The sequence below is a fragment of the Anastrepha ludens genome, chromosome 3 (assembly GCF_028408465.1).
Source record: "Anastrepha ludens isolate Willacy chromosome 3, idAnaLude1.1, whole genome shotgun sequence".
NCBI classification, from domain to species: Eukaryota; Metazoa; Arthropoda; class Insecta; order Diptera; family Tephritidae; genus Anastrepha; species Anastrepha ludens.
Genome location: NC_071499.1, coordinates 116,872,701 through 116,987,789, shown reverse-complemented (window position 1 = coordinate 116,987,789; position 115,089 = coordinate 116,872,701). Strand labels below are relative to the sequence as shown.

General features: G+C 35.4%; 1 protein-coding gene across 1 annotated transcript; it reads left to right on the top strand.

The window, feature by feature from the left end:
* Positions 1–27,956: 27,956 nt before the first annotated feature.
* On the top strand, positions 27,957–72,851 carry LOC128858870 (serine-rich adhesin for platelets-like). The gene is made up of 2 exons (XM_054095414.1): positions 27,957–32,583; positions 69,801–72,851. Exons 1-2 carry the CDS (start codon positions 30,162–30,164, stop codon positions 69,812–69,814), a joined length of 2,436 nt encoding a protein of 811 aa, XP_053951389.1. The 5' UTR covers positions 27,957–30,161; the 3' UTR covers positions 69,815–72,851.
* The last annotated feature ends 42,238 nt before the right edge of the window (positions 72,852–115,089 follow it).

Below are 115,089 nucleotides of genomic sequence, written 5' to 3'. Positions count from 1 at the left end.
GCAATTTGTGGTTACCGAATGATTGGCGCCAGAAATGACACAAATTTGTTTGTATGAAAATGCCATATGGTTGTCACAATATATTCAGTCTATACGAGTCTATACATATATATTTGACAATATATTATTAAAAGGAACGCAAGAGGGGAATCCATTGAATTATATGTTTTGGTTTATTGTGAAATTTAAAAAAAAAATCAACCTCTAATTAATGCTATTCATCCAGATATCAAATAATTTTAATTAGCACTGTAGCAAAATACTTCAAATGTCTCATTTGAGTTATACAAAGATCGAATTGGCAATCTGCAGACGAACTGAAGCACCCGGTAAGAACTGCAAAAATGTAATTTGAACTCTCGCGAAAGACAGCGATTCTTCGTTAATAGAAACCATTGCATGTGCATGTTTTTTTTTTTTTTTTGCTCACTGTGGATACTTTTGGCATTGTAGAAAGAGGTCCTTTAGCTGGTCATTAAAGGTATGCCGCAGTAAGTCCTTCAGGACGGCTCTCGTTTCAATTTTGCTGTCCTTATTTCCCACAAATTTTTCTCTCATGTCTGAATGACGAGACTAATTTAGCTTGGTTTTACGAGATTCTGCGCTTCAGGCAGATAGGTAGGTATAGTGGTTGTCAGTTGACACCTAGTTGAAACCTAGGCCTGCGTAGGCCCATTGTGATACCACCAGGGAAGTCCCCTCTCCTCACTCTACATTGTCCTCAATGAACCAACCTGTGGCTTTAATATTCAGGGAACTTTTTCCTTAAATATTGAACCTTGTTCTATCCAGAGCCATGCACCCGCACAGAAAGTGTTCTATAGGCTCTTCTTCTTCAATGTCGTTACAGCTTCTGCAATAGTCGTTATAGGGTGTCCCAATCTATTGGTATGCCTGCCAATCAGACAGTGCCTTGTTAGAACCGCAAGAAGATTTCTCATCTTCTTCCTGTTCAGTTTTAACAGTCGGTTTGTGCGGCTTATTCAAGCCACTTCATTCTACTTGTTGCACAGGTCAGGGGCTGAGTCAATAGCCCGTTGGCAGCTCTGATAGTGAGTTTGTCTATAAGCATCTTACAAGTTGCTAAAGGTATAGGTATGTCCGCTTTATCTGATTGGCTCGGTAATGTGGATCTCGCTAGTTCATCTGCTTTGCAGTTGCCTGCTATGTCGCTGTGACCCGGCACCCAGAGGCGCTCCTGACAATGATCCTGCCTTTTAGAAGTATTGCTGATGCACCCTTCGATAACTTTTCTTTGTACAGACCTGCACATCTCTTGCTTTTTTTTAATTTTGCGGTCCAGAAAAGGTCTTCTCTCGAAGTAGTCTTTCTGAGACTTTCTGAGCCAGCTTTTTATTTATAAAACCTGAAGATATGATGATTTTTGCACAAAAAAAAGCTGTATCCACGCAATGGCAAAAAAATTGTCAGCGAAAACTGCACTCCAAAAAAAGGTTCTCCTGGTCGTCTGGAACATCCTGATGATATGTAAAAATGTATTATCTAAAATCCTTTAACTCCGGATGTAGCGTAGGAGTAAACCTACTTCGGATTATTTTCTTTTTTACTGCAAAAACAGAAGCCCGCAGTGGCCGATACTTACCTGTGGTCCGACGCTACTACGTTGATTGCTTTTAGCTTCGATGCTCGCTATCGACCTTATTGCCTTGGGAGGACCTATCAGTATCTATGCTACCGCCGGAATCGCTCTCAGGAGTGTCCTGTTAGTAGTTTGGTGTACAGTTTTATGTGCTTTCTGCTTAGGTTAAGGATTGCTTCTGCCTTTATCCATTCTGGATCTATGAGTCTTTTCAATTGCTGCATGCCCGATTGGGCTCTCCAGTAATCGATTAGGCTGCGGTGTTTCTTCTCACGCAGAAAGGCTTTTTTGAAGTTGTTATTTACCCCGCGGAAAGGCTTAGGACCTATGAAGGGAGTGTTTGCGCCATTTTCGCTAAAGTGTCTTCTTTGAGATGGAATAGATTAGGAAGCCTTAGAGCTGCACTGATTACAATTTCATTGCACTTACTAAGCCTCCTCATCGCGGCAAGATAACAATTCCTCGTGGAGGGATCATTATGATACCCTCACGATTTTTCAAAAAATATGCATACAGCATAACTTTCATTTTTTTTTGTCAAAGTATTGAAACCAGGAAAACTGATACATATCCTGCTGCCTCTCCCTCCTGTGCAGAGGTTTTCACGGTCAAATCTTAGGTATGCATTTGCATGAAATTTCCTTTTACAATACTTTGCCTTGTCATACTTATTCATGTGTGTATGCATGTACATATATATGTGTGAGTGTTTAATTTCTTTGCTGCAGTTCGAGTTCCCTTTGTTTCCACTTGAAGTGGCAAATACTTAGAAAATATGCTCACCACTCACATCCACTCTTTACTAGAATTACAAAGGAGCGAATTAATGGTACGGCAAAATATAGTAAATTAGTAACGGTTATTGTGAATAGAGGAGAAATGCATGCAAAACATTAATAACAAGAAGTTAGAAAAGAGGCAATTAGAGAACTTTTGGTAAGTAAAGCGGAAAGTGTAAGAAAAATGTGACGAGTGCGAAACGAAGTAAAAAGTCGGCATTGTAGCTTAAAGGTAAAGGGTCAATGAAGTTGGCATGCCCAATAGGCGAGTTCTTCGATTCTTGATGGAGTTAGTGAAGTTGAGTCAGAAAATTCTGAGAGAGAGCAGTAGCGAGAGAAGACTTAATAAAAAATAAATGAATAATTGGCGCGTAGACTCCTGTTAGGTGTTTGACCGAGCTCCCTTCCTTATTTGTGGTGTGCGTCTTGATGTGGTTCCACAAATGAAGGTACCTATAGTTTTAAGCCGACTCCGAACGTTTTTTTTCCAAATGGTTTTTTATGAGGAGCCCCATTCGGGGGCGCTACGACTTATTAGCTTTCAAAACATTTCTCTGGAATTGAGACAAATTCTGCACAACTGCAAAGCATCGTAAATTACCAAATATTCGGTATATGAAAAACCGGCGATAATTCACTGAGAGACTCGATAGTCTTGAAAGTTTCGTGTTTCCGTAATTCCACAAAAAAAGCGAAAAATATTTATTTTCCCATACCAAAAACTAAAATAGTCATACTTTTTGGGCAGTCCAAAATTTTCATTAATTTCCGAAAGTTTTCAAAAGTGCCGACTGAGCTAAAAAATAATAAAGTTAATGTTCCTAACCAGCAAAAAATGCAGTTAAGGAGTTGGATTCGGAAATTACGGGAGTACTAAAGTACCGAAAATATCCACAAAAATGTGCGAAAAAGTTTTGAAAGAAATACTTTTAATTCATTGACGCAAATTCATTCCGGTCAAAGCGATACGGAAAAGATTTTATTTCTCTTGATGTGATAAGAGAAAGCGGAAGGTGAGATGAGAAGAGGAAGTTCATAATATTGAAAATAAACATTGCTTTGGCTAGTTTAGATGCCGAATGCTTTGTTTTCCTGATTAACTGCAACGAAAATGTATTGGGAAATGATCGCACCGACTCAACTAAATAATCTCGAAAATTTAATCAGTGTTTAAAATTTCTTATTTAGTTCAGAAATAGAATTATTCACTTTTATGGTTAAAGTCCCGAAAATCCCGAAAGTTTTAAAACTAGAAATAGATAATCCCGAAAAATCCGATAGTCCCAAAAATTTTAAAATTAGAAATATATTCTTGAGTTGCTTTTAAAGTCCCGTAAAACCCGATAATCCCGAATATTTGAAATCTTAGAATCCCGATAACCCCGAAAATTTTAAAACTAGAAATAGATGCCTCAGTTGCTTTTAAAGTCTCGCAAATAATCCCGAAAAATCCGATAACCCCGAAAAATTTTAAAACAAGAAATAGATGCCTGAGTTGCCTCTAAAGTCCTGAAAATTCCGAACTTAAAACTAAAAATAAATGTCTGAATTGCTGTTAGAGTCCCAAAAATTCCGATAGTCCGGAAAAATCCCGAAAATTTTAAAACCTCTAATATATATGCCTGAGTTGCTCGGCAGAGCACTTTCAGCTCCTTTGTTACACCTGGCAAAATTTTGGTGATCCCGAAAAATGTCTACATTCAAAGGAGAAAACCGCTGTAAAGTTAATATGAATGATCAGCTCTTCAGGTTCACTGCATTCAACCAACTCGATTAAAAAAAAAAATAATAAAAAATAGCCCGCAATGAACCACCAACACCAACGATAACAACTGAAATAACAGCCACTAACCTATGGATCAACGAAGCAAACCATCCACCAATGCAATCAAACCAGCGCGACAAATCAGTCAACCGTTTGGCTGATTGCCTATTTAACTGGCGTATTGCTGCATGCATCCACACACACACACATACATCACATACACAGATGCATGAATTCAGCCAATTTGTCTAGCCGTTTGACTGACTGTGTCTGCAAGTCGAACTGTGGACCCAGCTGGTCAAAACTACAATTATATATTATATGTATGTACCTACATCCTCGTGCATGTGTGTGTGCATATAAATGCATACATATGTAATTGCTTGGTTGAATAATGTCGCCGAAACCGGAAGTTCGTGACTTGCATATTAGTATGGGAAATTATTGTTAGTGTTGTTTCAGTTATTTTAGTTGGCATTGCCCCTTTTTATGATTGCACGCTAGTGGCATTATTTAGTTGATCTTTTTGCTGCTACCCATTTTCTAGGTGTTGTTTATTGTCACTCCACAAAAACACATCTTTTGTCTGCTATATCTTTTTCGGAAGTTTGCTTTGTTGGTGCCAAGTACACAGTGTTATTGTTGTTATTTTTTAGTCACGTGCTAAACATGTAATCGTGAATGTATTGGCTTTGTCTGCATTTCCTGATTTATTTTCGCTGGTAGCTCTTACACCAATCGACGACGAATTTTTGTAAATTCTTTGAGAAAATAGTCAAAAATCGTGATTTGAAATTATTTGCGTATTAATGTGTGTGTATATGTATGTATGCATGCATGTGGGTTTTTATGTATGTATTTAGAAAATTTTTTTTAACAAACTAAGCATTTTGAAGAATTCACGATTTATAAATTTAAAACATTAATAAGAATTTTTTGTCAAAAAAGTAGCTAAACAACGTTGGTCTAACTTTCAGAAAGTCCTGACGCTATTCGCCAAATCCCGAAAAATTTCGTTATATCCAAAATATTCAAAAAAATCGAGTAGCTTGAAACTGTAACCCTTTTGAAAAAAATCCCGATAGATCCGAAAAATACCGAGGCAAGAAAATAAATCCCGAAAAATCTTGGTATTTCCGAAATACTGAGAAAAAATCGAGTAGCTCGAAACTTTATCCTGTTTGAAAAAAGTTCCTGATAGAGCCGAAAAATCCGAGGCAAGAAAATAAATCCAGAAAAATCTCGGTATCCCTGAAAGCCGGAGAAAAATTCTAATAGTTCGAAGCTTCAAAAATCTCGATATCCCCGAGAGACTTATAAAAATTGAATAGCTCGAAACTGTTATCCATTTGAAAAAAAAATCTCGATAGACCCGGAAAATCCCGAGGCAAGAAAATAAGTCCCTAAAAATCACTACATCTAAAAGACAGAAAAATTCGAATAGCTCCAAACTGTAATCCGTTGGAAAAAAATTCGCGGTAGACCCGGAAAATCCTGTAAAATCTCGGTATTTCCGAAATATTGAAAAAATCGAGTAGCTCGAAACTATAACCAATTTGAAAAAAAAAATCCGATAGACCCCAAAAGTCCCGAGGCAAGAAAGTCATTCCCGAAAAATCTCGGTATCCTCAAAATACTGCGAAAAATTCGAGTAGTCGAAACTGTAACCCGTTTGAAAAAATCCTGAGGTAAGAAAATAAGTCCCGAAATACTCAGTATTTTTCGCGAGACTTCGAAAAAATTCGAGTAGCTCGAAACTGTAATGTTCAAAATTTCCGGATAGTTTATTATTAGAAATTAGGAAAAATTAATTACAAAGCAAAAAATTCAGTCCCTACTGTACCGAAAAGTCCCGAGGCATGAGAACAAATCCCCAATGACCAAAATTTGCGGAGTGTTTATTATTCAATTTTTCGAAAAATTAATTAAAAATTAAACAAATAAAAATTGTAACCCCGTCAGTCCCGAAATATCCCGAAACGAGAAATCAACACCGAAAAATTGGGGCCTCACTGAAAGTTTGATCAAAAATTTGCGAATTGTTTATTATAAAGAATTTCGAAAAATTTTTTACAAAGCAAAAAACTCAAATCAAATTGGAACCTCTCCGGAGGTATGACTCAAAATTTGCGAACTGTTTATCATAAAAAATTTCGAAAAATTAATTTAAACGCAAAAGACTTAAAACTGTAATTCCGACACATCCGAAAAATACCGAGTCATGAGAATAAATCCCGTAAAATTGATGATAAAAATTTACGGAGCGTTTATTATTGAAAATTTTGAAAAATTAATTAAAGAGCAAACAACTCAAAACCGTAATCCCGACAGTCCCGAAAAATCCCGCGACAAAAAAATAAATCCCGACACATTTATGATCAAAACTTGCGAACTGCTTATTATTAACAGTTTTTAAAAATTAATCCAAAAAATTCAAACTTAATCAACTGTACTTCCGACACTATTAAATTTATCCCGAAGAAATGAGGCCTCACCAAAAGTATGACACAAAATGTTTATTATTACAATTTATAATCAAAATTTGCGAGCTGTTTGTAAAACGAAGAATTCCGTCACAATTAATATAGTTCCAGAAATTCCCAAAACACAAAAACGCAACCAAAAACCTCATTGAATCCCGCCCTTTCCGTAAAGATTAGTGCATTCATGGAAGCTGAGAAACACACAAATATGAATACAACCAGCTGTGAATCTCGCCGAGCTCTCTCGTAAGTTTCGTACAGTCAATCGCATTACAATCGCATGCGGACTTCATATATAGAAGCTTTGGTCTCCTCATTCAATAGTTACATTTCGTAAGTCCACTGATGTCTCAAAACTTTTATTCCATCCCACCTGCTTAGGAGTCGTCTGGTAATCAGTAAAAGTTCTTAGATCATCACAACTTAGTGTAGTGCCCAGCATGTTTTTGTGGGTACAGAAAATCGGATTATAAGCGCATGTGAGCTTCTCCTAGACAAGCGTCGATTTCCTCATTTAATAGTTGCATGCATTTCGTAAGTTCTTTTAACTACAAATACAGACTTAAATCAGTTGCCTCTTTTGAAGAAAAACTTCCTTTCCTACATTATTTGCTCTTGTCTTCTGATTAAGATCACGCAGTCAGTCTCATTGCTTTTGCACCTTTATTCCGCATCCCTTGCCTTTTCACTCGCTTCGAATTTTTTGCGCGCTGTCCTGCGGCAAAAAATCACAGCTTCCTTTCGCTTGCTGCGCACATCCTTTTCACGTACTTATTTCGATATGTAGGTAAATGTGTGAGCAAATCCCTTGCCACTGAAAATGCGCCGCGCATCCGTTTTACCCTTTTCGTTCTTCCTTTCAAGCCAATATGTCCACACTCGCCGTAATTGTGGGAACTTTTCAGTAATTTACATGTCCCGCTTTCTGTTGTCGGATGCTTGCAACACAACAGGATATGTAAATTCATACCTTTCGCTTGTTTAACACCATTTGTCCTTAGCGATTTTTTTCTTTTTATTTCTTTTATTTATTGCGTTTTCAAATTTATTGCGTTTCAACTTTTCGTAATGAAATAGATCAGCTGTCCTTCAGGTATTTGTGACTTTAAATAGAGAAGAAGGGTCATTGATTAGCTTAAGTATATCAGAAAATTTTATTGTTATGCAAATTTTGTAATAGAAAATTTTCTTACGTAAGCATTCAGGTTTATGAAACACTGCGCCATTGCAGCTTTATCACGCCTCAGTGCATCATCTTATGAGATTTCAATGCTGGGCATTTCCAAATTTAAGTGATGAACAAGTCCTCGTGAGCTGCCTTCTTATTATTTTCTTGTTTTAGAATTTAGTAAAAAAATTTATAAAAAAAAATGTCTACCCAATGCAAAAAAGATGCAAGCTGAAGAATATTGCTTCTGATAGGGACGAATGGAGGAAGATTGTTGTGGCTCTAAGCTCGCTCTCAAAACCATAGGGAATGGAATGTTGTATAAATATATATATGGAGGCTTATTAACTCTGATTTTGGTGCCCATCTAGACTATCAAGTAGGTCTTTAATGGAAGATAGCCTTTGCTAAAATCCATTCAAATCCCATCCAATCTAAAATTAACTTCAGCTGTTTCTAGTTTAATCCAATCGAAGCTAGCTTACAGACGACCAGATCTTACAAGGCCGGCTATGAAGTTATTTTTGTTAATCTCTGGTTAGTATTATTCATTCATTCAACTGTTTTCGGTTTAATTCCAAATGAGCCAGCCCACAATCGACTGACCCAAACGGACCTACCGGCAGTCCTACACCTTGCCTCACAGGGTCCGTCCAAAACAGCCATCTTTCTTTCTTTATCTTGGTTCAGTTTGTCCAGATTAGCCCTAGACTATCCCTAATTAACTAGTCGACAATCGAACTCCCAGTTCCCCGAAATCAGAATGGAAGCTTTTCTTTTTCGATGAAAAGTGTAAAGTTTAGCGTAACTCCATTTTGAATTTTATCATTCACTTGCCGTTTAAAATCGACGCTCAAGTAATCTTTTTTATACTGGGTTTTCGAAGACCCGGTGACATTTAGCTGAGCACCGAGATTCCGGGCATAGACTCTAATAAATTCTCAAATTGGAACTGAAAGCTGGTTTCCTTTCTCCTTTTTTCTTATTAAGTGCGATCCAGTCTTTGTTAGCGGTATAGAAAGATTTTCTGCGCTTGGTCCTTTGCAGTAAATGTGGTCGTTCTAAGTAAGATCATCCTTTAAAGCGATCAGATTGGACTTCATCTATAGAAGCTTTGGTCTCCTCATTCAATAGTTACATCTCGTAAGTCCACTGGGGATACTCAAAACGTTCAGTCCATCCCATCCAACAGCAGCAGGGTTCGGTAAAAGTTCTTAGATCTTCACAACTAAGTTCCAGAAATTAGAGAATTACGCATTTTTTGGACTGCTTTTCCCTCATTGACTTACGACGATGGGTGTTATATGGAAATTTCTCTCTACTGGAACTTTCAGTCCAGCCGAGCTCTTGATGAAGAACACGTCCACCCAAGATGGTATCATAGCTCGCAAGATGGTAATCGGTAAAAGTTCTTAGATCCTCGCAATTGAATTGAATTTGAGAGCTATAAATCTCTTGGACACCCCTTTTCTCATTAGTTTTGCGGTCAATGGGTGTCAAATGGAAATCCCACTGATTTATTTAACGTGTCTGAAATGCATCGCTCGTTCTGTTGTCTTAAGCCCAATAAGTTCAGGCGAATAATCTCCCCAATTGTCCAGATTTAGCTAAAATCAGAGCAGGTTTTCTGGGAAAATATTTTTTCAGTTCTCTTACAGAGCTATCTGGCGTGGGGATGGGACCTATCCTGCGCTTCATAAGAGCCATCAAATGGTTCTACGAAGGAAAATCAATGTGGTTCCCGTGTCGGGTAGTGGTATCACAAAGGACCTGTAAAGTCTAAGTGAGTTGCTCGTTTAGACTGACTACTACCATAACTTAACCTAACCTCCTATTTGTTCTTCTGTGCAGATATTCGTGAACACGGATTTCACTTGCGAAAATCTCGTGCTTTAAGATGACTCGTTTCTGGAACCGAGCTGCAAATAATTTCACTGCAATACTGCTCTCAATCAGTTAACGTATATCCATCAGTATCCCTCAAATCCGAGACCTTTCATCGGTTTAACAGCTTTCCTGAAGGAAGACGAATGTAAGCTACGGGTTGACGTCGTATTTGGTTACCCAAACGGTCATTATCGAATAGATTCGCATCAGCACCAGATGGCTTTTTATATGTAGCCCCTTTAGCTTTAACGAGTCTGACTCGTGATGAAAATTTTGGCCCAAACATGAATATGACGAGCCAGGCTCGTGAATAGATTGTCGGGGCCAAATGTAACTATCACGAGTCGAGGTCGTGTACAGATAGTCGAATCAAATATAAACTTCACAAGCCTGGGTCGTGATTGAATGTTAGTTCCTATCTGTACGCCACCAGAGTTAGTCACGAGTCTCATAATTGCTGTTACATCATCTCGTGCATCGGTCTGATCTGTTTACCACACGTTGACGTGTAACACTTGCGCCCGAGTTTCGTCGAGCTAAATGGCACGGCAAGGGGTTAAACAGAGTGCTGATTATATTAGGAGGTGGAGGAGCCATCAACAGACATTTTACGTGAATACCCTACCTTGGGATTTGGATTAAGATATTCTTAGTAAAGTATAACTGAATTTTTGACGGCTACGAATGTGAGAATAAGGCAGGCCCGACGAGAGGGGGGGATCGGGTACTTTTTTCCCCGGGCCCGGAGTTTTCAGAGGGGCCCGGACTCGAGAGTAATTCGAATTACTCAAGTTTCTCCCGACTTCAATAGGCTTCATTAGCGAGTCTGAAAGTGCGTGGTGGAGTTAGGGAGATCATATCGAGATACCAAAGATCTGTTACATTACAATGCTCCTTTGCTCCTTAGATGCCCAATATCTCATCTTGACTTATGTACTTATTTCAAGAACCTGAACTAAATTTCACTTCATTGTGTGCGTGGAGGGAATTTTTTTTATTTTTTATTTTTTTTTATTTCTTTATTTGTTTTTGTTTTTCCTCCTGAAAAACATGATTTTCAAAACAATCTCCATCTTTTGGTTGCACGCTCACTATGCGCTTCATCCAACAAAACAAAAGGAAGTAAATAAAGTGAACTTCTGAGGATTAGCTATCAACTTCCTGCTGCCTACTAAACAATGAATACAAATTCGAAATGGAAATCCTTAAAAGTGAAAATCATATTTTCCGTAACAACTAGTCAAACAAGTATTACAAATTATTTGCCTAACAAACTCAACACCCTTATCAAAGAAAGATGATCAACATAGGCACACAGAGAAAAGAAAAAAAATTAACAGCGCTTTTTGGTTACTTTTTCAAGCAGTTAAAAATCTTGAACATTTTTTACTGGTATTCCTGGGAACAAATACATTTATTACAACTTTTATGTACTTTCCTTTTTCTTTTTACTGTCATTCTTACATACATACAGACACACACACACTGGCTTCTTGAAATACTTATCTGATGGTCATGAATCGACTGCCTGATGGACCAAAGAACAATGCAGAGTTGTATTGGTCATTCTGTTTCGTGATTTATTTCACATAAAAGTATGAAGAATGTAAACAATTTACAACAATTCACAACAAGTTACAAAAAAAATAACTGCAGTAAAGTAACAGAAATGTTAAGATAAACAAGAAAGAAAAAAAAACCAGAAGTGGAATGTGAAAATATCTCAAATATGTCAAAAAGCCAAGGGTAAGCTCACAATCAAACATGCATACCTCTATCGAATATACATACAAACATTTTACACACACCAACATATTAGTAAATAAACATTGTGCATCGTTAAATTTCAACTTTGCTCAACTTAGAGTTACCAGACGACGTACCTACTCGCCTTGAACTCAACACGCATGCGCGGTCACCTGCTGTTCATCTGTATGAGGTCGTTCTGTATGCTGGCGTTACAAAAATATTAATTTGGCTGCCACGTTTTAGGTCACAATTAATGTGTTGAATTACAAGAAACATATGCTTCAAAATATTTTTTTTGTTAGCTCACAAGGAGTGCGGAAAGTAGGTAAAATGTAGGTAGAACTCTGTTATTTTTACATTTCCACTGGGACAGTCATAGAACATAAGAAGTTTTCACTATCGCTTGAAAGTATGGCATTTCTCTTAAAAAAATGTCTCTCCAGAATCCATAAAATAGTCTAGGTTGAAGAGTTTGATGGTTCCGTTTAGTCTAAAAACCATCCTACACTAGAGAATCTGTATCATGGATTCACTGCTAAAAACTTTAGCCCCTTTTAGCTTAGTCTTTCATATATTCTCTTATCTCCTAACTGGAGCTTCCACTACCTATTCTGCCATTGAGAATAATTGTAAGAATTATGTGCTAAAGATTTTGCGTTTTTATTTCCGGCTAGAAACTTCCAAATCTCGATACTTGATCGACCCATTCGTCTACATCCTTCCCTTGCAATTCCATTCATTCAAAACCATTCTTCTGAAGAATTTTTTGCTGTAAACTTCGGTCTTTCGATGCGTGATCCGTCTGCAAACTTTTTACTTGACCGATATATAGTTTTTTTGAAAAATGACTCAGAATCTGTGGGAACTCTTTCGCATACCGTTCCATGCCCAAAAGCATTCTTTAGAAGCATTTTTTCACTCTAAAATTCGACTTGCCAAAGCCTGGCCAGTTTTGAGGTATTTTTTCGTGAAAGGTGCTGGGGGAGTAATCTGCGAGCTCAAATTTAGGCATCAATGAATTGGTTGCTTACCTCTGTAATTACTGTAAAGGACGTAAGTATCTACTCCGACAGCCAAGTGGCAATTAGGGACTTGGGCTCGTTGTTCGTGCGTTCATTATTAGTCGGAAAATGCCTGACTTCTCTATCGATTGCATCCGAATACTTCGATATTGAGCTCATTTGTGCTCCCGGCCACAGCGGCTTACAGGGAAACTACTAGGCTGATGAGTTAGCTAGACGGTTTCATCGCAAAATGAGAGGATTGGGGTTCCCTTGAAAACCTGTGATCTACTCCTGGTAAGATGAGCCTCGCATCAACTCAACGAGCGCTAGGCTAGTGCGCGAACGTGGAAAGTTGCGATATGCTTCTGGTCACAGGTAGATCGGGGACACTCGAGGGAACTTCTAAGGTTAGCAAAGCTGCAGCTCTTGAATTTGGTGGCTATCCTTACCGGGAATTGTCCATTAGGTGTACATGCGGTGAGGCTTGGGATTGCTTCAAGTTCTTTTTGCAGAAGTTGTCTGGAGAATGAGCTGGACAGCTCTCAGCTGCTCTGCTCTCGTCGGGAAAAGAACTTAACTCTGAGCTAAAACTTAAATTTAGCTTTGAGACCCGTCATTCTATAGGTGCGAGACTACTTCAGAAACGACCTCCGTAGGTCCTCTGGTCATTTGATAAAAAAAAACTCTTTTTTTCTGGCCATCAATTTAGTCCCATCAATAGAAACTGTCTTGTGGTTAATAGTTTTTCTCAGCGAATGTATGTGGTTATCATCTCCTCCGAATATGAAACTCTGTAGCCGTACACTGGAGACTAAATTTGACTTAGACATTTCAGATAAATACTTAGTTTTGTCACGTCCTTCGCAGGTATTTTCATTTAAAAGGAGCTGTAGGGAATCAGAACTTTCAGCGGTTCGTTTTTGGAGATGCTCTGGAGCTAGTTGCGATGCACGATCAGTTAGTCCCTTGAGTGGGATTGTCTAGCTATGCGAATTCATCACTACCGCATAGTTTCTCAAGTGGAATTGTCTAGCGATGCAATACCTTGCTTTTACTGTGTCAAGATCTATTAGTTCCTCACTACTGCCTAGCGAGCTTAGGCCTAAAGTTAACTACGTTTTCCTATTTGACTTCTCTTGTTGCTGCCTACGGTGGTCGGGTTGGGGCGTGGCTACCATTCGGAGTACATAGGTTCGAATCTTCGTGAAACACCAGAATGAAGAAAAAAGTTTTTTTCTAATAGCGGTCGCCCCTCGGCAGCCAACGGCAAACCTCCCAGTGTATTTCTGCCATGAAAAACCTCCTCATAAAAATATCTGCCATTCGTAGTCGACTTGTAACTGGGGGTCCCTCCATTTGTGGAACAACACCAATACGCACGTCTGAAATAGAAGCAGGAGCTCGGTCAAACACCCAAAAAGAGTGTGAGCATCAATTCTGTCTGTCTGTCTATTACTGTGTCCGTTGATTTCATATTCAGGGCACTGAAGTTTAATAAACATGCATTCTGATCATCTCCTAGGAACTGTCGTACTGTGACAGCCGAGTGCATTTAACGTATTTTGCAAGGTTGGTATGGTTGGTCAAACTTTCTTAGTCTTAAGTCTCTAAAGTCCATTGGCCTCGGCTGTGGTCATAGCTTCTGAATGAACTATCGAATGGAACTCTGTCCACATTCTGTGGTACTATTTCAGGCATAAGAAGTCCAAACGATCCAAGTTGCTTCATTGTAATTTTTGCCCAACGCCAGCATCTTCTCACTCATTTCTGTTTTTCAACCTCCAAAGAGATTTTTTAGTAAAAGATATCAATTTTGCTTCGTTTTATAAGATCCTAAAAATTTTATTTTCTTTTTCCTCTCAATAAAAAGTAACTGCTTCGGTGAAGGCAAACTTCTCTCTCTTTTTTGAAATGTTTGCGAGTAATTTGTGTTGCGTCATAATCTTACCACAACGCAGATAAATTCTAAAATACCGAAATGGAGAAGAAACAACCTTCAACGGCAAACGGTAGGAAAAATTAGTGCTTAGAAAAAAAATAAGGACACAGCAGGGGATCCTTGTAAAACAAACAAACATACGAAACGCCTGGAGCATAAAAGTGTCCGCATACTTCAAAAATTAAATAAAATAAAATAAAAGTAAAGTAGAATAGAGTAGAGCGATAGCTTATATGTGTGTGTGTGTTTATATGTATGTTAAAGGTGCCTACATACTTATCTCCATATGCCGTTTTTTTGCTTCGTTGGCTGCTCTCAGCCACTAAGGCGCAGGGTAATCAACTGATCCTGCTGTAATGCGATCGCTAATAAAGCCTCGACAAAAATGTTGAAAACAAACTAAGCGTGAAAATAAAAACAGGAATTTCGAAGTAGAGAAAAAAATTCTTATTTTTTCACTGTTTCACTGCGACCGAAAACAAGGCACAAAAACAATGTCGTAAATTCCGCGAGCGTTGTTGAGATCGTGTCGGTAGTCGGGGCGTTTTATATTGCTGGATAATGAGTAGATTTGTTGGTATGTACGGAGGTTTTTCGTATTTAATACGTCGACTATCTCCCTTTACATTTGTCTGACGCTGTGTGTTTGATACGCCCCGTTGGCAGCTGTTACTTTAAATTTTTTATAGGCACGATCGAATTGTGTGTGGTGTAAACAAAATGTTGCTCCTGCTGCCGTTCTGCGTAGGACTTGAGTCATGTTTTGAGGCCATACAAATATGTATGTTTTTTTTTGGCTTTCCAAACTGGAATTCTTATTGCTTTGTTGCTTGCATTTTTTTCCATTGTTTATTGTCTTCCTTTTGGTTTTATTGCTTTATTGATTGCTTGAGTGAAATATCCAAAGGATAAACGAGTTGAAGGGATATCAAGTCTGAATGTGATTTTTTTGGAGTATTGATTTATACAGTTGTATGGGATAGGTGAAGTTAAGTTAGAATTAGGCTAGGCGATTTTTTTCTTATAAAGAGGGAGAATAGAAACAACGCGGTACAAGCCTTTTGGATGGCCTTTCCGGACGCAAAACGTTTTCCTTTCATAGACAAATGCCATTTTCCGAATAGGTAGAAGTCACAGAGAGCCATATCAGGCGAATATGGTGAGTGATTGATGGTTCAATGCCATTTCTAGTCAAAAAATCAGTCACAAGAGTGGATCGATGAGATGGTGCATTGTCATGCAATAAGCGTCAGCTTCCTCCTTCGTGGTATTCAGGGCGAATTCGACGATTCGAAACGCAGAGATAGAAAAGTGCATTGACAGTTTGGCCCGTTGCCATGAACTCCTTGTGGACAATCCCCTTGGAATCGTAAAACCAAATGAGCATCGACTTGATTTTTGACTTCTCCAAGCGCGATATTTTGGGTGATGGCTCATCTGGGGCCTTCCATTCGGCACTTTGACGCTTAGTTTTAGGTTCGTGTTGGAAACACCACGTTTCGCCACCAGTTACAATGTTGTAAAGGAAGTTCTCGCCTCTTCTCGCCTCTTTAATGAGGCATCGCACATCAAAATGTGAGGGGAAAAAGGTCATGAAAACCATTTTGTAGTAGTCACCACTTTAATGCGACAGCTGAGTTGACATTCGTGTTTTTAATTTATACCAACCCATTTAAGCACTAATTACATCCTTTCAAAGTCAGTCTGGCCATTATAGAGGGTAGCAAATGCTGCGTGACACCTAATTTGCTTAATTTCACATTCACAGTTACTCTTTACCTTTTTATGCTAAAAATCGCAAAATCGTGTTTTCACGAAACCAGAAAAAAATTAGTATCAAAAAAATGATGTAAAAATTCGTCGCGTCGCCACACCTACGTGCATTCACCCACCCTGCATGTTGTGCTTGGCCACTACGCCAGCAAGGGACGCATTTTTGAGTAGCCCCGAAATAGTGCTTGCGAAAATTCAGTGCGTTGTATGTGGCATACATTTTCTGGCTTTTTTGCATTTTTTCCTTGGCACTTTTTGCCATTATTGCTGCTACCCGCTGGCCACATACCCGCATGCCCGGTGTATTTTTAGCACATAAGTACGCACCTCGTTGAATGCAACATTTTTTCCCTTGCCAATGCTGCGCCTTTATTTATTTTTAAAATATTGCGTTGGGCTCAATGGTTTTTTGTTTTTTTTTGTGCTTTATTTGATTGTTGGTTATTGCATTTTTTTTCTTTTTTGCTATTGCCTTGCATACTTGCACTCTGAGGGTTGAAATTGGCAGTTAATGTCGGTGGTCGGGAGCTCATAGAGGAGATTATAACTGCCAGTTATCCTTTGGATTGACAGCGCTGAAAAAAATTAAGAATATAGACGCTGCTATGCACACAGGCTTATAAATCAGATTTAACCGGACTGTCTAAGCTTGTTTGCACAAAATTGGGATTAGGCTTAAGCCGCGTTGAATGCTTTTGTTTCGCAGATGAAGGGTTCATGGGCTATGCGAAGAGGAAAAAATTTTAAATTTCTGAAAACCAATGTAATTCAAATATTTTCGGAAACGTTAAACTTTTTTTATATTTTTTAAACTTATTTTATGACAATATTTTAAAAATGTGAAATTTTTTTTATATTTTTTGAACTTATTTTATGATAAAATTTCCGGAAACGTCAAACTTTTTTTTATATTTTTTAAACTTATTTTATGACAATATTTTCGAAAATGTTAAACTTTTTTTATATTTTTTAAACTTATTTTATGACACTATTTTCGGAAATGTTAAACTTTTTTGTTATATTTTTTTAAATTATTTTATTTCAATATTTTCGAACACGTAACATTTTTTTTCTTATATTTTTAAAATTTTTTTTATGACAAAATTTTCGAAAATGTAAATTTTATTTTAATATTTTTTAAACTTGTTTTATTGTAATACCAGCTTTGGAGCTCAAATAAAAAAATAAATAACGCCTCTGTAGCAGAGTGCATTTGTACATGTCTTACATCGGGTTGACCTCTGGTTCAGTCTGTACATGAAACATCAAGTGAAAAGAAAACCCGACAGTGGCAAACCACGGACTGCTGTTCTGGCATGAAAAACCGTATCATGCAACCAACTGCCATTCAGAGACGAAAAACTTAGAGCAACAAAACACAATCGAAGGCCTAATCAAGAACGAATGGACAAATTACCCGGTACTGCCGCTTTCACTCGACTGTTCTACTCTGCAACTCTCTTTCTTCTCGTTATTCTCCGTTTTGTTCTTCTTCTTCTTGATTGGTGCGATAACCGCTTACGCGATTTTGGTCGTGTTTAACAAAGCGCGCTAGCCAATTCTTTCCTATGCAAACCGGAGCCATTTGGACACGCTAAGTGAGGCTAAGTCCTTTTCCACCTGAGCTGTCCAATGCAGAGGAAGCCTTCCTCTTACTGAATTTCTCTTCCTCTGCTACCACCAGCTGGTACCGCATCGAATACTATCAGAGCCGGAGCGTTTGTTTCTATTCGGACGACATGATTCAGCCAACGAAATCGTTCGAATCGATCGATTTTTATGTCTATGCTCATACAGCTCATCGCCCGTCGATCGTTCCGATACTCGCCGTCGCCAACGTGCAAAGTTCCAAAATCTTCCGCAGAATCTTGCTCTGAAACAATCCAAGGGACGCCTCATCGGATGCTGTCGCCGTCCAAGCTTTAGATATATGACAAACTCGATGAGTTGGATATGGTTCCTTGGTTTTGCTACCTCCTTAAGTCATACAACAGCTAGCCCCCAAACAGGTAGAGCTCTTAAGCATTCAACTCTAATACATGCATCTGTTTCGCTCAGATCTCGAATTATGTGAGTAGTTTCACTAATTCTAATAACAGGACATTCATCTGCTTCTAGAGCTCAGATCAAGTATGTAGCTTCTTTCATTCTAATAACCGAGCCCTTATTCTTCCTTAACCGTTAGTAAAAGTTAGCCTCTATTCTCCTCTGTGTTAATCATCTAATCTAACCAGCTCTAACCTCAGCACTTCCCTTTCTTCTGGCTTCTTTTTGCCTGCTTTTCAATCAGCATCTTCTGTCTTTGTGGCACTGCTTATCAAATCATGCTCTCCGTTTTATTATCTTCTACCGTCTCTCAATACTGAATTTGTCTCTTAAGTATTATATTCTGCACCGAAGGATCTAAATTAGACGGAGTTCCTCTCCTGAAACGGTAAAAAAGAATGCACATCTTGGAGAAGATTGACCACACACAAGGCGAGCGAATTGCTGACACTACGCGTAATGTACAGCGTGTCTCGCAGTAGAGAAAGAGTGGATGCTGCAGTATTTCAACGTGACCGGATTTCATACAAAAGGAACTCTAGTTGGAATTTAGGAAATTGCGAAATCGAGGGAGCCACGGCAAAGTTTAAGGCTCTAATATTTATGTAGTAAAAGGGCTAACTTTATCATTCGACTGGATGAGAAATCGCTTTTGGTTCGTCGAGACTTTGATGGAACTAACGCTGCTTGATTGGCATTTCTAGTCTAGCCTAACCTTTAGATTTTTTATTGAAAAACAGGAGAAATGGGTTGACTCCCTCTGCGTTGCGAAAGACGAGAACAGTGGACTTTGAGCTGATGATAGGCATCAATTCGGCAGTCGCTTCTAATTTGGACTATAGGCATGAAAGCTTTTGAATCAGACCTTTCAACTTTTGAAGCGTTGAAATGTCGGCGTTGTGTTAGATTACAGTTAGAGTGAAGGTTTCTGATTACTGTAAGATAATTTAGCCTGTCAAAAAAAGAGTAACCCGGCGCGGCATTTTGCTGATCACCCAGATCAACGCGTTCAACTGAACTAAAATATCGTCTGTCCTATAATTTTAACAAAAATAATCCGCTTTACTTAGTCTCATCTTGCCAAACGTTACAGTTGCTCACGCATCACTGCATAACTGTGCCTATTATGAAGACTATATCACAGCGCGCGATCGCCACCCAGTGCGATGCGCCGCATGCGTCTACAGGATCAAGCAGTGCTTCAGGATATGCTGTGAGGAATGTCGCAATGGCATTGCAGGCGCACAAATTATTGCCGTAGTAGTTTATTGGTTTACCCTTTCGTACAATTTTAGTTTCCTTTTCATGTTTTTTCGTTTTCCAACAAGGGCGCGGAGGGTGGTTATTGTCGTCTGCTCATTTGCATATCAGTAACTAATGCGATGAAAGGCAGCTGAATGAATTTTTTTGTATAGTTTTTTTTTATTAATTTTCAACATTATTAATAGGACTATGAATAAGTTCGTGCGGTTTTACAACAGATGGCGTAACTTGATTATTATTCCATCGATCCACATTTCCAAACATTCATTGGAGAGCTACTGTCGTAAGGCACAAACGTCAGTATAAGTTTTTTATTTGAAGCGTAAACAACAATATTTTTACCACACTTGAAAATGTCGAATTTCGTGCCAAATAATGTGTTTTTGCGGGGAATTCTTCTTCATTATTTTATTTTAATATGAAGAAAAAAGCAGCCGAAAGTCATCGTATCTTGGTGGAAGTTTATGGTGAGCATGCTCTATCTGAGCGAACGTGCCAGAAGTGGTTTGCACGCTTTAAAAGTGGTGATTTTGGCTTGGAAGACGAAGAACGCGAGGGTGCGCCGCCAAAGTTCATGGATACCGAATTGGAGGAATTGCTCGATCAAGATCCGGCTCAAACGCAAGAAGAGGTTGCAAAAACTTTGGGAGTTGATCAATCAACCATTTCCAAACGTTTAAAAGCCATGGGAATGATCCGAAAGGTAGGCCATTGGGTGCCGTATGAATTGAAGCCAAGAGACGTTGAACGCCGTTTTATGGCATGCGAACAACTGCTTCAACGGCACAAAAGAAAGGGTTTTTTGCATCGAATTGTGACTGGCGATGAAAAGTGGGTCCATTACGACAATCCAAAACGTCGGGCAACGTATGGATACCCTGGCCATGCTTCAACATCGACGTCGGCGCAGAATATTCATGGCCTGAAGGTTATGCTGTGTATCTGGTGGGACCAGCTGGGTGTTGTGTATTATGAGCTACTGAAACCGAATGAAACGATTACGGGGGATGTCTACCGACGACAATTGATGCGTTTGAGCCGAGCACTGCGAGAAAAACGGCCGCAATACGCCGATAGACACGACAAAGTTATTTTGCAACATGACAATGCTCGGCCACATGTTGCACAAGTGGTCAAAACATACTTAGAAACGCTCAAATGGGATGTCCTACCCCACCCGCCGTATAGTCCAGACCTTGCGCCATCCGATTACTATCTCTTCCGATCGATGCAACATGGCCTGGCTGACCAGCACTTCCGTAATTACGATGAAGTCAAAAAATGGATCGATTCGTGGATTGCGGCAAAACCGACCGAATTTTTCACAAAGGGAATCCGTGAATTGCCAGAAAGATGGGAAAAAGTAGTAGTAAGCGATGGACAATATTTTGAATATTAAATTTGTAACCATTTTACGTCAATAAAGTTTCAAATTTCGAAAAAACAAACCGCACGAACTTATTCATAGTCCTATTACTTTTGTTGTTTTTCTGGTAAAAGTGTAATTTAGTCCCAGGTGAGTTATTTTTGTGGTGTAGAAAATTCGAAATTTATGGTTCTAGTAAATTTGTAATACAACAACAATAAACACATTAATGCCGATTCTGCTGAAAAATTGTGGCGCAATTAAATTTGTTGGCTCTTTTTTGCATGCACCTTTTGTAAAAACGACTGGTAGACATACGCACCATTTTTTTATTTTTGAAATTCCATTTGCTTCTTGTAGAACCAAGCCCGCAAACTCAAAACTGCGCAGTCAGCACTTCCTACTTCGGAAATTTTATAACTAAATTGAAATAAATAAATAGAAATAATAAAGAAAATTTTTGTAGAGTGCCCTGCGAATCAAAATGTCCATTATATATTTTAATTTTATTATCCAATGTACAAAAAAAAAAAAAACAAACAAACAAAAAATAAATAAAATAAAAATTAGCTGCAAAATGAAGAAACAAACAATTTTTTTGTTCACATTTTATGAAGAAAAAACTTAAGATTATTCAAAAGTTCTTATAAGAACTGTCAATATTTACAGAATACACATTTTAAAAATTTGAAACTCGAAATATAAAAAATTTAAATAAAATTTTTTTTAAATGAATACAAATTTTGTATTAATCTTTTATAAAAAAAATTAAAGTAAAGAAAGAGGACTCCACCATCAACATTAACGAACAATTTGGAAAACAAAAAAAAAATTTTAAATTTAAAACTTAAATAAAAAAGTTTTATAAAAATAAATATTGCAAAAATTTCGTAATATTTAAAAAAATTTAAAAAATTAAGTGAAATAAAAAAATGAATTATTATTAAATGAATTATTAAAATTAATTAAGTACTATAGCATTAAAAAAGAAAATGTTAAATAATAAATTTATTGAAAACTTTAAAAATTCGTAAAATACATAAAATAATTAATTAAAAAAATATAAATATTCTAAAAAAATTTAAATGTTCTAAAAAAACTTAAATATTCTAAAAAAAATTTGCATTGGGAAACTCATTTTTGCATAGATGTATTCATTTTTTTCAGAAAATCGTTTCACTAAAATTTAAGTAAAATTTTAAAATTATGAATTCATCAAAAAGTTCACTTGGAATTGACACAATTAACCAATTAAAATAAAATTATAAAAATACTTAAAAATATTTTTATTAAGAAAGCTATTTTTACATAGATTTATTAATTATTTCAGAATTGAAAGCTTAGTAAAATTTTCGAAATTGTAAACAAAATTTACAATAGATATACAATACAATTGGAATAGACTTCCAAATAATTTGAAAAAAATTATAAATACCTATACCAAAAAAAATTTTATTGGGAAAGGCATTTTTGCATAGATTTATCAATTTTTTTAGGGCTAAGATTTTAGTTCATTTTTTCAAATTATAAATTTATCAAAAGGATCACTCGCAATTGACACAATTATCGTTTCTGTTTACAAACACTGTTTTTTTTTCAAAAGCAATTATTTTTTAGAAATAGTTTTTGTTACTAACATAATTTTTTTTTTCAAAAAGAAATTGATTTTAAAAAACATTTTACAATTTTTTATAATTTTTGGAAAAAACTTTTTTATAAACATACTCTGTTTTTTACAGAATTTTTTTCGTATAAAAATAAGTTCCCGGATGATCTAAAAACTGTTGAAATATTGAGATTAGTTTTATATAAATATGTTTTTTTTAATAATTTTTTTTACAAAAATATTGTTTTTTAAATAAATTTTCTAACAAAAGTAATTTTTTTACACTTTTTCACTTTACAAAAAATTTTATTTTTTACAAAACAAATTTTACAATTTTTTAGAATTTTTTGTAAAAATATTAGTTTACATAAACATAATCCTTTTTTGTTTAAAGAATTACGTTACAAAAATAAGTAATGGGCTGATCTGAAAACTTTTGAAATATTGTTTTCTATAAATATGTTTCTTTATTTATCTGTTTTGCAAAAATGTTGTTTTTTAAATAATTTTTTTATGAAAATAATTTTTTTTTTTACAAATAATTTCATTCACTTTAGGAAAAAAAAAGTTTTTTACAAAACAAATTTTAAAATTTTTCAGAGTTTTTTGTAAAAAAATTAGTTTTTATAAACATAATCTTTCTTTTAAGATTTTTTTTGTATTATACAAAAACAAGTATTGTAATGATCTAAAAACTGTTCAAATATTGAATTTAGTTTTACATAAATATGTTTTTTTAATTATTTTTGTTTACAAAAATTCTGTTTTTAAATAAGTTTTTTAACAAAAATACTTTTTTTACAAATATGTAATTTCTTTACCGCACTTTACCAAAAAATTTGTTTTTAAAAAACTAATTACAATTTTTTACAAAAATATTATATTTTTCATAAATAAAGTGTTTTTACAAAATAATATTTTTTTTCAAAAATAGATTGTTTTTTCAAAAAAAAGAAATATTTTTTACCAGAATAATTTTTTTTACAAAATAATTCCTTAAATTCTTGGAGGCCAACAAAATTTAGATTTTTGGGTATCTATCTTTAATCTTGACATATACGATTACTTATGGGTAGGTAAATATTAATTTTTTCTCTTTCTATGATAACGAAAATTTGAACTATTATTTAAAAATAAAAATTTTTGTTTTAATTGTAATTATTAATTTTTAATTATTTTGTACGAAGAAACAATTTTTCGGTTGTTTTTAATTCTTCTGGAAAATTATTTTTTAACAACAAGTTTTTTTACAAAAATAATTCATTTTTCAAAAATAGTTTGATTTTACAAAATTATTATTTTTTTCAAAAAGTATTGTTTTATACAAAAATAATTGTTTTAACTAGAATAATGTTTTTTTACAAAAATAATTTTTTTCGGAAAATAATTCTTTACATGTTTGAGGGCAAAAAAATTTAGATTTTTCGGTGTTTATTTTCATCTGGACGTCTATGCATATAAATATATTTACTTGTATTTTTTTTTTATATATGATAACGGTAATTTAAACTGATATTTAAAATCCATAAAATGAGTTTTTTTTTTTACTTTAATTATTTGTAAGAACAACCCATTTTTCGGTTGTTTTTTAATTCTTTTAAAAATTACTTTCAATAAATTAAAATAAAAAGTTTTTTGATTTACTTCTTATAGTGAAATTATTATTTTTAATTATTATTTAAAACAACACACATTTAAATTTTTTTTTTAATTTACAATTGGTTTTTTTTTTTTCATAAGAACCGCAAATTTTTATTTTTCGACTTTGTCCTCACTTTGACTTACATATAAATATGTATTTATTTTCACTATTTTATTTATGATGAACGTGAAATAAATTGTCATATATCATTAATAATCTTTACTAGTTCGAATAAAAATATAAAAAAATACTATCATAAGCAATAATGATCAATCATCCAGAGCGCTCAATCGCCCATTTTCATTTACTCACCACTTCCATTTCTTATTTCAAAATATTTTTCCTTCATATGCCACACAAACCATGTATGTTAATTTGTATGCATGCTTCGATTTGCTTAATTTATACTTCTATCTGCATACTTATAAGCACGTACATACTTGTACTTGTGTATATACATACACATGTACTTATGTATATACATACACATTTTCACAACCATCAGCAATCTTTCAACTCTAGTCGAGTAGAAATGAAATATAGAAGAATTACAAATCACAAAAAGCTAAAATAAAATCATGTAATACAACATAAGAAAAATGCATAGCAGTGTACAAGAATAAATTGCAGACCATAACAAAAACCATGGAAACTCACATGAAATTACTCAAAATACAAGCAGCTATCAGCAAATATTTACTCATTAATGGGAGAAAATGCTCAAATATAATGGCATTGCATTGGAGAGCATGAAATCAGGTGAGAGGAGCGTCCAAATGAGCGGTTGACTACGGCTACTCGAAAAGTAATAACAAAGCCATTGGAAGTCATGCTCCTACTATTTTTATATGTGCGTGCTTTTATGTATGCATTTGTATGTGACTTTTGTTTGTGCCTGTGCCGCAAAACCGGATTTTTAACTGGAAACATTAGTGGTAATTTGTTATTTTTTTGTGTACATACTTCAGAGTATATTTGTACGTATGTTTATTGGTCTTTTATTTATTGTTGCTTTGTATACAGAAAATTGTTTTTAATTTGATGAAGTAGCGCTAGCAGTAGAATGAAAAAATTCCAGCTATTGGCTGAAGTATAAAAATAGCGAAGAGGTTGCCAGTTATTATTAGAATTAAAATTTTACAGTCATGAATATTTTATTGCTGCAAAATAATAGGCAAAACTGTCAGTCAATGCGATTTTTATTATGTTCTTCTAAAAGCCAAATGTGTGTTTAAATGTGTAATATGTGTAGTAATATTTAATAACTTCATTTGAGGTTTAGGGAACGGAATTTATTGAAAATACAGGACATAGTATGAAAAAGAGTATTATCGGCTGCGAATTATGGCGTTTTCTTTTCTCGAAATATTATTGCATCGAAACTACACTGCGACAGAGTTGTCAAATTTTCGTTTTCTTTTCTCAAACTGTTATACTCTGACTAGATTATTGTATGGCATTTTCTATCCTCTACAGAAAGGGAGTATGAGCGTTTTTCAGCTGATTTTTCTTCATCAAAATTTCGTTCAAATAGTTGTATGACAACCTTAATGGTTATAAGTAAAATGGAATAAATCGTAGAGTACCACTTTGATCAAAAAGTTTCCGGACTAGCCGCCAGGTGGCGCTCTAGGTTAATTGATTTCTGTTCTGTTTGTTTTTGTTACGTTACCTCATCTGTGATCAACATTCCTACCAAAATTTTATCGCCATCTGGCATATCTGGCGTAAATCTACCTCTGCACGTTGTTTCGATTTTTTACAGTTTTAAAAATGGATTTTAATTTGCAACATAGAATTTGCATTACATTTTGCGTTAAAAATGGATTCAATGGTGCGGAAACCTTAGAAATGTTGGGAAACTGTTTCGGTAATGATAATCTATAGAAAACAGTAGAGTCCATAGAGCATAACGAACGTAGTGGCGGGTTGTCGATATTGAAAACTAATGGAAACATCAATAAAATAAAAGAACATTTTATCAATAACCACAAATTAACCACCAGAGAGTTGGCAGAGGACTTAACCATTGCTTATGGTTCCAACATTCATCAAACGCTAATGGAAATATCGAAGATGCCTCTAATGGCTACACCGAAAATAGAGTTTCAGAAAGGTTTCTAGTGCTGGATCAAGCGCTGGCATAAGCGCTTAAATATATCTGAGTTTTCAACGATTTTTGTGCGCTTCCAGGTCAGACTAACATATTCTATTTGTCTGCCTTTCTTCTGTAATCAGTTTGAAGATATAGAGATATTGATAATGCACCGCACTTTATTTCTGTTGACTTATAACACAATATTTTTAGTAGGTCGAAGTTTAAAAAACTTACCAGGCACGATTTTTCTACGATCCAAGGAAAATTATATTTGAAAAGATTGTTAGTTTTTTCGTACAAACTTCGTATACTGCTTACCAAACCTGAACGTTGAAGGAAAGAGAAAAATCCCGACTCTTTAACAATTTTTTTAAGAAACATTTTCTATTGTCATTGTCCCGAAGCAAGATGTGCTTCGTGATATGATCTACCAACGATTGTAACTTTTGCCTTAAAAAAAAATATTGTAGGCTAATTATTGAGTTGAGTCTTATTCTGTGTTAAGTTCATTATCGATTTTCGAATCCAGAAGCGTTAGACATTCATGATTCCTGTCTTCATTCTATTCATAGTTATCCTACTAAACTTAAAAAAGTTTAGTGGATGATCCTGAGATCGTAGTAAGCCAAGTGTACCTACTTGAGTACAATCTTTACATGCTGATTTAGTTTTATATTTTCATTAATACATATCATCTATTTTGTGCTCTTTACAGTACACATTTAGACTCCAGGCTGGTGTAATGCCGTGACAGGCTTAACAATTATCCCAAGAAATAATTTGTATTCAAAATAAATTTCACTAAGCTCTCATAGATTCTAAAGGATATTCATAGATTCTCTTAATGGAATATCATCCAGCGTATGAGTCCTTCACCGAATAGTACTAGACAGCGACAGAGAGAGAGAGAGAGAGCTATGTATGTAGTCTCCTCCTCTTCTATAACTTTTACACAACTCGTTTCAGGGAACGCTTCATCTGACGACTTCTAAGCCTATTAAGTTGTGGCCAGTAAGAACCATTGTTCCAATGTCCTGTCAATTGAGAGTGAGTAGAGATATCCAAATAGAAGGTATCGCAATGCTAGATATGTCTCCATAAATGTATTAACTAGACTCTGAGCTTAACCAATCTCTAGATTACGCCAATCGCGCCTTATTTCTTTAATTTGAAGGTTGAATCCAGCCACATCCAGCTGGCTTGGAACCGACCTGCTTGCAGCTGAAGGGATCCACTCTTCCTGGTTAGGTTCAATCTACAGATTGACCTGTCGCGCCTTCTTTCCTTAATCTGGAGATTGAACGCAGCCAGTCCAATGTTAGTTGTTTCGACTACTTATAACATATCATTGGCCATGGTTGGCTAAACTCGCCTAGGAAGTTGTATTTTTCTGAGACGAAAAAATCTAAACCAAATTTCTTCACACTTAATGACAATTAGTTTCAGATATACTACAGCTGCTTTCGATTCATCAACCGCCTAGTGGTGGGTAGTAAATAAAACCAAGCATTTCTCTTAAATGCCAGGTTGCACATGATTTGGCAGCACTGTATTATTTTCGTTTTGACAAACTGTTATGAAATTCGGCTGCTATTCAAAGCATCCCACCTGATAGCATGCAAAATGGTTTGATGGCATCAGAGGACGGTCCAAAAGCAAGCACCCTGCTCCTCACCACATTGTGCTAAAACTGTTATGTCAAATCAATACTTTTCAAAGCATTTCCATGCAAATTATAATAAAATAAATATCTCTATATATACATGGAAGCACTGATCTATGCTAGCCGCTAAGCGGCTAAAAAATCGCTGGGGACATCGCTAAACTGTTGTTGCTTTCAAATGCAAATTTTCAGGGAGCAGCGAAACTCACTACCGGGCAGAGCAGTGGTGTAGAAAAAGCAGTTTAAATGGAAATTATAATAAAATAAGCATCCCTATATAAACTTGAAACCACTGACCGAAGCATATCACTGTTGAACTAAGCGGCTAAAAACAAAGCCGCTTGAACCTCACTAAATCACAAAGGACGAATCCGTTTATCTTCGTCCAAGTGTGCTCATTCATTGGGCAACCATTCCAACCTAACCTAAACTCACTAAACAGTTGTTACTTTTAAATACAAATTTTTCAGTGAGCAATGAGACTTACTACCGAGCAGAGAAATTGTGTTTCCCATAAAGTACAGCAGTTTAAGTTTCATTCCATTAAGCACAAACAAATTTATTTGCACAGTTTTTTCAAACTTCTCATAAAAAACGTCCCGTCAATTGGGCAACGCTTATTGGAAACAAACACACTCAAATCTAAGCGATCAGCTCTGCGAGCGGATGTGAGTATCGTCAACCAACTCTCCCTATTGCATTAACGGTTCGTACAACTCAAAACTGCACAACTTCCGATGGCGGCACTTGCGAGCGATTCTGTTTGGACTGTTTGCGTTTGTGCGCTCACTGCTTGGAATTATGGATATCGAATTTTCAGTTGATTATGAGACCGTATTGTGATCATACGTGTGTGAGACGAGAGATGGTTTAATTGTGAATATTACAACCATTGTGAATTTGAAAATGGAGTAATAAAACAGCAATCGGAGACTGTAAATACCGTGAAATGGGATTTTGTGTAAATGAAATGAAATATTTTGAATTTTCAATTGAAATAAAAACTAGTGAAATGCTATAAAGTGATAGTAAAGTGTGTGAGAAAAGCTAAAAAAAATTTAAGAAAAGTAACTAACTGGCTACACTGTTTTGTGCCTTGTGCCTTCGCCAGTCGATTTGGCTGCTGCAAAACGCAAATAAAAATGCAATTGCAGATAAATAAATACAAGTGTGAAGTCAGCGTAAAACGTGTTTGAAATTCCACGCTTACAATAAAAAAAAAATAAAAATAAAAAAAAAAGCAACAGCAGAAAGTGAATTGCCGCGATAAAAGAAAGCCAAAGATAAAAAAAATTAAGAATTACACGGAACTGATAAAAAAATGTAGGAAAAGCACTATAAAATGCAGTAGCATGCAGAAGATGGATATGAAAAGTGCAACGGAATAGTGCAGGAATAGAAAAAGCTGAAATAAAAACGGAGAAAAACGGCAGTGAAGCTGCAAGCAGAAGCTGAAAGGCGCATTTGAGTTTTTATTTGGAGTTTCATTTGGCTGAGTAAATGGAATTTGAAGAATTTTTGGAATGAAAAAAAATTTGCATAACTTCTGGATAAAGCTTTATGAGATATTGACAAAAGAATAAAAAAATAAAAAAAGAACAAAAATAAAAATAAAAATAAGGCTTTATTAGGTATTGATGAAAAAATAAAAAACAACAAAAATAAAAATAAGGCTTTATATATTGACAAAAAACAACAAAAACAAAAAAATTGTGCAAAAGCTGGTGAAGTGCAAAGATTTACGTGAAACCAAAAATTGTATGTGAGAAAAATTTTAAAGCAGCGGATTTTCGCTTAACGTGGCTTAATTTGAAAATCGAGTGAAAGAATTTTTAATTAGCACAAATTCTATTTTTTGAAAATAAAATACGTAAGAAATTGTAAATTTCGCACGGAAGCATTTTTAAGCAGCGCAAGTTCGTCTATATCTTTTTATTCATAAAATGTTACAAAAAATTAAAAAGTCATGCTTGAAAAATATTTTCTAAGCTAAAACTTGTGAAGTTTTTATAAATAAAAACCTTTGTGATAGTGAAATTGCCATTGAAACAATGCTGCAAATTTAGAACTTGTACAAATTTAACAAAATCCATTAACAATCAATCAAAGTGTTCAAACAAAAGCCATCCAACATTTTTGTTTTAGTTGTGCCCTGTACCTTTAGCCCAAAAGCACAGTTTATCTGCCGCCAAAGCTCCAGTTCAAGTATTTTTAGTCACACTCAAGAGCGCCAAGCGTAAAGCATGACTGCCCTTTGCCATAGCCATAAACGCACCTGAAAAAACGCCACACACCGCAACACTACTCCTGCAACATACAGTTCCATAAAAATGTTGCAAGCCATTGAAACAACGCCACAAAAATACACCGCAAATACGCAAGCCAACACGCCTTCCAGCGCCAGTGCCAGTAAGGCGCACGCCACACCGGTCACACCCTCTTCTACAGCAAATAACCAAAGTCAAAGCGCCAGCGCTGAGGAGAAGCAACAGCGTCGACGTTCTACATTCTACGTGCCGCTTGTTATCGAAGACGACGACGACGACGGCCAGCCTCTGCGGCAGTCGAGCGAGTTGTCGGGTAGCAGCAGTCTGGTGCACACAGCCGGCAGCGGCGACACCAGCAGCCTCGGCGGACAATCGAGCACATCAAATACAAGCTCGAGCACAGCGCATGAGCGCAAGAGTACGTCGAGTAGCAGCAGCGTTAGCGGTACTGGGAGCAGAAGTAAAGCCGAGAAGAATAGCAACAATAACAATTTGAAGAAGTCCACTTCGCTGAAGAACGCAAGCGCCACATCGAAGGTGGCCGCTTTGCTCTTCGAACGCACCAACAGCACATTGGGCTTCGGCGGAGGCAGCTGCAATAGCAGCAGCAGCAACTCCAAAAATTCCAGCTCAGCTGGTAGTGGCGTAGTGAAGCGTAGCAGCGCAAAAAAAATGTCACCACCCTGTGGCTTTAATTGGACAATGAGTGGCGCCACAGTCGACACGGATTTGGATGACGAGAGTGACGCAGCTGGCAAGATTGCCGCCACAGCAGCCACGCCTACCAAGAAACCTGAGAAGGAGAAGACAAAGCTGAGCCGGCTGTCGCAAAAGCCAGAGAAGCGGCACAGCAGCAGCTCGAACAGTAAAAGCTCGGTGACCAGCACCGCCACAACGTCAACGTGCGCGCCAATGACCAAGCAACAGGCACAGTCGACGCAAAAAGCAAATGTCAACGCCAAAACAAAACGTTATGGCATTGTGTTGAATGGCATAAGCTTGGACGACGAACATTTGCATATCGCACAGGCGACGACAACAAAACAAACTACCCCAACAAAAACCTGCAGTAATTTGGTGGAGTTCCATGAGGATGATATTGTGCCGGCGACCCCCTCTAAACAGGCGCGTACCTCTAAAACTCCAACAACTACAAGTAAACAAATAAATAGCAATAGAAAAAATACGATTGAGAACAAAGTAACAACAATACATGGAAAACGTGTTGGCGTTTGGGGTAGCGGCGACATGCACGATTCGGATATCGACGCTGCTGACGACGAATCGCCAACGCCGCATTCGGATATGGAGTCCGATGACAATCGCAACGACGGCGACGACGACGATGATGACGATGACTCAGAGATAAGTCGCATACAAACGAACACTTCTACACCTATAAAAATGATGAAATCACGTTCGCGCACGAATATCTTATCGGTGCCTAGTGTGGAACAACACAATCTATTGAGCGTAGCAGCTGCCGCTGCCAAACCTAACGCGCACACAACGCCACTGCTATTGCGCGCCAAGTCCAAAACGCTCCCACAAAATCTATCACCTTCAGTTGTTTTGCAACAGCCGGAGGCATTGTATGGTGATTGCGATAAATCGAAGACGAAAACGAAAGCGTCGAGTGGTACAGATAGCACGAATACGTCGCGCACCTCGCGCCTAATCGGACCACTTAGTAAAGTACATCATAATCTATTTGGTGGTAGTGTTGCTAGTCATATTGGCGCTACCAGTACAACTACCAACGCTACGAGCGCTGCTAGTAAAAGTGTCGTCGCAACAGGTCACAACAAACTCGCGCACAGTTCGTCCACATCACTGATCACGCACAATTTTCCACCCAAACACCTATTCCTATTGAAGTCCACCTCAAAATTGCCTATAAGCAATTCGAATGGTGCGTCGTCGAGCCTAGAACATAACAAATCCAAAGCCACCAAGAGTTTCAGTTCGGACACATCAATTACCTCACCACCGACATCACTGGCGAACGCGAGTGCAGTACAACCGCAGGCGGTGACGTCACCACCCAAGAAATCGTTGAGTTTTATACGGCGCGCGCACTCAACAAAGTTATCGCGCAATAATTCGCTACTCAAGTCGATAGCCAGTCAACATCAACAAAATATACAACAGACGTCGGGCAATATGGGCGGCGGCAATTGGATAGTCGACTGCTCGGGTAGTTGGGGTAAGGATTTCTATTTAAATTACGATGTCTGTCCATTAGCATTGGACGAACTAGAATCGTATTTTCGTTCGGAACGCTGCACCACATTGATACGTGAACGCTTCAAAATTTCGGATATACCATTGAATTGCTCAGCGGCAGATGAGTTGCATCATCAACCGGAGAGCTCGTTGCGAGAGCTCGACACGAGTTGTAACAGTCAGCAGCAATTGCGGGAGTTTGGCACGTCAGAGACCGCCAGCGGAACGGCAGAGGAGGATGATACAGGACATCATTCGGGTGAGTTTGAGAGAAGAGAGAGAAAGAAAGAAATTTTTCATGACGTAATTGCGAAGGGGAATAACCGAATATTGGCGTGTAGTGTTGAAAGTGAGCTGTGTGAGTTATCGTATAGTGTGCGCTATTCGCTTGACGTAGAAGAACGTTGTAGGAGTATTGAGCGAAGTAGGGAAACCTGTTTTTGCTCAAGAATGATAGAATGCGAGACGAGAATGCAGTTCGAAGTGAAAAACTGAGCGTATCTTTATCGAGATCTCAATGTAGGTAAGGGGTGCGAAAAAATTAAGAAGATAGTATCAAAAAGCGAAGTTAAAAGTTAGGTCAGAAAAAAGGGGTTTGTAAACAAAGCTAAATTTAAAAAAACTCAGCAGCTGATTCTGTCAAAGTGACTTCCAAGAATGATTAATTATAAGATTCTGACAGCTCTGGCTGTGGTAGCTTTGGCTGTGATAATAATAATAAATAAACAAGAAAGAGAACGATGAAATCCACGCCATCCATTGTTTAGGACATCAAAGGATCTGGATCTGCAAATACTCAGCGGCCTGTTCCGCTTTAAGGCTCAGTGCGAGCTCAGAATGAAAGATTGTCACACATGAACATTCAGCCACTTTAGGCTCCTATGCTTCGAAATGAAGTTAAGGCTCAGTGCGAGCACACAATGGAAGACACACAAGGATATTCAGCCATTTTAGGCCCCTATGCTTCGCAAGGAGTTCCTCAGTGAAAATCTCTTCTAGACTGGAATGGCTTGAGGAAGATCCATCGCACAACACACCCGTTGAAATCTACATGGACGTATCTAAAATGGATGTAAAATCGGTGTAAGATCAGGGTTATATTGCGAAGAGCTTTTTATCAGTGAATTCTTTAAACCACCGGATCCCTGTAGAGTTTTTCAAGCCGAAGCCTTAAGATTGTTAGAGATAAACAGAGTGTCATCAACAGATATCCGCATTCTATCAGACAGCCAATCTGACCTACGGGCTCTGCATTCATTCCAAATAACGACAAGGAGTGTCATTGACGTGTTACATTGATGGCAATCTCTTAATGAGATAGCTAAACAGTATCGTATTATCTTATGCTGGGTTCCAGGCCGCAGAGATATGTCAGGGAATTGTAGAGCTGACCAACTTGCAAGAAAATCTCCCTGTATGCCAAACACAAATAATTGTATGGGGTTGCCTCTAGCAACTTGTAAGCTTCTTGTTATGGGCGCACTATTCAATTCTGTAAATCAAAGTTGGATTAGTGCCAATACCTCTGGAATTGCTAGACAAAAAGAGCCAAGGCTAAATCTACCTCTATCCAAGAATATTATAAAATTGAGTAAACTACAAATTAGGATCTTAGTAGGGCTCCTCACAGCGTATTGTTTCATAGGAATGGAACGCAAGGAGATTAGGCGTTTACAAGCAAGATTTCTGTCGTAGCTGTTGGCATGAGGAGGAGTTGGATACAATTCAACACATTTTTTGCACATGCCCAGCTCTAGCCAGAAGCAGGAACCGATATTTAAGTTCCTACTTCTTAATGAATATAGATAATCTATACACTTTAGGTATCAACAACCTTTTACGATTTGTCCAAAGCTCAGAATGGTTCGATCTTGAAGGGGAAATATTGCCCAGCCCAGCGCCTGCGGCTCACAACGGACCCATTTCGTGGACGAAGTGACCGCTATGCGCTTCTGAATAACAATGAACGGAATACAAATATTGTATTATTACGTCAGCAATCAGCTGATTCTGTCAAATTCAGTGAGAGCAGGATTGCGATTCGCCTCTGTATTCTTTCCAACGTAGTTAACTTCTGCATTCTCGCAACCTTCTGAGTTTCTAAAGAGTGTTTCAACTCTTAGCTCTCATGCGAATATCTTCAATGATTGTCTTGTCATCAAGGTGGTGTACAGGCTTTGGTGATAAATCCCCTTTGTGACCGGTAGTGCAGAATCAAGATAGACGAACTTTACGCTACTAAAAAAAGCCACCATTTACTGTGTACCGGCATAAAAAGGAATGGAAGGAAATGAGCGGGCCAAAATCCGATCTAGCCAGAACCCTAGCAACTAGTCATACATCCACCCCTCTCTCAGTTACTGTTTACCCCTCAGTTACTCAGTTACTCCTCTCTCAAGAACTGAACTGGGTACAGTGACTACCAAAGGGACTGCCAAAATCATGCGTCGTTCATGCAATGAAAAAACCACCAACTCTTTTAACGCTGCCAGGTGTAGATTGTAAGCTATTAGCAGGTGGGATTACGGGCCACTCTCTGATACCAGCTCAAGTCGTGAAACTGAAGTCGGGCCTAATGCAAACAGTGAGGTAGCATTTAGCAAAGGTAATCCTAAGAGTAATCTCGATCACCATCTGTATTGCTGTCCAACATTCTGTAAAGAGCGCTTTCCCTCTCGAAGCCTTGCGTTTTCCTCTCTTATTGAGACATCTTTCTAAAATTCTCTAATTACGTGCGAGTTAAGGGAAACTCTTGGCAGTACCAGGAGTCAATTTTGGTCTATGAAGGAAGGCTGTTAATCAGTCAATTGAAGTTTAACCTTACCTTATCTCAGCTGAAGGTGCTGAGAGATGCCACAAAGAGTGAATGCAATTCTCACAGTCTTTTCTAAGGCTCTCTTCATACGTCTTTGGCAACTTTAGCGGGCAAATTTATGTCTCAACTTGAAGCCTTGGCGTTTTGGAATGAAATTTTCAAATGAATGTCTGGAAAAGTTTTTGAAAAGTCTTCTTAAACACCATTTCATTTCTCAAAACAAATATGCATTCCTATCTACTCATCAACGGCGACTTCATACGGGCTATTCACTCTAATCAACCTACGCCACAATAATATCTAACAAACACACCCAAAATATAGGCGTAAACAGACCAAAAAGCAAAACGAACAGCTGCATTGAGGCAACTAAAATTGATAAAGATAAAATACAATTTAACGAAGCACCGAAAAAGGAGAACCGCATCGAACGAATTAGACAAATCAGTGGGGAGTGAAAAGTTATAAGCAGATCGATCGTTACGACTAACCGTACACGATGTGACGATGAACAACGACAACGTTCGCTTATCTATGATACGGGTGGACTGACAGTACTCGTAACACAAAGCCAATCAAATGATTGATTAGGCAAAACATACTCGTATTAGGGTAATTGCGGAGGCTAGGGAAAGCGTTCGAGTAGAAGTACGCGCTCGTTTATAGTGCACATAGCGCACAAAGCTAGACTCTGTTTGGGCAACGTTGACGGCTGGTGACAGTTGATGGTTGGTGGGGCCAGTTGACGGTTGGTGGGGACAGTTGACGTTTGTTGCGGACAGTTGCTGTATTTGTATGGCTTTTGAGTTCGCAGAGAGCACAGGAAGTTGAGCAGTGCTCTTTGATTTGCGGATGATCAAAGATTTGTGCTTCAAAATTTATTTACTTTGTTCCACAAAAGGGTTTGCGGATGCATTAGTAATCTTCTCGACGAAAAGACGCAATTTGTCGTACCATTTTCTAAATTTTTTAGTTTCTTTTTGGCTTCATCGATAACACTGAGTTCTTAGTGTATGTTTACTTTTCCGAAGAATGATAAGATAACTACTATTTTCTATGCCGCATTAGTAATTTAGAAACCAAAATGTGATAATTACCTGTAAATGCTCGAAGGGCTAAGCTTAAAAAAGCTTTACGTATCCCTTCGACAGTTATTGATGAGAAGAATTGTAAAAGTTTCTTATCAAAGTTACAAAGCGGCCGATTAGGTGTTTCATGGACGCTATTAATCAAGAGAATGACTCAGTTTTGGTTAAAAAAGTGGAAGTTACCATTACATAATTTTTTTTTTTTGGTAAACTCTCAAATACCGCAACAGGATATTATTCTTATTTAATCGCACGAAGCGCTTTTATTGCTCTAAACTTCCGTGAGTTTGTATTATTTTTACCCAATTAACTGCAATATTTAGGGGGTCTATATGTATGTACAGATATATTTCTATATAAAAACATATGTTGTGAAAATAATTTGTGAAATATTTGCAGACTCATAACGCGATTACTTCACTCACAATTGCCACCCGCCGCTATTTACGGTCCATTTCGATTCCAAATAAAATCAGAGCGAATATATTGTCTGGCCATTTTAAGCCGCTTTCGCAATGCTTTTGCTCAAAATAGGTTGTCTTGCGTTAATATACGATTGTTTTGACTTGTTTTTGTATTTCTTTTGTGCCGTTTTGTTAGTTACTTTTCCTTTTTTGAAACCAATAAAGGTGTTAAAATAGTGGTAGTACCACTACTATTGGAAAAGGCCAAAATCCAATTAAGCCGGCGTCATTGCCATAGCCCTAAAGTTGTATGAAATGAACAAATGGTTTCACGTGCTTGTTGGTGTTGTTGTTAAACAAAACAAAAATTCAATTAAATTTTGATTCAGAAGTAACTTAATAGAAAACTGACGCACTGAAGTAAAAAATGGATTGAAATTTTAAAAATAAATGAAAAATATCAACTGCTTGTCAACTGACTGGCTGCTATTTACTGCCTTTGCCTTCATTTTTGCCCGCTCATAGGGAAATGATTTAACAGAGACTTTGGGTGAGACGGGATGCCTGTATAAGTGGGGGAAAAGCGCTGGTACATTCTGATTATTTACTGAAGATTTACGCAGTCCTTAAACCGATCATTTGAAGAGTTCAATTGGCTCATCCTGACAGGCTGTGGCTAAACTACTACTCAGGTCGAGGTACTTAGTTCGGGCTGGAGTTCTGAATGCATTCGGTCTTTTTCTCTTCTCAAATGCGCCTACAGAGGGTCTTTATATTTTTTGGGGCTTCTATGTGTCTATGAAATGAATTATAATAAATATTATCTTATAAATAATAAAAAAGAAACGAAAAGCTTTATCAAAAATGTTCTACAAACATGCAAGCGGCCGAGAATCGAAAGAACTAAACTCCAAAAGACAAAAAAGTTTCTTAACCGCTAAATATTTCACCTAAAATTGCTAACTCGTGTGTCATGACTTGTGTGAGGCCTCTAATCAAATGAAAAGCGATCAGTTTTGTGAAAATCTGTAGTTAATAGAGGGAAAAAGGGAATACCTAACACACCTTAGTTACTTTTCCCCACTTTCAATCGCTTGATATATACAAAAACATTTTTATGTACACAAAAACTTTTTGCGAAAATTTTAAAACGCAATAAACTTAGTTTCTTTTTTACAAATTTTTACTACAATGAATTCTAGGAGGGTCAGTTAGAAGAAAATAATAATAATAACAACAAAATGATTGTAGATAAACAAAAATAAGAAACAATTAGAAGTGTTGTAGAAGATGAGCGGGAGAGATCGGAAGAGAGTGTACGAAAGGTAGCAAGAGAATTAGAGTATCGAAGGGAGTGTGAGTGTAGAAATATTTCATTGCATATTGTTTGTATTTTGTTGGGGAAACGAATTTTTTTTGCTTGTATTTTTTGCGATAAAATTTCGCTTATAAGTACATAGTTATTATTTTTTTGCTACAACAACTATTGCTTCCCCGTAAGTGAAGAGAGTGTCTAGGTACTCGCTGAAATTGCTTGTTTTGCTGGCTTTTGATTGCACAACGACGGATTACTGGTGTAATTAATATAACTCTGTATTTTGTTTGTAGAATTTTTTTTGTGAAGTGCTTGGAACTAAAATACAAAAATGCTGAGACTGGAAATTCAAATTTGGATATGTAATCAATGTAATAAAAATATAATGAAATAGAATAATAAAATAAGGAATATGAATTATGAAATTGTTCTTAGGGGAACGAAATTATTTATGAAATTAAAAATTAAAAATTGAAAAATTAAAATTAATTAAATTAAAAAATTTATAATTTTGGTTTAAAATGTATTTTTTTAATTGCATAAGCCATTAATGTGTATGATATTATTAATGAATACAAAAAAAAAAATAGTTTAAAAAATTAAGAAAGTTAAGTTTTGCCATAAGAAAGTTAAAACAACTTTTTAAACAATTTAGATGTTTATAAATTAAAGTTTTATAGTTTGTAAATTAATAAAAATGAATATTGAAATGAATGAAAATGAACATTGAAAATATGTATTTAAACGCAGAGTCTTGTTGGAACGTGTTCTCGTTTATTCGATTAAACAAGAAGTGAAAAAATGTGTAAATCAATTAATTGACATACTTGACATTTAGTCTGTATAATATAGGTGATGCCAGATTTGTGATATATTACCCATTTCAACAATTAAAAATTTAAAATAGGGTCGAAAAAAAAATGATTAAATTTTTTAAGGCATTTAAAATTTTGAATTAGGACTAATTAATTAAGTAGATTTAAATTAATTAAATAAGTTAATTAAATTATTTTTATAATTATTTTTTTTTTTTTAATTAAATTATTCGTGAATTAAAAGTTCGTTATTTGTGATTCATAAAATGTTTCAGCAATAAAAAAGATAATATTTTGGCTTAAAGCAAATAAATCGTAAACCAGAATGAAAACAAAACAAGTTTGACTAGATTTTAATTCAAATAGAAACAAATACTTATTTGCTTGACAATCGCGTGTTAGCAGCTAATTCCGACACTTACGTACATAGGTATATCTGGGTAAAGGAATAACATTAGTAAATAATTGCGAAAAAATTCAAAAAATTGATATATGCAAAAAGATGAAATAAAATACACTTATAAATATTAAAATAAAGTAAAAATAAAATTTAGTAAAAAATATATATATACACATATAATGAAAAAATAAAGCACAACAAAAATAATAAAATAAAGTCAAATAAAAAATATATAAATCAAATAGAAATGTAGTAAAATTTTAAAATTAATTTAAAATTAAATGAAATAAAATAACTAAACTTGAAATAAAATGAGCTAAAATAGAAATAAAATAAACTAAGAAAAAACAAAAAAACAAAAACAAAAGTGAACTAAAAAATATATAAATAAAATAGAAATGTAGGAAAATTTTAAAATTAAGATAAAACTACTTAGTGAGCGGAAACTACTTGCGTTACGACCAGACAAATCTGGCCATCCTACAATCTGAAACAGACAAAAACCCTTATCAGTCTTTCGAAACACAAGGCATTTAATATCTCTTATCACCGGCCAATGCCGTTTGGGCACTCATGCACGTCGGCTCGGGCTTCCTCAAAACGACCTGTGCAGATACTGCGAGGACGAAGATTAGAAAATCTCGGTTAGGTGGGGAAATCATACAATATAATGAGCTCTAGGGCAACAGAACGGACCCAACTTGCGGTCTATGTGGCACTCCGATGCGGGGTCACCGTTAAACCAGACAACCAAGATAAAATTAAATAATAAAACTAACTAAAATAGAAAAAGAAATAAACTAAGAAAAAACAAAATAAAAATAATATAAAGTGAACTAAAAAATATATAAATAAAATAGAAATGTATATTAGTAAAATTTCAAATTAAGATAAAAATAAATAAAACAAAATTAATTAAAATAGAAAAAAAAAATAAACGAATAAAAAAATAAATAAAATAAAATAAAATGAAATAAAATTGAATACATTCAAATAAACAAAATCAAGTAAAAATAAAAAATATATAAATAAGAAATACAATAAACTAAGAAAAAATAAAATAACCTAAGCAAAAATGAACTAAAAAAATTAATAAAATAAAAATAAAATAAAGAGAACTAAAAAATATATTGTATAAATAAATAGAAATGTAGTAACATTTTAAAACTAATGTAAAATTAAATAAAAATATATAAATAAAGTAGAACAATACAAAATAAAATGTAAAATTAAAAAATAAAAGTAAAATTAAATTAGATAAACTAAAATAGAAATAAAATGAACTAAGGAAAAAACTACTCTACCAAAACCAAAAAAACGAAAACAAAAAAAATTCAGTAAAATATAAACACTTAATACAATACAAAAAAAATTAAATAAAAAAATATATATTAGTAAAATAAAAGATGTGAAAACAAAGTAAAACAAATTTAAAATAAATAAACTCAAATAAAGCAAAATTCAATTAAAAAACTTAAAAAAGTATACGTAAAAATATGTAACAAAACAAGCCCCAAAGCGTAAAATAATTGATTAAAATTTGTTTTGTTTTTGTTTCTGTTTTACCTCCTCTCCATTCAACTCCACTCAAACACTCGAAATGTGCCATTTGAAATCTCGTTTTCAACCTCAGCTGCCAGTCTTCGGGTAGTTCCAGTGTCATACTTTTCTTATGACTCACCTTGATTTTTTGTTGTTGATATGTTTTTTTACTACTACCAAACTGTTATTCATCGCCTTCATTTGCGTTTTTCTTTTGCCACTCCATTTGGTGTACGCATACCCATGAGTATTTTGCTCCAGCGCTCCACTCAATGTCGTCAGCAGCCGGTCAGCAGCCAGAGTTCGACCCCAACCAAGTTGCGGCAGGCGATGTGTGCCGCGTAGGGTACTAAATATTTTTAAGTGGAATTCACGTTTGACTACGTTGAATTGTGTGTAATGCGTTGAGAATTTATGGACAACCGCTCATGGACAAAAAACGAAAAAAACAGAAAATCAAAAATATTGCTAAATAAGTTTCCATCTGTAAAGAAGTATAGATTAGCAAATCAAATCGGTTTGAATTTTTCTTTTGCTTCTCTTCTTTACAAATTTGTAATTCGATTTTTTCAGAATTTTGTTTTGAAAACGGTAAAATCCCACTTGACAGCAAAGTTGTGTTCTAAGCCCTTAGAAATTTCGAGCAATTTTAATCCCACTTTTGTTTTCAGTTTCTTAGTACTTACCAGCACCAGCAATTGTTTGGTATTCAAATTCATTTGCTGCATTTCCCACAGCTCTACATCCGGTTTTGCATTCCCTTAGCTTAGCATTTTTCGCATCCGTTGCGCAGCCGCTTATACAAATACCATGCCGGGTCTCTCTCTACAAAACACTTTAATCCATAAACAACCAAAAATCCATAGTCGGATATGGCATTTTAAATTAAACAAAAGCCTCAATCACCAAACCGGAACTCCAACAGAAATATTGTGAGCTGTACACCTGAGATAAATCGTTGAAAACAGTTTATGAAAGTGAACAATTGAAGTGGCAGCGAGCGATGGTGTTTTACTTGTGTAGAAATGCCGCTAAGGCTTTGCTCAGCAGGTAATGCCACATAAATTCTTATATGTTTTCCTCTTTTTCCATTTTTCATGTTTCCGCCTACGCGCATACCCCACAAATTATGCTTGAATAATTTTTAAATACGTCCTTAATGTTGCATTGAACGTAATGAATAAGAATTTTATTGCTCCTCATGCAGTTTGTGGGGCACCGCTGCATTGAGCCGCCAAGGTTTTTTCCTTTTACTCTTTTTATTTTCGCTGTTTAGTTGGCTTACTTTTTCTTTTTAATTCATTTATTCCGCTCCTTTTTCTCCTTAATTCATTTATTTTTGTTTTCTTGTAATTTCTTCCTTTTAACCTTTTTATTTTCACTGTTTACTCGCTGTATTTTTTCTTTTTATTTCGTTGGCTTCCCTAATTTTTTCTTTTTATTTCTCTTATTCCGCTCCTTTTTTCTTTTTATTTCATTTAATTCCCAGATTTTTGTTTTCTTTCTATTTCCTGCCAACCCTTGCATTAGTCAGCATCCCAGCTGCTGCGCAGAATGTGGGTACTTTATGTTGCACAGGTCCAATCAAATAATGTCCCAGTCAGCTACTGTGCTGCAAGTCTGCATGTAGTCGCTGAAAAGAAAATAAAGAAAAATGTATTCAATTAGTCAGTTGCTTAACGATATTTATACCTAAATAAGGAAGTTACCTACCTGTTGGTTGGATTCTCCTGCGCTGCTTCACTTCACATTCGGCTCCCGCGGTTGCGCCGGTCATTGGCTGATGAATGATCATTTGTTCCATTGTCGCTGCTGCCATTGCACTGTCGTAAATGAGTCATGGCATAGAAATGGAGGCTGCACGAATTGATGAGGCGTAACTGAAATGAAAAACAAAAACAAAAAAAAAAAAAAAATTAAAAATGAAAAATACAATAAAACAAAAGAAAAAAATAAAAATTAAATTATCAGTATTAATAGTAAAATGTTTAATTAAAATACCTTTTGTGAAAATTAATGATGCTTAGTGCTTATTGTGAATCACAAATCGAAAAGTATTTTCTTTCACCTTTACCTTTTTCTTTTCCCAAAGCCAACGGCCATAATTTGTTGCAGATTTGTATTTTGTATATTAATTAAAAACTAATTCAATTTGCTTCATTCAGCGCTTTCGTTTATGTTTACGCAGTCAACTTTGCGTGTATTGCCGGGTCTATATATTTTCTGCGTTAAGTAATTATGCATTCGGCTTTGCTGAGCATTTAGCAAAATTTCTATCAGCCGCACAAAACGATTTTTTCTACTTCTCGTTCTTTAGCTTCTTCTTCTCAATTTGCTCACAGCATTCGCTCATTGTTTCACTTCATTTTGCATTGCCCCTCCTTTGCTATGCCGTTAATTTCAAATTAAACTTAATATGACATAGATATGATGCAAGCGTACTTACTTACTTGCGCTAGCTTTCAACGCTCTGCTTTGACTTCCAACGCGCTTGCTTTGATAGCTTCGAAACGTTGCACGCATCATTAATTTTGTAATACTCGCACTGCTGCACGACACAGCGACACTCAGAATGCGGTTAATGCGGAAATGCACGATCTAGTGTGGAGCGCTGCTTATTCCCCCTTCTTTTGAATTGCCGTTATGAGTTATATTAAATGAGATATTAGTTAAGCGGTGAAATTGCGTTACATGGAGAATTCATTTAATACAGCAGAGAAATTATGTGAACGATGTTGACTTAAAGAGAAAAATGAAAAAAAAAAATTAAATTGCAGTAGAAAAATTTATTTCTTTAGAGCAATGCAGTGAAAGAATTTAAATTATATTTAATATGAAAATTGTAACCGATAAATTTATTTCTTAAGAGGAATGTAGTGAAAAAATTTAAATTATTTTTACTACGAAAATTACATTAAAACTGCATGAAAACGCAATCTAATGCACTAAATAAAGCAAGCAGACAGTTATCAACTTTCGATAGAATCGACTCACTTCAATGCTATGCCATTTCCTTGTAGTAACTGTGTATTTTTTGGCCGGTCACATATAGCTTATTTACTTCAATAGTGTCATTTTAAAAATCCGAAATGCCGAGAAAAACATTTTGAAAGTTTTAAATTTACTATGCATAAAAAAGTACTAAAGTAAAAGCAAAGATATATTTTCATTTAATGAGACACTAGCCCCCTTCTTTTCGGGAAGCATTAGCATATGGCGAATATAAGTATGTATGAAGCAACTGGTATAAATAAAAATTCAGCTATGGACACGTAAATGGCACATTTTTTAAAGCCAGCTTTGATATGGTATACTAACGTCAATTTAAAAAAAAAAACGAACAGGCATTTGTTTCTTTATAAAGATTTATTTCTTATATTCAACGATAACACAAAACAAATATTGAATTCAATTTGAACACCAAAAAAATTTAAAAATTCTGAAAAGGGAACAGAAATTGTTGGACACATAAATGGCACAACCTTAAAAAATTAAATCTAGTTAAAAGAATATTTTTTTCTTGTTTCTGTTTCACAAACCTGCAAGTTATTAATATTTTGTGCTGTAGCCTTTGTTTTTAATTATTGCTTCACACCTGCGACTCATACTTTCTACGAATTCTTGGCACTTGTTTTTAGGTATGGAGAACCATGATTCCTGAACGGCAGACCAAAGATCATCCAAATTTGTATAGTTTTTCCTTGCCACTTCCATCTTAATTTCAATCCACAGATTTTCGATTGGATTTAAGTCAGGGCTTTGAGCAGGCCAGCCCAAAACATCAATATTTTTCGTACTAAACCAACTCTTTACTAGTTTGGAGGAGTGTTTGGGGTCATTGTCTTGCTTAAAACATCATTTAATGAGCATATTTTCAAAGGCATAATGTTTTTTAAAATATTTAAGTACTGAAACCTGTCCATTTTACCATCAATTCGAACGAGTGGGCCTATTCCGTGCCAAGAAAATGCACCCCACACCTTGATATTTCCGCCACCGTGTTTGACCGTCTTCTCGGTGAACCTAGGATTGTATTATTGGCATATCGGTCGGTTTACAAATACTCTCCCATCTGGTCCTATCCTGTTGATTTTGGTTTCGTCCCTCCACAGCACGTTTTTCCAAAAACTTAGATTTTCCCTTCATTGGTTCTGGCGAAAGATAGCCGTTTCGAAATATTTTTCTTAGACAGAAGTGGTTTTTCCTGGAAATGCGTCCAAACAAGTGTGCCTCGTTTAACCGCCTTCTAACAAGCCGAGAGGATATTTCTGTGTCCAATGACTGACTAATATCGGAAGCTATCTGCCGCGATGACATAAAAGGATCAACTTTCACCATCCTTATAATGGCAACATCCGTTCGCGCATCGGTCTTTCGTGGTCTTGGCTTTCGAGTTTTGCCTTTTGTCAGTATTTCGGTGTTACTAGCAACTGAATTAATTGCATTGTATACTTTTTTTCGTGAACAGCTCAAAATTTTAGCCATTTCTGCTACTTTTTTCCCTGCTTTATGCATTTGCCATATGACCCTTCTTTCTTCAATTATTGACCCTATATGAAGCAACTGGTATAAATGAAAATACAAATATTGGCAACGCGGGAAGGTAAGGCAGTGCGTTATATCAATCTAATGAGCTATAGCCAAACTCCCTAACGGCAAATCTTGCTCGATAACTTTGTTGTTGCTTTCGTAGACAAACTTTTCGTCAAGTCAATCGAGCATAGGGATAGCGAGCGGGAAAATTACGAATAGAAGAGGCCTACTGTTCATAGACATGGCGAAGAGATTTTTAGAGCTGCGGGTGGGATAAGACCGTCTCAGTAAATTTGAAAGAATGAGCTGATAGGCTGACGAAACAGGGGATGTGTTTATAAACCAACTGAGATTGTGTTGGAGATATGCGAAAAAAGCCAACCCTGAAAAACGACTGATTGGACTAGTGTATGAATACATGTGAATTGATCGTGCAGAATATGGCTGCCGAATCTCCATGTGACGTGCCAGTCAAAGTTCCTTTCACAATTTTCTTTTTCACCATAGTTAAAGAGCAAACCTTGAAGTCTATCATCCTTAATAACTAGCGTTCCAGACGTTACTGCATTCAGCTATGAAAATTGCCAGCTAAATACAGTGCTGAAAGCCAGAATGCTCAGGTAAGGAATGTACGCTAGGTATGGAGTTCTGAGTTAGATCCCTTGGTCAATCACCTAATGACAATTAGCGCTCAATTCTCTTTTAATCGTGTGGGTTATCTCATTGGAGGCGCAAGCGTCCCCCATGTTGGTCTCCCTTTCTTAAATGTACTCGCTTGCATTGTATATAACAACAATTCATGATTTTGCCAACCAGTGAGGTTGAAAGTGAGAGGCCGCTCGAAGTAGTCGCACATATTTTTTGCGCAGTAGAATCTGCACACATTTTTTATCAGCTACTCAAATGTTGGCACCCAAAAAAAAATTTTTTTCTGCCATACAATAGCTTTCTTTGTATTTGTTAGTGCAAAAAATTATAATTTTGCACAGTCTTTTTTTTCAAGCACTTCCTTTTCTTTTGCAATCATATTTTATTGGTTTAATGTCCATACAAAACTCATAAAAACGCGCTTTGGCCACCCTTCGCTCAATTCGAGGCACTCAAACAAACTTAAGCAGTCAAATAAAGGCGACTCTTTTAAATTTAAATTAAACACCGCAAAAAAAAAAAATATGACGCCGTAAAAAACAGTGTCTCTGTTCAGTAGTCGTTGCAGCCGATTTCACCCGAAACCCTTTAAATTGCTAGAGTGAAAAAACGGCACTTGAATTAGCAATAAATACAAAAAGAAAGACAAAAAAAAAAGACAATGAAAAGCAAAAACACGCAAACGCAGAACTTTTTAAGTAGCCACATCATAATACACATTGACAAACCCCTATACAAAAACACTTTCGTGTAAATTCAACCGCCAGGCGACCATCTGGTGTCAAAGCAAACAGTGACAAACAAACTGATAAGGAGACATTCCACATTTGTATACAGAATTGAACAGCAAAAAGGACCGAGGGACTTAAGCCACCAACGAATGCACGCAGGAAGGCACCACCAAACTCACCACCATCACTTTTGGAGGGGCACAAAAACGCCTTTGTGATACTCACGCGATTGAAAGACAAAGCAAACATCACTTAAGCGGGCACAAGAGAACTTAAATATAAAACAAAAACAATTCGAGAGGGCGCGACATGCAAATAATTTTTTAGCAATTTTCGAATTTATGACAATTTTTGGCAATTCTTAAGTGGATAAACACAGCAGTAGGCAGCATTTAACCTTATAAGCAGAAATTGTTGCAAAGTCACTGCTTGAAATTATTTTTGTGTCTGGCGGTAAATGGAAGCGGCAAGGGATTAGGGCGCATAATTTGCCGTTAAGCGTGAAGTGTTGAAATGATGTTAATACGAGTAAATGTGGCATTAGAAGATGCGACAAAGTAGACGGAAGTAGTGCATGAAATGATCAACTTGATTATTAGAGGATTTTAAATGTGGCATAGAAAGTGCAAGCCAGCTGTAGAGGCTGGTTCAAGCACAAGTTTCTTCTTGAATGGCAGGTTTTGTTGACACTCAAACGCATTTTTTGCGCGGAATTGGATTGTCAACCCTAACTACGCAAGGATTACTACGATACTTACAAGATTTGCTCTTTAATTAAGGTGAAAAAGAAAATTGTGAGGGATCTTCGGCTGCCACGACATATGTAACTGCAAGGACGTTAGATACCAGGTTTGTTCGTTAGGTATGGTAAAAAAATGTTTTTTGAGGCGTACTTTGGATTCTACGATTCTACGACATTCGTTTTGTGTTTCCCAAATTTTAGCTTTAGCTTAGTGAAACACAAAATTTTGTGAAACACAAAGCGAATGACGTCAGCATATTTGTCAAATTCGCTCTGAGCCGAATAACGGTGAGCCAGGTAGTACACCTTTCAAAATCTTTTCACCATGTGTTACTGTTCACACACTCACCCAATCAGTAGTTGTACCAGACAGCATTGGTGACAGCGAAGTGTCATTGGTTGATTTTTTTTCGTATATCAACAACAGAATCTCAGTTTTTTTGTAAACACATCCCGGGTGACGTCAACCCATCAGCTGATTCTGTGAAATTCACTCAGAGCCGAATAACGGTCTGTTAAAGAATCTAAAAAGCTTTTCACACTACAGGGTGGGCCATATAGCGTTTGCTTTTTGAACCACCTATTTTTTGAGAATGGTAACACAAATGACATGTCAAATGTGTTCATAATTTACTGAAAGGTTTGACTGCCATGAAAAAGCTCCTCATAAAAACATCTGCCGTTCGGAGTCGGCTTGAAACTGTAGGTCCCTCCATTTGTGGAACAACATCAAGACGCACACCACAAATAGGAGGAGGAGCTCGGCCAAACACCTAACAGAAGTGTACGCGCCAATTATATTATATTATTATTTGACATTTACGAAATGGGACGCTATACGCTTGAACAAAATTGGAAAATATTGTAAAACTATTTCGAAAGTGGTGAGTCTTCTACTTCTTTTCTGATTTTCACATCGGTGGCTACGTCAATAAACAAAATTGTCGGACTTGGGGCTCAGAAAATCCACACGTTACTGTAGAGATGCAAATGCATCCACAACGAGTCACTGTTTGGTGCGGTTTTGGTCTGGCGGCATCATCGGGCCATTTTTTTCGAAAATGAGCGGGGAGCCGCGGTTACAGTAAATGGCGAGCGTTACCGTGACATGCTCAACGAATTGTTTCCAAAAATTGAAGAAGATGACATGGACGACATTTGGTTTCAACAGGACGGTGCAACTTGTCACACTGCCAAAGTTACACTCGAACTTTTGGCTACCGTTTTTGAAAACCGAATAATCAGCCGAAATTCTGATATCAATTGGCCGCCTCGGAGCTGTGACTTAAGCCCGTTGAACTCTTTTTTGTGGAGAGCCGTTAAGGACAAATGCTATGCGAACCATCCAGAGACGATTGATGCTTTAAAACACGAAATCGAAGTTGCCATTCATGAAATTGGAGCCCAAACAATCGAAAATGCGCTTAAAAATTGGGTTGATCGAATGGCCTACTGTAAAGCCAGTCGTGTCAGTCATTTGAACGATATTATTTTTCATTCATAAATGACAATGTTCAATCTTCAAAATAAAAAAAAAAGTTTGAAAAAATATTGATTAGTTTTGTTTTATAGCCGATTCAATAAGACAATTTTACATGCCCACCCTATATACACACCACGTGCCAAAAATATAAACACACCATTACTTTTTGTAAAAATATAGTTTATACTAAAAAACAAAAAAAAAAATTTTACGTAAAATTTCAATCTTTTGAAAAAAAAACATTTAAAGTAAAGTAAAGTTTCAAACTTTGAATCGCTTAACGGCGCAGTTCATGCAATTAAAAATTATTTTTTAATTATTATTAAATTTTTTCGCAGGCATTTAATTTTTCTTACTCGTTTATCTTTGCACCGTTTTTTGGACATTAAGCTTTTGTTGTTGATGAAATTTTACTTCCCAGTTGCTGGAATGGGTTTGCGGAAATCTCTCCTCGACTGTTTTCTCCTTGACAAATTTTTAAGCGCAGTGCGTGCGACCATCCTAAAATTTTATTCAAAGTTAGGCATTTAATTCGGAAACTGACTTCTCCAAGGCATTCTGTAATATTTAATAAAATTTTCTAAGCAATTCAGCTGGTTAAGTTTCCTGAAATCTCTAAATATCCAATTCAATTCTCCACACATACTTCCCTTCCGTGCCCCTTTAACTGCTGCCGCCAATTGGGCCAACAATCATACGAGATTATTTCCCATGAAGATAGTAAAAGGGGTGATAAAAAAAAACTAAAAAGAGAAAGCGCAAAGAAAAACAAGAGTTTGATTAATTTTCACAAACATGCCATCTACCGCATGGCTACAATTGCTTTTGTATTTCATCTGCAATTCATCTGTCTGGCGGCTTAATCGTTCATCTCGATTGCTGCCAGACTGGCATACCATATCTTGTGGTCAACATCACTGCGATTGCTATTTTTTTGAACACCCGATTGTGTCTTGTCTATTTGGCGGTGTTTTTAGACAAATTAAAACTGCTGGCTCTTCGATTGCATGCCTTGCCTGCAACACCAACTAACCGATTGCCTATTCTATTATTATTATTGTTTTTTTTTTCATGAGTCCAACTGTCTGTTCGTCATTCTTTCGATTAGTCTGCTATTGTCTGTCCATGCATGATTTCATTTTTCAGTTTTTTTTTGTCGACATTCATTCTCGTATTTCCTTGCCTTCGGTGCTGCTTGATTGTTTCATTAGTCTGCCGTTCGTACTGCAGTAGTCTTTAATTTTCTCTAACTGCCACCGTCCATGCTGTAGGAGGACCACACACATCGCATGCAACTATGTACACGTAATTTTTCAGAATCAATTGGTATTTTTGTTGCTGGCTCATTTGGGCAGTTTATGCAAGATTTTGTATGGCTTGTTGGGAAATGTTGAGTTGTGCGTTGTGTTGTTTTTTGGTAGCCCAAACTCAATACTCAAGTAGCTAAATGCCTTCGGCTTATTTGCATTTGGTCTGAGGGGAAAATTGGTTTTCCTATTCGTAAGTAATGCGTAGAGTAATGTGGGGTAATTATTAATGCTCTGTGCATGTAGTTGAAAGGAAGTACCTGAGGGGCAAGTTGTGCGTGGATATAATGTTATTGCAAGTAAGAATTGAAATTGTAAATAGTAAGTGGAAAAATTGCTATTGCTGGAATTACCAAAAAAATGGGCGGATTTTTTTGTGACTTAATTTTATTTTCGAGCTCCTCGGTAGGCCTTTTTTTGGCGCTTTTACCAAATATTTTTCTCTTTTAAATATCAAATATTACCTGAGTTGACGTTGATTTATAATGACTTGAGAAAAATATTTTCAAGTGAAATCTTTATAAAAATTTCACAAATTGGAAGACTACAAAAATTAAAATGCTGGCAAGTATTTAGAGAATTGCCGCACCCATATACATGCTTCAAAATAAAAAGCTGAAAAACGCAGTGGACTACTGCGTTTGAATGTTCCCTAGGGATTTTCCGGGATGTCGTAATTAGTTCAAAGTGGAAGTATACTTAAAAATCAACACCTTTTGAATACAATATATCACTATGTTTTAGTACTCACGATAAATTTTAATCCCTAAATCCCGTAATTTCGGGATCCCAAAATTTTGTTCTCAAAATTAAAAATCAACATCCCAACATACCGCTGCGTTTTAGCACTCACTGTGAATGTCAGTCCCGAAATCCCATAAGTTCGGGATCCCGAATTTTGTACCGAAAATTTCGTTACTGCTATGAAAATTTTATTAAAAAACTGAATACAACATACCACTACTCACTATGAATATCAATCGCGAAATCCCGTAATTTCGGAATACCGAAATTTTGTACCGAAAATTTCGTTACTGGTACGAAAATTTTATTAAATGGTAAGATTAAAATAAAAACTATTGTAAAATGCTAGAAATTATTTCGAAGTGGTCATCCAACTATACTTAATCGCGGTACCGAGAATTCTGGGATTACCTGATATAAAACCCCTTTCCTAATGTGTGGGAAAGTGAAAATCTTATTTAAATAATTCTCACTTTCGCAAACTAGAAAATTTTCCCTTATTGATGCCCAAAAACTCACATTTTAAAACTAGTTGGTTGAAATGGTGATTCATCCAGAATCCTACTAGCGTTTCCGCACCATTTTGTTGACACGTCCTTGTTACCAACTCGTTTAACGGTTATTTACAGCATTCAGTCTGTGCGAGTCAAGAACGTTATTAGGTTGTTGATATCCGATATATCGAGACTCTCGAACAGCGGTTTCCCCAGGGTTGACATTCGTTTCTTCCATAGGGCGGGGCATTCATAAAAGCCATAAGTCCCACGAATTTTTAGACTCGCATTAAAAGTTTTAGCTCAAAGCAAAATTTTACGAAATAAGCGACAACTTTTCTATCCGACTGCATTATTTCTGAATCTAAATACAGTGCACTCGCGATAACTCGAACTAATTAAAACAGGCGCTGTTCGATTTATCGAATTTGTTCGACTTATCAATTGAGTGTGCTATGTTAAAAAAACAGTCATCGATATCGATTTTTTTCAATTAAATTTATTTATTTATTTACATATGGATATGAACACGAATATGTTTAAAATAATTAATTCGTTTCAATATTTTTCATCAAATATTTGGCAGTCTTTGTGTCAGTTACACAAAAAAGTCAGCTTTAACAGAAAAGTTAGGCCGAAAAGAAAGTTGTAATGTGTGTTTGTCTTTTCTTGCCTGCAGCAATGTTGAATATGACTTTTTCACGCAGCAATTGAAGAGTGTTAACCTTTGCGGGGCTTACTTGTTCAGTTGTGGCCCACTAAATTACCTTATTGATAGAGCTAACTGCCTCCTCAGATGATATCCGCTCACATGTCTCAGTTGTGTTGTTAAACTCAGACTCAGAATCACTAGTTTCAATTATTTCTTCTGTGTTGGTAAATTCGGCACCATCATTCCATTTGTTAACATCATGAAGCGTAAATTCGACCTGTAAATTATGGTTTTCATAAAGAAGTCAAAGTTTTAAAACATATATTCCAGTCAGAATACCTGTGGGGCTAAATTGTTAAGCTTATTAAGAATAGAGTCTGTTACTATCTGGTTTTCTTCCAACAATTGTTTTTTTAAAACGCTCAATGGAATATTATCTTCATCAGAGTCGCCTAAGTTATCAAAACTCAAAATGTTTTTCTAACATTTGGATACAGTTTCCTTTTCTAACCGACTCCAAGCTGCATCTAATAAAGTTACTGAATCTCTTAAATTAATTTTTTTCATAGATTCGGTTATATCGCAATTATTGTTGAAAATGGAAGCCAGTAGAAAATTTCTGTAGTATAGTTTCGTTATACGAATTACATTTTGGTCCATTGGCTGGATCAATGGTGTCACATTCGGCGGCATAAACATAGTTAAAATTAAACCATCCTCGGACTTTAATTCGATTTCGTTGGGATGTGATGGGGCATTATCAATTAGAAGAAGAGCCTTCTCAGGTAGTCTCCCCTCTTTCAAATATTTTCTTACCTAAATATTAGAGTCATTTAACTTAACGAATTATGAAACCAGTCTTTGAAAATCGCCGAAGTCATCCAGGCTGATTTGGAATTTTTGTACTCCACCGGACAACAACGTCTGGTGTTTTTAACGTGAGTACCTGCTGGCGACAGCCCGAACCCACGGTGCTCAAAAGCACAACGGATCAAAACAATGCGTTGATCAGCGCCCCAAAAATGCCGAAGCATTTAAGGTTACCGATTGGTAGTGTGGAATGGACACACTAACCACCTTGGTAGGGCTCGAGGCCTACCCATACCTCTGCCGTTCTTTGGGTCCCGACACCCGGTTAATTGCAACACTACATCGAGCTGAAGCTCTACCCGCGCTTTAGGTCTCAACCACAGCCACCACGAAAACCTCCCCGAAGGGCCGTTCCCAATGAACAGGTCAGAGCGAACTCTGAGGGCTCCTGTTCCCCGTGGTACCGAGTTAAGGTCTCCGGTAAGACATCGAACCCGAAGACTCTGCCAGTTGAGCATCCATACTACTCAGGCACTGGCAAACCTAGATTTTAGTCGCCTTTTACGACAGGCATACCTTACCTCGGGCACTCCACCGGACAGTTAAAATTTTTGAAAATACGAGGATTTCTTGCTTTGCCAATAACGAGAAGTTTAAGCTTATGGTTGCCGGTAGCGTTAGTGCATGCCATAAATGTAAAACGCTGCTTTTCAGACTTTCTTCCCGGTGCTTGTTTTTCCGACAACGAAACATAAGTTTTCTCAGGAAGAAGTTTACAGTACAATCCGGACTCGTCGGCGTTATAGATTTGGTCGGCACATATCTCCATTTCCTTTATTTTTTCTTGTAAAGCCATTTTGAAAGGGTCTACCTGCTCTGGCTGTGATGACAGTTTTTCTCCAGAAATTTTTAACAAACGTACCCCATAACGTTTCTTAAAGTTTTGAAGCCACCCGTCACTGGCAAAAAATGTAGAACTTTCCCCACACAACTGGGTATGAAAAGCTTTCGCTTTTTCTTTCAAGATGAGTCCACTTATTGGGTAATTCTTTTTTCTTTTTCTTTAGGACAGAAACCAAACTCAGGAGCTTTTAAAGTTCTCCTCTTCCCAGGACCCAAAAACGTGTTGTTTACTGCTTTTAAAATTGCCTTGTCTTTCTTTTTTATAAGACTTATGGTGGACTTGGCTACCCCATATTCCTTCGCTAGAGAAGTAACACTACGTCCACGTTTAATTTTGTTAAGGACTTCAGCCCTCTCTTTTAATGTTAAACACTTCAACCTTTTACGATCCATTACTCACGTGCACTGATATACTACAAATGACAAATTTAAAGCAATTTGGTCAATGCAAGATGTTGTTCCCAGAAAACTAAGGGGATATTAACGTCGAAATATTCATATGGACAATACACTAGTATAAATATAATTTATATATATATATACTATTACATATGTATGTATGTACAAAATGTACATGTTTGAAAAGAATGTGTGTACAAATAAATTTGTTTTTTTGTTCGAGTTATAGCGCTTTAATATTGTTCGAGTTACAAACTAGTCAATAGGGAAAAAAATGTGTTCGAGTTAGCACGTCGTTCGACTTAGCGGCTATTCGAGTTACCGCGAGTGCACTGTAAATAAGAAATACGATTTAAAAAATGTATTAGTCTAAGAATTCTGCTTCGAATTTTTTTTTCCAACTTTTAGCAAAAACCAAATCTTATTGATATTGCACTGAATATAAGAGAAATATATCTCGGGATGGCTCCCAAAATCCCGAAATGATATTCAAAATGTCACGCAAACGCAGTGCTCATCTTCAGCAAGGGGCATTTTATAGTAATTTCTAGACCTATGAGGTGGTTTCCCTGCGTAGTGATAGAATTTGGTTCCTCTTGACTGGCATGACTTTTTTTCTGCTACTGAAAAGCTAGACTTCGTATCAACTCAGCAAACGCTGGATAAGTACGCAAACTTGTACGGTCGTGAGATGCCGCTGGCCACGTGTGGATCGGAGGTGTAAGAGGAACTAAATTTCTAAGGCTAACTAAATTTCAGCTGCATTACACTGTAGGCGTAATGTCAACTGTTTTTCAAACGGAAATTTTTGCCATTCTCAAAGTATCAGAATCAATAATTGAGAGGAGATGGAGCGGGTAAGAGTTTGAAGTCGTTAGTGACAGTCAGGCTGCGCTAGAGGCTCTGGAGAACCCAAAGCAAAGCTCAAAGATTGTTCAATAATGTAAGAAGAATCATAATGTTTGGAAGCATACTAGGATCTTAGCTGTTGTAAAACAGAAAAAGCTCGTACTTATATGGGTGCCAGGACATTGCGGGGTTCAAGGCAGTGAAATTGACGATAAATTGGCCAACTGTGGATCAGCGTTTCTCCCACCGGGACCAGAGGAATCATGAAGTGGATCAGTGATTATGTATGTAATTTACGTAAAGAGCGATGGTCCGGTCTGGAACGCTCCAGAACTACAAACTGTCGGACTTACTTCTAAAACTTGGACGAAAAGACGTGCGGTTGTTAGTCGGTATTATTACAAGACACAATCCATGGGGTCAATATATGACCACCATTGGAATCATTAAGGACCCGATTTGCCTGTCTTGCTTGGAGGAGGTGAATGCGGCTGAGCATTTTCTTTATGAGTGTCCCGCATTTGCTAGAGCAAGGCTACGAATTTTAGGTTCCGATCTCGTGAGAATGAGTAATATTCGTTCTCTAAAACTGGAGGATATTTACAGATTTGCCAAAGAATCTGGAAAATTCTCACAGGACTAACTATCTCTATCTCTGTCTCTATTCTTTCCTATCTCCTTCTCTGATACTTTTCTCCTTCCCACCTTGACTATTTACCCTTTCACTTTTCAGAGCTTTAAATACAATGGGCTTTTTAGCCTGAGTATTTTGGGAGTTACCAAATCTTTCGGTGCTTCTTGGCTCTACCTTTCAAATTTCAATTTCAAGTTTGAGCTCTCGAATTTTCAGATTCCCTTACCGGACATTGTCTGTGTGGCATGTATGAAGTGAGACTCGGCTCCATGTACGAAGTGAGACTCCAGTTCTTTCTGCGCCTCTTGTTTGGAGCACCTACTCCCTAGCTGTCCTGATCTTGTGGAGCTAATTTTCCAGTAAGGCCTCTTGGCTCCCACTTCTTTACGACGCCTGCTGATATATCCCCGATAAATTTCATTAGCAGCTTGAAGCGATTAACGCGAGTATAATTCTGCCATCATTTGGTCGTCATCATCTCCTCACGAATCTGCCATGATAGCCCTTTAAATAGGAAAAATTTCAATTTTCGAATTTCCTACTAAAAATGGCACATTTGTTCAAATACCAAATTTTCACTACAATAAATCAACAACGTAATGAAGTAATAAAACAAAATTAATATGAAATAAAAAATGTATTAATGCTGATAATAAATCCTCATTACCACAAATATTGACTAAAGCAATTCGAAATGCCTAAGGTCCCTTAAAGCGTGCCACTAAAAATACTTCGACCATGCGGAGCACTTACACGCATACCCCCATACATACACACAAACACATAACTCAATATATGTAAAATGCACTTTGTTTCCAATGGCAGCGCACCAGCAGCAAGATTACAAAGCATAATCGTTTTCAAATATACCAAAAACCATAAATTCCAGTCAAAATATATTTGTTTCGAAAGCCACTGTCACTTGGCACATAAATTTCCAACGCCAAGCAGTTGTTACTCACGGCTATACGAGTACAATGACAACCAAAAAAAAAGGGGAAAAAAAACAAAAAATAAAAATAAAAAACCAAAATTAAAATGAACACGTACATGGTTGCATGAAATGGAAAATGAAATACAAAAATTAGAATGTAAAAAAAAATTAAAAAAACAAAAAATTAAAAAAAAAGTCATGTAATGCACCGAAGTGAGGAAGAATGAGTTTTTGAAGTAATATAGAATATCTGCGTGTTTCAATGCTATTGTTTGTTGTTTGTATGTATGACAGATGAACCATATACAAACATACTTTTCTTTGTAGAATTGTGTATAAAAAATGAAAAATTATTTATGAAAAACATTGAATTTAACCCACCAATGCACCGGCAAGTCTTGAGTAAGTATAGTAAAATTTTCTTTTTGAATCGGCTATAAAAAAAAACTAATCAATATTTTTTCAAGCTTTTTTTTTATTTTGAAGATTGAACATTGTCATTTATGAATGAAAAATAATATTGTTCAAATGACTGCCACGACTGGCTTTACAGTATGCCATTCGATCAACCCAATTTTTAAGCACATTTTGGATAGTTTGTGCTCCAATTTCATGAATGGCATCTTCGATTTTGTGTTTTAAAGCATCAATCATCTCTGGATGGTTCGCATAGCATTTGTCCTTAACGGCTCCCCACAAAAAATAGTCCAACGGGCTTAAATCACAGTTCCGAGGCGGCCAATTGATATCGGAATTTCGGCTGATTATTCGGTTTTCAAAAACGGTAGCCAAAAGATCAAGTGTAACTTTGGAAGTGTGACAAGTTGCACCGTCCTGTTGAAACCAAATGTCGTCCATGTCATCCTCTTCAATTTTTGGAAACAAAAACTCGTTGAGCATGTCACGGTAACGTTCGCCATTTACTGTAACCGCGGAAGAAGACTCACCACTTTGGAAAGAGGTTTTCAATATTTCCCAATTTTTTTTAAGCGTATAGCGCCCCATTTCGTAAATGTCAAACCTTTAAGTAAATTATGAACACATTTGACATGTCATTTGTGTTACCATTCTCAAACAAATAGGTGGTTCAAAAAGCAAACGCTGTATGGTCCACCCTGTAATTTTAAAATCAATTTATCTTACTTTGTAATTAATTTTTCATGTCATTTGGCACTGATAATCCTCAGCTACCTTCCTAATAAAAAGATGAAACCAATTTGTACGAATTGTGATGGAAAATTGCGTACTTTTAGTCAGTTGAGTGTCGAGAGTCAACGACAGGGGGCGGAAAAGATGATAATCGGTAGGAGTGCGGCTTTGACGACTTGTGAAACATGACTCCTGGCGTTGTCGTTCAGGAGTTTGGTTTTACCATGGCGATCAGGTCTTTTCAGTCGAATAGCCTCATTCACGTGGTATAGCTCGGCAATGTAGAGCTCCTTGTTAACCGTGACATTCTTTTCGAGCTGTCCCCAGTGCGCCATGTCCTCCCAGTTCCATTTCATGATCTTCTCTGGATGAAGATCCGACTTGACTTTCGGCTTTGGCGTATCTCCTGGAGCCACCCTAGAGCCTTTCTTTGCTTCATATTTATGTAAGTACAGGCACCAGTTCTCATCTCCCGTGACGATTCGATACAAAAGGCGCTGTTTATGGCTTCGTGTTGCTCGATGGCGGGCGAGATGCTGCGAAGCAATTCGACGACGACTTTCTTTTTTTTTTCGTTTAGCTCTAAGATCGTGAGGCACACAGGCTCCCAATTTTTCTGTAAATCCCAGTTTTTCTCTGGAATAGCCAATGTTTCAGTATTCTTGAAACTGCCGAAAACTAGTAAAGTTTTCCAAGCAGAGGTCTACGCGGCCCTGCAGGGATCTCTGTTGGGAGGCAGACATAAATATCTTTTCGGATAGGCAAGCTGCGATCTCGTCGCCATGTTGCAGCTCTCGTCCAGTCTACTCCTGTAAGGAGTAGATCAAACGTCTCGAAAACGTGCAGGAAACATTTCTTTTATCTGAATTCCAGAGTATAGGAACATAGAGGGAAATGAAATTGCCACCGAGCTTGCCAGGGAAGGGTTGTTGTTGTGGTTGTAGTAGTGCAAACATTCTCTATACATATACGGGGAATGCTGTTGAAAGTGCAGTCCTTGACCGAATATAAATCTGGGTCGTTCCGGTAACGTAGAACCGGCTGTCGTGGGAACGGGCAGGAAAGAGTCGACAGAAATGGGCTCAGTTGTCCCCATCTAAGATATGGGTGCCCCCTTGACTGTTGTTAAAGCGCAACTGCACAACTTCCTTCGCGAAAGGCAGAGTTCTATCTTACCTTGTGCTAGCTCATAAACCCTTCGGCCCTAGTGCGACAGAAGCAGGACAACCCTCATTGCAGCAGCTGGCAGAGATTCGGCAGAGGAAGGGACGGTTGAACACTTTCTTTGCAAATGTCCGGGTTTGACTTCGCAAATGTCGCTATTTCTCTCCTCCACTACATCAACAGGAATGGATGACTGTAAATGGTTTTTCTTCCTTTAAGTTTTTAAAATCAAAACGGTACTCTAGTGCCGCTTATAGTGTATCCGTGGTAGTCTTACCATCTAACCTACCCACCCAGGTGACACACCTTTTTCGCAATATTTTTTTTTCTGCGATATCATTAATATACCCTGAATTTAGAAAGTTTTATATTTCGGCATTAGAGGGTTAAGCATGAACAAAGAAAGATTAAAGAAACGTAGTCGCATATCCGTTTTTAGATTCTTAGTTTTCGTGCCAACATTACACCGATACACAAGCACGGACTCTTAGAGGGCTAAGCAAAACTAAAAAAAAGATGCGGTTACCTTACTAAGGAGGCGTGGTTGAAAATACGACTTCGAATTCTTCTTTTTCGGGGCTTTGCGCTGGAAAACAATCACAGATTCTTAATTCGTAGCTTTATAACTTTGCGCATTAGAGGGTTAAGCGAAAGTAAAAAAACACCTTACCAAGGAGGAGTGGTCGCAAAGCCGACCTCAGATTCCTCTCATTCGTGCCAAAATTGCACAGACAAATAATCACAGAGTCTAAATTCGTTGCTTTATGACTTTGCGCATCAGAGGGTTAAACGGATGGAACAGAAATCAATGTTTTCAATGAAGCGTAGTTGCAGCTCCGACTTCAGACTCGCCTTTTCCATGCCAAAATTATCCAGAAAAAAGGTAACACATTAGAGGGTTAAACGAAAGCAAACACAAATTCGATGCAATCCGCTTACCAAGGAAGCAAAGCAGCCGAATTTATCAGCAAATACGAAGCATAAAAAGCAGTAATAAATATTGAAACATTAAAAATTAAACCTTCAAACTGATAGGGAAATGTATGCGCAATAACGGTTCAGCGAGTTCTGGAGCACAAATTCAGAAGAAAAAATAAAAATAAAAATAAAAAAATAAATAAAGCGCGCCTAATCGACAGGAGATATGCGCGCGGCTCTACTATCGCCAGCTGCTAATGGCAGTCAATGGACTTTATGCGATTTATGTTTCGGCAATAAATATTTTTTACGCTTTCTGTTGAAACCATTGAGATTATCGTTGTTGGCAGAGCCATAAAATAGAATTTTTATTTATTAAAAATTAAGTCGACTTGGAAAATTCAACAGGAAAACATAAATAACCAATGTATAAGTCATTAAAATATGGTAAAGGGAAAGGCCAAAAGGGCTTGGCTTTTAAGCATCGAAGGGGAGTGTTACAAATCAGCGAAAAGCCAAAAATCGAAAACATAATATAAAAAATTGTTAAAACAAAAGTGACACATAAAAATAAGAGGCGCATAGAAACCTGTTCTTGGTGGGCATACATTGATTGTTGGTATTTTGGGTTTATTGAATGAAAAATTGATACACGAAAGTGTGGCGAGACGTACAAGCTGGTTGCCAAATCACTGGGATTACTCAGCGAGCGCGATAACTGCGTGCGATTTTGCTGAATTTCAAGAAAGCGAAAAATTTCGTTAATTAAAATTAAATTGGATTTAAATGGATTTTGTGCTTAAAGACACAAAAGAATGCGAAAAAATGTTAATGAAGCTGGAAGAGTAGAAGGAATTTGAATGGTTGCGGTGAAAACAATAGTAGCACAGAAAATGGAAAGACAACAAAAAAAAATTTAGACACATTTTTTTAAACAAAATTGTAGAAATGAAGTTAAAGGTGGTTAATATAAAAAACAAGTTTTTTCATTTAAATTTGTTTTATTGGTGCGCAACTAAATTCTCGCTGTTTTTTTGTTTTAATGAAAATACAACTTTATTCTAAAAAAATGGTTACAAGTGAATCATTAAAAGCATTGCCCAACGCTGGCTACTACTTTTTCCCCATCTTTCTGGTAGATCTCGTATACCGTCGCGATAAAACTCTCTAAATCTTTTGAGGCTATCCACGGATCAAGCCATTTTTTGATGTCTTCATATGAATGGAACTGCTGGTCAGCTAGACCATGCGCCATCGATCGGAACAGGTGATAATCGGACGTCACAATATCTGGCGAATATGGCGGGTGGGGTAGGATTTCCTATTTCAGTGTTTCCAGGTAGGTTTTAACAGGTTTGGCAATGTCAGGCCGAGCGTTGTTATGCTGTAGAATCACTTTTTCATGCCTCTCCGCGTATTGCGACCGCTTCTCGCACAGTGCTCGGCCCAATCGCATCAATTGAACTCGATACCGATCCCCAGTGATGGTTTCGCTTGGTTTTAACACTTCATAATAAATAACATCGACTTGGTTCCACCAAATACATAGCATAACCTTCGCAATGTGTATATTCGGCCGAGGCGACGACGTAGAAGCATGACCGTGCAGTCCCTATGACTTTCTTCTCTTTGGATTGCTGTAATTAATCCGTTTTTCATCACCCGTCACGATGCACTGAAGAAAACCCTTCCTTTTTTGCCACTGGAGCAGTTGCTCACAGGCGAAAAAACGACGTTCAACATACCTTGGTTTTAACTCACAAGGAACCCAAGCCCCCCGTTTCTGAATCATTCCCAAAACATGCAATCGCTTGGAAATGGATTGGTGGGTAACTCCTAATACTGAAGCAAGCTCTACTTGCGTTTGACACGGGTCCTCATTGAGCAATGCCTCCAATTCAGCGTCTTCGAAGGTTTTTGGCCTTCCTTCACGCGAACGCTCGTCAACAGTAAAATCACCGTCTTTGAAGCGACGGAACCAATCTCGGCAGGTTGTTTCACTTAAAACAGCATCTCCATGAACTTTTTGTAGCTTTCGATGCGCTTCAGCCGCGGTTTTTTTTTTGAATGTAAAAGGAAAATCAACACTTCCCGCAAATGACGATTATTCGGCACAAAATCAGACATTGTCACAAAACCAAAAGTATATGATACGAAAACAAAATCACTAATGTGTCAAAGCCGTTTATTTACCATATGTCTAAGCTTGGTTTATGACGTTTAGGTTATGTTAGAGTCGACTAGCACACACTGCTGCCGGCATCTATTGACAAACGGCGGGAACTTAGTTGCACACAACTAAAATAATATTTAAAAACATTTTCACCTTTTGCCATAGTTGCGTTAAATTTTTTGGGTTCCTTTTTGAAGTCAACTTAACTGAGTTTGCTCGGGTTGAACTAGCGATATTCTGTGGTCTTAAGATGCATTCCTGTGATGGAAATACTCAGGGAACTGGAGAGCTGTTTTTCTCTGACAACACAAAAATATCAAAATCAGCGTCCAAGCATTGCTGGTATAGACGAAGAATGATTTAATTTTTTATTATAAATTAGTAGATAATTTCATGGCAGTTATTTTTTGTATATCATATCCGGCATATGTCCGCCGCGGCTACAAGTTACATGGGAAGTTTGGCAAATTTTCCCAGTAACTCTAAATGAGCCCATTCAGCAGAAAGGTGACGCAAACAATGAGCATTTGGTTTAAATACTTGCACGACCTCAATTTTGTAGGCAGGTAAGCCAAGATCTTACGTGAAATTTTCCACGCAATCGAAGAACAAAAGGGCAAGAAGTTGAAAATGAGGAGGAATCGGCGCTTTCTAACGAAATAAGATATGAAACTATTTCTTCTTTTAGATAAATTCTAAGCTACGCCACTAATACACTTCAGCTCTTTCATAAAATTTATTTATACTACAAAAAAAAAATGTTTTCCAAGCTTTCAAAATAGGCAGAAATAGGCGGTTTCAGTGAATTTTTCGCAATTTTTTTTGTAGTTTTAGGATCAACTACTAGTCGGAGTCTGGTACTCAAGTTTTAACACAAACCAGAAAAAAACTAATACGAGGGTTGTTTAAAAAGTGTTTTCAAAGACACTGAGATGGCACTATTGGCGCGTATCGAGGTTATGTTTAGCTAGTAGCAGCTCTTGGACGAGCACACACCAAGTTTCAGCGGTCGACTTCTTTGTGTTTTGAATCGGGGAATTCGAGTGATTTTCAAAAAAAGTCCTTTTCCTTTTCCATGAGATCATTTTCTACTTCTTCTAAAAGTGTGTTCCATCTTCTCCCAATATTTACATTTTTTCCTTATGATCGACTAAATCATATGTCTTCTGAACAGCAAAAACAGCTGTAGCCATCACTTCTCCAGGCGATAATCTGGCATTTTTCTTTTTAATCAACCAAATAAGCTGCCTTCTAAAACCCCAAAAAGCAGTAGCGATCACTTTTCTGGTCCACTGCCGCTACATAGTCTTCTTCTTTAACTTAGGTTCACTGTGATGAATCCAAGTTTCGTCTCCAGCCAGAATCCTATTCATAAATGAATCTCCACATAAATGCAAAAAAACGCCTAAAAGTTTGAAAACAATTTCTGTTGCTTCTGAGTTAGTGTGAACATTTTCGACACACATCTCCAGCTGACTTTTTACACATCGAGATGAACACGGATAATATTTAAGATGATCGTAGTTGAAACTTCAGCGAATTCTGCGAATGTTTCCTTTCTTTGAACACGTTTTAAGGACTTTCGCAAATATTTCAGAAGGATTGAAAATTCAGATTAAGTCGATGAGTCGGGCAGGCTGAGCGCTGCTCGTCGTCAAGTAACTCTCTGCCTTCTTCTTCTTCTTCTTCTTAGCATCACACTCCTTGATGCACCATTGCTTCATTCACAACCTTTCGCCGCCACCCGCGTCTATCTAAGGCTACTTCCTTCCACAGCCGCAGGCCATCTTCAACGTCTTCGAGTCATCTCTTTCTGGGGCGTCCTTTTTCACCGGCCTCCATCAGGGTGCAATTCAACTGCCTTTCGAGTTGTTCTCCCACTGGGTCATTCCAAACACGTGTCCAAGCCATCATCTTATCTTCTAAGATTTTATAAGTCTTATCACAGTTTCGTTTTCTGCTAAAAGTTCCAGCTTGCCACTTACGAATTACTGTCACTTTAGTATTGCTGAAATAAAACTATAAAATTTTTTGTAGTAGTTTAAATCATTTTATGTCTTACTTACCTTTATAAAAATAGTTCCTTTATTCACCTTCCTCATTTTACTAATTTTTCATTTCACTTAAATTTTTTACATCTCTTTACTTTATACGAATTACTTCCATTCACTTCATCTATCTGCACTCAACTTCTTTCTTCTCGTAATAAGTTTTCAGTTCACTTTTCTTTTCTTCAGTTCACTTTTCTTTTCTCCAGTTCACTATTTTCTGCTCTTAATTCGTTTACTTCCATTTTCTAATTAAAAATGTTTCCTTTTTATTTCTTTCAATTCTTGCAAAACGATCAAATTTGTGTAAATATTTCCAATTCCCTTCAATCCCTTCAATTACAGGAATTTACTATTTTTTCGATTTCTCGATTTTTCTAAATCTTTCTCTAACACTGATCAGTTTCGGTTCCACTTTCTTCGCTCGATTCATTGTCACTTTCTTTACGTTTATTGCACCTACAAAGCGTAAAATTAATCAGCGCTCATTTGGTTGTTGCTAATTTTAATTTTCCAATTCGGTTCGGTTGCTAATTTGCATTTTAATAGATTTTAATCAGTGGCGACTTTTATTTGTGCTAAATTTTTGTAATTCGCTGCTTTTGATGGCAAATAAATTGCAAAATTAATGCAAATTTAGAGGTGACAAAATTTATCTGATTTTCAGAGCAAATAATTTATTTGAATAAACTTTCACTATTTGCCACAGAAGCGTTCAATTTTTTAATTTCCTTTTTGAAGCCAACTTAATTAATTTGCTCTGGTGGAACTGGCGATATTCTGTGTTGAAGCCTGAAGACTCAATGTATTTGAAAGGCGCAAACTTTGTTCCTTGTATTCTGTAATCCTAGGTCAAGTCCGCTCTGTATGAGCGGCCAAAGTTGTTCTCACAATTTTGCTTTGGATGGGCAAATCTTATAATCCAACATTCTTGATGCATCTCCAATTAACTTGGGAGCCAAAAAAGTTAAACCAATTAAACACGTGAGAACACGTAAAAGACAAATTAACTGTAGACTCTTTCTACTTCAAAACACTTTCAGCTTCCCCTCCAAAACGTTCCCCACTCTCAGCTGCAGCTCTCAAAACACATATTCCCCACTAATGGCCTCACCTTTAAAGTATAATTAGCGCAGCCATGAACCACTAACAGTTCAGTAATGACGTAAACTCCCCGTAAATTCTTTGTTAACGACATAAAAAGCCCCCAGCACGCATAGGCAGCAAGTCATAGAAAGTTCACCATCTACTTCTTTGTATCTAAGGAATTAATGTGTTTGGTCACATAATAGAAAAAACACGACTATCAAACTGTTAGCTATTAAAAAGCTACACCAAAGTTGGCTACACAGGCTAGTAGATTTGGTAAATTTGGGTAGAGCTCCACTTTTTGTAGCACCATCTTTGGTATGCAAGCCATTTAGCTATGCCAAAACTCTAAAACTATTTAAAATCACCTTAGCGTTGACTTCTTTGCATGTTTTGCATAAAGAAAGAAAGCCGTATGAAGGCACATACATACATACATACACACATATGTATGTGCACACAGCGCGATGCAGCAAAAATAACGTTTCTTGAGCCACATTTGTAAGTACACGAAGTGTTAGGGAAGCTTCGCATGCGAATACGACTGGCTGACGGCTAACTGTGTCAGTAAAACACGCACCAAGCACAACAGGGAAATTGGATGCCGTGATTAATGTGTGTATGTATGTGTATGTACATATTTATTATTTATTTATTTATGCCTTCCTGTTTGTAGAGTTTTTTTTTCTTTTTATTTCGTTTTATTTTTCCCCGCATGCTTTAATTTTGAACTCATCAACATTTGGAAGTTTGTTGTAATTATTGGGAAGTGTACTAAAATTGGTTTGCAGCAGCAGCAGCAACAGCAGCAATGAGTGATCGTGTTAACATTTGTTTTTCGGCTTAACGCCTGCTGTTCGTGTTCTGGTTGTTTGTTGCTGCTGTTGCTCCGTTGCTTGCGGCTGGGGAATGAGGTGTTATTTTTTCGTGTTTTCCCGAAACTGAAAGCCAAAAAAAAAAAAAAACAAATACTTCAAAACGTAAAAACAATGCTGCATGAGTGCAACTTTTCAATTGCTTCTAAATACAAACAGTGGTGGTCAGACAGTTAGAACAATAAAAGTTTAAATTTAGGGGATTGAAGAAAATAAATATATAACTGCGGTCAATATAATAGCATCGCGCACAAATTTATACTGACTCCGTTTACATCCGCTCAACTCAAAACAAAATAATAAATTCTTTGATGTTAATGGTTTATTATCATAAGAAAATTATTTGGTTTTTTTAACAGTTTATAATACGCTAATTAATTTAAACAAAAAACTTAAAAACTACACAGTCAAAATAATAGCACTTCAGTTTATTCTAACAAGAGTTAGTGGTCTTTGTTAAAATAAATAAAAAATTTCACTCAGATGTATTGTACATAAATTATTTGTATGGTATCAATACTTTGTCGCGTGTCCTTTGTTTGCTATTATCGCGGCACAACGCCTTCCCATGGAATCCACTAAATGCTGGCATCTTTCAACTTTGATGAAACTCCAAATTTTCTGCACAGCCTCCCAGAGCCCTTCAACGCTTGTTGGTTTTATTGTAGATACACCCTTCTTTATATCCGTCCACAGATTTTCGGCAGGATTCAAATCTGGGACTGTGCAAGCCAGTCCATTACATTGATAGAGTTATCGTTGAATCATTTTTTTGCCATTTTGCTGGTGTGTTTGGGGTCATTGCCTTGCTGCAAGACCCACACCAGCGGCGTTTCGTAGAAAGCATACGGCAGCATAATTTCATCAAGGATTTTTACATAAACCGATGAATCTATAACGGTTTTGATCCAATATATAGTACCCACACCTTGAAACGAGAAGCAACCCGTACCATAATAGTATGACCTCCATGTTTGATAGTTTTTGCTGTGAATTGTGGCTTGTATTCGCTGTTAGGTGGCCTTCGGACAACACATCTGGAACCCTTTCCATCAAAAATAATAATTTTGGATTCGTCAGTCCATAGCACATTTCTCCACTTTTCCTTTAGCCAATTTAGATGTGATTTAGTAAAAGATATCCGTTTAGCAACATGCTTAGAGGAAAGCAGCGGCACTTTTCGAGGACTACAGGCATTGAGGCTGTTGTCTCGAAGTCTGCGGCGAATAGTTTCCACGCTTGCCGGCACATCCAATGTTTTTTTGAGCTCTGTAGCTGTCATAAAGGGATTTGCTTTAGTCGTCCGTACTAATCGTTTTACTATTAAGGGTGACAAAACTCGCTTCCTACCACGGGGCTCAACTTTTTGCTCATATCTTAGGGCATTTAATATCATTTTATTGGAACAGCCCAACAATTCCCTTATTTGGGAATACAATTTACCCTCGGACACAAATTGTTTTATTAGTCCACGTTTTTCAGGGGAACAATGCTTTTTCATGGCAGAAATACACTCGGAAGTTTGCCATTGCCTGCCGAGGGGCGACCGATAGAAAAATGTTTTTCTTAATTTGGTGTTTCACCGAGATTCGAACCAACGTTCTCTCTGTGAATTCCGAATGGTAGTCACGCACCAACCATTCGGCTACGGCGGCCGCCATAATATAGTAAATGGGTGCAATTTTTACATCTTTCGAATCAGAATATTGGTGCTATTATATTTACCGGCACTGTATGTACAGTTATAGACGAAATAATAGATTCAATACTTTGATCACTTTGAGCTGCTTTTCTTTTGTTATTTTTTTATATATTTTTTTAAATAATTTTTTTGATAAAGCTCATTCTACCAAAAATTTCAAATAAATCAAGTTTTTAACTAGGTACAAGATTTATAAAAATTGATCAAAAACTTCAACTTTTTAATAAGAACTGAAAACAACAATTTTCTTACCCAGTTTTATACCCCATTAAATTTTAGTATATAGGATGCATTACATTTTTAATATGCAGAAAATGCGCAACACCTTCGGCAAAAAATCACCAAAAAGCGACAGAAATTTTGAGCCACTTCAAACTTGCACTTTTTTATACTAAAAATAAATCTTCAATTCCTGGAAAATAGAATAAATATCAACATTTTTAGTGATTGTTCGATCAAAATGGCCTTTCGTAAGCCCAAATGATCAGATAAAACGCGATAAATCGATGTTTTGGAGATATTCAATTCCAATTCCATGAATTTCAACGATGATTTCGGTTTATTTTTTAATAATTTACGAACAATTTCGATGGAGTTTTCGGTGATTACTGATTTTGGACGGTCCGCATGTTCATTGTCATTTATGTCCTCACAACCATCTCTGAAACGTGTAAACCACTCATGCTCGCTGGCACGAGATAGACAATTATAGCCATAGACATTTTTCATCAATTCAAATGTTTCGGTCAACGATTTACCGATTTTAAAACAAAATTTGGTATTAGCTCTTTGCTCGAAACTCATTTTTGTACCGATGACACAAACATACTGACACTTTAGACGCAATAATTTCGCTTCCACTAAACCGAATGTCACCACGCTTTCACTGGAAGTCAACTAGCGATGTAACTTCCAACGCACTAACTCATTAAAAAGGTGGCACCATCAAAAACATTTTATGATGCGAGTCTTTCTGTTTATTTTGGACTTCACCTTACAATAAACTGAAACCAATTTAGGTTTCTCACTTGCCGGATTTTTTCTTTAGGCGCGTAAGAGGTTGGCACGATATCATATTTGTAAATTGCACTGATGATAACAGTTTTTAAAAATGTTTGCAACTCACTACTACTTGAAGTACATAGAAAATCTAAATACACGGAAATTAATATCCACTTTTATGTACATATGTGCAAATGAATTTAATTGTTTCTTGGAATTTAACCTTTTTTCGTGCATGAAAATGGGTTTTTTGAGTATCCGTGACTCTAAGTAATTTGATCTCTTTTATGACAAGATTTCATACTTACGCTCACTTACCTCAAATTTGTCCAGAAATTAAAAAAAAACAGCTTTCGTGGGTGCACTATTTACAGCAAGACATAAAGCACTCAATTTTATTCTCACACATTAAGCTGAAGAAACTCAATAATTGAAGTGTGCTTTTTGAGTGGCCCCCACTCTATGCATGCCTTCGAGTATGAGAACTTACACGAATGCCGTGCTACTCCCACTGCGGCAGCGCAATTTGCATGGACGAGAGCTTTGCTACCCAGCGCTGTTTTAGTACGCATTTACAATTTTGCTTTATGTTCTGCTGTAACTGGCTGTTGTAAATGAAGCCGACAACATTTGGAAATCATTTGTATGCCTGTCATTTCCTGTGAATATATTTATTTGCCTCTTTTGCCCTCAACGTGTGTACGCCATTATTCTTGCTTTGGTTCTAAGACAGCTTAAGTTTCTTGGTGCCACTTCAATATTTTTTGTTATGTTGGTTATTATCCATCGCTTTCTATTGCGTCATTGTCCTCGGTTGGATTGGAATAAATGGTTGAAAAAATAGAAATGGTTTTGAGGGTGTGTTTTTTTCTTCAACACAAGCTTTCGGTCTTGTTGTTGCTCGCCATGAATTGTCATGTTTTTTGGGCAAGGTTTGTCTTTTGTTTACAAGTAATTTTTCCATACAGTTTTTATTAAATTTGTGTATATTTAAATGTAATGTGAAATTTGTTTGAATGCTGAAAATATTTATTGAGTTTAGTTTTAAATATTTTATTTTTAACAATTGCAACTTTCTTTTATTAAATTATATTTTTTTCTCTTCTCATTCCAGGTAAGCTCACTTAAAATCACTTATTGAACTCATATATGGAAATATTTGTAAGTACCTTTGGGTAAATAATTCCTTCAATACGAACGCACGTACATTTTTTTAAACGATAAAAAAAAAATCTGAAAAAATTTTAATTTTCGAAAAACGGAAGGTGAACTGGTTCTGCTCAAATGAATGAGAGCTTATATGGCTGACAGTATGTGCAGCTCTGCTAGTAGACACGGCGTATACTGGGTGCTAGTGAATTGGATTCGTTAGATGATGGTCCAAGGAATCGTCTCGGTGCGAGCAGAGGAAGATCTGCTGGTGTTATCCGGGGTTAATAAAGGTTGCCCCCAAGGCGGTGTGCTATCTCCATTGCTCTGGTGCATGGTAATCGATCCTCTACTCACCACCTTAAACGATTTGGGAGTCTACGCACAAGCATATGCGGACGATGTTGCTTGTTTGGTAACAGACCCTTCGCTTATGAACAACTGGAGAAAGGTGCAAAAAACTGTGGATATAATTGACATTTGGTGCTGTGCGAATGGGCTATCGGCAAATTCCACCAAGACTGGCATTGTCCTCTTCACCAGACGGAGGCAGACGTTCTGTCTAAGCTAAAAGGAGTCACAATCCAGCTATCCACGGAAATGAAATATCTTGGAGTAATCCTCGATAGTAAACTTCTCTGGAAATCACACATTGAAACAAGCTCTGCCAACCTTCTGGTATTTTTGGAAAAACGTGGGTTCTCTCTCCTAACAAGGATAGATCCAAGATATGGATCTACACGGCTATGCTAAGACCTATTATAACCTATGCATCAGTGGTCTGGATGAATAGACTCCCTCTCGTGGGAGTCAGGAGGACCTTATCGAGACTACAACGCATTGTGGCCATCTGTTGCGTCGGAGCTTTTCCGACTACTTCAGACCCGGCATTAAATGCTCTGATTAGTCCACCACCACTTGATGTTTTCATCCAAGGAGAGGCCTAGAAGGTCATCTGCAGGCTGAAACAAAATGGGAACTGGACGGCCTCTGTACGGCATTGGAGAACAGAGAAGGCATGGACTTCGAACCAACGATCCTCGCCATGCCCCTTAACTCCATGTCATCCAAAGTCGTGCTGGACAAGAGGCAGATCTATATGTGTCTGCAGCGACATCAAAGCTGCGCTCATGACCTTAGACAGCACCAACCACTTCAAGGGTAATCAAGTCCTGTAAATCCAGGTTGAACTATGTCGGTAGACATAATAGCCTGATGCTTACATGGGTGCCGGGACACGTGGGTAACGAGACCTCTGACACATTAGCTAGAAGCTCTGACGAGCCAAAGAAGTTAGCCTCTGAGCCCGTTCTGCCACTGCCTTCTGTAGCCATCAAAGCCACGGTTAGCAAATGGTTTACTACATTCCACAAGCGAGCTTGGTAGGCTGAGAGAGTCCGATGTCCAAACGACTCTCGCAAATCTTTCTGTCATTAGGCAGAAGGGACTGCAGACAGCTGGTTGGCCTGATGACGGGCCCTTTCTGTGGGCGAACTCCATGGAAAAGGTAGGCATCTCAGACCGTGCACTCTGCCTAGCTTGTGAAGAGGAGGATGGGACGGCGGACCACTTTCTGTGCATCTGCCCCGCCTTCGTTCGAATCAGGTTTGAGGTTTTCGGCAGTGATGTGTTAAGAAGCGCCCACCTTGGCTCCTTGGCACCACAAGATCTACTCAGACTTCTTCGGAGATCGGGTAGATTTAAAGATAATTAAAAGGGAATCACCATGGGCTTAATAGTGTCTGAAAGCTGTACTTCCTAGTTGTCCCGACAAAAAAGGGGGAACAAACTAGCTATTCTTTAGTTATAGCCTCTTCATTAATTTCACTTCACAAACCTTTAGATATATTGGGCTGGGCAGAGATCTTTTTTAGCTTTTGATAAAACGAAATTGGCTTATCGGCATGAGAAAGGTAGCTGAAATATAAGAGGTTAGTTGAGAAATAAATAGAGATAAGAAATAAATAATATTAAATTATTGAATTTCCCTGGTTTCATAAAGTCAAGTTATTGTTATTGTTGTTATTTTAGTAGCATAAACATTCCTCAAACATGTACAGGGGATGCTGCTGGAGTGACAGTCCTTCGCCGTATATAAATCCAGGACCATTGTGGGAAAGATACCTGCCTAGTTTTATAAACTACGCAGTAATAAGTTCCCGAGCTGTCACATACCAAAGCGAATCTACACGGTGCGCCATCTTTTATGTCGGTATGAAAACATTGAATAACTTTGAAAAAAAAAAAACTGATTTGTGTAAGTGAGGTATTTTTATTTGGTTTGGTTATTTCCAATTTATTAAAACTATTTTTTGAATACAATATCAATCAAGTAGCCACCTTCATTAGCAATCACAAACTGCGATATTTTTCCTGCGTTTGTCATCACCTTGTCAGGCAATTCGGGTTTTATAGCGTCGATTTCAGTTGTTTCGGTGTAAAGCGATCCAAGGTTGAAATTGCAAACGGCAAAAAAAGTAAAATTAGTAGCAAAAGCCAAGGCGAATCTATCAGAGGTGTTATCGGTAAATCAGCTGGTTTGATTTTTTCCTTTCGCCGTGTCCATGTGACTGTCAGCCCGGAGTGAAACAAGGCGAATTCATTCTTTGTTTTCGAGTTTGCCAATACTTTTCGTTGACAATCAAACGTACAAAACATTGTTGTTGATCTAGTGTCACCACCTTTAATGAATGCGCCTAGGCAAAAGCCTCTATTTCTAGTGCCATGGTTCAGTGGTTAAAAATATTTCATAATAATTACAACTAAAGCTGTGTTTTCAGAAAAGGTGATCAAATTACACAAAACAACCAGCAGTCAGCAAAAAACAAAAAATCAAAAAACGGAAATTAGTGGGAGAATCGAGATTGTACTATTGACAACTCATAGCACTTCATGGACGCACGCTGATTGATCTGGCCAGACCTAATGATTAATCAACAAAAGGTGTAACAAAAAAAAATCGTACAATCAACATAACTGAAATTGGAAGTGAAGTAAATGTTTAAGAAAAAAAAAACTAAACGAAATAAAAAGAAAAAACCTTTGGAAAAACTTAAAGAAATAAAAATAGAAAAACAGCTGCTACAATTAATAAGCAATCGGCAATTAGACACGTCACAAGTGCTTGTTAATAATATTGACAACATGCGAAAGCGAAAAGTGTGTCAAAGTCAAGATCAACATTTAATAACAAAGATATGTAAAATTGCTGTTGGCGTTGTACAATTTGAGAAATTACTTTTGATTATTACACACAAACTCACAGGCGCGTTGAGAAACTGAGGAGTTGAGTGATCAAATTTTCATGATTTACAGCTGTGTAGCAGTCCAGCAGTTGAGACTTCGAGATCTGCAAAAAGAAGCAGTTAATTGAATTTAGAAAATATAAAAAAGTGTTAAGTGACGTGTGAAATGAGAATAAAGTGCCAGCAAGAGCGGAAACGCAGAACGAAACAGCTGCGCTTATTTGACACTTCCCTAATGCAGGCGGCAGCGAAAAGGGCGGAAGAAATTATGTTTATATGTACGAAAGTCAACGCGATAAAGAGCAAAACTGCGCAAGCAAATCAAAACAATGGTTTGCAGCGATGCTTAAAAAGCGGAAATGATGAATTACAAATCCGGGCATTGCACGAATCAACCGCCATATCAAATTACAACGCTGTGCTAAACAGTTAGGCAGGCACTTTAATATGCGCTGAACTCTACCCTGCGCAAATTACTACCCTAACGTTCGCCAATAATTTATTAGGCTGTGCAAATCCATGGCAATTAAAATGATGAATGTGCAAACGAAAAATTTAATATTTTTGCAAGGCAACGCACAAACAAAATGTGCCACGTAAAACAACCCTGCGTGTTTGAGTATTTGAAAAGTATTTGATCCTAAAGCGTGGATGGGATGGTTAATAGGCTTGAAGGTAGTTGGGAAGAGTGCATCTGCTATAAGAGAGTAAAAAAGTGGGAGAGAATGTGGGAAGAGTGAGCGAGAAATACTTGTATGGATAGTGAAAGTAACGCGCGGAGTTTGTTAAAAGGGGGAGAGCAGGGGAAGGGGAGAGCATGTGACTGCAGTGAGCGAGAAAAACATACGGATAGTAAAAAGAACGCCTTAGCTCAAATAACTGGCACGTCACCAGTAATTAAAGGCCACCCAGGATTTTTAATTAAATTAAACCGTAAACCATTGGAAATTGTCAATTTCAGACAGTTACAAACCGCCGCATGACCCGCCGCATGGCCCACCGCAGTTTGTGTTCGCAAGCAAAGAAACACAAGAGGCGAAGATTGCACGGAAACTAATGTCAATATAAAGCGCATGGGAATATTTATTGCAAGTCATACCATGAGCAACGATCTCAAAACATACCATTGCACACCCTCCGCTTAGCAGAAGGCAATAAATTCTGCAATGAATTGCTACAATTTTAATTTCAATTCTTACAAAAGCACAAATAATTTATTCATACAAACAGAACATGCAATTTCGTGCATGTAATGGAAATAGTAAAAATGGCTGTGGGTTCCACGCATACCCTGTAGGGAAATGCACGTGAATTTGAACGCAAAAGAGGTGTGCACTTGACACTAAATAGCCAAACTGAATTTGAAGTCAACAGTTAAAGTTAGTAATGAAATTGAAATGGATTTGACGTCTGTATTTCGGAATCAATTGGGATTCGAGTGAATCTTGTGCCACAGATTGCCATATAAGTATATGAAAGCTCTCTAGAACTCAACTAGATGGATTCGGTAGAAACTAATGAGTTTTGCTCGCGACGATTTCGCCGCGAAATGAGTGGATTGGGATTCCCTTAAAAACCTGTGTTCTGCCTCTAGAAAGTTGTGTTTCACATCAGCGCAGCGAGCGCTGGGTTAGTACACAACCGTCCAATCAAAGGCGCTCAGAAAACTTTTAAGATTAAAAAAACCCCAGTTCGCGAATTTCGTGGCTGTGCTTTCCGAATATTGTTCGCTAGGTATCCATGCAGTGAGCCTTGTTATGACTTAGAATGCTTTCTGCGGCAGCTTTGTGAGGGATGAGCTGGAATCATTTCCATGGTGAAAAAAAGATTGAGAAGGTGTGGCCAATTTCAGACCGAAAAACTGAGATTGTGTTGGTGATACATGAAAAAAATCGAAGCAGGCTTCGACCATACCACTTCGTTGCCGCCTGAACAACGACCGATTGGACAAGTGTGTGAAGTTATCGCACGAAATTCGGTTCATGTTGCTTCATTGCCATCCAACCAACGACTGATTGGACGAGTATGCGAATACATGTGAAATTATCGAGCAAAATTCGGCCGCCAAATCAACTTTGTGACATGTCAGCCGAAGTTCCATTCACAATTTTCAAAGTTAAAGAGCAAAACTTGTAAATCTATCATCCTTACTCGCTCAATTTCGTTTTTCACCATAGTTCAGCTAATCATATATAATATAATCATAGTCAGCTAATCTGTCTTCCTTAAAATCATCTCAGCACCTTCCTCTCAGCTGTCTAGATCTCGCCGGGCCGATTATTTGACCTTTCGCTCTCTTTTTTTGCTACACTTGCAGATTTAGTAGTCCTAAATTTTAGCCACCAGGTGGCGGTAGTATCAGAATCCAGCCTTAGCTTAAATCAGAGTAGGTTTTCTAGGTAGATACTTTTTCAGTTCTCTTATGGAACTGTCCGGCTTGCGAATTGGATCAATCCTGCGCTTCATAAGAGCCACAAAAAGTATTCACGAAGAAAGAAAATGAGGTTCCCGTGTCGTACGGGCCTGTAAGATCTAAATGAGTTTGTCGTACAGACCTACCTCCTCCATAAACCAACCTAATCTAATGATGCATAACCCGCTTTCTGCAATCTTTTCTTTTCTGTCTTCCACATTTTATTCTCTCCATAGTATCACAATAGGCGTTCAAGTGGGCCCTTGCTATTCCATTCAGCAAAATTAGAGAAACCTTCAATTGGCGTGTTTTTAAATCATTCTAAAGTGATCTGGGTAGTAGATCCTATCATTTCTACTGAAACTTCGGTCCACAGCATGGATTTTCCAACATTAACCAAATATTTCTTCGAGTTAAAGAAACTTTTAATTGAAGACTCTTTGCGTAAGCTATGAAAAACTCAGTAGTGGTTAGATTTAGATTTATTGGAGGTTTGGACTTCCACCTCATGGTCTTTTGTGCCCTTAAAGACAACAAAAATCTCATATCGATAGAAATATACAGGAGTGATAGAAGGGAAGATTTCGCAGGTTAGAGTTAAAATTTCACAGTAATTTCACCGTGATGAAATCTTAGATGAGCTATGTGAGATAGATCTAAAACGAAAGTGTCAAAAAGGCCAAAAAAAAACTGTTGTGTTAGATTTATATAAACTTTGTGGATTCATGCGCCATTCAAGCGAAATTCCGCTAAGAGAACTACAACGGGTTTTCAACACTACTTCGATTTTTAAAAACCTATTACTGCTGGAGGTTGCCACTATGGGTAAGCACTTTGACTCTAAGAGCCTTAGTGAATCTAATCGCTTCTTTAATTTATACCTCGTGCTGGCTTCTGCTTCAGTTGCCTGGTATAGATTTTTCTCACAGGGTGCTTTTCCCACAGCTATTACCATATGCTTGCCTTATAATCCGTTGCGTGTGTTTCGCCTACGAAACCAGACACTTGTAATTAAATCTCAGCAGTTGCTGTGAATGTTGTAAGGTTTTCTATTACACTCCCAAAAATCGTCGCGCCATGTACTCGTATATACATATTTTTAAATTAAATTTCTTGTTTGTGCGCTATATTTGTTGAATGTTTTGTAATTTATATGATTGTATTTTTCATCGCTGAGGGGCGTTCTTACGCACACATTTTGTAGTTGTAATCGCCCCAAATGGTATGGCAATTATATTGATAGCTCAGTAATGGTATTTTTGGGGGTGTTTCCCGGCTATAAAATCTATTGAAGGGATGAGAAAAAAATATGCTCGTAGTGGAGGGCAAGCAAATGCCATCAAGACAAGATGAACTCATTGCTAGCAAAGTTGAGGTGAAAGGAAAATTCGTAAAATCTGTTAATATCGTTTTTAGGAAGCTTTGAAGATTTATTGTCTTAGATAGTCTCTTGGTCAGGGAAACACTGCAAGCATTCTTAAACTAAAATTAAACAACTACGGTAAAACACGAGTTGAGACAATGGAATTAATAAATATTCTCCTAAAAATGCATCAATAATCCATTAGTTTAATATGAGTAGGGGATCACCCATCTGCATTCGAGGATAGGAAGGCTTCTCTTGAAAAGTCTTCAGTGATCCATAAATTTAAGATGAGTAGGTGATTAGCCTTCTGCATGCGAACCTGGGCCCTGGACTGCCGGCTTTGTCACAAGACTGGCAAGGAATAGGAATTTCTTTCTTGCTGATGGAGAGACCTTGTCGACCTTGATTCGGTCGGCAGATCCTCGTTAGCAAAAACGGGGGGTATAACAAGTATTTGTTAGCAAATCCAGGGTAAGAAATCTAGGAAAGTTGGGTTTTCGAGGTGTCCTCCCCAAACGATAACCCAATGTGTGACACATTAAATGCCTCCTTCTTATCCTTGAGTGGCTTTGTAATAGCGTCGATCAAACGCGAGTTCACAAAACCTAGCTAGACTTGGATCAATAGGGCCATTTTTACTTGCTGGAAGTTCGCTGCTAGAACTTACAAGCCAGTATCCCTGTGAATCGTCCATTGAGTAACGCATGAAAATTACAAGGTCTGCACTGATCTACAACCCCCTTAGTGGTTTAGGTCGCATTTAAGTTTATCACACTGCCATTTCAATCTCCAAACCTATGCCGAATTCTACTTCAATTGCATTTTCTTCCACTGGTCTCTTTTCAACTCCGAGTTTGGTCGCCATCTACCCTTCTGCATTCAGTGGATGTCTCGTCGAGTAGTCTAACAGATGGGAGAAAAAACAGAAACAGAACAAAACAAAAATTGAGAAGGATTGAGAAGGAAAAAGGAAGATGTTTACCAAACGGTGACGAATTACGTTAACCACTTAAATCTACTGATGAAATTCACTAGGTGCGTAGCCCAGATATTTGAATCTTAGCTCGACGAAAGCAGAACAGCTGAGGAGAATGTGCTGAGATAATTCCACCTCATCCTCGAAACAGCTTCTGCAGAAAGTACTTGAGGTAATCCCAAGTCTCACCGCATGCACGCCTCTGGAATAATGCCCGGTAAGGATACGCATCAATCTTAGTCCAAAGTAACAACAATTTGTTGGCGAGAGTGAGCCCCCTTCGTTTTCCAAGTCTGACAGCAGTGTAAATATGGGCCCCTGTTACACGTCATCACCTCAAAGATAACTGTTAATAGTGACTTGGATGTGAAGAAATGAATATACTCATTCATTGTTTGATGACTGTTCGAGTGTTAGTACTATTCTTACGAGTATTTGCAAGGGTCTTTTGTGGATCATTAAAACTATGGTGCCGATGACAACTGTCCCTGGTTTGTAGCAACACCGACATAGAGAACTCAGTCATCTGACGAGAGGCTGCAATTTTATGTACATCGTACCACCGACATTCAAGCTGCACTGAAAGCCCTTGCTAACCCACGCTGCTTTTCGAAGTCAGTCGGTGAATGTAAGACACAACTGAACAGTGTTGAAAAACACAACAAAGCTAGTCTTATTTGGCTGCCTGGACATTGTGGTATTACAGGGAATGAGTTAGCTGATAAACTGGCTAATGAGGGCTCTGCAAGTATGCCACTAGGCCCTGAACCCTTTCTAGGTGCCAATTCGGCATCGATTCAACTATGGATTGACGCCTTCATGAGGTCTACCCATAGAGGACGTTGGTCTGGGTTGAACTTGTGCAGAGTAGGCAAGTGCTTTGTGAAAGAATCAAACAGGGAAATAGCGACCTTTCTCCTAAAACTCAGCAGAAAGCAGCTGAGAGTAGTGGTGGGTGTAATCACAGGGCACAAAGCCTGTGGTCAGCATATGGCTGCCATGGGGGTCGTCGACAGTCCGATATGCCTATCTTGTCTTGAGGTTGACGACACTGCAGAGCATTTTCTCTGTACCTGTCCGGCGTTTTCCAGAATCAGACTTAGGGTGATGGGTTGCGATATACTGAGTATGGATACAGTTCATACTCTTCCGGATCTCTTATAATTCATCAATGAATCAAAGAGCTTTGAGGAAGAGTGAGCTTAAATTCATTTTTCAGGTACCACTCACATTTTATCCTTCCTATCTCTCTATGCTTTCTACTGAGGGTAGGACAATAGTTTCCTGACTGAGTGCTTGGACTTGTCCAACCCCCCACAAATCTAATATAATCTAATCTACGACCGACAAAAACTTCTATGCGATTTTAAGAAGGTTTCTTCCACGGCTGGAATAAATGTTTATGAACAGACTTCTGTTCTGTTTTGTATAGGAGTTGGCGCAGGGATGTTGCTACCTACTTGTTACCATATTTGTTGAATTTAAACCTAAAATATATCGGCTTAAAAGCCATTTGATAGTCCGCTTTAGATATGAGAACTTGGCAGTCCACCTAGTTTCTATCATTGATAAAACCAAAACCTGGTTTGTAGCGGTTTATGATATACATATTTTACAATCGGTTTTAGATCTGAGAACCTGACATTCCTTTCGTCTTTTTACTATACTTCAAATAATTTTATGAAGTTTTTTGTGGTAACCTCATCTTACACTTATCCCACTTTGAAGTCACTGAAGCCGTGCCAAAACCAAAAAGCCCGTATCAGATAACTCGAAACCAAATAAAAATGATGCATGAAGTAGACATAAGACACAAAAACAACAATGATGTAGAATTTCATGTCAAAATGTGTCAACATTTGTGCATCAATGGCTCGACGATTAGTTAGTTAGTTAGTCAGTTAGCTGTTAGTGGTTAGAGAGCCTGAGAGCCTGAGCGCAAATACCGTTGGTTGAGGTGCTCAGCTGCATGAAAAGTTGGTGACAATTGCAGGCGTTTGTTTGCTGATGTTGCTAACGGTCTATTTGTGTCTTGCTGATTTTTATTGCATGTTTGCTTTGCAAGCTGCTCATGCTGCTGTTGTTGTTGTTTCTATAACGAAGACACCACAATTTGGCATTGCATGTCGCACGATTGTCACACGAAGGCAATTTACGCCGTGCTTGTTGCGTTGCGAAATGAAGCTGCGACAACCAGCGCGCAGCTGTAGAAACAACAATAAATTAATAAAGAAATAAAAACCAACTTTGTTTTTGAAGCTGCAATAAATGTGGCGAAATGCGTTTGTATGTATTTTTGCCTCTTGCGTGTATTGAAGTGCGGTTGTATGTGTTAATGCATTAAACAGTTATTTCGTCGTAATTAGCGGCGAAATTGCGGTTAGAAAGTGCAGCAGGAACACATTGTGACGTACCCACATTTGAATGCAACCCTGACGCTTGTTTACAGCAATTTCATGCCAATTAAATGTCTGCACAGCCACGAAGAATAACAAAGAATAGCGAATTATAAACACCGTTTCAAAATTAGACAGCGCGCAATAAAAAGCGGTAAATGTGACAAATGTGTCAAATTAAAAAACAAAAAAAAAAAAGAGAAGAAGAAAAACGCGCTGTAGGAAGGGGACTACCAATGCAGCGGGTGCCGAAGAGTTGTTGGTGCAATTTTATGTGGCCGCGGCAACTCTGCTTCTGTGAGGTGTGGTTTTGGCAATTGTTTTTTTGTTTTCTTCTTTACTATTCGGTTCCAAATGCCTTTTCCAAAACTTATTAGAGCGAGATGATTGACATTTTTACCGATTCGAAGACAATTTGCAAACGTAAAGATGAAAAAAAAACTAGAAAAAAAAATTCCCAGGCGTGATAGGAAATACTGTTGCTAAAGGAATGTGTAAATGTAATGGACTATTTAATTTTTTAAATTTCGCATACTTTCAAGAAAATTATTGAAATTTGATTACAAAAAAAAAAAAAAAAAAAAAAAAAAAATCGACCGAGTGATGAAATGGTTGAACTCGCCGATAAATATAGTTGGACTAGTCACCTCTCCTTTTTCGTTTGTTGTGGAAGAGATTTCGACGAAGAACAAAATTTCAACATTGCTGTACTCATCATATCTCCATTTGAGTCCTTGTTCTCATATCTCAAAATGAATCCTTAATTCAAAGGAACTCAGCACGCCGGCTTACCAGACGTCAAAGAAGCTGTAACCGCGTTGCTAAACGGGTTAACTTCAGACGATTACCACGGGAGCTTCCAATCGACAGAGGAACTTTTAAATTCCTGAGTTAAGTTTGACGGTGGTTTAAGGTTAGAGAGTAGGCTAAGAGTACGGGCAAGGTGAATAGTAGAAATGTATTCTTAACTTTATTTGCTTGTGTTCTATTGACGAATTATCGGAGCTCAATGGATACACCTGGTCTATATAGTCCGTTGCCCGTGATTCCCCAACACGGCGGTATTTTTTGTGGGGCGTTTAAGCTTCAAAAGGATTAATAATGTTAAAAAGAAGTATATAATTAAATTAACAGGGGATCATACAAAAGGTGAAGGTATTGGAAAATAGAAAAAATCGTTACTTAATAATTTTGTATGGCAAAAAGGATTTAAATTCTAATTTAAAAATTTATTCTTCGGTATCCTTGAAGAATATATATGCTGAGAGCTACTAATATTGTATTTTTTTCTTTGAAAAATTCAATTCTGTAAATATTAGTTTGATGTCTAAGAAATTGAAAAGATTACTAAAACTAATTTCCTTTAGACAGAATTAAAATTTTGTTAACTCCGGTTACAAAAAAGCGTGGTATTAGATTGGATTTAGAATTACAAAATATTTGCTTAACGTTTTTTTTTTATAAACAGATCCCGCAATAATTCAATAACAAAAAAACACAATAAATGAATAAAAAATTTAATGAAAAATATCTGAACGTTACAGCGCCGCATTCAAGAAAAAGGTAAAAAAGTTGAAAAGGGATTTGAGTCATAGAAACGACAAGAGTCAGTGCTTTCTGGTATCTTGGGGCCATCTACTTGTATATCATGATATACCAATGCAGGGAGTTTCTTTTGAGATGCAGGTGTACTCTTGTCGTCCAGTTCAATTCTGAGCTTCATCTCAAATTTAATGCACTTAGTGATATCATCCCTGGGTAGCTGAGCAAGTGGAAGCTGTAGGCTCAGCGATTCCCTGTTCTTGGATGACATAACTTTTATTTTACCGAAACCTGTTCTAGTAATAGGCAACAGGGTATGCTTGGCTAATTGCTGAATTACTAAGTGAAGCGGTATCAACTCGAGCATCTCTTCCTCCATAACAGCTGTAGGGCATGTTCGCATCGCCCCCGTAATGCACACATTGTAAATAATTTAAAGATCATAATCAAATTGTTTGTGCCTAAATGCAATAAAAACCTTTTGTCTAACCTTTTGTTCTTCAGAATAAATTATTTAGTAAATGTTTTTTTTTTTTAATAAATTATTAATTAAACAAATTATTTGCTAAATAAATTTTATAAAATGCGTATAATTGCCCAATTTATGTATTCGCTTGATCAATAAAAAACTCTTAAAAGTATTAATCGGGATTTTTTTTAAGTCAATTAAATAATCTTTGTCTATTACGTTACATAAAAATAATTTTAATAAAAAAAATTACATTTTTGTGTAGCTAACCTAATTTTTTTAATGAGAAGTAAGTCACGAAATTTTTGTTTGGAAAAATTAAATTAGCAAAATCTTGTCTAATGCTTGATTTTAGACAAAAAAAATTATTAGATCAAAAAAATGTCCAATTAATTTAATAAATCTTTTTGAATCTAAGTTTACTCTCTTACTGAAATGTTTTTTAAAATTTTTTTAACATAATTTTTATTTATAATATTTTTTTTATTTTAATATAAATTAATTTTAGTTTATAGAATACATTTTTTTTAATAATTTTTATTTATAATATTTTTTTATTTTAATATAAATTAATTTTGAAAAAGTTTCTATCTATTTATTGCTAAAATTATTTTACAACTAATTTTGCTAATTTAAAGCATAGAGTGCCACGTCGCACTAGAACGTAGGACAGGAATTGTTTCATATTAGGCCTAATTACGTGCTTTGGTGAATGAATTTTTTATGTTTTATGTTTTTTGAGAAAGCGAATATTTGCAAAAAAGTTTGATCGGCTTTTACGATTCCAAAATTGAGACATATAAAATCCCAAACAAGAAACAAAGCATATCGGGTTTTAGTCAGATTGCAAATATATTACATTCCCTACAGCTGCTTGGGCGCTAAGAAAAATTTTCGTCAAACCCATTTATCACTAATTGTGTTAATGAAAAATAAATAATTGAATATTTGTTATTGCCTAACGGTTCTTATTATTGTCTAGTGGCAGGCAAATCCTCGACCCTGTCAGAAATCAAAATAGATTAACGAAACCAACGCAAGACTGAATCTTGTAGAGGCCCTATGCTCCCGAAAGGAGTGAACAAGGAAAAAAAAATCGAAAAAAACTAATCGTTTTAGATTAAAAAAATTTCAATTTTTTTTAAATAATCTATTATTAATTTTCTTTTAATTTATTTTGTATTACTTTTTACATTTTATTTTACAAACTATTTTTTTCTTTAATATTTGGAGGCATAAAAGCGAATCTTTAAAATATTAATTTCCGACCAACATTTCAAGTCAACTACAAAGGCAGAAACTCACAAACGAATATCACCTTCATTCTCAGCATACCTTGAATGTCTTTTATAGGCATGTAAATATGTGCGCCGAATGTCGCTTTTTCCAACTAAAGCACAGTTAGCAATAGCTTGAGTAGATACCCTTCACAAAAAAAAAAAACTTTTGAAAATTAACAGCCACAAATTAATTTACTAAAACTTTAATGGGCAATTTATAATGGGCTTCTCTAAATTTGACCAGACGTTATCTCCGTATTTCCGCTCAAAAGGAGACTACCAAACACATTTTCAATTATTCAAAGCAAATTTTCAATTTTTACGCAACCATTCATTCAATTAACCGAATTTCAATTAAACCGCACGAAAACATATTTGATGCGTTTATTTTTAATATTTTTTAATCTACCGAGGCATCTTCATTATGCACAGCAATTTCATAATACAAGTAATTTCATAAAACCTATGCTGGTAGATTAAAGAAATTTCAATTAATATCTGACAACAAAAATAAAGCAAAAAAAAAAAAGCAAAAACCAAAGAAAAACGCAACAGATAGCCGACAATTGCTTCGTTGGCATCACCACACACACTCTGATATCATTTTTCAATTTCTCAACAATAACAATGCGCTCAATACTCTCTCCCATTCCACCCAACAACTCAGCCGAGTTGCGGCCGAAGCGAGAAGCCATCAGGAAGCAAGAAATTGCGGCAGCAATGCAGATAAAATTACCAACCTAATTTATTGTGTTTTCTTTTGCAACCACAAACGTTTGCTGATTCGTTTTACTAAATACGTACATACATACATACCTAAGTACTTGGATATTTTAATATTTGTATCTACATGCATATGCAGATATGTATATGGATCCATATACTTACTCGTATACTTACATCGGCAGATGGTTATGGCATTTTGCTGAGCAAGGCAAACGGTTGTTATACGAGCTAAAAGCGAAATGGAGGGGAAAAATTAAAAAAAAAACCCCAACTTGATATGAGTTGTGCTTCATAGTAAAAGAAACAAAAAAAAAAGATGTTTTGGAGGAGTGTCTGCTGATAAAAAGAGCGCTGCTCAGTCGTTTTGTTTAATAAAAGTAAATGAAAATATGAAATTTATGGTAAACAATCACGGTGGACTTGAACATTAGACAGGCTCAACAAAAATGTCATACAAAACGGCCAACGGCGATTTTTTACTGGCTGCTCATACATAGTTGGGCAGATGCATACGAAAACTACTAGTCATAATATCTATGTTTCGATGAAAGAAAACACGTTCTGCCTTTTTCTGTTTTTTCACAAACATTGTTTTATTTAAAAGCAACAAAAGCAATATATTCGAAAGTCTCTTATAAAATATACACGAAGGCTTAACTTAAGTAAGGCCACTTTTTAGTCTCACATTTAAAGTCAGGCACGACATAAAAAATCGAAAAAATTTGCACACAACGCAAAATTAATACTTCGTTTCTCCACCTCTTTGCTTTTCAACAGCTTGTAGCCGGCTTGGCATCGATTCCACTAACTTTTTGCAAACATCAGGGCTTATTTTATTCCATTCTTCCTGCAGAGCAATTTTCAAGAGTTGAATTGATGTACACTGCCTTTGTTGCATCCGGCAACCTAATTCGTCCCACAAATGCTCAATGGCATTGAAGTCGTGACTTTATGCAGGGGTTTTTATTACCTTTGCACAGTTATATAACAACCAGCTCTTGACGTCATATGCGGAATGTTTGGGATCGTTGTCCTGGTAGAATTGAAAATTACTTTCGATGCCTAGTTTTCTCACGCTTTCTTTCAAATTTTGTTTCAAAATTGTTAAATAAACGTGTTTATTCATTATTCCATCAATGAAATGCAATTTTCCAACTCTTGACGCCGCCATGCATCCCCAAACCATTACAAAACCACCACCGCGTGTAACCGTTTTTCTTAAATTCTTGCCTTCCAGCTCTTTGTTTGGTTTGCGCCACACTTAACCCCTTCCATCACATCCAAATAAATTAAATTTACATTCGTCAGTAAATAATACCTAAAGAATGAAAATTAAATCCATGAAATTGTTATTTTTCCCCCACTTACAGTGCTCCAAAAATCGAAATCCTTAGCCATATATTGGCGAGCAAAAACAAGCCGGTCATTCTGGTTTTTCTTGCTTATTAGGGGCTTCTTCCGCGCAACTCGGCCGTGAAAATAATTTTTTGAAGAAGTCTTCTTATTGTATCGAGCTGCTCATACATATATGTATGTACGTACATATGTGAAATCAGTTCAGTTCGAAATTTTACGAGAAAATAAACTCAAAATATCTCAATTTTTGTGAAAAAAACTGAAAATTTCGAATATTTCGAACTTTTTCCGTGCTCCTAAAGGATTTTTTTCTGCATATAATAAAAATTTTCAAATAATTGAATAGATTACAATTTAGAAAAGCGGAAAACTCAAGCAAATTATAAAAAATACATATAAATTTAAGCCAGCATAAGAAAAATATTTTTTTCCTAAGCACATTTCCCATTTATTACTAAATTTAAGCCTAACAGTAAGCTTTTGTATTTTACTCTAGTTTATCAGCTTGTTAGCCTGTACGAGAGGCTCCCTTTTGTCTTCGTTTATATCTCCAACGAAGGTGTGAAGGTGTTTTCGTTGTAGACGCTATATGCCGACTGTGTATGTGAGAAGAGTAGCGAGAGGATTCGGGTGGGTCTGCAATTTTGTTTTTAATATTTTTCTCTGCAATTTTTAATTTCGTTATCCATCATCGGTATTTGAAGATGTCTGTGTATGTTCTGGCTTTTGATGCATCATGGCGTTATTTTGAGTAACTTGGATTATACCCTTTGTATGATATCGATCAAAGTAGAACAAAGGTTTTTAATATTTTTTTCAAAGGTTTAAATCTGTTTTTGATATAAATTATTTTCAATTTTTTTTTTTTAATTTTTGAAATTTATTTTTTTTAATTTTGAAAATTTATTTAACTTATTTTTTAATTTTTCAAATTTATTTAAAACAAACATTTTTTAATTATTTTTAAATCTAATTTTAGCATAATATATTTAGACACCTTTAACCAAATTTTTCAAAAAAAAAACTCAAAACAAATAAAGAAAATTTATTCGGAATCGAAACTATTATCTTTTATATGATTTTTTTTTAATATTTTTTGTATTTTTTTTTTTTTTTTGTATGTATACTTTTATTTGCAATCTATCTTGACGACAATAATCAAATGTTATAATATTTGTAATCTTAACCTATGTACTTAACAGAAATGGTTTATTCTCCACTGAGACTAACCATTGTATGCCATTTTGTGTTGGGATATTTCATATTATTTATTTGATAAATCTAGTATATGGAATCGTTTTAGTCGTCCTATACTTTGACTATTATCTAACAGATTTATAGCTAGGGTATTACAATGATTGTCGAGCCGATTAATATACTTTTTGCTATATTTTTGTATCTCTTCTTTAACATAAGGAATATTGAGGTCTTTATGTATCTCCTCAATTTTCACAAACCAAGGAGCATCTGTTATTAGTCTCAGAGTTTTTGACTGGTAACGTTGGACTATTTCCACATTGGAGTGACTTGCTGTTCCCCAGAGTTGTAAAGCGTAAGTCCAAATCGGTTTTAAGATTGCATTATAGATACTTACTTTATTTTCCAGGCTTAGCTGCGATTTTTTACTAAAAAGCCAATACATCTTTTTTGTTTTTTGGTTAAGTTGCTTCACTTTAGAGTTTATATGTGATCTCCAGGTCAACCTTCTGTCAAGATGTACACCAAGATACTTCACAGTCGTATTTTGTGGTATTTGAGTACCACAAAGATTAACAGGAGGACAGTCTCCTTTTCTAAGAGTGAACGTTACCTGTGTAGATTTTTGGGGGTTGACTCTAATCCTCCATTTGTGCATCCATTTCTCTACTTCATAAAGCTCTTTCTGTACATTCAGCGACGCTCCTTCTGGGGCCAGCGATGTTGCAATTATAGCTGTGTCATCAGCATACGTTGCAATGCTTACATCTGCCAACACTGGCAAATCGGCAGTGATTATATGATTTTGAAATTTATTTAAAATTTTTTTTTAAAACTAATAATACAGCTGGATAATGAGAAGAAGTTTGTGTATTTGTTTCATGTTATTAGATAAAAAATGGATTTTGTTTTTTAATTTTGAAATTTATTTTCAAAAAGTTTTGAAATTTATTTTCCAAAAAAATTTAAATCTGTTAAAATCATTAAAAATGTCAGATTACAAAGACGAAATTGTAATTTTTTTTTGAAATTTATTATTCAAAAAATTTTGAAATATATTTTAATATCAATAAATAAAAAAATTAGAAATTTTTTTCTTAAGAATTTTTTCCAAAAAAAATTTTAAATATATTTTAATATCAACAAATAAAAGCATTAGAACTTTATTTCTTAATTTAAAAAATTTTTTTTTTATTTTTCAAATTCATTTTTTAAAAAAATTTTAAATCTGTTTTTGATATAAAATATTAACACACCTCTAACCAAATTCAAATTCGTTAAATTTTTCGCACGATGATCTTAAAACAGCTGAAAAATATATATGAAATCAGAACAATCATTATTTGCTCTTCCCACCTACATATGCTCCTCTCAACTCCTCGTGTGCTCACCCATGGCCAGTCTAATTTACCTGGCCTACTTGGTTGCCGTAAATCAATTATAAAACCTATTATGCTTTTAGCGCGCTTCAAAATTCCCTAGAAGCACTTAGCCCCTATATAAAATGACAAAACAAATCCATACATTTGAAGTGACAGTTGTCAATTAGGCGCGATGAATGTGTCAATTGAGTTGGAGTGTGCAAAGAATTTGTAAGTGACGATCGAAATGGAGGCAAATTTGTATGAAAGTATGTTTTGTAGAAATCAGGAGGAATGAAGAAGAGGGCCTTCTGGAGTTGCATTAAATTTCAAAGCAATTCTCTAGCGACATTTTGAAATATTTGATGCGTCAACTGACAAAACTACAACGAGTGGATGGATTGATGGATGGCGAGCGAGATTGAGGGAAGAGAGCAGGGATGGATGAAAAGTGGGTTAAAAATAGTAAAATGCTAGAAGGAAATTAAGTGGAATGAAATGGAGTGGAATGTAATGAGTTGAATCTGAATGTTGTGTGTTGTTTTTTGATGATTTCAGTATAATATTTGATAATGATTTGAAAAATCTCGATAATCAAGAAAATTTTCGATCAATATTTTTCAGGAATCGGCTTTTAATCGCAATCAAGAGTGTAGACGGTAGTACTAAAAGCTAAGAATACTTACAATTATCTTGATCGGAAATACCATTTTTTAGCTTTTTTAATAAAACCTCCATTCATTATATCACCAATATGGCGTAAATAAAAAATTCTAAATAATTTTTTTTTATGGTTTTTGCATTAATGTTGAGGAAAGAACACACTTTTACGTCATATCAAATCTCCACATGAATCATTTTTCGCAACACACCTCAACCGATACGTGTCCATAATTCTCTTTAAATCATTTGTCTTTTGCATAATTTTTTCTTTCTTTCTTTTTTTCGCTTTATGTTTGAGCACTCCTACGGTCCACTAAAACTTATTTATATTGTACTTAATTGTATTTCCATGAGGGCATTTTGCAATTCTTTTCCACATAATTGGCAATGCATTTATTTGGAATGAGTTATTTTATATGCACCTTTGCACTTATAATGAAGAAATATGAGCAAATAAAAAATGTTGCTAAACGCTGGCGGCAATTTGTTAACTGGAAAATGTATGCAATGAGGGAAAATAGTTAACAAAAGAGAAGACAATAGGAATACAAATAATTAAATGAAAATATTCAGAAATTTGCTCAATGCGTTTAATGCAAATGAAAGCCAAGAGGCAATGACAAAAGTACTTGTAAATAAAAGCAAAAAAGTAAAAAAGCAAAAAGAGAAAAAAGCAAAAGAACAAAAAGCAAATGTTAGTAGAAGTTGTGATACTTTTCAAATTATTTTTTGGTTAATTAACTTGCGCCTTCATTTATACTTTTTTTTCTTCTATTAATTGAAGATTTATGCAAAAAAGTTACTAATATTTCTCCGCACAATCCACAAATTTGATGGACATTTTTTTTTTTTTAAAATGTAACTAAAAAAATTGTAAGCCTTTATGTAGGTACTTTTCTTATAGATATTTTTTTATTTATTTATATTACATGCAAAAAACATTACTAATGTCTCTTATTGAAAAAATTATCTAAAAATTTCTTAGAGAATTTTTTTTTTATACTAAAAAAATATTGTATATTAAAAATTAATCAGTTTTAAGTTAATTTTCCTAAAGAAGTTGTTTTTTATTTACTTATATTAAATGCAAAAAATATTACTAATATATCGTGTTGATAGAAAAAATTATCTAAACAGTTATAAAAAAACCCTAAATTTATTCTTAAATATTTAATTAGGGAAATTATAAGTTTTTAGTTACTTTTCCTAAGTAATTTTTGAAAAATAAAATTCAAAACTTTGTAAAAGTAAATTTCCTTATTCATCTAATGACATAAAAAACAGACTAACATTTTTTTTGAACAATAAATTTCTCAACTTTTTAAAAATAATTTTAGAAAATTAAACAGAAAATGTTTCCAATTTTTTTTTTATCAAAAAACATTAAAAACAGATTTCAAAATTTTTCGAAAAATATATACCAAAACTCTAAAAAAAAATTTCGTTTTTTTATCTAATGACTTCACAAACGTTTTCAAATTTTATATGAAAAATAAATTTAAAAATTTTTAAAATTGAATTTCAGTGACTAAACACAGACTAAAAACAAAACAAAAAAACAGACTAAACATTTTTTTTGGAAATAAATTTTCATTATTTTAAAAAATAATTTTAGAAAATTTAATTGAATTTTAACAAAGAACATTGAAAACAGATTTCAAAATTTTGTTGATAAACAGGCATTAAATCTTTTTTATAATAAATTTGTTTTATCTAATCATTTCAAACACAGATTTCAAAATTTTTGAAAATGGATTTAAAAGATTTAAAAAATGTTTCAAATTTTTTATAATATATATAGGCATTAAAAACGGATCACAATTTTTTTTTAAATAAATTTCAAAATTTTTTAAAAGTAGCATTCCTGTTTTAATATAATGATATTAAACTAGACTTACAATTTTTTTGAAAAATAAATTTCTAAAATTTTTAAAGATAATTTTAGAAAATTAAACAGAAAATGTTTCCAATTTTTTTTTTATCAAAAAACATTTTTCAATTTTTTTTGAAAAATACATTTTAAAACTTTTTAAAAGTAGATTTCCTTTTTTAATCTAATGATATTAAAAACAGTCTTACAATTTTTTTTTTAATTTTCAAACTTCTTAAAAATATGATAGTTTTGCAAAATTAAAAAGAAAATGTTTCCAATTTTTTTCATCAAAAGACGTTAAAAATAGATTTCAAAACTTGTTGAAAAGTAAATTTCAAAACCTTTTAAAAATGAATTTCAAAAATAAAAAAATAAAAATTCAATAGTTTTCTATCTAAAAACATTAAAAAGCAGATTTGAAAAATAAATTTCAAACCTTAATAATAAATTTCCCCTTTTTATCTCTTCTATGGAAAAATTAACTAAAAACTGGTTATTTTTTTATTAACTTTTTCAGAATAAAATAACTTTTTTTTTTAAGAAACTTGTATATTATTTTTTTTAAAAAGAGACGTTAGTAATGTTTTTTGCATATCATAGAAGTACATAAGAAAATTTCTATAGGAAAAGTGACTAAGAGCTTATAATTTCCCTAATTCAATTTTTTTGGATAAAATAAAAATAACTAAAAAACAAGCTGAAATTATTTTTTTCATCAAAAAGTCATATCATTAATATTTCTTGCATAAATAAATAAACTATTGTACTATTTTAAAAGTAACTAGAAATTTATATATTTTTTAAATAAAATATTTTAGAATAAAATTCCAAAAATTTTGTTTTTAATTTTTATAGATATAGATTTAATTTAATATAAATAAATAAAAAAATTGCTAAAGGAAAAGTAACATAAAGCTTAAGATTTTTTAATTAAATTTCTTAGAATAAAACAAAAACAAAAATTTTCAAAAAATTTGTGGATTTCATCAAAAATAAAAAAAGCTTCTATAGGAAAAGTAACTAAAACTGTTATTTGTTTAAATTAAATTTTTAAGAATAAAATAGACGAACTTTTTCAGAAAATTTCTGGATTATGTTTTACATGAAAAATAAAAAAAACTTCTATAGAAAAAGTAGCTAAAACTGTCTATTTTTTTTTTTTTGAAAAATTTGAATGTTTTAATTTTTTTTTATTTAATGACACTAAACAATGCAGAAATTTCGCACTTTCCAGCTGTAGATCAAAACAGGCTAGAAATTTTATACTAGGATGATCGCTCCAATATCAAATAAATTAGTTTTGATTTCAAAATTTTTTTTAAAATAAATTTCAATACTGTTGAAAAATAATTTTCTTTTTTCTTATCTCATTGCATTACACACAAATTCGAAAATGTTTTTAAAATAATTTTCGAAACTTTTTAAAAATAAATTTACAAACAAAAAAAAATAAATTATTTTATCAATGACATTGAAAAGAGGTTTAAATGTTTGTTTTTTAATAAAATTCAAAACATTTTAAAAATAATTTTCTCTTTTTGTATCTCATTACATCAAAAAAAAACGATTTCAAAACTTTTTTTAAATAATTTTCCAAACTTTTTAAAACTAAATTTCAAAAAAAAAAAAAATACAATTTTTTCTATCTAATGAGATTAGAAACAGATTACAAAAAAAATTTGTTTTTTTATAAAATTCCAAACATTTTAAAAATAATTTTATCATTTTTATTATCATTACATTAAAAACTGATTTCAATTTTTTTTTTAAATAATTTTCAAAAATTAATTAGAAAACTATATTAAAACAATTTTTTTATCTAATGACATTAAAAACAGATTTAAAATTTTTTTTAAATAAATTTCAATACTTTTAAAAACTAAATTTATCTTTATTTATCTCATTACATGATTTCAAAAATTTTTTTAAATAACTTTCAAAACATTTAAAAAATAAATTTCAAAACACAAATTCACTTTTTGTATCAATGACATTAAAGACAGGTTTGAAATTTGTTTAGAGTAGTTTTCAAAACTTTATAAAATTAAATTTCTAAACAAAAAATTAAAATTTTTTATCTAATGACATTAAAAACAGATTTCAAAATTTTTCTTAAATAAAATTTAAAACATTTTGAAAACAATTTTCAAAAACTAAAAACAAAACTCCATTTTTTATCGATAGGCATTAAAAAAATGCACTAACTTCTTCTGATTTTACAGGTGCAAGTCAAAACAGGTTAGGTCAAAACATATAAAAAATAGTTTAAAAAAACTAAAAAACACGGTTTTATTGCTAATCGAACTAAAAAGTAGAAAATAAATTTTAATGACAAAGAGACCTATAATGAAGTAATAGCAAATCGAACGATCAGTCATAGTCAACTACCTCAGAACAGAATTATAACAAAAATTAAGATACAAATAGAGTAATTCAAATTAGAGTTAAAAGCGTGGGATGCATTTTGCTTCACTTTCATAACCCTCTGTACATAGGTAGTTGCCAATAGCATGATTGTAATATTTACTATATCAAGCATTAAAATTATTGTTATCATTGCAATCAGTGAATAAATGATTCGATATATTCGTGTTATATTTAATTCCTTTCTTATTGACTGTGAGTCTAAAGCTATGCAGTTATCGGCCGTGATAAAGAAGTAATCGGGATGAAGAACTTATTTCGTGGAGGGAGCCTGAGAAACTGATTTACAAGAATAAAAAAAGATTTTTCATTTTACAACCAAATTCACCTTACTTTTTGCCCACAGGTAAAAAAAAGAAAATATTAATCCTGGCAATCCTAATAAGGATAATGGAAAACTTTTATTAAATTATTGCATTGTCATCGGTCCTTGATAGGTGTGCAAAATTTCAAGTCGATCAGATTGTTAGAAGCCAGTGAAAATTAAGCTCAAAGATTCCGTTACATGCATACATACAACCCGACCTAATAAAAGTGTGTTAATAAAAGATAATCGTTTAGATTTCAAACAAATTTTCTTTATTTGTTTTGAAAGTTTTGCTTGAAAACATTGCTGTGTGTAATTATTTTGCTTTTTTAAACATATTTAAGGTCTTCTTTTAATAAATTTCAAAATTTTTCAAAAATCAGTTGAAACTTTTTTCTATAAAAATCCACCTATTTTTATTTTTATTACTTTATACTATTTTTCGAAGTCTCTTCTAGTGTGGATTGGTAGAATAAAGAGCTCTATTATCAAAAATAAATTTAAAAAAAAAATATACAAATTTCTGCTGATTGACCAGCTGCATTTCGTATTAACTCTGCAACAACTCCACCAGCACATCCAACCGATTTTCTTTGTTTTTCACAAGAAACAGCTTTGCTGCTTTCTTCATTCGCACTTTCTTAATTAACTCAAGAGCCGAGGAAAAAGTGATATTTTTAAGCACCCACACACACACACCCATACACACTAATCGAATGTGTGAAAGAAATTCCATTTCATTCTCTATTTGTATATTTTTTTTCGACAAAAATTAAAGCTACCAGAAAATGTGAAAAATGCAGGCACAGTAAACGTAAAAAGTAGGCAAACGCTGCACGCTGACTCATCAAAGATGTCTCAAGCAGCTTGAACTGCACATAAACTGCAGTCCACTTTTAAAGTACTTGCTTGTTGGTGTGTAAATACGTGTGTGTTTTGAGGTTATGTACGCACACACTGCACTTTGTTGAAATGCACACATGTATGCGATTTTGAGGTTATGTGCAGTCTGAAAAGCAACAGCAGTTAATGTCTACTTTATGCTGCGGTTACGTGTTGAAAGTTGGTGGTCTGATGGATGGCCAGGCGAAAAAAAACTCAACTGTGTAGCAGTAATTTAAGGGTTAGACACGCGCGCGCATACCCGTTACCCATCATCCGTCAGCTTGCAGTGTCTTACAGCATGTCTACACACAGCTTAGAGGTCGTCAAAAGACTGCAAGCAGCTTGCTGTTGTTGTTGCTATAGCTGTCGTAGTAGCGGTTAGAGGTAAACTCTCGTTCCGTCTCAATGCGTCCTGCACTCAGCTGCCGGTCTGCAGTGAGGCTTGAAACTCAATTTTGTATATTTGTAATGCATCTGAGTTTTATTTCCCTGCGTTGCCGGTCTTTTGTGTCTTGGCGGTCTGAACTTAACCTTTGCAATTAGGTTGCTTCACAAAGTCTTGAGAATTTCGTTTCCTTTTTTGCAGTCTGCATATTCTTCGTCTTCTATCATTCCTCAACACCACCAGCTGCCTCACGCTGTCCCATGGTTGTCATCAGTTGTCGCTTATCTGCATCTCTCGAACTGGAGCTCTGGCACTGGCACGTTTTATCTGTTTATTACTTTTTTTTGTATTTCTTAGCTGCTGCATTTTTTTCCTCTTCATTTCCCTTTTTCTTTTTATTGCCTTCATTTCATGCTGCTTGCATAATAACAATAATAATAAAACTGTGTGGCAACAAAAAACCTGATATCAAAGCAAGGTTTATTGCGCTTTTGTTCTATTCTGCGGCTTTCTGGCACGTCATTTGTTTGGCCTTTTAACGATCCGTCTCCGTCGCTCTCGTTCCGCCTACAGTTGATATGCACCTTGCAGTTCGACTATCCGGCGCTGCTGACTAATCAATCTTTACATGATTTTATTCGTTGTCGCTACTCCTTTCTTCCTTTTTCTGCTGGAACCTGCCTTTTTCCAATTTTTAATTTTTTTTTTGTTTTATATTTTTTTTTGTATGTCCGTAAGATACTTTTACAAGCGTATTTGTAAAGTGCCCAATGTAACTTTGTCTTTATTGTTATTGCTATTGTTATGGTCATTGCCACTAGTGGCGAAGGCAGGCTTTTTAAGTGAATGACGTCTGATGACGCAAACCTCCGTAATGGTTGGTGAGCGTCCCATTAAGGCTCTCGCGTCATTTGAAATGGTGTCTTTTGGGTGTTTCTTTAAAAGCGTGTAAAAGGGAAATGGAAAAAGAGTTTTTATTTTTGTTTTGAGTATTCAATTTCTTGATCTATGTTTAAAAAATAAAAATTTTGTTTTGGCCATACAAGGTTCGCTCAAAAAGTTGTCTGCCTTTTTTTATTTTTTGAGGTAACAGTGTTAAAGTAATATTTATTAAAAATTAATTTTCGAGCTATACTTCAGGAGCGGTTCCGTCTTTTCGTTTTCGTTTTCCTTTTGATTTATTTTTATTTTCTTATGTCGACTTGAGGCAAATTAATTATTCATAAACCAAATTGGTCAAAATAAAGACTTTCATCACCCAAAATCATATTTGTTATTTATGAAAATATAAAATTTATTAAAAAAAAAACAAAAAGGTTGATTAATTTTGCGCCAGCACGTGCATGGAGCACGTAACGGTCAAAACAAAGATTTCCATCACTCAAAATCGTTTTTTTTTTATTTAATAAAAAAATATTCAAAAGGGGAAAAAATTGGATGATTAATTTTGCGCCACCGTGCACAATGAATCGCGTTAAGGTCAACTACGAAGAGATCTATAACGCGTTTTAGTATTCAGTAAAAAAGTTATGTAAACAAATTAAATTGGATGATTAATTTTCTGCCACCTTGCATAATGAAGCGCGTTAAAGTCAAAATAAAGATTTCCATCACTCAAAATAATTTTTTTATTTAATAATTTATTTTTATTTAATAAAAAAGTTATTTAAAAAAATTGAACGAATAATTTTGCGCCACATTATATAATAGAGCGCGTAAAGGTCAAAATAAAGTTCTCCATCATCCAAAGCATTTTTTTTATTTAGTAAAAAATTTATTCAAAAACAAAATTGGTTGAATAATTTTGCGCCACCTTGCATAATGAATCGCATTTAGGTTAAAATAAAAAAAGTTATTTAAATAAAAAAATTGGATGATTAATTTTGCGCCACCTTTGTAGGATCGTGTAAAGGTAAAAATCAATATTTCCATAACTCTTTGTAATATTAAAAAAAAAAGTTATTAAAAACAAAATTGGATGATTAATTTTGCGCCACCTTGTGTTATCCCAGTCCTCAATGAAGTGCTTGGTTCCACGGACATCGATTAAGGTCATTGAGTTCTCCTTTCTTCGACAGCCTACGGCAGTGCTTCAACCTAAATTCCATCAATATTTTCCATTACATCAGCAGCTCTAGTTGGCTGTAGATATCTGCCCGTTGGAGGTCTCATAATGGTATCAAAACGGCCCTTTAGTGCTACTTGAGGAGTGCCAGTCTGGTACTTTAACCATTTCACCTATCTTCACCTACCTCCTTAATTTCTGTTTACTATATTTTGGTTTTTCCTTCCGCTACTACGATTTTAGTTTCCGCTTCCCTGTTAATTTTCTATCATTTTATTTCACCACTGCAGGTTTGACTAGCTAACTTCAAGTACTCATCTATTCTTATTAGTAGGTATCTATTCACCTGTTGCGTTGTTTATTTTTTCCTTTAATTTCACTTTCTTTCCTCCATTTCAGTTCTTATTTTTCCACTTCTTGCCTTTTTAGTTATTTATTTTTAATATTTCCATTTTTTTTTAATTTTTTTTTCCTATTCAACTTCACTTCATTTAAGTTAGCCTCTCTTCAATTTAAATGATTTAATTAGACATATTTACTTTTTTTAAAAATTCTTGGAATGCTCATCCTCTCATGCATGTCCTCTCACTTTCTGGCCGCACCTTTCTGCTCTTTTCTTTCTTTATTTGTCTTTTTCATGAATTTATTCAAAGATAATCGTTTTTTTCTACAACTAATTTTCTCGCATTTCAGTCACGTCCTAAGGGAAAAATAAACAGAAAAAATAAATCAAAAAATTCTTCATATATCTAGGAAATTGCTTGCTCTATGAAGGCTGCTGTATTCCTCGCTGTGAATGCAAACAAAATAATTTTGTTGAATTGATAAACGCAAACCTATAGGCGCCTTTGAAGGATTTCGAATATTTTTTTTTAATTGAATTAATTAATATTTTCCATCATAATTTGCTTTTTGGGGATGCTTGGGACATACGAAACTTTGAATGAATTTTGTGGATTTATTTTCAGAACATTGAATTGGCTTTTTTTTAATTTCTTCTAAAGCATAATGCTTCCTAAATACTGTACCAAAATTTCAAGGCTATCGGTGAGAAACTTACGGAGATACACGTCTTTATCCCGATGAAGTAGTATTTTTCTTGAAAAGTTTAAACTTGTCGATTACGCAATCATTCGTATTGAGTTTGCAGTCTAACATATTTCACTCATTTCTTCTGCTATATATGTACATAGGTACATATGTGCATCCATCTCTCAGCCTGACCCGATCTGTATGCTTGACCATAAGCGCACACATTAAGTTGTTCTCATTGAACTCTGACCTTTCAGAAATTATACTTGCCATAAATGACAGTTGTTGCGCTTACCCTCAATTGTGTTCGTTAGTGACTGGAGAAGGCATACAATTTCGCGCTTAAATTTCAAACAATCAGCCACACGCACACATAGACATAAGCACTTACATATGTAGTATGTGAATTCTATGCACCCTGCAGGAAAAAGTCGCTAGTACCAAACTGATGCGCATTCCGTACAACCTTCTTCTCTTTTACTTTTACGGTGCGTGGTTCGGAATAACTACGTATGTAAGTGAAGAGATGGGATCTGGTTCGCTATTTTTCGATCTTTCTGGTCAATTTTATAAATCTATATCCTAGGAAATGTCAATTATTTCCGCTAACTCCCCTCTTTGGAAGCTCCAAACTGTTAAAAAATTTGGCAGATGAGATTTCATACGCTCTGCATCCCTTACTTTTCGCTCTTCTAAAAATTGGTAGTTGCTTGCTTTTCCAATAGTTCCAAATTAATGCAACACTTAAGGGATGGGATCTAGTAAGCTCTGTATCTCTTTCTCGATAGTTCGAAACTAATTCTAAAGTCAGTTTTTTTCGATAGTTCTGGTAAATTTTACACTTCGCTATACCCCTTTTTCGATAGTCCTGAGCAGGTATTAAGTTGGATGTTTGCCCAAGCTTCTCCTCCAATTTGTGGCGCGCGTCTTGATGTTGTTGCACAAATGGAGAGACCTACAATTTTAAACCGACTCCGAACAGCAGATATTTTTTATGAGGAGCTTTTTCGAAGCAGAAATACACACGGAGGTTTGCTATTGCCTGCCGAGAAACAGAATTGTATTCTACCAATAACATTTAAAAGAAAGAAGCTGCAACCCCCGGCCTGTGCCTGTACCAAAACCAATTGCTTCAAATGGGAATAAAATGATAGCCAATCATTTTAGTGAGGAATGTAATTTACTAGTTTTGCTCGAGAAACGGCCTGAAAGTGCAATGTTTCTGTTTTAAAGATCCTTTGATTCTAGCTCGCGTCTTGCTTTTGTGGCAATGGTCTATGAGTAGAGCGTTGCGATGTTCTACGTTCGGTTCTTGGCTGAGGCAAATAAAACTTATACTTTATTTCTTTTTTTTAATTGTTGTTCACACGCAATTTTTTTCCCGTTTATTGTTTTTGGTGGGTGAGGTAGAGTTCAAAATGCCTTCGCACTAACAGCGACAGTCGTCTACTGCGCTGAGTGGTGTGGCTACTAAAACAATCCCTCCTCCAATTGTGGAGAGACACTCTTCCGGGGCTACACTTCGTAATTTATAATTTTTAATTTTGGTAATAAACATTTTGTTAATTCAGATGTGACTCAATAACTTTTAGTTTTAATTTACTTATGAAGTCGAAAGCACCTCATTATCATCAGGTCGACTCAAACCAGTAAGCTTAACCAGCCTCAGAAATTACTCTACTGAGACTTAATAAGAAGAACTGTGAAGTCATCACACGTCGCCTCGGTAGTTATGTACCAGTACTTGAATGTCAATTGGTAGCATTTATTCATTATTTATTCAATCTATAAGTAAAATGTGTATTAATTGATTGCCTAAATAATTAATTCACAGCTGAGATCATCTAACATTTAAAGAATAAAGTATGCCATTAAATATACGGCAAAACAGGCCCTTGAAGAAATACCAAAATGCTAATAAATGTTAAAAATACAATAATTAATGAAAATTTTAAAATTTATAAACTTGAAACTGAACTGCTAAATAACGTTATGCTTGAATTAAAATTTTTGTATATTGTAAAAGAATTTGTTTTCGAAATTTTTTTTCCTAAAAATTTTTTTTTTGGAATCTTGTTTTGTAAATTTTTTTTCTTTTTGAATAATTGTTTTTTGTTATTTTTTTTCCTTTTGTAAATTTTTGTTTTAATAATTTTTTTTGGGTAAAATTTTTTATAGTTGGCCATACTTATTTGAAGCCTTTTGAAATTTAGAAACTTGAAACGCTATTATCGCATTGGAAAATTTGTTTTGTAAACAGTTATTTTGGGGTTTTTTGTTTTTGGAAAAAATGCTATGTTCGAATTGAACTTTTTTTTTTTTCAAAAAATTTTTTTCAGGAGTTTTTTGGAAATAACGCTTTGCTCGAATTAAAATTTTTTTTTTTAAATTGTTTTTTTTTGTTAACATGTTTTTCGGTATTTTTTTTTTTGTAAAAATTGTTTTGTGGAACGTTTTTTGGATGTAAGACTTTGCTCGAAGTGAAAACTTTTTTGTAAAAGTAAAAAATTTATTTTGATACATTTTTGTAAAATTTTTTGTGTGTAAATTTTGTTTTTGTTTTTAAATGTTTTTGTAAAATTTTGTGTCTTGGCAAAAGACACATTTTTTTTTAAAAAATTGTTTTGGGACTTTTTTGGAAATAACGTTTTGCTCGAATTGAACATTTTTTTTTGAAAAATTTTTTGTTTTAAATTGTGTTTTTTGTTAACATGTGTTTCGGGATTTTTTTTTTTAATTGAAAATTTTTCTCTGTAAATAATTTTGTTTTTAATTTTTTTTTTTTTGTAAAAATTGTTTTGTAAACAATTTTGTTTTTAATTTTTTTTTTTGTAAAAATTGTTTTGTGGAATGTTTTTTGGAAATAAGGCTATGCTCGAAGTGAAAATTTTTTTTGTAAAAGTAAAAATTTTATTTTGATACATTTTAGTAAAATTTTTTTTATGTAAATTTTGTTTTTGTTTGTAAATGTTTTTTTGTTTTTGTAAAATTTTGTGTCTTGGCAAAATTTTTTATAGTTGACCATACTTATTTGAAGCCTTTTCAATTTATCGTCGTCATCCGTTGTCAGACTTTTATCAATTTTTGAGATAACGGTATTTGAAAAAGCGCCATGGAGCGCTGAAAACTCATTTGGAAAAAAAATTTCCAAATCTGTGTTAAAGTAATCTGATGTTAATGCCTTTCAAAAGTAACTTAGGTTATATTAAGAAATAATTGTGTACACAATTTAGCAGAATATCTTTAAAACTGAGGGAGTTAGTTACAAAAGGAATTAAAATATAATACTAGTTTAAGGAAAAATGAAACTATTAGTTTTGCGTAAATGGTTTTAAATTGTTTTATGGTCGATGTTTTAGCTTCAAGGCGTTGCTATGACTACTAACGTGCCGTTCAGTTTGGATTATATCTGTGATTTTTTCGATAGTTTCAATATTTTCGACATTATCGGCATTTTCTTTAACACCAAAAACGCTTGAACGGAGTCGTTGAAACCGAAATTGCACGCAATTAGCTGTTACAATAACGGCACCATAAACACCATTCACAATTTCAGCGGTCTGACTTGCATTTTCGCCTTTATCAAAGGAAACCCGTAAAATGTACCGAATTTTCTCTTTGTTGACTTCCACTGTTAACACCCTGTAACTCACAACTGAATGGAATAAACAAAAAACAGTAAACTAATTTTTTTTTAGTGTGAAATGTCACTTTGAAATGCCATGAACTTTAAATTGTTTGCTTGCTACTTTACGATATATCTATCATTACAGCCATCTAACGCGAAAATAATTGGTTTTTTTATATTTGAGGAAACCATTTCGATTTCTATACCAACATCAATTTCTAAATGATTCGCAACTGCCGAAACCTTACTAATTCTAGAGCAGAAATTTTTCCGCTATTCCATCTTTTTCCTGCAGGCCATTCATTGTACGTATCTTTGTGTATCCCCTTCCATGCATGTGCTCGTGAGACATTCACAAATGTGTTTGTTTTTGTGCAATTCTTTGGTGTCCAACAAGTGCCTCCATTTGTGCTGCTTTCATTTCTTCAAAAGTGCCCGCACTCTTTGCGTTCGTTTAAGCACCGTTACCGACCACACGACGACAACAAAGAGCTCAATTGAATAATTTAATCTTTTTTTTGTATTTTTGTTTTTTGTAATTTCGTCCCCTTTCTTCTTGCATAGATTATTATTATATTATTGCGGGAGCTGGTTGAATTTTTTTCTTTTTATTAATTTTTGTTTTTCTTCGTTCAACTGTCAGTTTTTTAATGCATATAAAATGCGCAGAAAATTTATAATGACTTAATAAGCAAAATTCTGTAGAATGACCGCCGAATAGCATAGAAAACTTCTCAATGAGATTCTGCCGAATGCGAGCTGAATCACATTTAGTGAGACACTGAAATATGCGGGGGCTTGCTTGGAAGATAAGAATGGGGGATTTGTGTGTATTTACATTTGAATTACTTAATCAAGCAAGGTGCAAAAGAACGAGTTAAATTATATATTAGTAGTAAATATTAAACAGTTTTTGAGGTCAAACTAGCAAAGTCTGATAAATCGGCCGGAAGCAACTCTGAAGGAATTTCTGAAGCGAAATTCCTAAAGTGCTGAATTGAGGACTAAATTGTGGGTATTAGGTAAGCCACATAATCAGTCGTGATTTTCTTAGTACTACATAAGGCACAGTTGAAACTGGAAAATATTTTGACTTCACAGAGTAAGGCCATGGTGAAAAAAATTCAGAGGGAGTAGCCAATACAAGGCCATCAACCGGCTCTCAGCGAATTTGAACGAATCAGCTGATTGGCTGACGTAACCAAGGTCATGACGGCGGTTTGTTTATGCAAAAACTGAGGAAGTGTTGATCTACCTAGAATGCCAAATCTTCGTCTGGCAAAACAGTTCCACAGAGGTACGAAATTGTCTCTTCTTCCTCTTCTTCATCTATACACCTTCTGCAGAAGTCATGTATTTCAACGCCTATCCTCTACCCTGTTTTAACAGAAATTAGTGACTAAGGCTATGATTAGTTTGACTCAGCATGGATTCAGCGCGTTTAGCTTTGAGAGGTGGCCACAATTATTATTATTTTTAAAATTTTAAAATTTTTTTTCTATATAAATAATTTTTTTTTTTCAAAAATATATATTTCTATTTATGTAAATGTTTTCTTATACAATAAAATAGGAAACTGAAATTCGCTAATCAAAAATATTATCCTTTAAAAAATGTCCTCTCTTTTTAGTATATAACATATTTTTTCTGTATAAATAAATTTAAAATAAAAATTTTTAATTTTTTTTCTCAATTTATTATCCAAAAATAAATTTTATTTTATTTTAAATTTCTTCTTTATAAAATTAACCTCCCAAACGATTTTTCACCCCTCAGCTATTTTTAACTACGAAAGTAAAAATAATTTATCAAAAATATTCATGTTTATAAAATTTGGAATTTTTTAATATATTAAATATTTTTTTCTGTATAAATAATTTGATTTTGACAAAAATATTTTTTTTTTTATTTATAAAATTTACCTACTCCAAGAATCTTTCAGCCCCAGCTATTCTTCACTAAGAAAGTAAAATGTGTTTATCAAAAATATTATTTTTAACAAAATTTGTAATTTTTTAGCATATTAAATATTTTTTTCTTTATAAATAAATTTTTTTTTTCACAAAAATATTTCTCTACTTAAATTTTTTATTTAAATTTAATAACTAAAATTTATTATTTACAATCTTTTTACTATACTAATATTATTTTTTCTATATAAATAAAATTAAAAATAATTTTTTTAAATATATTTCTCTATTTTAATTTTTTATTTATAAAGTTTACCTACCACTCGATTTTTTTACTCCTCAGCAATTGTTAAATAAAATTTCTTTATCAAAAATATTATTATTTACAAAAGCTTTGAGAGGTGGCCACAATTACCGGGCAGTTCCGCAAATTCGCTATTCTCACGAAATAAAAATTGACAAGGCTCATAAAATTCTCGTCCTCTCAACCTCAACCTTCGTCTGGGTTGACGAAACAAATGAAACTTAAAATCTCTGCAGCGAGGTCACTAAACCTGGACCGCACACGAAAAGTGAAGCACGAAATGCCCGGCGCTGTAAATGTAATGCGACTATTATGGCACTAAACAATACATAAATGGGAGTTTTCGGAGCGCGGCATAGAATGGAAATCTAAAACAAACGAAGAAGAAATGATCAACAGGTAGAAAATTCAAACACGAAACTAAAAATAATTCTTTTGGTGATGTACAATAATTAAACGAAACATGTTCAAAATGTTGGTTAAAGCCAAACGAACTAAGAAAAAAATAAAAGAAAATCCAAGAAATGAGACATGTGAAGAATCACAGCATTATTTCAAGCCTAAGCTTTGTGGTGGTGGGCGTTTTTAAGCCGCTTGAAATTCTAGAGCTCGCCTTGTTTTTATGTGACATTTATATATGTTTTGAAGATGCCATGAGAATAATTTATCGCTGTCGCTCGCGCACCTAAACATGGCTTAGACTTGTTGTCGTCGAACGTCTATTGAACCGCTGCAGAGGCGATTGAAGCACAAAGGTGAATTATAAATGAAAAAAAAAAAAAAACTAATAGAGCATGAAAAAAAACAAAGCCAATTAAAAGTCAACAAAAAGAACGCGTGGGTTCTACATACAAATTTGTATCATTTAGAAAATTACTTTAGTGGTGAGTTCCAAAAAGTCATCAACTAGTCAAAAAATACCACTTACTTTGAGAAGCTGCTTACGTTTTTAAGTGCATTATATTTCACGCATTTATTCCTGATTTACTCTGTATTTAGTCTATGTTTATAAGTTGCTTCATTTTTTCCCCCGCACGAGTGTTTGTTCACTCCTCTTCTCAAGTGTGCTTGATAGTGTTAATTTTCGCTCGCGCCTTCATTGGTTTGGCGCCATGCTGCTTCTTCAGTTTTTATGGGTTTTTTTTTCTTTTTATTTCACTTAAATTTTCATTGCTGCTGCCACTTATTTCCCTCCGTCACTAATGTTCAAATATTAACTGTAATTATTATCGCTGTGCGGGCCTCAAAACTTATCGTAAATTAGCTACTGTATTTGTTTTGAAGCTTTCGCTGTTGCTATCGCCCGTTGAAAGTCAACGATTTGTGAATGTAATTTGGTTTTTAATTCTCGTCTTTATAGCACTGATTTACACTTTGGCGTATCACGCAGCTTTTCGTCTTTTCGAGAATTCATTTGTAATAATTTTTCATGGTTGAGTTTCCGTTGTTCTACGATTCTGTAAGCTGCTTAGCAGGTTGCTCCAATGTTATGTGAGTGGTGGGTGTTTTATTACTGGCGGACTTAAAATTCTTCTACATTTGAACGGAAACCGTTTATTAGATTTCAATTTAAATTTTTTTTAATACTCAGTTTTATGCTGCTGTTACAGAAAATGAACTTGAAAATGTTGTGCGCCCTCGAGCGGACTTTCGTAATACTATGATAAAATCTTTATCGCATTTAATAGTGCATAACATACGAGGTGGTGATGAAATGTATCGAGAGTAGAAGAACAGTCACAGCTATAGAAGAAATCAGCTTGCGCCAAACGCCAGTTCTTCATTGTGAATTATCTTCTTTCGTATCTGAACAAATAAAAATAGTCAAATGTTAGGAACCCTTTCTCAGTGTCAAATTCGGTGTACATTTTTGTATATAGCTCGAAAAGTTAAAAGAAAGAATACCACTATTCAACTTTCTGGTATTAAAAACTGAAAAAAATATTTTTCTATATTATCTAATTTTTTTATTTACAAAATTTAACTGCCACAGCATTCGGAAATTTGTTTATGAAAAATATTATTACATACAAGATTTCTCATTTTTTTAGTAAAGGATTTTCTAATAACAGGTGCTATTGTGAATAGCCCGCTAATTCGGTAGATGTCACTTTTGAAGCTGTCATTTTTTGATATTTGACAAGTAGAAACTACGCCATTAATAGAAATGGAACGATATGCGCTTAAGCAATGCATTGAAATTATTAAAATCCACTATAAAAATGGAGAAAATTTGGCAGAGACGGTTTGTAAAACTCAAACATTTTTGGGTCATCGTAAAGCACCTTGTCGGACCGCAATACAGAAGTTGGTGAAAAAATTCGCGCTGTTGGGACAAGTTAGTGATGTGAAGAATAAAACCCGTGCACGTCGCTCAAGGACAGCCGAAAATATAAATAAATGCTGTTGTAGCCGGAAGTGTTGAAGAAAACCCAGATTTGTCCATTCCTCGTCGTTCTTTGGGATTAAGCATTCCACAAACGTCATTACATCGTATTTTGCATAAAGATTTGGGTCTTAAGGCTTATAAAGAACTCAAGCCGGCCGATCATCAACAACGTCGTGTCTTTGCTGATTAGGTCGTTAAAATGCATGAAAATGATCCGGAATTCCATTGAAAAATCATCTTGAGTGATGAGGCCCATTTCCATCTCGGTGGCTTCGTCAACAAGCAAAATTGTCGGATCTGGGGCTCAGAAAACCTAAGAGTTATTGTTGAAAAGCTTCTCTATGCTCAACGTGTGACTGTTTGGTGCGGTTTATGGTCCGGCGGAGTCATTGGACCTTACTTTTTCGAAAATGAAGCTGGAGCAACAGTTACGGTGAATGGATTGCGCTATCGGCAGATGATCAACGATTTTTTATGGCCGGAATTGGATGATATTGATCTGGACAACGTTTATTTTCAGCAAGACGGCGCTACGTGCCATACGTTGATTTTCTTTGATCTTTTACGGGAATAACACCTCTTATTGGAAAACCCTTTATATTAAATATTTTTTTCTATATAACATTTTTTTTTTAAATTTTAAGAAAATATTTTTTTATTTGAATTTTTTTTTATAAAATTGAAAACTGAAATTCGTTTATCAAAACTATTATTCTTTAAAAAATTTGCATTTGCCCTCTTTCTAGTATATTGCATTTTTTTTTCTATATAAATAAATTTAAAGTGAAATTTTGTGAAATTTTGTATTTCAAAAATAAATTTTTTATTATTTTAAATCTTTTCTTCATAAAATTTACCTATTCCACGATTCGGTCACCCACAGCTACTCTTAACTAAGAAAATAAAATTTGTTTATCAAAAATACTATTATTTACAAAAGTTCCCCCTTTTTAGTGTACTAGTATTATTTTTTCTATATAAATAAAATTTAAAAAATTTTGTTTTAAATATATTTGTTAGTTTTTTATTTATAGAGTTTACCTCCCACTTGAATTTTTCACTCCTCAGCAATTCTTAACTAAGAATGTAAAATTTGTTTATCAAAAATATTATTTTTTTCAAAATGTTCCCTCTTTTTAGCACTTACATATTGTTTTCTATGTACTCGTAAAAACAGTTTTTTACATTTATTTTCCAAAAATAAATTTTTTTATTTTAATTTTTTATTGATAAAATTCCCCTACCAGTTAATTTTTTTTTTCAAAAATATATTTTTTTATTTCTAAAATTTACTTGCCTCACAAATCTTTTACTCCTCAGCTATTTCTTATCTAAGAAAGTAAAAAATGTTCCCCTTTACAAAATTTCACTACCGCAGGCTTCACTCATTCTTCAGCTAGACTTAACTAAGCATTTTGTGCCTAAAATTCTTTTGGTATGTAAAGCGAAAGAAATCGATCATTGCTAATTAACATAAGACCACAAAAAAAGAAAAATACTTCAAAACAAAGTAAATTCTTCAGTCTAAACAAAAGTCTACAGGTAGAAAAGAAATGGACAGGCTATCAATCAAAGAAAAGGAATGTGGTGAAGTCAACATGAAATAAAAGATTCGATTTCATTTTACATATCTAATCACGCATTTTCAACTATTATAAGGAATTTTTTTTTTGTATTTGCTATTATACACACAGTGATTGCTGCTAAAAATGGTACAGCTGAATATTCCTTTCACTTTTGCTTTTGTTCGTTAATTTATTATAAAAGTAAGGTTCATCTTCCAACAAATTATTAAAAAAAAAAAAAAAAAAAAAAAAAAAAAAAACATTTTAAAAATTCATCAAATCTTTTTTTTTTTTTGATTTCTGAGAATTTTTTCGTGCATGCGTTCTTTAAAATTCAGATTGATGGGTCAACTGGTTAATGGGAGTTTTGAAATTTTGCCAAGACTGGGGCTCTTTTCTGACTTTATTCTGACTATCTTATGAATTTCTTTCCCCTTTCGTTGGGCCACGACAGCAACATTCCGTTGAAGCTTTCTTCTAGCAGAGACTGGAGAAAATTTTCATTTGAAAAGTGGACCCAAGATGTACTCCTGTGCAGTTAGGGGTACTCTTACTGTGGTGTACAAAATTTGGTTACTATTTTCCAAACGAAAATTCTAAGTTCCAAAAGGGGTTTTAAAGTGCTTCGAGAGTCGATTGAACGTTACCGAAATTAATATCCGACCAAGGTCTGTCACTTTAGCAGCAGTCCCCAAAAATGTATGGGCAAAAATTATGCTGTTTCAGCAAATAAAAAGGGTTTTTAGAGTACTAATAAGTAATTTCTTAACTTCTATGTTCAGCCTGGAAGACGCAGAGGTAAAAAAAAATAGTAATATTGTCAGAGAATCACGCAGTACCTCCCTTTACTGAGCATTCAGATATTGAAAGTTATTCAGGGCAGAAATCAGTGGCGGAATCAATATTCGTACCTATCAATAGAACAGTTAATGAGGGAGCTTACGATATGTTAAAAAACTCAAAATATTCGTTGACGAATTTGGAATGAAAAGCCAGTCAGTCAACACTGAGGTCCAGCGCTAAAGCCTAAAGCGTTAGAGCCCTTAAAGATAACAAGGGAGATAATGAATGGCTTTAATAGAGTCGAGTTGATGAATTTCATTCACCAAGTCTGAATCTTATATAGTTAGGAAAACCGAGAAGCTACTGAATTCGGGCGCTGAATCAAGCTGTAACCTTTATAAACTAGCCGTAATGCAGGGCGGCCGCCGTAGCCGAATGGGTTGGCGCGTGACTACCATTCGGAATTCACAGAGAGAACGTTGTTTCGAATCTCGGTGAAACACCAAATTTAAGAAAAATATTTTTCTAATAGCGGTCGCCCCTCGGCAGGCAATGGCAAACCTCCGAGTGTATTTCTGCCATGAAAAAACTCCTCATAAAAATATCTGCCGTTCGAGGTCGGCTTGAAACTGTAGGACCCTCCATTTGTGGAACAACATCAAGGCACTCACCACAAATAGGACGAGGAGCTCGGCCAAACACCGAAAAAGGGTGTACGCGCCAATTATATATATAATGCCGGGCAGACGCCTATAACAAATCAAAACATCTCTTGACGAATTTGAAGAACAAAGATACTATACTATAAAATTTTTTTGAGAGAACCAAGAAGCAGCTGAGGCTGGGGCGTTGGTTCAAGATTCAATCTTCATGGTAACAAGAGAGCAGATGATTTGAAGAAGTCGAAACATCTAGGCACGAATTTGAAGCACAGAAGTGGCATACTATTTGCTGAGAGAACTAAGAAGCAGCTGAGGTTCAGGCGCTGAATCAAAACACATCTCGCTTCGACCTTACGAAAGGAACCTTAAAGGTAACAAGAGAGTGAACGAATTTATCACAACCTCTTTGAATTTGAAGCAGCGAGGCATTGTAAAATTCCATAGCGGAAATCAAAGTAAAGCCACAAGTGCAATTGGAAAAGTTAAAGAAATTCGGAACAGAGCTTCCGTTTGAAATTCAAATCAAGGAAATATATATGTAAATATATTCAGAATATTTAGGCCGATAGTCTTAGCTACCATTGAACTAGAAGAGAGGGAAACTCTCGAACATCTTCTATGTTCTTGTCCTGCATTAGCTAGAACTCGAATGAAATGCTTAGGAGCTCTACAATATGAGCGGTGAGAAAGTCTCTCGGGGTTAGAGCTTCTATTACTTAGATTCGCAAAAGACGCAGGCTTATTGCAAGAAGCCTTTTACAAAGAAACGTAAGGGTCAAGCTCCATCTGGTACCACTAAGAATCAAAAGGTCTATGTGATGGTTTTCAGAAAGCCAGGTCAACGTAACCTAACCTAACGTTATCTACCAGTGCTTTTCGTAATGTAATCTAATTATTCATAATTATATTTCAAATAAATAAAAAAAAATATATACAAAAATATTTAAAATACGGGTATTCAAAGTTTCGGCGTTCCAATGGGAAATGGGCTGATTGAACTGTAGCTGACTCCGTCCTTGTAACTTTGAAGAAAGCAAAAAGAAGGAAACTGTGCTTCACAGCCAGTTAGAGTGGACAACTCTGCCACACTCGACCTGAATGCTGAGCTTTGAACAGATCTTCGATTCTCAATGGCTGACAGTAAGAAATTTTTCAACAAATAAAAGGGTCAGAAGTTAATTTCTAATAGCAGAATGCAGTAGACGACCCAATGAGTGTGTAAAAAATTAAACCGCAGGCTCGAGTTAGTTCCAGAAGAACTTCCAGAATTTATGAAATGCTTCTCAATTTGTTTGGCATGAATAGTTGACATTTTCGTGCGGTGATGATTTTAAACGGAGGTTTTTCCGTGACAGAAATACATCCGAAGGCTTAACATCAAATCAACTATTCCATTACTCACATTTAAATAAAGGCCCATAAATTATATAACTAATGCATTCGTTTTCTCATTTCCACTTCTGCCCCTAAAACCCACCTACCTACCTGTCACGATTGCTTACATCAAATTTTTTATTATTGCCTTAAATGTCATTTGGACTATCATTAAACATTAGAATAAACACTAAAAAAATACACGCGCACATTCTTAACTCGTCATTAGAAATCATCAACGCTGATATGTTAAAAAAAATGGAAAACCGCAGAAAAAACTTTATAAAGAGAAATAAACTTTTATAGAAACTGAGAAATGTGAAATTAAAAGAAGATAAAAAATTTAAATGCGCTCATCAGCGAAAAAATCTCGGAAACTATAGTTTGAATGCCTGACATCATTTGCTGTCAGTGAATGACAGATCTGTCAACTCACTGACAAGCGGACGCACAAGTGAGCGTAGGCAAAAACTGAGAAAGCCAGGGTGAGTGATGGTGGCAGGAAAGTATGAGCAAACAAATACATGCAGACGGTGATAGTAGAAGGTAAATATCACAAATAGCAATCTATATGTATGAGCTGGCTTTTATACTCAAAAAGGTAAATAAATATGCAGTTGTGTGCGACAAAATAGCAGTGCCCTATAAAATATCCATTATGATGTCTTCGTAGCTTTATTGCAAATTTAAATAAAGTTAGTGGGTAACCAAAAATTTGGTTGCAGTGTACTCATCCCTGTATAGTTCGTAATCGGAAGTGAAGTGTAGTGGAGAAGTCTTCTCCGCGAAGCTACGCGTTAGAACTTCTGGATCACTGCCATATTCGCTGTCAAGCTTATAGGAGTAGCAGGTCACAGGATCATTGCAAGAAACTGTATAGCCAGGCAGAGTACACCTCAGGTAGTTTCTGCAGTTTGTTCTTGGCCAGTTGTGCCACGAAGGAGCTCAGCTGAGAGAGTAAACTAGCAAGCAAGACGGCGGACTACTTCTGGCTACAGGTAGATCGTTTAAGAGGACATCTAATGCTAACTTCTAAGCATTTTTCGATACTTTTGCGGTCTCAAACACACACTGTCCGATGGGAATCTATGCGGTGAAACTCAACGTAACTTTGAATCCCTATTGCAGTAACTGTCTGGAGGATGAGCCTCCTCCACGTCTATTACTCAGCTTCTCTGCTTTTAGGAGGCTTACCTTCAAAAATCTTGGCTCCTGTGGAGCTGTTTATTTGCCTTTGCAAAGAATTTATCTCTACAAATCTATTAGTCGAGATTGGGGTCCAAGTAATAAGATTTAGATGGAACCAGAAGCAGTAGCTATTAGTCATCTTAATACCATAGGCCACGAATGGTCCACCAACCAGTAGGTAGAGACATGAAATGGTTGAAGTATCAGACTGCCGCTTCCCAAGTAGCATTAAACCGCGATTTTGATACCCTTTTAAGACCCCACAAGGGCAGATATCTACAGCCAACCAGAGCTGTTGATGTAACACAGAAGGTTGATGGAAATTAGGTTGAAGCACTGCCGTAGGCTGTGGAAGAAAGAAGCTCCCAGTGACCTTAATCGGCTAGCTGCCAAACTCGAACGTTTACTGAGAAAATGCTCAATAGGATGCTTCTGTGAAAGTGCCCCACAGCTTCTACAATAGGAATTAAGTGGTAATCCCAGCTTTTTCGCACGTGTGCCGATCGTCCAATGACCGGTAAACACAGCTACGAGTTTGAAAATTGAATGGTGTGGCGTCCCCAGGCCTATTGTCCTGCGTCTGTTGTACTGGAGCCATAGGATTTCCGAAATAGCACACGAAGAAATGCAGCTCCATCTCTTCTGCGCTGTCCTCAGAAATAAGTTGTTCAATTCCCGTTTAACAACAATGAGGCGGACGCCGATGAACGTATGGGAGACTTCTGATATCAATTCAGTCGACCTCTTGCTGGCAAGCTCATCAGCAATTCATTACCTTCTATGCTCCTATGTTCTGGAATCCCGATGGGAGAAATGTTACCTGTACACCCAATAAATTTGATCTCTTCCTCATAGGAGTTGACCAATGTGGATCTGCTCCATGGTGTCGTTTGTGCCTTTGTCGGAAAAAGTTGATATCTCCCTCGCTTCTGCGTTCCCTAACTATTCTGCATGACCGCAGGAACGCAAAGACTTTTGCCTGAAAAACACTAACAGTATTCGCCAGTTTTAAGGAAATACATAAATTGCCTGATTTATAGAAAACCCTTGCTCCCACTCTCGATTCCATCTTGGAGCCGTCAGTGACGACAGCAAGATTGCCCTGGCCCTCTCAACCTCCAGTTAGCGGATAGAGATATCCGGACGGAGTTCAGAGAAATTCATTGTTAATCAACCAGTGCAGTTCATACATTTTTAAATATTATGTCTTTTGGATAAATATTGCAGAGAATTGTACTCATACACTCCTTGAACTATGTTCAGGTTTCTCACAAAAAACAAAAAAAACAAAGCGGGATATCTACACAGAAGATATTCAAACTCCGCTTGTCGATTTTCATTCCGATGCACCTCGTGGCGACAAGCCGGGGTCTCGCTAATAGATCGGTTATTGTTTTAAGGTTATGTTTCGTTCATCATCTGTGACTTAACTGCTTCGGATAGTTAAGATAAATGCTGCTGTTTTTTAATTCCTTTTGAGCTTATTATTAATTCTCATTTGAGACTCTCAATAAATGCTCTCTGTATAGCTCATTAACGACCTGATTTCTCTGGATGCTTCGCCTAATAGAACTCCAAATGAAAATCAAGTGCACTGTGAGTGGTTAGTTGATGGAAAGATATTCTTGTTCAACAACAAGCGGGTGCGGCTGTTAACTTCGAAGCAGTGGTTAAGCAAGATCCGAAAGAATTTTTGCATCGAGCTGTCACCGTTGATGAAACCTTGGTTCATCATTACACACCAGGAACTAAGCAACAATCAAAACAATGAATTTATGATGAATAATGAATAAATATTGATAAAATGGAATTTATGTGCATATTAAAATATTTCCATGTACCACTGCTACTATTTCGCACATAACTGTATCATACTTTTCCTGCATGTGTTTGTGTGAACACAAGAGAACAAATTTTCCTGAAAACATTTTCATTATGTTTCGATAATCTCTGAGTATGTTTGTTTGCATAGCCCAACGACAGCTCCTATCTATGCTGCTATTCACTGGACATTACAAGCAAATGCTTTTGATTTCCAAAGTGAATGCGTCAAATGTTCCTTTTATCAAAGTAGCAGCTATGCAGCGCTGTGCGCTTAGGTGCATATATACATACATATATAGTATGTGTATATATGTACATATATTATATGTATATATGCCTTGTGTATTTTGGTGTCATTGTGCGGCTTGTAAACAAGTCATTTGTGTAACTGTGCGTGCTGCTAAGTATTTTCCATAGAAAAACAGTTCTATTCACTGAGGCTAGAAAGGCTAAAGTGCAGCAAGCTTTGGCTAAAGATATGCCATTCGGCTTTTTATTGCTTTGGCTTTTGTCTGTATTTTTTTTTTTCTTTTTATTCTTTTTTAATACATTAGACTTAACTGAAAATGGGTTTCCTCATTTTATTGCTTCTTAGTCACTTTACTTTTTACTTTTTATTGCTTTTTTCTTTTCATCAATTTTTTCTATCGCCGTTTTTCTTTTCATATCATCGCATTTACTGCTAGTCCGCATTGCATTTAAACCATTTTTATTGACAAAAATATATTTTCATCACTCTGAATTTCCATTTAAGCTCACCTTCGACCTCACCGTAAAAGCATTTACTTTCATGCTCGGTGTCATACACATTTTTTTTTCGTACAAATAACTTACTTTTTGCTGTATTTTCTCTTACTCATGCAGCTACGCCTTCTACATTTTAATGTTGCCTCTATATTTTGCTATCTTCTGATCGCAATTTGCTCTGCGCTGCATTTCGCTCCATTTGTCAATCTAAAAGAAAGTAATTTTCACTAAAATTATTTATAAATATTTGAAAGGCATTTTGAAGTTGTATTTACCTCGCATTTACGCAAAGGCTGTAGGCCTGTGGATGTGAGCAGTTCCCTGCTATTCAACACCAGATGGCTCGCGGCCTAGTTTTTCCAAATGGAAAATTTCTAATTAAAAATTTTCTTATAAGCAGGTAAACAGAATTCTGAATAGGATAGAATAAATATAATTCTCAATCCGGCAGCGAAAGTAGTATTGTGTGCGTGCTGTTCTTTTTCGTTTTTCAGCTTCGCCAAACGGTTTAAATATCGACTTAAAATACTAGGCACAGGGTGTAAGTGAGTTTTTGTGCTGAAAGTTATTAGAAATTATTTTGAGTGTTCTTTGAAAATTTTGCTCAAATCCTCTTACCCAAATGAGTGAGCATTGATCTTATTTGATCACACACGAAATTCTGCTGGAAATTCTGTTTTAAAAGTAATTTTTTTATTTTTGAAAATAATATTTTGTACAAAATTTATTTTTTATATTTAAAATAAGTTTTAAATGTACACACGAAATTCTGCTTGAAATTCTGTTTCAAAAGTAAATTTTTTATTTTTACAAAATATTTTTTTTTAACAAATAAAATTTCGAATTTTAAAATAAATTTTAAATTTTTTATTTTAAAATACATTTTAAATTTTTTATTTTAAAATAAATTTTAAATTTT

Bases quoted from the DNA above. Each gene is read 5' to 3' on its own strand.
- LOC128858870 (XM_054095414.1), top strand. From the start codon at position 30,162: ATGTTGCAAGCCATTGAAACAACGCCACAAAAATACACCGCAAATACG.